This window comes from Leguminivora glycinivorella, chromosome 8 (assembly GCF_023078275.1).
Source record: "Leguminivora glycinivorella isolate SPB_JAAS2020 chromosome 8, LegGlyc_1.1, whole genome shotgun sequence".
NCBI lineage: Eukaryota > Metazoa > Arthropoda > Insecta > Lepidoptera > Tortricidae > Leguminivora > Leguminivora glycinivorella.
Window position 1 is genome coordinate 3743542 of NC_062978.1, and position 144179 is coordinate 3887720.

A 144179-nucleotide genomic window follows, 5' to 3' on the forward strand; every position below is an offset into this window, starting at 1 on the left:
TGCCACATACTAAGCGGTCGCGCAATGTGCGATCCAGATCGGTAGTTTAAAGCACTTTTAGCACCACTTTGGCTTGGCAGAGACTGGTGGGACACGTGGAAGAATAAGAGGAATGCCCTTGTACCGCAGATAACAATAAATGGACCCATAACAGGCTGGCAAACATGGTCGCGCTATAAATGATAAAACATCAGGCCGTCACTATCGCACTATTCGTAAGTGCGATAAGGACGGCGAGATCTTTTATCATTTATTGCGCGACGATACTTGCCTGTCGGGCTTAATTTGAGTGACAGCGAAAGATTCCCGCAATTTACGAATTTCAGTGCTTGCGTTAGGCCTCTGGAATGTAATTTGTAAACGATGGAATAAAAATTAATAACGAAATGCATGAGTACTTGTTTTCAGTATACAAAGGGAAATTTCATGTTTTTTTTTATTGAGAACTATTGAAATAAACAACTTTTACTGTTATAAGTAAATCTTCTACCGGAATCGGCAGCAATAACCGTTATTTTTTTTTATTTAATCACATACATTTTTCAATTCTCATTTACTATGAAAATTCTCCAATATGTATTTTCATTTTATTTTATTTCCATATATATTTTTTAATTTCAATGAATTTATTTCATTTTAATCATGTATGTACGTCACACATTTTATTTCGTTTCTTTATAATGTGAATTCAGCAATCATGTGTTTTAAAGTCTCAAAGCTATGAAATTTATCTATACGAAATTTTCATTTTAAATATCAGTAAATGAATTAATGATCATGACATATATTGTGACTAAATTTAAGTGTTATACTTATTAAATAAAATGTTAATGAATCCCATTTTAAAATATTTTAAGTGAAGAATTTATTTGTTGTTAGTCTTGTTGGTGATGTAAATATGTTTCGTTAAGTTGGTTTCGAACGCGTTCTACTCCAAAGGGCTTTGGGTCGCAAAATAACCGTATTTAAGAAAATAATGCTTTACTAAATCAGTCAAAAATGCACCCTAGGATGATGTTCCGAAATTCACGTCAAACATGCTCGCATGGACCTGAATTTGATTCTAACGATTTGCTGTATAATATAAGTTTTGATTAATCAGTATTAATAAATATTTTGTTACGAAATAACAATGAATTTGTAAGACTTTTGCATTGATTTGATACTTTTTGGATAGGATGTATGTAAGTTTGTGTAGCATCACATTGTAGAGTGGAACGGGTGGGTTTGTAAGAGTTGTGCTTCGCCGCTTAAGGCACTGGTCATACCAAAAGCGTCTAAGCGATGAGCTATCGGCTATAGAAACGATCAAAAGATGGTCGCTCCCGTGTAAATACATAAATTGTGACGTATTCTAGCAAATAAACATTTCTATTGTATTCTAAACGCGACGAACTTATAACTCGCTCGCGCTATCGCGTCTCTTTTATTCCCTTTTACACGGGAGTAGGGTTGCAAAAAAACGGGTTTTTTTCTGGCTTGAAAAAAAAAAAACATGAAAAAAAACCGTGAAAAAAAACCAGTTTTTTTTCTGGAGTATGTTTTTTTTCCAAAGGACGAAATCTCAAAATTTGCAAAACAGTTCATACTTTTATACGGTTTTTTAGACTTTTATGTTAACTTTAATTTATGGTTTTATAAAACTAACATTTACACAATCTGTAGTTAGTAGTTGTCGGTATTTACTGTTGGCAACACCACCGCCTCTCCACGCTCCAAGCCGCATCGGGGATTCCCCAATAAACGTTTGCATACTAAATGTTTATCGAATTAAAATGTACGTTATTGTTATTGAAACGTTACAAATCACGAAAAACTGTTATTGTCGTATTATTTGTTCATCTGAAAAAAAAAAAAACATATTTAGAAAAAAAACTATGGTGCTTGTTTTTTTTTTTAATCGTCGGTGGCAAACAAGCATACGGCTCGCCTGATGTAAAGCGGTCACCGTAACATAGGTTCCATAGGGACGCCTGCAACTCAAACAGTGTCACAAGCGCGTTGCCACCCCATTAGAAACTTGTACATTCCCTTTTGCTGTGTTAAGTACACAGCAAAAAGGAGTGTACAAGTTCTCAAGGAGGGTTCGGGTTGCCGACGACTCAAAAGACAATAGACGGAACAAGTTAGTTCCGTAAGTCCTCCCGTCATCAGCACACCGCACCCTCGTTGAGCTCATGTTTGTTTCATAATTCTGAAGAAAAACGTTTGGTTTTTTTTTCTATTTACAACCCTACACGGGAGCGAATATCTTTTGTTTGTTTCTATTGCCGATACCTCATCGGTTACTCGCTTCTGGTGACAAGTCCCTAAGGAATATTCTCTCAGCTACTTAGTAGTAACTACGCTTATGAATACGAAAAAGCAATTGATAAATTCCTATTTATCTTACGGATTTTATTGATATAGAAAAGCAATTCATAAATTCCTATCGAGGGATCAATGAACTTTCCTCGAAAATGTGTTGGTTTGCAATTCTAGTAATATTGTATAAGTCAAGTACCAGTGTCATAGGCCAAGTTTCACAGTGACTTCCTAACGCATAATATTTTACGAACATGTCTTGCACGAGTCGTTTACTATATAAAATAAATTGTAGAAACTAGCTATCATGTGATACTGAGTTTCTATGGTTTGGATGTATTTAAAAAAAAAAGATACGATGTAATTGTAATTTTATTTGAATGATGTGGGTAAAACTACCTTAGTTTATTTTTAATGCTGCTTTGTGAAGGAAATATGTGCGTAATGACATAAACTACTGAAGACTCAAGTTGATTTTGTAGTTGACGTTCGTCCGTCTGTCTGTCCTTCGGTATGTCAGCCTTTTACTTAATTATTAATTGTTTTCATAATGTAAAATAGTAATATTCTAGTCGAAAATACTGACACTGATTTTGTTTCTATCCAGGATTAGACGCACAAAAAGGTAATCAAAAATTAATTCTTAGTGTAAGGTCTCAGTGGGCGGGCGAGAGTCTACCATATGCAGCGTCGAGTCAGGACACGTGTATGAGTTTCAATTGTTTGATATGCACGCCGCGCGCCCCGCCCTCTGCACGCCCAATATGAACACTCAGACCTTACACTTAAAGCTCAGCCACACATGCGCGTTTTGAGAGCGTAGGCGAAGCGTTAGCGGAGCGTCAGTGGAGCGCATTGATAGCGGTGCGCCGGACGAACGCTGGCGTTGCGCCCAGCGGACGCCGGCGGGAACTAACGAGCGCGGTTTGCGAGCGGAATGCGCGCGGATTGCGAGCGGAACGCCAGCGTTCCTCCGGCGCACCGCTATCATTGCGCTCCGCTAACGCTACGCTATCAACGATTTATGTGTGGCGGAAGCTTTAGCGATGAGATGTGTGAACGAATCATTATATCTAAATAGTATATTATATTTACTAAGGATGCCTTAATGTGTTCATAAAGGCATTCTATGACATGCCTTTTATTTGTTCTTAGTTGCCGGGCTTATGTTAGATCGTGTGAAAGCTACTTTGCAGCGTTTGCAAATTATGACCTTAATACGTAGGTACAGAGCTGGCATTGCTACCGAAATATACTGGTGGTTAAAACCCGAAAAAGTATGGTTATGGATTTTTTTGTCTGTAGTTTTTAACAAGTTCACTGTCTCGCTATGAATTGTAAACTGTGGCTTTTTAATCTTTTTCCGACGTTTGACGACGTGGTCACGGAAGACAGGGTAAGTAGCCAAATGGCACAATCGCTCACGAAACGCTCACAAAACGAAAGGCTCGTAGATATCTATCTCTATCGCTCTTTCGTATTGGCGCTACAGAGCCAGACTACCTTTCGCGGCGTTTCGTTTTCGTTTCGCGTCTCAGAAATGCCATTCGGCTACGGCATCTGATGTCCCAGTAAAATGTCATCGACGATGTAAACAACACAAAACCACCCGATATTAGTTTATATAAATGTTAAGGGTAGACAAATAAACTTGATCTAACCGTTTGTGTTAATGTTTATTTCCCACTGCACGACACACCACAGGTACAATACAGATAAAATAATGTTATTTAATCGCGTTCGACCTGTTAGTGACTTTAAATGTGTACAAAACGCGAGACCTTAAAGTGTTATAAGTTTTGTCGTAACGAATATTAGACAGTGAACGTGTTAAATCGAAAAAAAAAAAAATTGTGTAATTTTTTATCACTGAACAGCACTTAAATTCATAGGATTTTAAACTTTAGATGAAGCGATTCGATATTTTTCGTCAATTATCGATTCTAAAGTTTATGAAATACCATTTCATAGTGTTAATGAAGCAATAATTAAGCCTTGAAGTGATAAGTCCAACGATACATTGGTTGTGATACTCGTTATTCATTTTATATACTGCACTTGACCTTTAATATACGAGAGAACCAGCCGATTTCTGAATTGTGTGTATCTACACTTTACTCATACAGATTAATGTAAATAATAGCTTAGTACTTTTGTGTATGTAAATGATACACGCCTTTCTCGGTTCCTACTATTTCTGGCATTTTCGTTTTGATTTCTATCGAACGAATTAATTATTTACTTGAAAGTACATATAACTTTTTCTTTGCATAATAATTTTGAACTTTATGTCGCCGCCCAAATTGATCCTACTAATACTACTGTTTGGTAGTCATAAAATAGATTATTCTTTCTGTATTCATAATAGGCTACTTGCCTCCTAGTCAAATCAGCTTCTTTTTAAGAACTGTCAAAACGAATTTGAACCACTTGCTAATATGGAATTTATATGAAATCGAATTGAGTGACGTCACGGTCAACTCAGTTACTTTATATATTTCTACCGGACTTATTAAATATAAATTGGATTAATAAATAACTTCGGTCCATGTTTTTCTTATAATTATCTGATGCTTTATTTCGTGCATGGTATAAAATATTTTATTTTAACTACAGTCAAGTTCCCTATTGCAAATTATTAAGTTATCTCTATAGAAATCGTACCTATAATTCCATTAATCGCACTGGATATACATCTAAAAATATATCTGTAGAAATATTAGTAGTTGACGGAACTAATATTAAAGATAATCTTATTCTGAGGTGTATGTTTCGGTAGCAATGTCGGCCCGTGATATAAGTAGGTACTATGTAGGAGTATGAATTGTTGATCTCATTTGTTCTCGGACATATAGCTCAATTTGTACATACGATGTTATTTAGTAACATAAAGTGAGAACTTTATCCGAAACAATATGTAAATGTATATTTTAAGAGATAATAAAACTGTATATATTTTTTAATGAAGATTTTTATACATAATCCAATTTTATTTAGGCTGCGTGAGTAACCAGTGTCAACATGTAATTTACCATTAACGTACTCTTGTAAATATTATTTTTAATGTAATGTGATATGCATTCTGACCTTAATTGTATACTAGCGGTGTATCATAAAATGTATATGGTCGCGTTGACATGGATTTGTGTATCAAAATGATATTGTAAAAATTAACTTAAGTACGTTGTTCAGAGATTAACGTTCCGAACATAAATAACTTTTACATAATTGTCTGTTTTCTTATTATTTTAAATTTATGTACCTACCTTTAGCCTAAAGACCACCGCTAGTGGAAGCGGATGCATGGAGATGGGAGCTTGTTAACGAAAAACTGTAAGAGCAATATCAAGGACGATAGCCCACTAGCATACTAAAATGATCATAAGCATCATGCCTTTCTTTTTCTTCACGTTGAAGAAAAAGGGAGGCAGATACCTATGATCAAATTAATGATAGTGTACTTTCAGCCTAAAGACCGGTTGCACCAAACCGTCTTGTCACCGAATTTAGCGTTCGTTCAATATTTTATATGGGAATTTCCATACACTTGTGCTGTCCGACGTTGATGTGTCTGTTAACTATGGTGGATGCAATTGGCCCTAACTGACGCAGCCCTATTAACACATTCACAGCCAGGAACCCGCCTGATGGGCGCTCGTGAACTTTGCTGATATTCCAGACAACCCGCTAGGCAGGTGGTCGCTATACAAGGTAACGGTTATAGATAACGATCGGTTTTTGGAGTAGTGTGACATTTTGACCTATTCCCTGTAGTCTTACCAGTTGAACCACTGGGAATTTTCTTCCTAATATACTTACTGATTGTAAGACTTCGCTTTTTTGTACGACACCAGACGCCACAACTGTTTCCACGGAGCCCCGCTGTGCAGGGCTCCTATTACTACACTGTTTGCCCTTCGGGCATCTACCTAACAGACCTAACCTATTGCCTGGCCCTTACTATCAGTAAGTCTATTGGGAAAATTCCGAGTGATCCCACTGGTGCAACTAAGGGCGTCCTGAGGCACGAAACGGGCAAGCGGGTTAGCGAATAATAGTACGAGCACAGCTATCTGACGCTGGCGTAGGGACGCACTACGAATTGCCTAGCGTCAATTTTTGACACCAACATTTACTTGCACAATGTAGTGGCATATTACCTATATTTGAAGCTCTCAAGCTGTAGACAAAAAGCTATAATTTTCTTTTATTTTCGGAATGGTTTTTTTTTACCTAAACCATGTAACAAATATCATTTTATTGTATTTCCTTATGTACGCAATGTTCTTGTTAGTAAACCGGGCCTGAGTGTACCTGAGACCTGACCTAATTAATAATCCTAATATTTTGCCCAGTGAGGTGCGCGCTATTTTGTCCTATTAAAATATTATTTGCCAAATCTGGTACTCCAAGTTTTTTGTTACTAACTTATATGACATTTGATGCTGGTATTAGGTAGTACGTAATGAATTAAAACTTCAATTGATTTTGGTTAAAAAAGTATGCCTTTTATTCTTTCAAATAGTTTTCATCTAAATTTTATAAGAACATTGGACACAATCGAAGCTTTTTACCGATAAATAAGTATAAATAATTTCATATTCACATAAATCGTCTTATTTATACATACATTACATTTATAATATCAGTCCTCTCAAAAGGTCCATTCTCTCCCTGCAAATTAAAATTTACTATTTACACAGCGATAGGGATTCGCGTCTACCATACGTACATACATACATCAACAATTAACAATTAATAGAGACTATTTACAAAATATATTTATCGACATTCACTCGCGCAATCATCCGTCCTCTCTCTCCCGGGTCGCATTCACACGATTTGGCATATGGATGGCGGCACGTCACTAGCACAGGTCGTCCCGGAGCCACCAGGGCACGCTCGGGCACGCGCGCTTCCGGCGGCGGCGCTCGGCGCGGTCGGCGCGCTTCTTCACGAAGCGCACGTTGTACGGGTCCTCGGCCAGCTCCGGGTAGCGCGCCACGTCGTGCGCGTACTCGCCCTCGTAGCCCGCCGCCGAGCCCGCCTTCTGGATCTCGTCCAGCTCCGCCGCCGACCACTCCAGCGAGCCGCCGAGTCCTCCGCGCAGCGCCTCGCGCTCGCGGTGCCACGCCTTGCGCACCGCCGCCGCGCGCGCGTGGTGCAGCAGCCGCGTGCGCTCGCGCTCGGCGCTCGTCCGTACCGCAGGTTCACCACGCTCGTCTTCCCGTGGATCTTCACGTCCGCGTACGAGCGCCCGCCCTCCGTCACGTCGTGGAACGTCACGTTCAGCTTGCCCTGCATGCGCTTCAGCTGCTGCTTGTCGTCGGCGGCGCGCCACGTCTCCTCCTTCACGAAGTAGAACACGTCCTGCTGGTCGCCGTGCACGACCAGCGAGAACGGCAGCAGGTGAGACCGGTTGAACACGGACGTGTACACGTCGCGGTAGATCGCGTTCGCGGACGGCACGGCGGTGACGACGGCGCGGCCGCGCGAGTTGCGCGACACGAGGATGCCGCGGCCGAACGGCGGCTCCGAGTCGGAGCCGATCCTCTTCGGGGCCAGGTCGAGCGCGTCCGTCTTGAGCTCGGACATGGCGGGGATGGAGAGGCTGCGGAAGTCGGCTATCCTCTTGTTGGACATGTGCGAGAGGAAGCCGGACTCGATGGTGACGCTGGGCCGCAGCGTCATGGCGGGCGAGACGGCGGGCCCGGCGGCGGCGCCCCACACGGCGCGGCCGCTCGCGGCGGGCAGCACGGAGCCGCCCGGCAGCTCGTCGGGGTACAGCTGCGGCGCCAGGCTCTTGGTGTCGTAGCCGAGGAGGTTCAACCACGCCAGGTGATCTGAAGATAACAGAATCGTTAAATTAAAATTACGTTTCATACATGTAATCGTTGAGGAAAGGCGATCAAATTCGGGTATTCCCATTTGTGGGTAGGTCGTGACTAAATATGCATGTGGGTAAGAACAATAATAAAGAAATCTTGATCTGAGCACTTAGTTTCATTGACGCGTCCCTGGCGAGCGTCTCTGAGCACTTTTTTTTTTAATGGAATAGGAGGCAAACGAGCAGACAGGTCGCCTGATGGTAAGCGATCACCGCCGCCCATGGACACCCGAAACACCAGAGGTGTTGGAGGTGCGTTGCCGGCCTTTAAGATGGGTGTACGCTCTTTTCTTGAAGATTTGAAGGTCGTATCGGTACACGGTAGTTTAATTGGCGCAGTCGGTAGGATACGAACCTACGCTCCCACTGTGTTCCAATCAACGTTGGTATGTATTGATTTCAAATTCGTTTTACGCGATGTAAATTCAAATTACATGAATGACTATTAATAAGCTCTGTAACTTACCGGTTGGCTTCTTGTTTTGTGGCCTGACATTGATCGGGTCATTTCCGTTGAATCTATAAAGGTGCAGTTGTGTGGGATTATCAATTCTCTCTATGAGGTCCTCCCAAATCGGTGACATCCATTGTCCAATCAGCGGGTCATAGACTTTTCCATTAGCCATGTGAACTAACGATGTGACTTGGTCGAGAAGTCCACCGCAGAAGTCCACGGGTAGATACAAGTAGGGGTTGGAATCGTAGACTATGTGGCCGTATGGAGATCTCATGATTTCCCGAATGCCCTCTCCGTATTGGTTGAAAACCATGACCGGTGTACCGCATTGGTCAGTTGCGATGTAATACTTATGTCGCGCCACCTAAAAACAAAAAACGATATTATAATAACGATTCTTTTTTTTTTGCTTTTTCTAGTGGGTAAGTGACAATATACCAAAATATCCCGAAAAATCCGGGGGTAAGAATTTTTGCATTTAGGGTTATCTGGGTTAAAATTCATGATTCATTATAATTTTACCGACATAGTAATTAAGATTTCAAAACGGGTTCTTCGTGCTATTTATTATTATTTTACGAATCGTCACAGAAACAAAGTTCACTTCTTTACGCCGAAAAAAAACTAACTGACAGCTCGCCTTGGCGCCCTCGGGGTTGCCAACACACAACAATATATCAATATTTGGGTAGAATTATGAGATATTTAACATTGTCTTACAAATATTATATAAATAATTTGTGAAGTTATGAGATTCTTAACAATACCTAAATGGAATCGTGACGAAGACTGATATTTACCTGTGTATAAATAAGATGTCCTCTGTCATCGTAGACCAATGTCATAAACCTGTTTTCACGCGGAGAATAGATATGGCTGACTTCGTGAGGTTTATCCTTGTTCGTGTAGAAGAATTGAGTTACGTTTCCGAAGTTGTCTTTACGAGTTGAAAGTCTGGAAAAGAAAAATAAAAGGTTAGTAGATGAACCACTTTGGTATATATTGGCAATCTTTGAGTAACAAACACATGAGCAATTAAAACTTTACGTTCTATATGTTTTTATTGGAATCTAACATGGTATGCCAGGGGATACGAATAAAAAAATTTGAGTTAAGATATCTAAGGACTTCAACATACCTATCAAGATGGTCATAGTAGTATCGGACATCAAATCTTCCTCGCTTTGTTGCCCTAATGAGTAGTCCCTTCGAATTGTACTGGAATCGCTCCTCTCTCGCATTCTGAGACACCAGACCTCGACTGTCATATCTGTATTGACCTTCACCGAACTTGATGATTCTGTCCATGTCATTGTATTCCATAGGAATTGTGTTCCCTCTGTAAGTTAACGAGAGCATATTCCCATTGTCATCGTACCGGAAACCCCATGGCTCCTGAGCCTCAACCCCAGTGAGCTGGCCATCGCAGTCCCAAGTGTAATTCTTGACATTAGTATACGTATTGACTCCCACATTCCTTGTGTGTGTTCGCGTCTGTGAAATCCGTCCATGTCTATCATATGAGAACTCCATTCTAAACACTTCCATCCTATGGATGTTAACAGTAACTTCTTTCTCGAGGAATTGGTTGTTCAAGACTCTGGAGAACATCGCTATTCCATCATAAACCGAAGTCTCATTCCATTTCTGTTTAGAGACAGTGAACTGTCCTAAAACTTCCGGAGCTCCCGTCTTAGAGTTGTAGACTATATGGTGAGGAATGAGAGTCTGACCGCCGATACGGCCCTGAACAGCAGTTGTTCTGTAGTTATTGTCATATTCATAGATAATTTTCGCATTACTAAGACCAGTTTTGGCGCCGTAATCCAGCCTCTCCTCCATCAGCAAACCTCCAGCGTAAGTAGACTCCCAGCGGTAGTCCACATCGCGGTCCACGTGTAAGATTTCCGACGGCAGCCCGCTGCTTTCAGAATAATGTATCTGTGTCTGACCGTCGCCGTGAATAACTTCCGATACTTTATTGGTGGTGAAGTAACGGTAAACAACCCTAGCGCCGTCGCCGGGGAACACTGTCTGCAAAAGCTCTCCGGTGTGAGAATAATGTTGTAAATATTTCTTTGTAGAACCGGGGGGAGTGTATGTCATTCTTAAGAATCCTATAGAAGGCTGAACGCTGAATGAGTGGTTGGTTCCTGAAGGCAAGATGACGTGAGTTAAACCACCGTCATCATCGTAAAGGTATTTAAAGCTTCTTTGACTAGCTAATGTTATTTTGGATACGAGGTTTCCATCATTGTAATAAATGTTCTTCGTGCCGTCTTGAGGGCTGGTTATTTCGGAGAGCATGCCATGTGAATCATAGTTATAAGTTTCCTCGCTGACACCCCACTTCCAACCGTTGATTCTGAAGAATCTATCGTAAGAAATGTTAAGCGGTACTCCAGCACCATGAGGAATGAATGACAATGGTAATCCTCCTGCGTCGTAAGCAATCGTAAACAATGGATTCCTGTCAGCATTGAAGAAAGTCTCGCGACTCTTAAATTGATCGAATTCAATGATCAAGACTCTCGAGTCGTTCACCCATATCTCTCTATTAAGGGTTTGCTGGGGATTCCTAACATCACCTACAAGTGTATACAGTGAGTACATGTTGTTGACGAGATTGTCACCGAACGTGGTAGTTTGATGAGACCACATATGAAGCATCTCTGCTTCGATGGGTAAAGCTGCCTCTAGCAGAGGATGTTTGGCAGCCGCGATGCTCTCAAACTTGCCCGTCCACGGAGTCTCGAGCAGCAAAGTGTTGTTAGAGTAGATGCGTCCCTCAGTGACTTGCTTGCCGTTATTAATTGTGATCTGTTTAAATGACTGGCCATGAAGTACGTATTCGCATTTCTTAGCTACTCCAACGGGTATGCTGCTAGATGGATTGGATACGGTAACCGCTAAGCCATAATTCTTAGCAAGGCCCGAAGTTATATGAACTGGTTCTCCGGAAGGCATTATTATTTTCGTGACTCTGCCGAGTTCATCATAGTTGTAGATGACGGTATCTCCAGCCTGTAACAAACCAAATAGCATAAAATACATGTTATCTTTATAAAGCGCGGTTAATACGCACAACAATATAACTATTATTCAATACGCACCCTTGAACGGCTGTTCAATAATCCTGTGTTAGCATCGTAATCTAATTCAATTTCAGTTGTTCCCTTCTCTGTGATCTTCGTTAGGTAACCAATACCCGACACTTTCAATTCAAGTTTGTGATCTTGAGTGTTCTCAATCGAACTGACCACGTTACTGTAATCTCTGAGTAGCTGTATCTTGTTGCCCGACGCGTCAGTAACTGCAGATAGTTTCCCAAAGCTGGTATTCTTAGAATATAAGAATGAATATCTTGTCTTTCCAGATGTTAAATCTTTCGTCGTGATGTGTTGTCCGTAGCGATTGAACACATAAATCTCCGATGTTGGTGGATTAGGGATTCTGAATTCGCCGTTCTCGTCATGTGTTGGCAGGTAATGTTTTAATGCCAAAATATGCAGGGATCCTATAAAGAAGATAAATCATTAGTATGAGTATTGACTGGTGAAAATATAGATTATAGAAACTGTTTTGTGATTTAAATATTGTGTTACCTTGATCAACGACGTTGAGCACACCATCCGGAGTAACGGCAAGAGCAGAAATAGTTTGGAACTTAGCATTTGAGGATAATAAAGTCTCAGTGCTAGTAGGAGGTTCATCTCCCGCCGCGACGCTGAGGCGGCACGGGCAGCCCGCGCCCTCGTCGCGAGCGTTCGCCGGCACAGCCGTCACAGGCACCGACGAGTTGCACTCGCAACTCAACTCTTTTAAGTTCTCTTGTACCTTTCCAGCGAAATGCGTAATCTTTCCAGAAGGATCGATAGATTTTATCGAATTCATTTTCTTGGAATCGGACTCTGCGACATATAAAATTCCACTTGGAGCAAATGCTAATGCTTGAATCGTTCCCAGACTGGAGTCTTCCCTGAATTCTGTGTCGGTTTTATTTGTAGCTTTGTTGGTCGGTTTCCCATCACTGCTCAGTCGGCAGTGTGAAGGCTGCCCGGCGACAACCTTAATTTTCATATCGACAGTTAACTTGAGTATGATTCTGTCATCGATGAAGTAAAGGGAGCCGTCTAAAGGCGAGAGAGCTACTCCAGTAGGCCATTGAAGCTGGGCTTCATAAGGAGCAATGGCGCCCCGACAGGGAACCGGTGACCAGTGATTGTGATGTCCATGGTGGCCGACTAAGGTATGAATGATTCCATTTGGATCTACGGCTCTTATATTTGTTCCATCTGCGATATACATCGTTCTATCTGCCGCGATAGCAAGTCCTTTGGGATGAGACAGTTTAGCCTTGTCAGCCGGTCCCTCATCACCGCAGTTGGATTCGTCGCCAGGCACGCAACGGTCCCCGTTACCTACCACGGGTTCAGAATTTAAGGATGGATCACGCACTTTCTCTAAAGAGATTACTCTCCGCACTTGGTGTCTTTCGGAGTCTGATATGTAAAGATTTCCATCTGCTGGCGATATACACATGTAGTATTGATATGCAACTTGGGTGGTCCTAGAATGAAAAAAACAAGGTTAGATTATTTGCTTCACAATCATTTTATAAAATTCCAATTATTAGTGTTTAGTGTAGTAGCTTACTCTAGTCGAAGAACAGTAGTCACAACTCCTTCTGTAGTGATTCGTCGCACAAGATTGAAGTCTCCAACGTACAGAGATCCATCAGGGCCAGAAGTCAATGCGGTCGGTGTCAGGAGCCGAGCGTCGGCTGCCTTGCCATTGCAATGGTCAGGACAATTTAACGGACGCTGGAGGCCAGTTCCCATCACAACCTGAAAACAAAAATAATTATTATAAGTCCCTTACGATGAAAAAAAAAAAAGAATAGCAGATCTGTGATGAAACAAATTACATAAGTACATATTTAAATTACATACCTGCACGGTTCTAGGGTATTGTTTCAAATGAAGCAGCGCACCATCGCCTTTTTGCAAGATTCCTTCATGGAAATTATAATGATGATGAATGTCCAAGCCCCACCCTCCGATGTCAGATATGTCCACATCAAATCCAGCCAAGGTAGCGGTCTGTGTTTCCCATACGATCGCAGAACATGAGGAATATTCGTATCCAATTGAAATCTTAGCTTGAGCTTGGCCGTATACCTGGAAGTAAAACATTATGTAAGCCATTGGTTACTTTACCACTTTATTATGAGAGAATATAAGCAAGTCATTCAGTAGTTACCTTTTGTTTGTAAACGTTTCTTTTGTTCCATGCGAACACATGTGTCAAATCCGGATCGGCTTCATAGGTATGTGTGTGTAGGGACCCTTCGATCTCAACCCGCACATGGACTCGAGCCAGCGCAGCCGGCACGACCTTCCGAGTGAGTTGCACGTGCACGCAGGAAAGGTAGCCAGCGGCTTGAGACGAACGGTAGGTCAGCTTCACTGCAGAACCGGGGATGCCGATGGTTTCACTTACAATCTGTAAAAATACGTTGGGTTATTGAAAGTGTTTATACCGAATTTTTCAGCGGATATGTCTTTTATTTACGAAGTCGATCTTCTGCTTGTAACTGTAATTACAACGAAAATACTTGCATTCATTAGCTACGCAGGACATTTTTCACAAGTCGACGTCCTGCCTATTTTGCGAGAAAAATAAGATAAAGCGCTACTCTAGCCATTAGTGAGATCGGCGTCCCACACTCTCTAAATACCTTTTACGAGCGTACAGTAGGTACATATAGTTATAGCCATAGTGGGTTCATCATGTGTGAAGACGGAATCCAGACCACGTGGCCGTAATCTGAAGTTGGTAGTGAATGTTTTGTTACCTGTGCCTCAGGTTAGATGACAGTAGGCGTGGCGGACGAGGCAGCAGGAGCAGTCAGCGGCGGAACTGCTATCACTTCAGGCCGCAGTCTCGTGGTCATGAGCCGTGCACGGCAAAGGCTGAACCTCCCACCACTGCGGAGACGGAGTCCAGTGCAGTCGTGGCTATGCCCTGGAGTTGGTGATGAATAGTGGGTACCTGAGCCTCAGGGTAGATGACAGTAGGCGTGGCGGACGAGGCAGCAGGAGCAGCCAGCGGCGGCACGGCGACCACTTCAGGTCGCAGTCGCTCGTGATCGTGCGCCGTGCACGGCGGGGCTTGCACCTCCCACCACTGCGGAGACGGGGTCCAGTCTAGGCGAGGTGGTGATCTAGAGTTGGAAAGAAATCAAAAATTAAATGTTGACCAAATTGTTATTCAGATTACTTTTTAAAGACAGGTGAGCATCCTCTTTAAATTACTGCTTTATGATAATCGTGACCCCTTGTTAAACTTTATTAATACTGACGTTAACCTGTGTGTGCCATGTTTAGAACTTTAGATTAAGAAAAGAAATTCTGTTGAAATCGACGACATGTTTACTTAACCTTTATACAAAAAACCGGCCAAGAGCGTGTCGGGCCACGCTCAGTGTAGGGTTCCGTAGTTTTCCGTATTTTTCTCAAAAACTACTGAACCTATCAAGTTCAAAACAATTTTCCTAGAAAGTCCTTATAAAGTTCTACTTTTGTAATTTTTTTCATATTTTTTAAACACATGGTTCAAAAGTTAGAGGGGGGGGACGCACTTTTTTTTCCTTTAGGAGCGATTATTTCCGAAAATACTAATATTATCAAAAAACGATCTTAGTAAACCCTTATTCATTTTTAAATGCCTATCCAACAACATATCACACGTTGGGGTTGGAATGAAAAAAACTATCAGCCCCCACTTTACATATAGGGGAGGTACCCTAATAAAACATTTTTTTTTCATTTTTTATTTTTGCACTTTGTTGGCGTGATTGATATACGTATTGGTACCAAATTTCAGCCTTCTAGTGCTAACGGTTACTGAGATTATCCGCGGACGGACGGACGGACGGACGGACGGACGGACGGACGGACAGACAGACATGGCGAAACTATAAGGGTTCCTAGTTGACTACGGAACCCTAAAAACAGTAGTGAAGTGGCGACACTGTGGTGATAGTCCCTTTAAAATTGTACGTAGGAAAAACGGAACGACAATACAATGTCTCCATATTGCTATTTTCATTTGCCGGGCATATTTAAACAATTTAGTTAAACTTAAATCTGCCAACTAAAATAGAACTTCTATAGCATAAATCCGAAGGCAAGAATTAAGGTAATTACGCCTTTCAGTTCAGAGTTGTCGCTAGTGACAGGTGAAATGGCTTGAGTGAGTACCAATTTAGTTTCAGCATCAAAATTGAGCTGAAACTTGTTAAAATTTCAGTGTTATTTTAAGAATAATACATACATACATACAATCACGCCTGTTTCCCATATAGGGGTAGGCAGAGCACATGAAACTGCAAAAGTTACAGTGCCACTCTTGGCAAATAAGGGGTTGAAAGAAAACGAAACTGTGACATTGCAGTGACAGGTTGCCAGCCTCTCGCCTGCGCCACAATTTACCCCATATCCCACAGTCGCCTTCTACGACACCCACGGGAAGAAAGGGGGTGGTGAAATTCTTAACCCGTCACCACACGGAAAAGAATAATGTCAGAGCTAAATACAAAAATGTAGCATGACACACTCGTTTACGGTTCGTAAGCGTATCATAAGCTACTCGCTATCGAGCATTTCTTTTTTTTTTGCCACTTTTATGAAGTGTGATAACTACTTTTGAAAAAAAAATGCTATTTCTACTTAGAACTACTAGCTTTTTCAATCCTAGTTGTTAAAAAAATTGTTTTCTTATTTTGTTACCATTTTCCGTACATGTTGTATGGGGTAACAAAAGAGGAAAGTAACAAAAATGTATGGAAATTATGGGACACTTTTTGTCTCCCAGTGAGATTGTAAGTACTCGTGATTCTGAGTACAATTGACCTAAAATTCCCTAAAACAATCAAAATTTTTTTATTGGCAAAAAAAAAAAGAAATGCTCATCGCTCTTCTGTAGTGGCGCAACAGAGGCAGATTTACGTTTCGATCGCCACGTAGCGTCAACCATTGTCACTTCTGCTAAGCTGTGGGCTGTAGGGCTGTGTGCCTATTTCTGGGTTGATAAGTAACATTGTTACTCAGCGTCAATATTTCTTTGTTGAACAGGTAATAAACGGCGAAGTGTCACTCTCGGGCGATAATTGTCACTGTTGTGTGGCCACTGGAGTGATCCAGGGTCCATTTTGAAATTACCTCGGTGTGGGCACTTTGATGCTGTCATCACTGAGCTCCATCTCAACAGGTGGCAGCACTACGATCTGGTTCCATGGCACGAAGACAGTCTTCCGGAGCGGCTTGAACGGTGAACGCTGGAATTGCAGCGTCACTGCTCCTCCACCGTTTACTAGTACGTCGAACCTGAAGTAAAGCGAGATTTAAGTAACCAGTCTTCAGGAGATCGTGGAAGTATAGACGGGGCATTTAAGTTCTAACTCCTGGGTATCGGGTTGAAAGTAAAACTAAAACTTTTACAACCAAAGTAAGTAAAGTTCTTCTTCAGAGTAAAACTGTTACAACCTTACCCAGCTTGCCCTATGTTAGATTTTTATTTTGTGAACGTATTTTTTATTCAAAATAGCGGACCAGTGAGAGCTGATTGAATAATTTCAAAATCTAGTAGTTGGCAATAGCTGAATTAGCTAATCTTATTAAATAAATAAATAAATAAATATTTGGGGACACCTTACACAGATTAACTTAGCCCCAAACTAAGCAAAGCTTGTACTATGGGTGCTAAGCGACGATATAGATACTTAAATAGATAAATACATACTTATTATACATATAATATATGTTTGTTTTTTTTAAACCATAAACTCTAAATTTTATTGCTCGAAATGTTGCTCAATTAAATGTTGTCTATATATAAATATAGAAAAGCTCTGCCTCGCCGTGAAAAGGGCTTACAGGAGTTACAGGCTTCGTATCACTATCCGTAGTAGATACCTAATATACCTACTCAGCCTGTAAGTCCTTCTTTCCCGGCATCTGATGTAATACTAACTAATACCCCCACACCAACTCCCAGGTTATACACATAATTTATAGAGGTTTGTCCTAAAAGTTGCTCAACATGACCTGCAAATTAATACATTTAATTTTTTATACACCGATTTTTCTCGTATAATAAGCACCATAGAGCGGACCACCAGACCAGATGACTGAATGAACCTTTAGTTACATTGAACATTAATGAGTTTGAAGTTTAATAATGTTTGATTTTGTTATGTTATTATTTTTGATATTGGCAAATTTTAACTCTCTAACATTTGTAGTTTCAGCTTTGCGTTAATTAATCAGTCAGTCAGGGAGTCGATCTCGGACGGTCTAGAACGTAAAATGCCTAAAATATTTTTTCCGTTTCATCTTAGCGATATCGACGGAGCCCCGCTTGACATTAGAATATGACAGATCCTACGCATACTCGTAATATTGCGTTCCTGCCGATGAGTAACGTAGCTAGAATTCCACAAGGGCAAGTCACCAGCAACACGCTGAGATGAGGCCATTTCGTGGCCTTTCTGTCTTGTTGTTATTATGTGTATTTTGTCTTGCCTGTGTTCACGAATAAATGTTTATTCTATTCTATTCTATATCCTTATCCTAGGTAACATAATGGTCACCAACACGCTTGTAACATCTCTGCAGTAAAACACGTCCAAAGGTGATCCGGCCCGTCGTTACCCACCGACGTAGAAAAAATACCAATAGGGTAGTTTCCTATACTTAAAATAAAATATGTTATGCAGTGCACGAAATAAAGCACCACATAATTAGAAGAAAAATATGGACAGTAGTTATTTTTAAACACAATTTCTATTTAATATGTCAAAAAGAAAGATATAAAGTAAATGAATTGACCGTGACGTCACTCCTCAGTATTTCGTAGTAATTCCATATTAGCAAATCGTTTTGACATTTCTTAAAAAGAAGCTGATTTGACTAGTAGGAAACTAGCCTATTATTAGTGTGGTGTTTTAAAAGCATCACTTTTCAAGTGCCACATCCATCAAACAGTAATTAATTAATAATTTTACACATAATTAATTGTTTTCATTACTAAATTAAAAATACTACTAATTTAAATTCGTAGGAGAGAACGGTTTAAGGCCGACCAGGCCCCGTAGCCGAATGGCATTTCTGCAAAACGAAACGCCATCGAAACGCCGCAGAAATGTAGTCTGGCTCTGTCGTGCCAATACGCAAGAGCGAGAGATAGATAGCTACGAAAGAGATATTATCGTGAGTGTTTCGTCAGCGTTTGTGCATTCGGCTACGCACACAGGGGTGTAACCGATCGTAATACCTGTTTTTATTGAATTCCGTTAACTTTAAGGAAAGGTTCTTTAGATCAAACACAATTAATTTCTCTAAGAAACTAGCGTCTTAACTATTACGGTTATCGAGTTTTTAAAAAAATAAAGATAATTACGGAACACGTGTGTGACAACCTTTACGGATTCCTCATATTATTTGTTTTGACATGTGCCGTCAATCACTTGACACTATCTTGAATGTTATTCTTAAGGGTCTCTCACACTAATAAATTCATTTATTATGTATGAAAATGATGAAATTTTTTTTTTGCGAATTTAACTAAAAGTGATATACAGGTTGGTTTCTGATAATGAACCTAGCTACGTGATGAATTTAACAGAAAACAAAAAAAAAACACGGTGTAGTTTTTAAAAAGCTTACAACAATATTTTAAACTATTATAACACTAAGTAAGGAGTGTCAATGAACTTTAGACTAGTAAGGACAAGAGGGTTCAGATTTATAAACAATTTAATGAAACGAAATATTTCGGCTATTAAAATATTATTACTTTCAGTTCGCTGAACTCTAAACGGAGTTTATTTTCGAGTATCAACCACTCTCATAAAATAGTTGCCTTAAATAATTTTATTAAATTGAGTATATTAATTTATTAGCCCGACCAACGAGGTGAGTGTAGGGTTTTACTTAATTAAGTAGGTATTAAAAAGTTATTTTGATAGTATTTATGCGGTTACAGAAAATAATACAGATGTGTGTTAGTATACTATTTTTTTATCACACTCGCACACTACTCGTAAATGTGCTAAATATAGGCTACTTGCCTCCTAGTCAAATCAGCTTCTTTTAACACGTTCACTGCGTTACGGGGATTTTTGAACCCCGTACGCTGTCATCACTCAGTGCGGGTGAGAAACATTGTGTTCACTCCGCTGGTGCGGAAGCTGTATTTTGGTCATTTTTACAACTACGAAATTGACAAATATACATTTGGATTTCTGTTCAAAAGTATTATTTATTGATATATTAATTATATACGGGGTCTCAGGAACCCTGTACCGACCAGGGGACAAAAATTACCTTCTAGTGCGATACGGGCCTCCGTGAACCCCGTAAAAGAATTTGCTGGCCCGTACGGGGTTGTGGGCACAGTATTGCTAGTGCAGTGCTTACTGAAATACTTGTTATCGGCAAATTAAAAATGAAGCGCTCGAACCACACGTTAGAAATACTATACTCCAAAAACAAAGGTTATCCCACACAGTAAACGTCAAAATCACCACAAATTGACATCTAATTGCAGGCAGGTAATTAAATATATGTTTTTAAGACGTAAAAACGGTGGTGGTTTATCTTATTTTATTTATCTTTGTTACTTAATTACATTAACTACTTTCACAAAAATACAAGAGTGCGAAGTATCATATTTTTGATGTGTAATGTTTTTATTAATACATCGATTTTTTTATTTCCCATCACTACTAATTTATCGACCTTAATACATTACATGCGTTACGGGGTGTACTGAGCCCCGTATTTTTTCAATTTTAGTGCGATACGGGGATAAAATAACCCCGTATTTTCTTTTCTATATAATTTTGTGAGTTTTTATCGTATCCACGTGCGGGGATAATGAGACGTAGGAAATTTCATACTCTTACAGTTAGTCAAAAAAATATTGGAAAATTCAATATTTCAGGAACTTACAGCACTTTTAACAGACTTAGGCGTACGGGGCACTTTTATACCCGTAACGCACTACGATGTAAACTATTACGGGGCGGATTGGGCCTCGTAACGCACTAGATTTTGGGTTAAGGTTTTGGCTTGCCGCAGCGAACGTGTTAAAGAACTGTCAAAACTTGAACGAATTGTCAAAGAATTTGAACGACTTGCTAATATGGAATTTATTACTTCAGTCAATTCAGTTACTTTATGTATTTCTACCGGACTTATTAAATAGAAATTCGATTTAAAAATAACTTCTGCCCATGTGTTTCTTATAATTATCTGCTGCTTTATTTCGTGCATGGTATAAAATATTTTTCCTTTAATAGCGGGTAAAAACGCATTTTATCCACTAGTGGATAAAGTAATTTGTCCTTGAAACTGCCAAATTTTCTGCTTTAATATTGAAAAAAGTGGGTTAATATAGTGATGCAAATGTATTTTACTTCTCGTGTGTTAAAAAACTCGCAAGTTCAGGATTCTATTCTCGAACCACTCGCTTCGCTCGTGGTGCAACTATAGAATCCTTTCACTTGCTCGTTTTTCAATTCCACACTCGGCGTTAAAATACAACTTTGCCCCCTTGTATAACAAATAACTATAGTAAAGTGGATAAAGTAATACCCCAAGGTAGCGTCCTCGGATGTATTTTATTTTTAATCTATATCAATGACCTACCAAACGCAATAGAACATCATAGCGCTCTTTTTGCAGATGACGTTTCGGTGCTTTTTTCATGTTCTAATGAACTAGAAGCTGAAAATAAGTTAAAATCATCAATGAAAAATATCGAGAAATGGCTAGACCTTCATAATCTTCAACTAAATTTAGAAAAAACTAAAATAATTCAATTTAAGCCCTATCAAAAACAACCACTATCCATTACGTTTAATTATAATGATAAAACTTTAGAATCAGTAAACACAGCTACAGTATTGGGCATCGACCTCGACACTAGCATGAACTGGAAACCTCACATTGAGAGATTAGCAAAAAAGCTTTCCTCCTTTAAATTTGCCCTAGAACACCTCAAACGAACGACCGACTTCCAAACAGCTCTTTCTGTCTACTATGCTTATGCCTACTCTAGAATGTCATACGGTATCGTACTGTGGGGAAATAGCTGCGAGACATAAAAAATTTTCATTCTCCAAAAGAGGTGTATCCGAATACTCTCAAACATAGCTCAGATGGAGTCATGCAGGCACCACTTCTGGGAACTTCAAACGTTGACCCTCACTTCCATGTACATTTTGGAATCATGTAAATTTGTAAGAAATCAAATGAATTTATTTACTCCGACCACATCAAAAATGAAAAGAAATAATCGCGACTTAAACAAACTGAAATTGCCCCTCTCAACATTAAAAATAGTTACGTCAAGCCCCCCGTATATGGTTATAAAAATTTACAATCACCTACCAAATTCGATCAGAAGTATAGAAAAACTGCCACTCTTTAAAAAACGCTTAAAAGTATATTTAATTCAAAAATGTTACTATAATTTAAACGAGTATTTTGAAGACACAAACGAGGAGTGAAAATGTTGATGGCTCTCTCCCTTACATTAAAAATAATGTATGTGCATGTTAGTTTTAAGTAAAACTTGCTGTGCCCTTGCAGGGTGTCACATGTATACCGCACTATCTATTGTACCACCTAATTATGTAATGTGATTAATGCAATAAAATAATTTGAATTGAATTGAATTTAACCTTGAATATAGCCAAATTTTCTGTTTTAAAATTGAAAAAAGTGGGTTAATCTAGTGATGAAGATGTTTTACCACCTGTGGAACTACTGGAAGCAGTGATTAACGCGTTTTTTGCGTTGTACTTTCCTCGCTATAGTGAGGGGAAAAGTTTTGTGTTACACACGGGTGCAAATGTATTTTACTTCTCGTGTGTTGAAAAACTCGCCAAGTTCAGGATTCTATTTTCGAACCACTCGCTTCGCTCGTGGTTCAACTATAGGATCCTTTCACTTGCTCGTTTTTCAATTCCACACTCGGCGTTAAAATACAACTTTGCACCCTTGTACAACAAATAACTATTATTTTAAGAATAGTCAAGTTCCCTATAGCGGGTGTTATATAAAAATCATGCCCAAGGGTGTGGTGAAATGTTTAGTACCGTATTTGTTTTTTATATCTATTTACATAATTTTTACATTTCCAGTGTGATAAAAATATTGCGTGTCATCGGGGCGTAAGAATATTTCAAACTCGAGTCTTTAAATCGCTCCGGCAAGCAGTTGCGATTTATTACTGTCGTTTGCAATATGTAACTTCCGCCCCACGTTGCACAATGTACTATTGTTTCGTATATTGTATTTCTACTGAAAGGCAAATAGGTACTCGTATTTATTAAACTGCGCTACCAGAAGGTTGTCTAGAAGAAATCGCTTGTCGCTGGAAGGTTTTATTTAGGCACTCTTTTTTGCTGTGTACTTAACACAGCAAATTGGAGTGTACAGAAGCTTCAAATGGGTTGCAAACGCGCACGTGACATTCCTTGAGTTGCAGGCGTCCATAGGTGACGGTGACCGCTTTCTATCAGGTGGACAGTATGCTTGTTTGCCATCGACGAAGTATAAAAAAAGGCTTAGCAAAATCAGCTCTTATTGTTTACCTCCTCTTAAGCTTCTATTTATACTGTAGGTATTTGTTTTTCTGTATTAATTAAAATTCCATTGTTTCTTGTGTTGGTAAATAAATATCTTTTCATTTTTAGGGTTCCGTAGTCAACTAGGAACCCTTATAGTTTCGCCATGTCTGTCTGTCCGTCCGTCCGTCCGTCCGTCCGTCCGTCCGCGGATAATCTCAGTAACCGTTAGCACTAGAAAGCTGAAATTTGGTACCAATATGTATATCAATTACGCCAACAAAGTGAAAAAATAAAAAATGGAAAAAAATGTTTTATTAGGGTACCCCCCCCTACATGTAAAGTGGCGGCTGATTTTTTTTTCATTCCAACCCCAACGTGTGATATATTGTTGGATAGGTATTTAAAAATGAATAAGGTTTTGCTAAGATAGTTTTTTGATAATATTAATATTTTCGGAAATAATCGCTCCTAAAGGAAAAAAAGTGCGTCCCCCCCCCCTCTAACTTTTGAACCATATGTTTAAAAAATATGAAAAAAATCACAAAAGTAGAACTTTATAAAGACTTTCTAGGAAAATTGTTTTGAACTTGATAGGTTCAGTAGTTTTTGAGAAAAATACGGAAAACTACGGAACCCTACACTGAGCGTGGCCCGACACGCTCTTGGCCGGTTTTTATATATTATTTAAATTTTCATGGACATTAAAAGATCACCAAAATATTTTTTTTTAATTTTCGGGCGAGGAGTAAAAGTTATTTGAGAAAAAGTGATAAAATGATCTTTCCCCGATTTTGAAACACGTACACACACACATTTTCCCCGCGCATGGTTTTGTTGGCAGTGTCGCTTTTTTTTAAAACTAGTGCCTGTGCCAACCCTCGGGATTAGGTCCTAATAGATTAGAGACAATACTTTAGAGATATGTCGATGTTTTTTAAGTCCAATATAAATTGTTGCGGTGTTCATCAATAGATTCCGATTTAATACTCCGCTATTTATTTCCTCATTTTCCTCCCTGAATACTGACAAATATTTCAATGTAACAGCAGTTCTCAAAAAGTTTGTACATAGCCACGTCAGCAAATTTTAATTGGTCCTATTTTGTTACCAACATTTAATAATAATGTCGACTTTCGCAAGACATATACAGGATAATTGCTATAATTAAGAAAATATAGATACTAGAGAAAGTACTACTAGAAGTAGAGAACTACTTACTAAAATCTCAATACATCAAAAAAAATCTTGGTTACAAAATAGGAATAAAAAAAACAAATTTAACTTTTTCTTTAATTTTTGTAGAAACATTTCTAGAACTGCTGGTAATTATTAGGCTTGTGTCGTTCACGAACTATGAACTGTTAGGAATAAAATCCCATCAATGACCGAAATGAACTGAATCTTTCCGTGGTCTGAAAATCGGTCTTTGCTCATTTAGTTCAGTATAGGATCAGCGAGCGCGAGCGGTTTGGATCGAGAACGAATGTGTGACTGCGCCGACCGAGAGCGAGAGCTACTTAGCAGAGCAACAAAAAAAGTCAAGTTTTCATATTAAACTTCGGTTACTTATAACCTTTCGGCACGGAATGTTACTATCTGTGGACTATTCGTATAATTTTGACACTATTCGGTCCCATTCGTTCTGATTTTTTCGACCGCAGTGGTCGCTGGTCTGGCTGAACTAAATGAGCAAAAGACCTAAAAGAGCGAACTAGTTCATGGGAGCGATTGAACGAGATCGGAGCGCTCCGATCAACGAACGAAACGGCACAAGCCTAGTAATTATAATATTCTTTTATCGTCTTAACCCTTAAATGCATGGTGATGTATATACGCATCATATATTTGATAGCCCGTGGCTCGATATGTAGCTATCCAAAATCACATGTATTGCTTAATTATTATTTGTTATTTATTATTATTTAATAAACAATTAAATAAATTAAACAATATAATGATTTTTTTTTTGCCTGTGTGGTGACGGGTTAAGAATTTCACCACCCCCTTTCTTCCCGTGGGTGTCGGAGAAGGCGACTGTGGGATATGGGTTAAATTGTGGCGTAGGCGAGAGGCTGGCAACCTGTCACTGCAATGTCACAGTTTCATTTTCTTTCAACCCCTTACTTGCCAAGAGTGGCACTGAAGCTTTAGTAGTTTCATGTGCTCTGCCTACCCCTTTATGGGATACAGGCGTGATTGTATGTATGTTGTATGTATGTATGTAATGATTTATTATTTAAGGATTAACATGAAAGGGCGGAAAAGTGTGAAAAAACAGAACGAGGGCGGTTTTAAGTATGTGATTTAGGCTGATTTTTTCGGAGTTAGTAATTAGCTAATTAGTTTATGTTTAAACATTTTATCATAGAGGTTTTACAAATAGTGTACCTTTTTATAGTAGTCAGTTTTTTAAATAAAACTTACCAATTACGATATATTTATATAAATAAGATTAGGCCTCTTTAACTTCTAACACTGATTTAGTATAAAAAACGATTTTAAATATTTTTTTTATTATTTTTCCCAGAATTAGAAAACCATTGTCTATCACATATAATATCTCGTTAAAAGAAAAATTCATGCATTTAAGGGTTAAACAGTGAAATATCACATTCTTTTTTTTTTCAATAAGTACCTATTACTACTACTACTACTACTTCACTGGCTCAGCGACCCAAAAAGGATCTTGGCCTCCGACACAAGAGATCGCCACTCTGCCATATCCTGCGCCACTTCACGCCAGTTGGGTACACCGAGTGCGGACAGGTAAAGACCTGTCCTGAAAGCAGGGCTTCCTCGCACCAGCGATATCTGGGACGCCCACGCGGACGTTTTCCACTCGGGTGGCCCATATATGCTCTTCTCACACCACGATCCTCTCCCATCCTCAATAAGTACCACCAAGGATTATTTATATATAGGATTTACATACTTCATAGTAAGAATCGTACCTCGATTTTTTAGCGCCACCTATTAAATACTATCATAACTATGCTGATGATGCTTAAACATTTTTTTTTTCAAAATGTGTATTGACGTGATATCATAATTTAAAAATAAAGAAATATGTCATTTATTCTTATAATACTCGTGTTTTTATAAACACGCAAAAATATTTGGGTAAAATATGATTCTGGTCACTTCCAGGCTTCGAACAGCGCCATCTAGTTTTAAGCCTAAAAGGCCCATATATTTCAGGGGTACGCTTTTTTGTATGGGCTTTGTCAGTCCAATATTAAATCGTTCTTGGTAAATACCACTATAATAAACTAAATAGGCTACTAGACTCATATCGAATTTGGCATAAAAATGATTTTCTTCTGTAGTATTTAACATAAAAAATCAATATCTATAGATTTGGGGTATTAAAAGTGTATGATGACTACGTATTTTCGATTAAAAATGTGTGTAATTATTTATTTATTTTGACGTCATCGAATTCGAACCTTAATGCATGTCAAAACAATCACTGACATATTGAACTTTACGCCTCATACTTAAAAAGTCAGAAAATATTGTTTTCGAGTAGAATGACCTGATGCACAGACAATCTATAGATTAACATGACTGTGTTGTTTTCACTGATTACGTAAAAGTAAAAATACTTTAAATATATTTTTTACTGTTTTTAGGTCATAATAAAATATGGTAATATTTTATTTCGGTTAATTGGACAGTACTTAATCATATAAGACAGACTTTAATAAACGGATCAAGTAGCCTAATAAACATAACTATTATAGTTCCCATTAATGAGTCGTATACATGGGTAAAATTTATTTTATTACAAATTATTTCTGTCTACCTAACCGAACTCACCTAGTGTACAAAACCACCAAATTACATTACTTATACCCCTTTTCCGTCCATTTATAAGTAGGTAGATACTTACCTACACCTAGATATCTACATATCACTGATACTTTAGTTGGATATTTAATTTTAGTTTGGGATTGTGTTGAAGCGCTGGTAGCCTAGCGGTAAGTACGTGCGACTTTCGTTCCGGAGGTCGCGGGTTCGAACCCCGGCTCGCACAATGAGTTTTTCGGAATTTATGTGCGAAATGTCATTTGATATTTGCCAGTCGCTTTTCGGTGAAGGAAAACATCGTGAGGAAACCGGACTAATTCCAATAAGGTCTAGTGTAACCTTCGGGTTGGAAGGTCAGATGGCAGTCGCTTTGGTAAAAAACTAGTGCCTACGCCAAATCTTGGGATTAGTTGTCAAAGCGGACCTCCGGCTCCCATGAGCTGTGGCAAATCGGCGGGATAACGCATGGAGGATGATGATGATTGTGACAAAACTGGTCAGACAAATTCCATTAAAAAAAAAAAGTAGGGGAAAGGGCGGTTGTAGATATTAAAAACTCTCGTTAGATTTACTACTGTCCGCTAAGATAAATTCTCGTCTCCAATTCTCTCGCATTCGATTTTTCTGAAGTGGCATCATTAAGATTTGTGAAGACCACTTCCTCGTCCGTAATAAAAACTCCACAGATTGTGATCGCACAATTTACGACCCTCGTAGATTATCGCAGCACGTTAAAAGAGTAAACATTAATGAGTGTAAAAAGAACACAAAATGTCGGATTCGAGACATTTGAAAGCTTTGAAATAGTAGTGGATAGTCTCGCACGGAGCCAGGTCACGACCGCTCGTAAATTATAATCTCGAAACATCTCGATGACTGGCGTGTCTCTGTCGTATTTTAACTATGTGAGACAACTTAATGTTCAATCGTGCATGAGTTTTCATAAACTAATCCGTAATCATGTTTGCTGTTTGATTTGCCAGGTAATCGAGGCTTCGTGTTCGTAATTTCAAAATAAATATTAACAGGGTATGGTAATCTGGATTATCCGTGACATTACGTTTGTATTCTCGTTCGCATGAGTCTTGTTTCGTTCCGGCGTCGGTTCGATTGTACACTCGGTTATGGCGCGAGAGTAATTTATAACGACCGTGGCCGAAAAATTAATGATGGTCGCACGGACATTACGAACATTCTTATTGATTGTGTGTAATTCTTATATATTTTGCTATTTGTCACGCAATTCAATTGTTCCGCGTTTAAGAACCGAATAAAATAGGGATCTTAGATCACGTCACGTTCGGTTATTTGTTTCGATTCAGTTTGTGTTCAATTGGTTGAACATGATTGGAATAAATCGAGATTTGTCATTAATAAAATTATAAGTCTCAATACAACGCTTAAAATTATAGATATTTTAAAGAACTTTGCACAAACTTTATGTTGTCCTTTGATAAACATAAACATTGCTCATCATTTTGTTTTGGACAGCACGCCGTCTGCTACTGCCACTTATTGGTCTTTGTGCATTCATTTATACATTTGTATGGAACCTAGGTACAGTCAACCAATTGGAGCCCTAGGCCACTGTAAAACTATGTCATAGTGACTTTATAAATCAGATTGGAAGAAATCTCTTACTGTTTGTCATTTTGACATGGTTGTAGAGTGCCCTAGTGTTCTAATTGGTTGACTGTACTTACTTCCTTCACAAATTTTCTAAAGATTTTTTAAATAATAGCATGCATGTACTGCGGACGCCCATTAGATTTCTACATAGGGTTTTGCCAACTGTGCGTGTGAACCTAATTACTGTAATGAGACTTTAAATTCCTTTTCTCACGGCGTTGGTGGTTGTCAGTGGTGGGGTAATTATGGTTGTTCTTAGATTAATCCGCATTAATTGTTGTACTCCTTAGTAAGTTAGTTAGAGTTCCAGAATGTACATACATGCCATTCTCCCTACATGTATAACTATTCATTTAGATGAAGCTTTTGCCAACTACTTCAAAACCTAAATAACTCAATATGCCACTCATTTCCCGCTGCATAAATATTAATATTAATAAGTTCAAAACTATGATTAATCCGCGTTAATCATTGAACCCGAATTTCAAAGTTCCAGAATGTACCCATACGTTAAAGAGTTCCAAAATGTGCATTCTCCTAAGTTAATCCATCATCCCTGCTTGTATATAATAAACATTTGTCTACAGACGTTTTTGCCAACTACTTCAAACTTAATGTCAAATGAGACCACATATTCCTCATTCATCCGCAATAATCACTGTAGGTACATTTAATGTACTTGTAAAAGCCTGACCCGAAACATATGACTAATGTCAGGAAGGCGCTGTTATTTTGATGTAGATATGAGGTGACATTCAAATGAAGAAATGCTCGAAAACCATGGCGCGGGGTCATATATTTCTGGCCAGGCTTTGAGTTAAACAGTTCCATAATGTACTTATAAGTTACAGAGTTCCAGAATGTAACTATACGTGAGTTCTACAATGTACCCACAATAAATGTAATTTAGTGTTTCAGAATGTACTTACCGCAATACCAAGTGGGGACTGATGTTATAGTACTATCCTTCTTTATTTCACTGAGCCTCCATTAGCATGAAAGAGATAGCAATATGACTTAAGTCGCCAGTTAGTATAGTTCTAGAATGTACTCACCATCCTCCCTGCCTGGTGAGCGTGAATCCGAAGCGGGCCTCGCGGTCCACAGAGACCCGCACGCCGATGATGCCCAGCCCTTGCGGGGACACCACTTGCCCGCGCATCACGGACACGCGACTGCACAGACCACCGCATGTCAGACACAGCCACCGCGCAAGCGCTATGCACGTGACTCCATGTCCACACAGAACTAGGCAAACCGCGAGGCATTTTCCTCGCACAGCAAACGTGCTGTGTAGACCTCGGCCGCGACAGTGCGTGGGCATTTTCAGAATTTGGGAAAAAATTAGCGTTGTTAACAAAAATTAACTCGCTGTCAGTTTTGTGACGACAAATAAGCATAAAATCTGTCTAAAAATGTACTTTTTTCAAGTTCTGAATGTAGATTACCGCTTAAAGTTTATGTAATTAACACAAAACAATATTTTTATTGAAATTTCATGCTTAATTATCGTCACAAAAGTGACAGCGAGTTAATTTTTGTTAACGACTTACGCTCATTTTGGGTCCCAAATTCTGAAACTGCCCGCGTGTGTTTTGCTCGGCTAAGCATCCTGCCCCGGGCGAGGCACGTCTACAGTGGACGTTCGTCGCGTGAGCACATTGCCTCGGGATGTGCCTCGCTCTGTGTGGACCCGGCTAATAAGAATTGCGGACAGTGTAAACAAACTTTATGTAAAATGTCTTTAATTTCCAAAATTCTGCTAAACTCATGATTAATTCTTACCCTGTCATTAGTATACTCCGGACAGACGGGGGTAATTAAGAGTTTGATAAGTTAAAGGCAAAATGAGCAGATATGTCTCCAAAATAAATAATGATAAGTTTCATATGAATACAGACATATCTGCCTTTAATTTGAGTTTTACACCATTTTAATTGCTAGAATATGTATATTATATCCTTTTATGGTTTGTTTAAATTGTGCGCAATTCCTTATTGACGGCGATTTCAGGGCCCATCGAGATGTGTAGGTATCCATAATATATTTGTATAGGTACATACTCTGGAGATTTAGGTGCGGGACTGTTTTATACACTCGGGAAAAAAATCGTGGAATGTATGAGGCCCTAGATTTTACGATTCTTCTCTTTCCACACAGACTAGCAGAAAATAGGTCAAAATTGTAAAAAAAAAATTTTTTCAAGTTAATTAAAAACTTACCTACTACTTTGTAATAATGTAGAACACTTGAGGAGTGTCTTTTCAAAAGGAGTTATTTTTATAAGTCAACAAGGTTTATTTCTCTAGGAAGACATAGATAAAAATAACCTCTGTTTACTTATAGAAATAAGTCCTTTTGAAAAGACACTCCTCACTTATTTACTATTTAATTGTAATGAAATGTATGTGACAGTACCGACATTGAACACAATATACAACATAACATGGCACTTGTGTATTTTTAGTGCAAAGTCGTTAGACCTGTTTTCACCCCGTTTTTTTATAAGTTCGCGTTAGCGGACCGGCGCACAGTTGGTGCCGATGAGCGATTTTCGATTTAAAACCGTGAGTAACTCGTTATAATAAGTTTAATTTGCAATTAACAATATTAAAATGTCTAAAACCCCAGAGTATGATTGATATTGATATATCACTGACGCTTCTATGGAAATTAGCAAATTGCACATCTGGATAGCTCCGATATGCTCCCGGGCGATGCCAATCACGCGAATAATTTAAATGTACATTTTCGGCTAAAATTGTTGAAAGCTGATTCAAATAGTAATTTAACACCTAATCAAATAGGCTTCGTTTAATAGCACATTATCAAGTTTGGACTAAGCTTTAATGATGGTTTATATACTTTAAATGGGATCATGTTTACCGATTCCAGATAAAATAATTTACTATATTACACTAAACTTGCTTTGTTTAATGTCTAAAAAGCAGTTAATTAAAATTGATAGGTAATTATGGTAACTAAGACTAAACTTTAGTCTAAATTTAGTACTTGGATTTAATTAATTATTTAGTTAAGTTTTTTGTACCTACTTGCTAATTTGTTAATTCGTTTCTGTGGCAATAAAGAAATTTAAATTTAAATTTCAATTTATGATATTTATTTTAATTAGTTTAATGAAATTTGCATAATCACTTTGTGAATAGACTAAATATGTATATAATTTCTATTTTGGTAGGTGAAAGGCATCGCCCAGTAGGTATCCCTGGTCAATTCAGACCAAAGTTCACGTGCGTTGCGCTTTACTGTAAAAAAGATTCAAATATAATTGTTGTAGGTGAAGTAAAATTTATTAAAAAATAAAATTTAAAATAAAATAAGAAGTCTTCAGCATGGCACATTCTCTTGTCAGGATCAGCTAAAGATCTAGGTACAATTTCTGTTTACTAATCGCCAATTGCAAAGTAAATAAGTAAATGAAATTAAAAAAAATAACCTATTTAAAAATAGATGCAAAGATGTGCTGTAAACGGAAATCCACCTAGAAGGGTGTGTAATGCATGTAACAACTGCCACATATACCATAGTCATAAAATCTTGGCATGTATTGTTTGTTAATATAATCATCATCATAACGATTGAAACTGGTGCAAGGAAATTTTCATGGTCGCGAGGCTTCCCAATTTGAATTAATAAATAAACTGTACGTAACAAGCGTTTAACAAAATATTCTACACGGCTGCCTAACAAATTAAAACTACACAGTATTTTTATTTATGAGCTAAAAAAGTAACTCACTATCCAAGCTTAAGTTGAAGAATAATAGAAAAATACATAAGTATAAGAAGTTACCATATCCCGCTGTCTTCTAAATGCTGCCTTCAATAAAATGACACGCCTAAAATTTAAGGTAAGTTTTTATCTAAATCACCTGCAAATGTAAAATACTAGTACAGGAAAGTCAAGAAAAACACATTAAGGCTGCTTTCAAAAAAAACGTCAAAATAATGTAAAATTGATAGTTTTAGTCGGTGAAATACTACACTTTTCGTTATCCAATAGATTTATTTAATTAAAATTTCAGTTAGAGCATCTTATTATCTTGATTTTTATAAGACTGGATTTTTGAAAACCAAGTCACTAAATTAATTATGAATTTTTCTCTAATGCACGTTTAGAAAAACTCACGTATAGAGCTGAATTAGTCGATCTTATTTGTAAAATTTGGACAATTTTGATTACTAAACCAGGTAAATTTATAATTCGTATACCCTGTACTACAAACTTCTCAGACTACATTTTTATTATAAGGTTTTAAAAAAGAGTAAACGAGGCTAAGACGAAATCATTTTTTTTCAGAAATTACCTAAAATTAAGTGACAATTTCTTTGAAAATGTACATCACATCGAAATAATTTTTGTATATAATTAATCTGCAACGTTTACTTAAATTGCTGTTATGCCTTAGTGATTATAAATTGCTATTATTTATTTTTGGATTTTTTTGAAAACGAGCCTTCACCGGTACAATTATTACCACTTTTGACATTTTCTCATATTTTGTTAGACCAAGTAGAAAAAGTCCTATAATATGATATATATTTGTAAACTACTCGCAAAGCCCTGTAATTTGATACCACAACCGGTATGATCAAGCGCTCGGTTGCGATTTCAATGTTTTTCACACGAAAGCCCTCTTAAAGATAATATAAATCTAATGAAAATATAAGACCTAAGTGTTTTGTAGTTGTACCTGCATTTTGATTTTAAAGTGTTGATAACGTTATTATGAACATCAAAATAAAGCATATACCGGGTGTAATTTGTAACACGAACAAAAATTTTAACTGCGGTACCTACTTCCGACACCCACCGACATTTATTCAGCGATTTTTTAAATGATAAAGACTTTTTATTCTTCATACACATTAAATAATGAAATATTATCTTCAATGTAAGATGTCATCAGTGTAATTAACAATAATTGCTAGTCACACTTTTAAAGTGTCGAAAATCAAATTAAAATTACATTTACTTTGCACTTTGGTAAGTTTCAAGAGTAAAACCTAAAGATTATTGAAACAGAATACATAAGTGTATTATGTACTTCCTATAGACTTAAATGTCCAATATCTGATGTTTCCTGAAAACCAGCAAATAACTGAAACATAGATTGCATTCCACAACGATAATCTTTTGTTCAGTGACTTTTAACGATTATAAAGTCTTAGTTATTTCCGATTTTTCACAACAATATTACTATTATTTACTAACGTTGCTGGTCAAGTTTTAATTACAATAAAATTCGCAATACATTGCATCCCAGAATAAACCTGAATCCCGAGGCAGACCTGAATATGTAAGTGTAATAAAAATCAAAATTGAAGTGACGTTGGTCAGCATGATTAATATCGCCTACAGTTTAATTCATTGCTCCCATTCCAGGAAATACCTACAGCATGACTGATAATCAATTCCGGTAAATTCTATGAAGTATTTATACCGGGGGGAAACAAGCACGAGCAAATAATTATATTGCCCTTATTTCAAACAAATTAAATATCAATGTACTCTCTCATCAGTTTAGTTGAAGTTGCGTGTCGCGCTATTAACATAACATAGTTTCCAGTACATTGCTTGTTCAAATAATCATTATAGAATGCTAGTACATAATTGAAATGAAATGAAATATTTATTTAACATAACGATTTACAGACAATTAGTTCTATGGCCCCATCTCAAAAAAAAAGTATTAAAACTAAAATACAAGTTACCTATTTATTTATAAAAGTCGTTGAACAATGTTGCTCAGCATGAAGAGTACAGTAGCTACAGTTTATTTTTTTGCTCGTCTTACAGACCCCACTCTGTATATTCACGCTCGTGAGTCTTCCGGTTTATTCAAGATCAGAAGTCATACATTTAGCGTGCAAGTAAATTATTCGTGATATCTTTAAAAACTCATAATAGTTTTGCTACATAGAGCAGTGTTATCATACTTATTATTATTTTCTATTTTTACAAATTATTAATAGGCAATGAATTCTAATGAGCGATTATTTTCAAGTGCTGTAAAAAAGTAAAAATAAATTCTCTTGTTGGTATACCTACTTGATTTTGTACTTTCAAGTGGATTGCCTTCAATATTGTTATATTTTGTTACGCAACTAAATCATTTCATTGCTAATTAATAAAATAAATTTAGTGAATTAAAATTTCTGTCCATGTATTTTACATGTATATAACTGTAGGTATTTATTGCAAAGAAATTGGTCAAGTGTGATTTATATCGTAAAATAGTTACTTTATATATTTATATCGTGTACAAGTTTTTAATGGGTTTTTAACACATCTAGAGTTGCAGGCGTCCATAGTTTACGGTGACCGCTTTCCATCAGGCGGACCGTATGCTTGTTTGCCACCGATGGCAAACAGCAGTAGGTGTAAAAAAAGACGGTTTAAAAAAATTCGAAAATAGCAAAAAAACGAATAACGATTAATCTTTTGTCGTTCAATCGTTACTAGTAGGTGTAAATTTACATTCTAAATAATTATGAATAAATGTGCCATTGATTTTGGTCGTGTTTATCACTTTTATTATATTTTTAGACAAACTGCCCAAATCATCAATTGATTGACTTTATCATCTCTCACACAGTCCGTATACCTTTTCTTCGATTTTCCTCTTCCGGGTATTCCTTCCACATACATTTACAATACCTTTCTTGTCATATGACTATCATTTATCTGCAAACTGTGTAAAAATAGAAGCAGGAAATAAGGTCAAATACGGACTGTACACGTGCGACCGCGTATATTCCTTTTTCAAAGTGAATGAAAAATACACCATCCCTTTTTTGAAAATTAAATATTATAAGTAATCCGATTTTAATTAGGTAGCTAAGAAATTTTTAGGTAATATTTTGGGATTTGAAGTCCTAATTAATATGATAAAAGTACAATTACCTACTTCAAAATTATAATTTCTTGATTTTAGTTTGTTATTATTATGTGAAATGCTATGTTTGATTTTATTACTAAAAATTATATTTCAGGGAGCGTGGCCGAATGGCACAAATGCTCACGAAACGAAACGCTCGTAGATCTATCTCTATCGCCCTTGCGTATATTGGCGCGACAGGGGCAACCTTTCGAGGCGTTTCGTTTTTGTTTCGCGTCGTAGAAATGCCATTCGGCTACGGGGCCAGATTTTCGTGGCCGTCGGGCTCTGTCGAGAGGTTCAGTTTTGTGTTTTATGGGCTGACAGTATGTGTGGAAAGAGAAGTTTCACAGAACGTACAGGCACACCTCGGACACTCGCGATCAAATATATGAAAGAGGCGCGTTCCTAGCACACGGTCTAAGCCCGTGTAGGTGAACGGCGTGAACGCGCACTATGCTTGTATGAGTGAAATATGACAGATAGACTGTTCGCGTTTTTGAGAGGGAGTGGGCGGCACTTTCAGCGGGGAGCGAGAGTGGACATACTGTGCGATAGTACTCTTTATTATACTGTGGTACAGGGTCCCATACATTCCACGATTCTTCTCTTTCTGAACACATCATTATAAATTTAAATTTAATTCTAAGTCAGCCCGTAACGCAGGCTTCCGCATACACAATATGTATTATATGTGCAAGCTGTGCCACAAAACAACGAATAAGTCCGCAACGTTGTTGCTAATGTAATCTTTATTATCCTGTCACATACTTCTGTTGTATCTCCAAGAAATAAAAATAAAATAAAAACAGGTTTTGATGTTTTTTTGGCAATTTACTGACTAAAAACCCGGATGAACGTAGCTGGCCCAGACGGCCTCTTGGCAGGTCACGCTTATTTGGACTGTATCGTAAATTACAAGAATCCATACTAATATTATAAAGGAAAACTGTGTGTGTCTGTTTGTCCGTCTTTCACGGCAAAACGGAGCGACGTATTGACGTGACTTTTTAAGTGGAGATAGTTAAAGGGATGGAGCGTGACATAAGCTACTTTTTGTCTCTTTCTGACCCCCCACTTCTCTGAAATGGAGGGTGAAATTTTCTATGGAGCATTCTGCAATTTTCGATGTCAACATTGTCAACGCGTACGAAGGCAAAAGCTAGTTGTCTATAAATCATTGTGGTCACTGAAACCGGTTATATGTTTTTTTTAAATATAATGAATATTATTTTGGTTATGATTAAATAAAACTTTACAAAAATAGAACACACTTTATGAAATATTTTCAGTGGTAGGTAAAAAATATGTAGATTTTATGACCTCGTTGCAAACGCGATGGCAGTCATTTATTTATATCCCAAAGATTAAAAATACAATCAAAGTTACAGGAAGAATATGAATCTACTTAATTATTTGACCCAGAGCTTTTTTTTTTCAATAAATGAGACAGTTCAGGAAGATGTTTTTGTTTTGAAAACCTTTATAAAACAAAAAACTGATAATGAAATTATAAAAGGTAAATTCAAAAGGTGAAAGACTTGACTGGTTACTTAATTAATTCAATATATTTTGAATCTTTTTTGGGACATTTGTAACAGTACTACAAATAAAACACTACTAATAGGTTTAAAACATGTACAATTTAAACACTGCAAAAACATAACCTAATTTCTGACAGTGCTTATTTATGATAAGTATCTTGCTTTCCTTAAACTTCTAATAAAAATACAATTTTTTCATAGGTACCTAACGTACAGTTTTATTGACACCTTATTAAAAATGAAACAATTTGTTCGAACAAATTCTGAATGGTAAGCTTCGTAGTAAGTACCTATATAAAGTCATGTAAAATACACATAAATTATTAAATTAAAGAATTTAAGAAGTTCATCGCTTTTACGATCCAAATGCACAAGATTCACATGTTAGTAACAATGCACTTCTTAAATTCTGATGGGTATAAATGCCGTCGACAGTTCGCTGATTTCGTTGCACCAATTTCATCAAGTGTTAATAACATCGACGACCGGTTGATGGAAGCAATGGTTGTAATTTACAATGTCAACGAGTGCGGACTCGCCGTGAAGTAGTTCGGAGTACATTCAAATAAGTTGTGTTTCGGTTAGTCACAGGGGTGAGGATCTAAACACATAAAGAGCTTGGGCGAAGGGTAGGGGGTTGGTTAACAGATGAAAGACGCAGACAAAGGGTAAGGAACACATAAAAGGGTAAGTTTATTTGAAGCTCAATTTGCGTGTTCGCCTGGAATTTTGCTCAGTTGACAATATACAATTCGCGTCTCGATCGTATATTTTACAATACCTACGCCTGACGAATAGTGTTTTGAACGTTTTGCGTGAAAGCGTAAATGATTTTCCTAAGTTTCATACAGTATAACAAAAGTATACCACAGTATATAAATATGTGAACTAATATATAAGCACAGAAGACGAGACAAATAAATATTACAAAGAAATACGATTGTGGCTGCGGCAAATCATATCGGGAAAACGAGATACCGCGGGCGCGGACGGCCGCTGATTTACAAGGAGTTGTCGCAGCCACACGGAACATACAAGACAAACATACAGATGTTACATACACATAGAGAATGAAACGAATACAGACAAAGGATTGAACGAAAAGTGAAAAAGCGTCGGCGGCGCCGTTAGCATGCCAGCGGCAGGCGGCGGGCGCCGGCATCACACACATATGCAGGAGTCGCAACAAAAGGGAAGAGGTCAACAGATACTGAACACTGAGGGGCGAGGGCGGGCTGACTGACACTTACCATGGTGTAAAGGAATTCCAGAACTCGCTAGGAGTGGCGGACACACGGCGGCACAGGGACACAGAAAGACAGGACAGATTACTACACAGATACCTACATCCCTCAGTGCAACCCCACCCCGGCTCGCAATCGCACCGGCCATAGGCCTGTCTACATTGGTTACCTTGCGTTTAACACTTGCTTTAGTAATCGAATCATGTAGGTGCGCCCTGTCTCACAGAGACGAAGCCCGTTTGCATTAGAACAACACCACCACTATCAATATTCAAATGGAGGTATAATTTGGAATAACAAGTAGTGTAACACAGCTGCAGGTTGCACCAAGATCATGTTGCGGAGTAAACAGACATGCTGGATGGTGAACGCACGAAGATACTTCGTGGAGTTTACTCGGGGCTAAGAAACAAATGCCAGAACGCAATATAACCACTCTAGACTCTTGATTCAACTCAAACAAAATAGTCAAGCGGCTTGTGTTTTAATGCAAACAAACTTACAGGCGCTTTGCATATAAAGCGAGGTGGGTTGACTACGATTTTATTCAGTTTGCGATGTCTCGGTTTACTATCCAGATCAGATTAGATCTTTGTTCGATAGTTTCTATTCGTACTTTGTTTTGTCAAGGCAACTAAAACTTTTTGAAAACTTCTCATAACTCAGATCATGAAAGACGTTCACATAAATAAAATGTTAAAATAATAAAAATGAAGCGCTTCATATACTTAATTTACAAGTACTACGTATCATAACGTCGAGCAGATTATTATTATAATTCCAGTAAGGTTCGGCACTAATGTCTGTCATGATTCGAGTGTTGTGATAGAGCTTGTTAAACTGGAATATACATCAAAACTGTTAATAATCCTTTGAACACTAAATAATTTAAATTAAATATTTCCTTCTTGTTATTAATAATCAGACGCTTCTTTGTTCAGACAAACAGGTTGGGTAAGACACACACAAGGGATAAACATTAGACAATACACAACACATCGGATCTGGTGTGAAAATAATAAATACAAAAACTGATAATACGATGAAATCATGGTCAGTGATGAAACTTAACCATGCTAGGATCGCAAATGATAAATCAATATTTTACACCGAGAAAACAGGAAAATCAAAAACACTTCCACCAGATGATAAAATAAATCGTAAATTACAAAAGTATCTGATACCGGTTAAATTAAAATAACCACACCAAATCCTCGGAGGGGTAAGGGAAGATGACTGGGATCACAAATGGTTCGGGTGCTAGATCCTAATTACGCTATGTCAATATGAATTTTGTTCTTCTTCTCGTAATTTTACCTATCCGTCGATGATCACGGATCTAAAATCATTGTAAAAGTGCAAATTTATTAATCATGAACGGTGCAAGATATCGATAGGCCGATGGTAAGTCGACTTGCAAAAGATACCGTTCGATCCAAGCGACATACGTCATCGCTTTGTATTCTACTGGTACGATATCTTTTACGTGCATGAAGTGATTTGGTGTTTGACACTTTCTTAAGCTAAATTAGCGCACTCACCTTTCTGAGTACTCGTCCATGTGTGCGTAGCTCTGGACGGAGTTTTCTCAATGAGGAATTTGACTCGTTGGTAGAAGGAGGCGGTGACGGAGGGCGGTTGTTTCCTCAGGAGGACCTCGACGGGGTCGTTGGAGGCGAGACACATGATGTGGTCGGCGCACTCGGGCCGCGTGCAGCACTCAGAGTCGGAGCAGTCGGTCATGCCATCTTCAAAACCATTTAACATTTATATATTGTAAATACAGTGTAGAAACAAAAAACAAATTGTGTAAAGTCGGTGTCTGAATACGGTTCATACCTTCGTCGTTATCGTCATTATCGGTGCAAGAAAGTTCTAGAGCGATGGAGCAGTCAGTCCCGGCCCATCCGTCGGCGCAGGAGCAGCGGTACACACCGTCCTCCAGCAGGCACTGGCCGTGCCGAGAACAGGCGTTGGGGCAGCCGGCTGGTCAAGAAAGTCGTGTTAATGAATATTATAAAAATTATTACTGACTTTCTATTACAGAATGGTCAGTATACTTCAAGTGGAATAAAGACGTTTTCATCTGAAATTCTAACACGAATTTTTGCAGGTGAATCCTAAATGTATGCATGTAATGTATGTATGTGTTAGGTACTTTTCATCGTCTTTGACTACTCTCGTTCGCTTAAAAAGAGTCTCATCATCAAAGTTAAGCTCACGTAACGTGCAATGTCGTCCGTTCCATCCTTGCGTACATACGCAAGTCCGGTTCTTGCACTGGCCATAGTCGTGGCATCGTTGGTCGCATGGCCGCTGGTCCTAAATACGTATTGTTTGATCTCACTAAACATCAAAAATATTACTCTTTTAATGGATTTAGTTACAGATCTTTGTCTAGGACACGCGAAATGTCTCTTCGTTCCAGCCCAGCGTACGTAGGTACACAGGTCCCGGTCTTGCAATTCTGGCCGTTGTTGTTGACAGCGTTGGTCGCACGGCCGCTGGGTCTACAGACTTATTGTTACCAAACATCAACTCACGTATTGTGCAGTGTCGTCCGTTCCATCCCTGCGTACAGACGCAAGTCCCGTTCTTGCACTGTCCATGGTCGTGGCAGCGTTGGTCGCACGGCCGCTGGTCTTAAAGACTGATCACCAAACATCCACTCACGTATAGTGCAGTGTCGTCCGTTCCATCCCTGCGTACAGACGCAAGTCCCGTTCTTGCACTGTCCGTGGTCGTGGCAGCGTTGGTCGCACGGCCCCTGGTCTTAAAGATTGATCACCAAACATCAACTCACGTATAGTGCAGTGTCGTCCGTTCCATCCCTGCGTACAGACGCAAGTCCCGTTCTTGCACTGTCCGTGGTCGTGGCAGCGTTGGTCGCACGGCCGCTGGTCGCAGCGGGCACCGGTCCAGCCATCATCGCAGCGACACACGCCTTCGGCGCACACGCCGTGCGGTCCGCAGTCCAGTGAGCAAACCACTACAAATATATTGTGTTATTTAGTAATACATTGACATAACAACAGTTAAAATTACAATACAGGTACTACGAAATTGAAAATACCTAAGTCGTTTATGGAATAATGAATATAATCAAGGGAAAACACCTTCTGGGGGCGAGCTCCATTGTAGGCCACGTCTTCGCCTCGGCTAGTGTGGCCATTTATATTTTTTTTTAAACCATACTTCTCACCTAAAAACTCGACTATTGGTGTGGGAAGCATTGCAGCGAAGTGGTGACCGTTGACAGCGGTGACTACTTAAGTAACGTAGCTACTATATCGATACCTCTGGGTTCAATTGGCGTAAAGGACATTTAGGCGAAAATGAGTTATATATACAGTTTTGTTCAGAATTTCAAGCGCTATCGATCTGTGTAGTTAAAATTTCGATATCTCTTAAAAAGTTGCCTTTACGACCAACATTTTCTACTATGGACTTGCAAAAATAGCTTTTCTGAAGGGGCGTAAATATCAAGTCATTAATTATAAATTATTATTTCTGTCGTAAAGGAAATCTACAAATAAAAATATAGTCGTAAGTCACCTTGATATATATTGTTGCCCTTTAAGCCCTTACTTTTTAAGGATCACTTTCTATAGTAGTGTGGTAAAGTTGGGCGTAAAGGACAAGTTTTTTGTTCTTAGTTCTTTACGACCAGCACTAAAAATATTTTATCCGCAACTGTAATCGATATCATTGGGTTCAATTGTCGTAAAGGACATATAATGCAGGTTTCCAAGAGAAAGATAAACCCACTTTTTTGTTTTTTTTGACCTATATTTGTGACGTGTATTAGAAAAATATGCAGATTACGAGTATCTTTAACCTAGTGTAACAACCGTAGTGATAAACTAAACGATTTAGAAGATAGATGGTTGTAAAGGACACGTTAAAAGCTATTAACGTCCTTTACACCCATGATTTGATAGGGTCGTAAATGACGGTCTTAGATGATTTTTATACAAAACCGGGGCGTAATTGTAACCGAAATGGTACAAATGTTGTGCTAAGTTTACAATTAAAAACTGGAAAAATGTGTCAAAACGTACTTAATATGGCATAGAATAGACATTAGTTTAATGCAGTGTATTATTTACACAGACCAATTGTTCTGTGATTATTTATCTAAGCTATCTTAGAAACAAAAAAGAACAAGACTATTTTATTTCCAGTTTTGTAATAAAGAAACAATATTTGCTTAAAAACGATCTACTAATACTTTGGCAACAAGCTCAAAGTTATTTTTTTAGTATTTGCCGCTGTTGAATAGTCAGTAGGTTACGCATTCAGCCTTTAATTCTAGCGGGGAAACGCTTTCGTAGTATTATTATACTGCGACGAGATGTAGGTAATTTAAAAAAAAAACACTATGGTAATCAGGGTACGTACCCACAACGTATGCACAAACGCTCACGATAATATCTATTTCGTAGCTATATATCTTTATCGCTCTTGCGTATTGCACCAGACTGCATTTTTGTCGGCGTCTGGCGTCGACGATTGCCATTCAGCTACGCCGCCAGTAAACTTTAACAGTAGACTATACTAACATTTAGTGCGACAATAACAGGTGCGTTTCGCTAGCGAATGAGCGTTAGCGTTTGGTGACTTGGCTATGTACCCACAAGTACTTAAAGCATTGACTATAATATTTCTAGGATTGGACTCATAATTAAGATTATTCTTATTTAACAGGTTAAAGACTAAATAACAATCTTCTGTTTTAAAATTATCAAAAATATGAATCAACATAGTAGGTAGTCTTGACTACAGTTACTATTATTTATTAGCTGGTCACAGTTTATATACGCGTCCTAACTTGCGTTTATAAATTGGTACTTAACTCTTAGTTATTCTTAGAACTTCTTTCTACTTTAGACTTAAAATTACTGTCGTATTAATATAGTCTACTGTTCATAGTTGCTGATTAAAGTTTACGTGATTACCATTAGTGTTTTTATATTTACTTAAACTACGAAAGCGTTTCCCTGCTAGAATTAAATACTGAATGCGTAACTTATTGAGAGTTGAGACAGCGGCGAGTACTAAAATAATAACTTTCCAAAATACTAGATAGTTTTTAAGCAAATGTTGTTTCTTTATTGCAAAACTGGGTATAAAATAGTCTTGTTCTTTGTCTTTGCTAAATATTTAGATAAATATACACTGTAACACTATTGTGGCTATTCTATGGCATATTAACTACGTTTTGATACATTTTTCAAGTTTTTCAATTGTAAACTAAGCTAAAAACAGTTGTCATTTGTACCATTCATATGTCTCTAGCTACTTCCTTGCTTCCCATACACAACACACAACCTACATAGGTGTATTTTTCATTTTGATAGAATAAAGTTTACCGACGCACACTTAATACCATTCCAATAAGGAATTTATGCCATTAAAGTGAAATGTGAAAAGTGATTGTGATTAGATTACTCTACACGCGCAGTTTTAACAATCGGTATTCAGGAATGGGGTCAAGAATGAGGAAACCACAAGGCTAGGAAAAAATACTGGCAAAATACTTACACGTGATCCAATATTTTTACAAGATTATATTATAAGATATAAACCAAATTAGATATTGTTTCTTTGAGTAATGAAAAAAAGCTATTTAGATACCGTCTTTTATGCTTAAGATACTAGTAATCATAGTTTTATGGCATGTGGACTAAAATGTTAACGGAAAGGTGGCCGTTAACAAATGTAAGAAGTGTCTGGCATCCGTTGACTCGTCAACATCCGAAAAATTGCGGGTCACAACTGGATGAGACTAGCCCAGGACCGGGAGAAGTAGCGTACTGGAAGAGAGGCCTAATGCTCAGCAGTGGGCGATAAAGGACTGATATGATGATGATGATAGTTTTATAAATTTTTTAAGCGTTTTGGAAACGGAATATTCTCATTATTTTTATGATAAAATAAGAAACTAATAAGATAATCTCTGTGGAATATTTGTATATAAATAGTAACTAATCTAAGCCCTTACTCGATCTGTTCTGACTTATTAGACGCCCACGTGCAAGAAAGCCATTAGGTACCGAAACTTGTCCCAACTTTTGGAGTTATTTTTGTCCTTATGTAATATTCAGATCGGTTTATTTATAAAATAAGGCAAAGTAAAGGACACGTGTAGGTATCGACACATCGTTGTGCATAGGCGTTAATTTTTAAGAAAGATACTGCTATCTGATTTTCAAATCTAGAGGGGAATCTAGGCGTTGTTGGGTTAAATTCTGTTTCCTCACCTCACGATGATTTCCTTAAAATAAAAGCGATTGACCTCGTGATCTTCGGGTTAAAAGTCACACGTTTTTATCACTAGGCCGACAGCGCTTGTAGAAAATATAGCGCGGCAGTTCAGCGGGCGTAGCACACTATAGTCCCAGATTTGTAAGAACCTCTTTTTGACACATGACAGCGTCCACAATACGTAAACTCGCGCAACCTAATGAAATTTTAAATAAAATCCTGTAATAATATTTAAAAAATAAAGTACTTAAAAACAATATTTCGCTTACTTTAAACATAATCTAGCACATGTTACATTTTTGCGGATCTTCGTTAGTGAGTATTTTACGATATTAATTTATCACGCAGGATTTACTTATTATGACATTTATCATTCATTTTTATTTTTAAACTAGTGCTGTGGCAGTCTGTCATTTCGATTCAAATGACATTTCAGTAAGTTGATAGAAATCGTATATTTGTTTAAGCGCCTCCTTGTACATAGGGCCTAATCGATTCAACCAATTCGAAATTAATCATTAGATTTGGCAAACGTATGTCTTAGCCACATCGCAACATACTTCAAAACAAATGTGTCAAAAATGTGAACTTACAAATCCGGGACAATAGTTGGATAAACTTTATCGCATCGGTGCGTCCCTATCGCACTTACAAATAAGTGTGAAAAGGACGGCCGAAGGCCTGCCTGTGCTTGTCGGCACCAATTTTTCAGTTACTTATGTAAAAAAATGTAAATACCTTTAGCGCAGTCATCTCCAGTGTACAACGGATCGCAGACGCACTTGCCAGCGTCGAGATCGTAAACGCCGCGCTGCGAGCACGCGGGCAGGCAGCGTTGGACGCGCGCGTCACGCTCTCCGCACGCAGCACCGCGCCAGCCCGCGCGGCACACGCAGCGGCCACGCACGCACGACCCGTGCCCGCCGCATGTCGGGTCTAGGCAGTCCTCTGTGCAAAAAAAAAAACATATTATACTCTAGTAAAGTGGACACAGTCCTAGCTCGACCGCGTGGAGCGATCCGCACCGGACTAGGTATTAAGTTCAGGGAGCATTTTAGAGTAAAGCGAACGGGTCTGCGCGGACGACAACTTCAACTTCATACAATTTGGTCGTCGCGCGGTTGGTCCCCGTGACACTAAAACCAGTCCCATACGTATTAACAGCAATTCTTTGAACTTAAAAACTCGCCAGGTAAAATTTGTATAAATGCTCAGTATTTTACCAGTTACGGAGTGGAATAAAGTGAAATGTAAAATGAAAACGATGCAGGATCAACAGGCGTCCCGGCTACGCGTATGCAACCGCTTAATTATGCTTAGTGGTTGATTATTTCAACAGGCACGTTTGATGCTTGTGCTAATTTCTAATTCAGGTTTCAAGTATTTCCCATGGAAATTTGCACAAAACTGATACTCATTTTGTTAGTTCACCATTTTACATTGTAACTATTTAGATTTTTGGTTCCACGTAAAATGTTAATTTTCTTTTGCGTCATCTGGATGTATTTAAAATTATGTATAAACTTTACAAACAAATCATGACTCTACAACATAAATATGTATGTGTTTTTTCCCCACAAATGGTCTTGCTGGGATTTGAACCCGGAACCATCAGCTTCGCAGGCAGCGTCACTAATTATTAGGCCAGATCGATCGCCATATGTTCGTCAATATCATCGTTGTCTTTTTAACCTTCATCCTTCTTCACACGTAAGCCCCTTTCAGCCATCGTTGCACTGGCTAAGGCATACTCCGAGGTACATTCTCATAAAGTAACGTATTTGTACCTTAAAATAGTTTCATTAATACCAACCTTCATCACACTTAGGTCCCTTCCAACCAGCCTTGCACCGGCAGTGTCCGGCCACACATTGCCCCTTGCCCGAGCAGTCAGCGGGCTCGCAGTCGTGTGCCGGCACGTCACACTCGGCGCCCTTCCAACCTTCGGCGCAGTGGCATACTCCTCCTGCGTACGCGCCGTGTCCGGCGCACAGCACGGGGCAGACACCTGATAGCAAAAAAAAAACAAATTACAGGCAATTGCGAACGCCCATCTGTCATGGTGCTATGCCGGCTATACACATTTGACTGAGACATGCCGATAAGGACATGCAGCACTGCTGCCTTCTCTTCCTCTACTCCTATTGGATCGGAGTTTTTAGCCAAGTGTGTACAGTCAACCTGAGGATTCCATATCTGGAAAATGTCAATTACTCGTAGTTGGCGTTTGCTGGTAGATTTAGCTCTGATTTTTTACATGTCACAGCGCGAGCAATATCTAAATCGAGTGATTAGTTGTTTGTTTGTTTTATGCAAAACTTTTCATTCAAAATATGAAACTTAATTTACATCGTGACTATAAGTTGAAAGGTGTTTAGATAAAATATAACTTACTCTTAGAACAGTCGTGTCCCTCGTATCCGTCCATACATTCACATTTTCCTAAATAGCAAGAGCCGTGTCCAGAACAGTCATCGGGGCAAGAATTAGTAACTCCTTCAGCTTCGGAAACGATCATCTCAACTCTATGCGGCTGCAATTCGTCATTGTACATCGAAATAAACCATCTTCCCGTGTCGAGATACTGTAGTATACTGACATTTACTCGCATATCAGTCGATCTCTTGCTTATCGTGTGGTTCCATCTCTGAAATGGGCTAATCGTGCTCAGCAACGTTTCGAAGCCGTCGTGTTCGCGCATGTCGTGTCTGTGCGGACTCCGTCTCCGCCTCAGCCTGTGGTCGACCCTGCCGCCTCGAATGAATTCTACGAAGTCGTATTGTGTAACGCTGGGAGCGACATTCCTTCTTCCGTATACGGCGAAATTGGCTCCCCAAGGTACGGTGAAATTAAGGCTAACGTAGGCGGGCTGTTTGTTGCGGAATTCAGAACTCCAGAACTGGTATGCGGGTATCGTTGCACTGTGTAGTTCGTCGAATTCTCGAACTTCTAGGGCCGGCGACCAGGGCGGCAGGGCAGCCTGCTGTGCTTGCTGCGGTATCACCGCCGACTCTAGCGCCGCTTCCGCCGTCGTCGACCAGCCGCCTAGCGACGATGTTGATATCGATTCTACAAAAACAGATTCCATTTATTTACGCTGTACAGTAAACTACCGCAATCAATAATGTTGTATCTATCCAAAATTCATTAAGTATTCCTACAATTAATTGTAATTACAATTATACAGAGTATTATAATCAATTTCAACGTGTTTACATACCATCCGACGGCGAAGATGTTGATAAAGCGTCCCTAATTCCTTGTGCGTGTGTAACTGCTTTTACGTCTTGAACCATAACCATGCAATTGGAATTGTCTATATTATAATTATTTTTAATTGACGATAACGCTGAAACAAACAAAAAAAATATGTTAGTAATGAATTTCGAAATGTCAAACAATGAAAGCCGGTCGGGTAAGTTTTTCAGTTAAGCTACGACCGTGTTAAGCCAGTAGAATCTCTCGTTTAATCTGGTCTTCCAATTAAATTTCCAATAAGTTTGAGTCTTATCAGTGGCGAGCCATCGATAATGCCCAGTAGCCGAAGTGTAATTCCACTTTGTACTTTGTTCACACGGTTGTCGCAATAGATTACAAAATGCGACACAATGAGAGGTGTCGCTCGGAGCGGTAGGTGTGCGAGGGGTGGGGGTAAATGACGTGAGTTGCGTCAAGTTTTAATTAAGCGAAGCACGGCGAGGCGCATTTTGTGGCAGTGTGACGAAGCGATTGGTTCCGCTGCCGCGGGCCGGCCCAGAGCCCGCCGAGCACGTAGGTGGTTCGGCGACACCCAACCATTTCTTGCTCGAGGGAATGTCGTTATCTATTCATTGTATTTCAGTCGCTAGCTATCGAATCGATCATAGAAAGTCACGCAACGCGGCCTAATTGGATAATTCTTCACGGCACTAAGTACAGCACGGGCTCGACTCGACTAACAGTAGCGAGTTCCTTTGATGACACGATTTACTTTTTGTTAGAAACAAGCGAAGCATAAAATAGCTTCAAATGCTCAAACACAGCTACCGCTCCATACGTTTCTTTTAGAAAGATTCCTCAAAGAGCGTGAGCGAGTAAAATTGGCAGTAGAAATATTTGTTTTAAGTCCTTCAAGCACTGCAATATAAAGTTCGCAAAGAGCGATGTTGGGGTGCAAAATAAACGACGACGCCGGTATTGTAATGCAAAGAGAATTTATTGTGTACATTTATTAGTTTTGTAAGACGCGCAAGCGGCCGGGATTTGTGCCTCGGCGGGGATGCTATGTTTATTTGTTTCGGAGCGTGCGCAGGATGTGCGCCTAATAGACGAGCATGCGCGCCCATGTGTCACTCCGTACGTCACTAATTACATTTACGGAATCACTTTCTAATTTGTTGAAAGAATTATTGTAGACATGTTGAGAAATATCTGCTATATACCTACTCAAGCATAACTTGGTCATTAGTTTTATATAGAGAGCAAACAAGAATTAAGAAAATGCTTACGGAACGTGAAGCTATCAGTTAAAGATCCTTTGGCTCCACAAGTCCACAATTGAGCGATTTTTAAGCATCTAAGAGACACCCTATCACTGTCAGAATGGAGTTAACGGTGTAAAGTAACTTAGCGTTTTTGTTTTAGGGGCGCCCTCAGTGTTTTTCATAATTCCTGCGGATAACCCCAGGCGGTGTCGGAGCAATTAAGTTATCGTCTCCCCCGACACCGACAGGCGGCGATCTGTCCCCGAGATCCTCTCGCAGATAAGGGACACTACCACTACGCGTCGATGCCATTTGGTCTTCGAAGCGCTCCGATTGAACAATTTACATTAACCACGTGGCCGATAGTTTAATGACAATAACGTTTATCTGATCAGCAATTTAAGGATAAGTAGGAGATTTATATTCAGTGTCTATTAAATGACTGTGGATTTTAAAGTTATTTGAGTGAACGGTGGCAAATGGCATAAACAGTTTTAAGTTTTTAACACTACATTTATTTTCTTAACAGCTTTAGAAGTTATACCTACCTTCTAAAATGTGTTTGAACTAAAAGTTATTTAGGTATTATATGACGAGCAATTGAAACGTTTAGTTAAATATGTGAAAGCGTAGTATTTAGATGAATGTAAGTACCTAATGAAAAAATATTGCGATCTCTTATTATTAAGTACAGCGATATAGCATTCAAAATGTGAACGTTAGTAGATAAAAATGCGCTCAAACGACGCAATTTCCGCCCACGAAAATAAAATATGGCAATGTGGTAAGTCGCGACTTTTCCCGATGATCCCTCGTAAAATCTATAAATTATCGCCATTGAATGGCGAGTAGGAAATGGAGGGTACTGTTGTTGACGACTGCTCGTCCCGATCCCGTTGCGTGGACGATTGTGTGCAGATGGACGATGTTTGCTATCTCTACTATTTTTCGAGTTAATACAATTTATTGTAATACGATTCAGCATAGATTGCATCGTGCAGTGGGGGAGCGAAACTCGTTTGATGGAGTCCCGGGGGACAACGCGCCGTCGCACTGACTCGGTATTAGTCACGTGATAAATCTCATGTGCCTCGGCCTATCTCCTCTATTATTTACGATATCTGATATCACCATCCTTGTCCCAAGCACTAGTTTTACAATCATAGGAGGGTCGAGGCCTCTTTGCCCTATTTCATAAGAAGCGCGGACAAGTACAAATGTCTTTATGAATGGAGTGAAATTTAATTCAATTGGAAAGCCTATAGTAGCTGATTTGTTTTACGTCCACTTGACGACGAAGCCTGCGCTGCTGATAACGAACTATTTTAGGATTGTACGGGTTTTAGGTTCAGTTATGATTCAATTGATAATTTAAAAACGAATCACCTGCTAACTTTAGCTGTTATTTGCCAGAGATAAAATAAAATGGAAGAATAGAAAGTTTCGTGCCTAGGGATTCCCGTGTCTGCGCAATCACATCAATAAATAGGTTGGTAACTCGCCCACGGCACCTAAAATTCGATTTGCAAAGCTTTGGAGCTTCCTCTGGGAGATTAGTCCCTCTAAATAGAAATGTACAGATAGGTATAAAATCATGTGGAGAAAAAGACATTTCAATTGAAATCTTTTAAGACAGTGAATCTGCACTAAAACTTCAAGCGCCGGTGATATTTGATGCCTGCCTAGAGCGTATTTTGTGGATAGGAAAATTTATGGGCTTATATAGTGCTTCTAAACATTGTCAAAATTTTAAAAACATAACTAATTCTCACAGCTTGCAAATGCATTAGTGATTTCCAAATAAGGATCGACACAATTTGTTCCACTTCAAAAACAGTTTCGTTAATGTTCACTGCTAAGCGCTGGGCTTTAATAAAACATTGGGGTCCTCACAATTTCAATTACATTAAAAAGTTGACGTTGCTATTTGGGCCATTCATCTACTGCACCATGCACGTAATGAAGGGTGCAACAGATGGTCCACATTTTTTCATTACAATAGTACTACCGGCAACAGAACAGGAGATTTATGTCGGATTAAACTACAGAACGGCTTTTTATTCGGTACATATCCGGAACGCCAGGAGGCGTGTTCGACAAATATTTTATTGTGTTTCTGAAACCCCATGATTAAAGGACTGGAGAGATTTAATGAGATGGGAATTTATAATCGACATGAATGATTTATTGCTCTGAAATTAATGCAAAACATATTTGTTTAATATTAAAACTCAAATGTTGGTCCAAGAATGTAAGTGGCATGTAGCTATTCTAATTCAAAGGTGATGCAAATGAGAGTAGGTATTTATCAGTTATAAGAGAGAAAAATCTCCCCGTGGCTGAGCGGCATCGGCATCAGTATTCGACAAACGCTCTTATCTACCGTCAGCATTAATTTAATGGCTATCTAAATAAAGTGAGATCCGATACGATAAGCTTCATTGACTTAAACTCCCTACATTGAATCGGTTGATTACATTACTTTAAAAAGCGTTGAAATTTAAGTGATTTATTTTATTAAACGATAAGTACAAATCTAATCTCGGACTCTCTAATACCGAACGTCATTATCGTCTACTCGAAATCGAAATTGATGGGCATTCGTTAAAATTTGATGAAGTAATTGCCAAAGTAGTGGCTTGAAGATAGTTTAAATTGCCGAATTTTAAATTGGAAAACTTGATAGAGGTGCACGTAGCGTGTTGGAAGCACATTATTCAGTGTTTGTAGAAACTGTTTAGTGTGGCCGGGGGTTAACTTAAATTAAAGCGGTTGAAGCAAGGCAAAGGAGGTTCACAAACGGCTTTATAATCGTTTTACCTACCGGAACATGTAAGAAACTACGAGGTGGAACTAAGACGACGAGCTCTGCAAATTTTACCGCGAGTTAAATAGCAAACGGCTTCGGGGAGAGGACGGTTTCGACGAAACACCTTTCTAAGTAATATATGATGATAGCGCACTGTTATGCACAAGTTTTCAGGTAAATTGGCAGTAAAAGGTAGCGTATGTGCGCAGTGAAGGAAAATGATAGTCCTTGCCGAGTCTGATGTGTCTGCAAGATCTTATCGTGGAGAACATTACACCTTACAAAGGTATCCGTTAATTTTCTAGTTACTGCACGGCGGTCGATGGCACGAATGCAAGTAGATGCTTAAGCTGGCAGCTAGGCTTTTCACATGAAACAAATTTATGCGTTTATTGTTTAAGTACATGCAATTGTGTGTGGTAAAGAGCGGTCGTGAATGAAAAGTGTCCGAAGGCAGAGCCTGAAGGAACGCTTATTTCCTGCAACGTACTATGGCCAACATGTTAGTTATAGGGAGATATGGCTCTCGCGTGACGGCAGAGAATCATTAACAAATCGCCCAACTATTACTAGTTTTACTGCACAAGTGCTCAATACCTTTTCGTTACTTATTTTAATATAATTTAAGTTAAGTAGTGAACTGGTTTATTTATGGCAAAATTCAAATTTTATTAAAATTCGTGTTAAGACGTTTTAACCGAATTTAAATTACCTTTAAATTGACTACTGAATGCCATTGCTAAATTACTAATGTTTTGATGTTGGCATCTTTATACGAACTGCAAATGACTAGGTAAAAAGTGGATCTCTCTTGTTATCTCTTTATACCTACAATCAATATAGTAGTACGCGCACACCATAATACCACGTTTCTGTCTTATTTTCTTATGGTACTTGGAGTGTTTGTTTTACGACGGAGGCTAGGCAGGGTACGGCTCGAATGTAGGGCACCCCAGCACAGGCCGAGCCCCGTGTCGCCACTGATACTATTTTTGTGATCCCTTGCACGTTTGCGGTTTGCAGCGTCTATACGTTACGAGCTCTTAGATTGAAAGACTACCGTTGTGTTGTGTAAAACTTATCGCTTTATTTTTTCTGTTTTATTTTTAGGTGCTAAGCTGTAAAACTTAAAAGTAGGAAATTCTATATAAACAAAATTATTAATTTAAAATTAAATTAAAATAGCCCTTGTTACTGAGTTATAAGTTTTATTTCTCATTTTGGCATTAAAGTTAAGTTTCATATTTGGGTTTTTAGTTTTTATAGCTGTTCTTTAGTTTTTAAATTAAGTCTCGTAACTCAGTTTGCCTCCTGGCAAAGGCCTCCTCCAAATCTCTCTAGTGTGTCCTGTCCATGGTTGCTCTTCTCCATAAACAAAATTAACTTCTAAGTCTTAAACTTGTAATCACGGCTCAGTTAGCCAAGAGCCGGAGTATTGATCCAGAGACCGTGAGTTAGTGTCACCCACGGCAGTATTTTTACCACATTTGAATTTATTCTGAGCTTAATAGCATCGGTTTCAGACGTTACAGCTTGTTGAAGAATAAATTGCTGGATCTGTGACATAGTTTCTTTAATTGGCCTTATTTATTTGTTGGCTTTATACTGTCTAAGCTTCTGTGTCTGTTTCGCTGCCGTGCGCAATAGCTGTTCGTTATCTGTCGCCACAGTGAAAATGCAAGCCCGTGAATCAGGTGCAGTGTTTCTACTAGTTTATAGAGATCCGTGACATACCGCAGTTAGTTACGAATGCTTCTGCGGAACATAGCTCAGGCATTATCTACACAATGTTTATATTGCTACCTATTGTTACAACAAAATGTAATTTGCCATTTTAATGAAAGTTGTTGTTCACAAAATGGACTTGCTTGGTAGTAGCCGGCTTGCTTTACTGTCAGTATTACCTATTGTCTTATGGACAAGAAAATATGTTTACAGATCTTAGAATATTAGGTAGGCGAATATAAATTATGATTGGTCGTTCTTAGGATAGGCTGGAAAGGCGATTGCCTGATATGCTCGTCGTGAAATAACATAGGACGTAGAAGAGTAAGATAATTTATAACAGCGCTAACACGGGCGCGCGGGCCGAAGCACGCAGCCCGCGTTGCCTTAGGTTAGGCGCATCATTTATATTGTTCTGATGTTTGTTTAATTTTTTACTATCCCCTCTGTAGATGCCGGGCGCGTTGCGAGATTAAACAAAGAATGATGAAAGACTAATGGCCGTTGTCGGTTTTCGTTGCAACATCGATGTTTAATCAACTCATTTGAATGCTCGAAGTGGATATTTAAATTTATCACCTTTTGTAAGTGAATTTTGATGTGATGACGGAAAATATTTTTAAACACTGCCATAAAACATCAAGCATATAAAGTGCTTTATGCTTGCATTTATTGTTGTGGTGGGCGTTTACATGGTAGAAAGGGGGGAAAATAATTATCGGTTGGAAACAAAAGCTGCAGCAGCCAGCGGGGGGATTATTACAATTCAGTGATTGTTGCTACTGTTTCGTATTAAAGTGTAGCCGGAGGCCGCCACGGCGTGTCGATAGTTCCGAAGCTCCGAGGAAATAAGAAGAGCGCCTTAATTGGAGCGAACCATCGCCGGTAGCGAATCGAGGGGCTTTGCGATTTTTAACAAACCCCCGGCTTAGCGCGGAACGTCAGATGGATTGTCTGCAAGCATTTTATAATAACGCAATTACCGTGAAGATTATTTTAAGTGTAGATGTTTACCTGGATGAGTATACTTACACGCAATAAAGTATTTAGCCAATTACCTAGAATAAGTGTTTTTGCCTATTTTGTTTATGCTTACTTTTTCTTCGAGACCTGATAGGAAATATGGCGCTCTTTTATAATTGGTAATGGTGATGGAATATAATAACAACTAAGTTACATTCTCAACATATGTATGAATGAAATATGTTTATTTATACTTATAGTATACGTAACAAACAAATAAATTATGTACGTTATGGCGCACTTTCATTTTCAGCGAATATTTTATAACATTTACATTGAAATACGTTCATAATTTTTTCACCATATCGAATGCAATTCACTTACCGATTGCTTTTATTTTATTAATACACGAGTTCACCTTTGTCATACGGCAAGTGGAATCAAATCCTAATGGATTGAGTGAGAATAAAGTTATGAATATTTTAAAACGGAATTCCGATTTAATAAAAATACTGCCTTAACGATGCATCGAACCCCCGCTGGCATTTTATAAATAAAGACCTGTTGGCGCAGTTGATTGTTTGTAACTGTCAGCCGGAGGTCACCGGTCACCATTAAAAAATCTCTGTCTCATGTTTCTGGTTCTTACTGTTCATGTTCTAACATTATCATCCCCCGGGGTTTTTACATATTCAAAACTTCATTTATTGTACAACCAAAGGATAAAAGTTAGGAAGAATACAATAGGTAAGTCTGATTTTCTAATTTTTTAATAACAAAATTTAGCTATACTAAACCCCGGGTTTAAAAAAAGTAGTAGGTACGACATACTCGCTATCGAAGACAGAATTTCAAAGCAAAATGAAACTGTATTATAATTGCACCTTGCTAAATCACCACCGAACTCAAATAAAAATTATAGATAAACACAAAACGTACGTAAAAAATTATATGAAAGCTATCCTATCGACAATCAGAAGTCCATTCGCGATTCATGCATGTGCATTGAACGCTGCGGGCGATACACGGCCTGATTGTAATAAGCTACCTACGCAGCTCCTAGCAACGCTGCCATTACTCCAATTGATGTACACGGTATTGATCAAAACGATAATAGGGATACGGGCTGAAATTGCACGATGCATTGATAAATTACAAGTATATATACACGGTGTTACATGCGGAATCTGAAAGATTTTAATCGTGTATTTTAAAATTTTTGCCATTTTTTTTTATTTGCAGGATGCATCAAAAACTACTCTCGCTTTTGTGGTTTCCCGATCCTCGCGAACCACAGCATGATGTGAAAGGTAGACAGTTATTCAATAAGTGAATTTTTTGACATAACTGTATAATTTATTATACTCACTATCCTCTTGTTATTCTGACATTGTCGTGTTTATTTTTATTGATATTACTTGACGATCCTTTTTTGGTGATCATTTCATATTATGTAAATTTAACTTATTTTAATTATATTGATACTATATTCTATTATTTTTTTGACGATCACAATATAGATTCTTATAAATTGTCATAAATGTAATTTGTACTGTAATCACGTTGTGAAATAAATATCTATATCTAATCTAATCTAATTTTATCTTTCTCGGGCTTGTCTACTGGTTCCATGTGTTTTAAGTAAGATCACTAAATGTATCACTGACTCTTCTTTTTGGTTACTGTGACGAGGTATAATAGATGTAGGTACATACATAATTTACACACATAAAAAGTAAACGTTATTTATAAAACTGATACTTAAAATGAGCTTTTTTTTCCATACCTAATTTTTATAGTTTGACTTGTCACTTTTTGAATATCAATAAGTATAGCGAGACTATGTACCATAATGGCATCATCGCCATCAAAAAAGCAACATGTAATAAAAAACAATAATGAAATATTCGTTTATGGTAACAACTAATAACTCTGAAACTAGGCAAAAAAAAGTTTATATGACATAAAATGTTTTAAAATGTGATCAGGAATACGCTGTTAAAATAATCCGCTTTCCTCTTATTACACCGTGTATAGTTAGATTGCTAAACTACACTTTGTTATAGTCGGATCTGTCCGTAAACTCCGATCTGCAATATTACGAAGATAAGACCTGCACAGAACTTCACAAATGGAACTTAATTCCAGCTGTAAGTTGCTCAGCTTGGAACGAAATAAACTTCTTACTTAATGGACGAAGCATGCATAATAAAATGATTTCACGAAACTTATGAAAATGTATATAAATTACAGTAATGTTACTCAGACTCAATACAAATCTATCTGTTTTAATTTTTTCTCTTTAAACTATTGCTTCTGAAATGGTGCTTAGGAGCTACCCAAGTACTTTTGATAAGGTACTAACTTATTTTCAGTAGTATTGGTATATATTCGTAGAAAATTTATGATGCAGACTAAACTAAGAATAGCATATGACCTGGTTCAATGACGCCTCTGATAAGACTCACTCACGGATGTATTCACTACGAGGTCAGACCAATAAGAATCGAGAGATGTCCTTTTGGCAATCTTACCAGTCGAATAAAAAGGTATTAATCGTAATGTATTAGTTGGGATTGTTGGGAAAGCACAAAACTAGTGACCACATGGTAAAAAAAGAAAAGAATGAATTGTATAAACATAAATTATTATGTCAATCAACATGAAAAATGAACTGTGACCAACTTTGGCTAATGTGGGACTCAAACACACATCTTTAGATTAACGGTCCAACGTAATAAGCTTATATGACAGTGATTATGATAAGTTGATAACCCCACATGCGCAAAGCTTATACAAACATTGTAATTTTATAGAATTTTGATGTTTAAATAACACTTGAACTGTCGGGCCTGTCAAAAACATTGAATACCAATTGTGCTAGCTAGTCAACTGTCATTCACCACGACCTTTTAACAATGTAACCTTGACCGACCTTCACTGCTAATTTTTCCATTGATTTATTTATGGTTATTAAGTGAAACTTACTTGAATACATAAATGTTGATGGATGGAGAGGGAGGGTAAATCCAAACAACGATGGATGGATTGTGTGAAAGAGGATATGAGAAATAAATAAGTGTCGAGATGAAGAAAGATACAGGAGAATGGAGAGGACAAGTTCTACCGACCCATGCGCGGATCCAGGGCCTAGGTTGGCCATACAAATAGACCCACCCGCTGGGACCTGGGCCTTTACCATGTGACCCCTGCCCCTGGGCATGAAGCTGAATCGACCGCTTGTACCGACCCCACATAACGTGTGATAAAAAGAAGAGGAAGAATAAATGAAACTTACCTATAAAATAGGCGAGCATAGCCGCCAGGATGACACAGAGGCATATCATGGCGATCGCGAGGCACTTCCACGTGCAGCGGTGCTGGCACCGCTTGTCTATGTGGAAGCGGGAGGGGGAGTAGACGGGCACGGGGCTCGGCTGGCTGGCGCGCAGCGGGAACACCGGCATCACCAGCGGCTGGTTGGCCAGCTGGCAGTGCCCGCCGCCGAGTGTGCCACCCCCGAGGTTGCCCGACATGGCTGAACCGCCCAGTCTGTGGACAAAGCATTTAATAGGTTAAATTTATTGTTGAGAAAAGACATAAATCAATTTGACTTATATTAACCGCGATATAGACCGTAATATTACATAGGAGAAGAAGGTGTAAAAAGAGCATTAAAGAGAAGAGAAACAGCGTGGAGATCCCTACGGCGGCGGTTATATTACATATAACAACATTACAATAATTATTATATAGACCGTGATAACTTTTTTAATTTTTATCTAGCTCCCAATAGTCCTGAGTTTTCGACGCAGTTACATGCATCATGATCCGAGCGTGAAACGTTTTCCGTGATCATGATGCATGTAACTGCGTTGAAATATCGGGACTATCGGGAGCTAGATAAAAATCAAAAAGTAATCACGGTCTATATAATATTGTCTCCGGTCAATATTCCAGTCAATATATATGTCAAATGAATATAACCGTGAATCATTCAAAACTCTTATAAGTAGTCCGTACAAATGTAATACTTAAGTTTAGTTTTATACCTACTTATCTGAAATAAATATTTTTCATTTTCAATTGGTTAAACGTAGGGCTTGTAAGGTAAAAATGGTACTAGCTTAACAAAGAACATCGACTGGTTGTCCTGTAACATTCTCTAGCTTTCATCTTTTTCATCCAACAAATCTTCTTTCATCATTATATCCAGTATTATCTTCATAGGAAGAAAATCTTAACTTATGTAAAATATAAAGTGTGTTTCTTAGTACTAATCATCAAACAAAAGGAACTTCAATAATTACAAAACAATTTCACGTATCCGCCGCCAACTGTTGCGGCGAATCTCTGCCGCACCATATGGTAGTTTTTTATTTTAATGTGGTCCCTTCTAGACAATCAAAACGTATCATTATCAGGAATCCCGACAAAAAAGATCATCGAGGCGTTTAAATTTCCGCCCGAGGTCATTAATCAATTATCCGAACTTCTCTGTCATGGGTAAATTTAACAGCCAAAGGACCATATGGTGTGGCCTGTCCGCTCGCCAACTGACGCTGTCTATAACACTCGCACAAAAAATGTTGCTTAAGCAAAAAAGGAACGAAAATAATTGGACAAAGTTTAGCGAGAATGAAGCGTGACTTCGAAAGGGTTTGTGCCGAGGAGGCTCTTGACTGTAATTTTCTTTGAATAGCGGTCGAGAAACGGCCGGGGAAGGACGAATTCATTAAAACGTGTACAGAAATCACGATGCCGGGCGCTGTCTCCGCCTCTCAATGGTATTTAAAACATCCAGAACAATTTCGAGGACAATAAAAGAATATGGAAAAACGCAATATTGCATATCAAATATTGGTGTCACAAAGCTTTCACCGAGCTTTGAACTCGTAGTCAGTAGCAATATGTAGTGATTGTCGATCATTATGTCCGCACTATTTCATAACTGTACATGAAATTGATTTTTTAAGCCCATCATCATTACGATTTCATTGTTTCAGTTATTACCGACTGACCCATCGTTTCCGCGCGTTACCGATCAGAAAAGTAATCTTTTGTTTTTTTGTAAAGGAAATTTTGTGGCGGAGAAATGAACGTTGCACAATAACCACAGCGCGTTATAATATTTATACCTATGCTAGTTTCGGAACGGAAACGAGCGGTCTATTTTACTAACATAAAAGACGTGCTCTCGAATAAAGCGGACCTTGTGACGGAGAGAGATGGCTAAGACAATTAACGAAGCCGACGACAGTGTTATTGTAGGACAATGCTGCGATATTTCAAGCAGCGCGGCCGGTGGACGGGTGTTCGGCGGGATTTTGACAGCCGCTCGTCGTGAGCTCTTAATGAAGCGGTAAATAATGAGGAGAGGTGTTGCGCTACGCGAGAGCCGTGTCTAATTAACGCGAGAGAGCCCGCGACCAGTTTACACACACGAACCGACACACTCCGGCTCAAAGTTATTATTACAAACGGCATGTCAACACGCGGAGTGAACAACGGTAATGTAATTGGGCATTGTAATCAGCCGTGGGGACGAATCCAAATGTCGGGATCGGAATGGCGCAGGTAGCTGGGACTCGTTAGGCGTCGTCGCGCGGTTTTTATTGCGAGCGCGCGTGCAGCGGTCAGTTCTAGTCTCGGAACGAGCCGCGCCGACCTCTAACTCGGAAACCAGATGAAACAAAAAGAAAGAAACGCAGGCACGGGCCGTGAGAACGCGTCTCCTTCGCCGCGGCCGCTCCGTGCCGACCATTTATCTTGCACAGTCGTGCGGGAATGGACCGTACAGCGATGTGCTTTTATTGCATCGCGCCCCTAAATATAGGCCTGCGGAGTCAAGCCGAGCTCTTAGCCCTAAAATAATGGACCTGATGAACTGGTTTACTAGTCGAGGCATAACCCGTAATGATTAGCATTCGTTTTTCAATCGTCCCAGGATACAACCACAAACTAGTTATAATGACGCAAATACTGAAGTTAATGTTTATTTCATCCCGTTATGTTTAGATGGTCTTACCTATAATAAGTATTATAAGTTCAGCGAATTGTCATTGCCATACGTATTATGTGTGTACACAAAACATAGAGGTACCTTCATTGCAAAAACGAATGAAAAAATAAGGTAGTCAAACAACCTATTCTGCATATTAAAAAAGATTTACCTATATTTTTAGCATAGCGTACGGGAGGCACACGGGGGAAGTGGATAGGGTGGGGACGATGAAAAATATTCCCCCCATCCTATTGAATACACTATCATTGAAAAAGTCTTTCAAAATACCGCGTAACACTACTTTTTCTCTTTTATAGTGGCAATACTAAGAGCATTTAAAGTTATTATCAGCTTTACCCTCGCACGATCTTCGTAACTGTTTGAACAAAAAATTGGTGAAAGAAAAAAGTGTGAAATAAATATAATATTATGACAAAATGAAGCTTTGTTTGGGGTGAGTTTTTGTGACCGTTTTTGATCAGTCTCTAGAGAGTCTAGAGGTTGAACTGTTCAAGCCAACGCTTTCAAATTACGTCATCGAGTACGGTTAATAATTAAAAAGAAGACGCAAGGTGTACGCGCTATTCGCAGTCCAAACAAACTTTACGGTTGGCTCGTTTGAATAACTTTTTTTATTCAGGTAGGTACAGGTGTAATGTGACCGGTCGTCGGGGACAGCTTGCGAGTTATTTGCGTGAACACATTTTAATGAATTATACCCGAATAACTGCTATACTGATAAAAAGGTGCTCCTTTGACTTTTAACGTATTTGGCAAGACCGCATTCTCATCTTACTCAGATGAACAGAACGTTGCAAGTATTAGAAATACATTAATACACCTTGTGAACACCATCCGTCTACATCCACTTAATACATACTCCTTTAGGACAGTCGATGTCCTTCAAATCTTGATCCTCGCTTATGTTTAATGTTGTTAAACCATAAAATTATTTAATAATACGCTATGATATTACAGACTTTTAATAGGTGCATATAAATCTAGCCGATCAATGAAAGGTTCAGTATATTGAATCGGTACCGAATGAAAAAAGCCTCGTGTACGGCACCGCCTCGATCCATTCGAAATTCTTTTTATTGAAGGCTCTAAAACGCCCCTTAGCCACGTTGCGAGGGTCGGAGACGGTTCAGAGATATTATCGGCTTTAATAATATTTTGTTATAATGCTATAGAAGTTTATATTCGGATAACTTGTAGCTAATTGCTCCGTGGGTTGAGAGAACAAAGAGATAACATGAAATTACAGAACATCGAGGCTTCCAAACATACAATGATGATTGTCTCGCATGTTATTGAACACAAATTAAGAAGGATAATGGTACTCTGCGAATTAATAATGGGTATAATGGCGGCATTCAATGGGATTGTATTTAAATGAGAAAAATATCTAAAAGAAGCATTGTGTCTAGATTGGCGGGGAAGCGTTTGCGCTTCTACAGATGTAGTTCGAAAGGTTTCGTATTTTTACGGAAATTTACGAACGTGTCATGCCATTTCTTTCAGTCTCAGTACAAGATGTACTGAAACTGTATAAACTAGCATGATAAATCGAACGTTTCTGATAAAATGCAATGGAAAGATATTATGCACTACATCCGTGTACCCTGACTTTTTGACATTTTTGGTATGTTCAACTTCACGGAATATGAAACAAATTTTAGGTTGTAACTAGTACCTATGTAACCTTTTGAGAGCGCAGTTCACTTTTTCCATACAATGAAATTTACGCTATAAAATAACGTATTCTAATAAAATGTCAAGGTGTTAGACGCTCAGGTAAATAGGTAGTATTTATAGATTTACAAGTTGTAGTGCAGACCAGAAGGGCCCTCCCCGATCGCAAGTCATGGGTGTAAATGCAAGAAAGCCCCCAATTTAAATGTGTAACAATGGCGTCGCCCCGCTATGCCAATTTCCTCCCCCGAACGGTTCAGTATAAAGCAACGGAATAAAATTATCATCTAAATGACAATGCCATCCATTCCTAAAGAAGTTTTAAAGAATGCGAGCATAAAGTATGCAATTTGACGTGAACCAGGAATTTAAGAGAGCGTCAGAAGTAGGGGTATTCGCTATGTGCACAATTCAAATGGTGCTCCCCTCATTTTGTGGGCTTTTCTATGTCAAATATTAATGTTAAATATTACATACATACAGTCAACTAATATGAATCCTATGCCACTGTAGAACCCTGTCTTTTTGACACCGTGCTGTATTTGTCAAAGATCCACTTCGACGTTTACTGTAAAAAGGTTCTACCTAGGATTAAAATTGGTTGACTGTACGTACTGTTAGCTTTTCATAAATTTAATTAATTGAATCAAATTATCAGTAGACATAAACGTGCCTTAATAAGATTGGGCCTTTTTAAAAATAAAACTTTAGGCGGGAACCGCACAAATCTTGACAGATGTCGTGAGTGGAAAAAAGGCATTAAGAAAAACTAGAAAAACAACCCTATAACCAAGCTGTGATAATTTTAGGATTTTTGTAATGTACTGTGAATATCGGTTATCATTGTAACCCAAATTGTTCAGCGTGAGATTTGTCTTGTAACAAAACAAAGAGCAAGAAGAAGTTCTTTCATTTAAGACAGGAGCACAGCCTTCAATGCTACATACAATCACGCCTGTATCTCATAAAGGGGTAGGCAGGTCATATGAAACTATTCAGGTTTCAGTGCCACTCTTGGTAAACAAGGGGTTGAAAGAAAACGAAACGAAATCTTATGGAGGTAAATTAGTTCCAAATGCCGCCGATAGCATCAATATTGATCACGCCCATAAGATTACGTGTATTCCTAACAATCAGCGCCACTCCTTGCTCGTTGTCAAGATATTACATATAGATGCGGAAAAGTGCCAAAAATATGTATCTATTACGACCTGCAATAAAGTCGTGTATACATATTTTTTTGCCACTTTGTTCGCACATATATACTGCCTGCTAAGCCGCGGTCCCGGGTTCGAATCCCGGTAAGGGCATTTGTTTGTGTGATGAGCACAGATATTTGTTCCTGAGTCATGGATGTTTTCTATGTATTTGTATAATATATAAATATATCGTTGTCGGAGTACCCACAACACAAGCCTCCTTGAGCTTACCGTGGGACTTGGTCAACCTGTGTAAGAACGTCCTATATTTTTTTTTAAATATTTAATTTGACAGTACATATGCATATGGGGCGTAGTTCATGTGTCTCCATTAAACGAAGTCGGTTAGACATAGACACGCCCGAATCCCTCCCTGCTAATAAGCGTTGTTCGAGAACAATCTCGACGGATTTAATTAAAAACATTTTTCTAAATGGGCTTTTAAAAGGTATTTCGTTCTTTGAGACCGAAGTTGTTGAACGAGTGCTATGATTGTTATATTTTACTCGTCATAATATGTAATTTATGATTATGACATGATGACACCCAATTATTGAGTGGCTTTTAACGATGGCAGAGTTCCATTTTTGTCAAAAATAAAAAAGAAATCAATAGTATACAATCAATTTAATTTACTCAGACCAGATTTGTCATTTTTTTTATTAATTTTTAAATAATTTACTATTTAATTTAATTTAATTTATATTTAATTTAATTTTTTTATGTACTTAGTAATAATATTTATTACTTCACTATTACACACTACACACATCACTATTTATGTACTTAGTAATAATATTTATTACTAAGTACATAAATAGTGATGTGCCGTTCTGGGTTTCAATACGGTAATTTACCAGATTTCTAATACGGTAATTTACCAGATTTCTATATGGAATATTTCCATTCAGAATGAAGTAACTTTTTCCCCCTGATACAAATCGGGTAAATTATATAGAAGCAGCGAGAACGGCACATCGCTCTGTACGTTTGGATGCTCTCCACTGTACGTCTTACATTCTTCCTAGATATGTAGGTTACATTAGATAGGCAATGTAAATTTAGTTTCAATCTTTTAATTATACATTATATTGTAGAACTTACGGAATAATTGTGATTAGTGAACTAAAATGTACATTATTTCAAAGGAAAAACGACTTGTGACAGAAAATGTCATTTGCCTATCCCTAATGTTAAAAAGGATAATTATTTGTAAATAACCACATAGAACTAATTATTTTGGCGCAATATATAACATGTAGAATACTATACATATTATTTATGCAATGTTTATATTAGAATAAAAACTATTTGATAGGCTTATTTATTCCATAATGTTTTCCTATAGCTACCAATAAGGTTAAGTTATATGAAAATATGTAAACTGTGGAATAAAACACACCCCAAACTGTAAATATTTAATAAATAGATACAATCGTTTAAAGTTATAGAGTAATGTCACAACACCCTTATAATTTCCTGACTACAAAGAACAACGTTCATACACATTTCTTTTACATGTATCAAGACAAGGCCGACTAGATGACCAGTTGATCCAGCTGTTCACGGTGTGGCGAGATGGCTGGCGGTCATATGCAACCCCCACTTCGTCGTCATCACCATCGTGCAGCGCACTGCAGCTGCAGCAATCTTCATGAGCCGTTCGGGCTCCACTTCACTTCGCAACCGGCGCGGCGGGAAGATTGGCGGCCATGAGAAGCCCCCACTTCAACGCCACCGCCAACAAGAATCGGCAGCTTCAAAATTTATTATGTTTTTTCATGTGAAATAAACGTTTTGCCTTGTTTTTTTACTTGAAGTTAGGTGAATTTGCTAACAGCTGTCATGTCAATGTCATCTAGTCATGGCCACAGACAATTAGCTGTCAGAAAGTTCAAAATAAAAGGGTTTAGTCGATGGGCAGGGGTTAGGTTTTTGCCATTGGTTTTCCTAACCATAGTCCATATCTGACTAATTTGCGAGGACCTTGGCTATAGTCCAACTATCCAAATTATGGCGAAATGTTTGGACACACATACATAAATACTCGTACCTACTATAAATTCACCCCTTTAATCCTACAGGGGTAGTCCGAGCACAGGAAAAACTGATCAATAGACCCCGGATTCTTGTGGACATGACGTCACAATCTTATCTTATTATTTCTGTATCATTATGTTCCACCGTTCCATTTACTCCCTAAAGTACCCTTTTGTGACGTCATTGCCACAAGAATCCGGGGTCTGCTGATCAAGTTTCAGTGCCACTTACCAATACTGAAGTAAGAAGTATTAAAGATAAATATAAACATCCAAGTCCCAATTTGAAAAGTGGAATAACAAAGGAATTTAATTTAAGCGCCGGCTGGCGGCCCGTTAAGGTCGGAGGTTAGCGTCGGCATCCGCCGTGTTCCGAACACCTCGACTCGAGAGACGTTACTTTATAGTGTGCGAAATCACTATGATGGAGAAGATAATATTTGATAAATAGCAGAATAAGTTATTGGATTAAGATGAAGTGTGTGTTTAACTGATCAAATAAAGAATCATAGCTTTCATATCCAAATAGGTGAAACTCATGTCATAGAATTTATATTTTTAGCTTAGATTTGGGTGCTGCAACTGCACACTTTTACTCGTACCTGCTTAAAAGTGTGTGTGTGGATTGAGTGAGCTTTAAAAATACTCGTACCTGCTTAAAATTTTACAAATAGTTTCTTATGCTCACTCAATCCACACACTTTTGAAAAGCCGAATTTTGATGAAAAACATAAGATTTAGACCGCTATTATATGTGTATAGTTTAGTAAAAGTGAAATGGGAATTTGTAAAATACAAAACGAACCACTAACGTGTCAGGTTTTTTTATAATAAATTTTTGTAAGTGCTCACTCAGTCCACACGTTTTGAGAAAGTTAAAAATGTAAATATCTTACGATTTGTAGCACCTAAGACACTCGAAAGTACTTCAACATTTAGTAAAAATTTTTACTAAATATCCACCATCTAATATTTTATATTCGTTGTCTGGTTTTAAAGATATTCAGACATAACTTTTCTCATACAAATGTATCAAGTAGGGTGACTACACTATGTCGGCTCCTGATTTTCCCCACCTTCCCATTGTCATATTGAGATTGGGGAGTTTCGTTCGTTCAATTTTGATAATATTAAACTAATACCATATTAATTATCCATCTGCAAACTGTTTTTAGGTTATGTTCTTGGCCTAGTGATGATGTGTATTGTGTAATTTTTATCGACGTCAGGATAATAACCATATCGACATGCATGCATTAAAAAGGACATGAATGATAATTGGTAAGAAACAAAGAATATAATACTTCACTAGTAAGAAACCAGAACCTGGTAATCTAATCGCGCTAACAGATGAGCGTACCGGATTTGTAAGTGGGAGCGAGAAATAGTTATTCTTTTCTCGCTCCCACTTACAAATCCGGTGAACTATTATCAAAATTGAACGAAACTCCCCAATCTCAATATGACAATGGGAAGGTGGGGAAAATCAGGAGCCGACATAGTGTGGTCACCCTACTTGATACATTTGTATGAGAAAAGTTATGTCTGAATATCTTTAAAACCAGACAACGAATATAAAATATTAGATGGTGGATATTTAGTAAAAATTTTTACTAAATGTTGAAGTACTTTCGAGTGTCTTAGGTGCTACAAATCGTAAGATGCTTAAAAAAATTCTTTACAAAAACTTTTACAAATTACAGTTTCATTAAATATACCTTCCTCCTTGTTTCGCTCTCCTTAAAGATTACGATTGTTTTTGACCTTACGTTAACGGGAATCAGTATAAACCAGATTCTTATAGTATTACAAATAGAGAAACTCCATCATAATTACTTGTAGTTGATCCGGTGTTACGAATAAAACAGCATAATGAATTAAAAACCGCTTAAAGCGCATCTACAAATCCAGACGCGAGCGCGAATGATACAGCGATTCAAATACTCCTGGATTCATTGAACTCTCATATTAATAACCCAACACAGTTGTTTTACTCCGCGGTTAGGTAATGCTGATTCATGAATGAACGAGCTACACAAGCCACCTTTGCACGCCAACTATATTTAGCAAACCTATTTTCTTAGAAATATATCAAACGACGGAAGCTCCGCCATTTTCACAAGCACTGCATCTAATTAAGCGGAGTGTTATTGAGGATTTTATGATTAATTTTTGCGAATTCGTGTTGTTTGAAAGGATGCCAAAAGCTTGTAGGAGCAACTCTTAATTAAGCGTCGTAGCTTAAGCTAAGAATGCACGGGAATAATGGTTAGTTAGTGTTAGTGGATGTGCCGTGAACTAAGCAAGTAATCTAGGGTTGCCTAAGTATTACGTCCGTATAATGCGGGCATCGATTGGGACAAGTTTTGTGGAAAACATAATTATGTACTCTATGTATGATGTGCTCTGACATACACATAATCACGCTTGTTTCTCATATGAGAAGGTAGGGTCTTTCACTTTCATTATATATTTCTCATTCACGATCGCCGGCTTAAGGTGCTCCAGGTCAGGCCTTTCTTCAAGATTTCCCCAATTTGGTCAGGGAAAGTCCGCCGAGACCAATTCTAACTTCGGATTCTACTTCTCTCTTATTATCTTCTTCTTCTTTTTCTTCCTCTCTGAAGTGATGTGAAGAGTGTATAATGAACCTCCTACAGAATCCTGAGCGTGGGACGGGCCCCTGATGAGTCACTGGATTCGTCTACATGCCCCAGTTTCTTATGTGGCGGGCCATAGGCTATATTAAGTTTTATTTGGTTAGTTAGTTTAGTGTTTTTAGTTTCAAATAATATTAACTCTAGCTTAAGGGTTTTTAGTATTAAGGACTAACTCCGATGAACTTTTTTCTGCAATAAATGTTTTTTTTTTTATTGTGAGTTGACATCCAGAGTCAAGACCGGGACAATTCTCCTCTTACAAGGTACAAGTCCCGGTGTACCGGGACGCATGGCAACCTTAAACTAATGCATGCATTGCCATGAATGCAGAAGCACTAGGGCCGCAAATGTGTCGGGAGCAGGTTTATCGCGAAATGAATGGAAGTGATAGCGGCAAGCGGCCAATTATTGCCGGCAGACTGCGAGGATCCGAGCGTAAATAATCTGATCGTGCGCATAAACATAACTCCGATAATGCAGTGCCGCAGCTTTCATGTGAAGTCTTCTAAATAAAGCTGTCGAGTAATTAAAATAGTTTTATCATTTCTGTAAACATTGTTCTACCCACCTAAGGAAGAGCGGCGACTTCCCATTTTTACGCTTAACCTAATAGTTTTGTATGTATTTATGAAATAAAGATTTTTTTATTTGCCTAATAATTTTGTATGTATTCATGAAATAAAGAATTTTTTATTTTGTATTTTAGTAAGTATTTGAAAACGGCTAAAACATCTGTGTATACTACATGTCAACTACATGTGAACATTGTAAATTTTATTTAAACTGTAACTTTACAGCATGGTTGGGACAGGAATTAGGATACGTGGCACGCTGCATTTCTGAGGCCAAAATTCATTTTAGATCATTGAGCTAAAATAGTGAGATTCTTTGTTATTTGAATGGTAAATACCTTCATTAAAGTAAAGACTTTTCATTATAATATCTATTCAATTAATTAAAATACTGTCACAGCCAAAGTGAGATAACTAAAACGGCTAAAACCTTTAAACGAAAAGTTATTCGACCGTAAGAAAACCAATTTATTATTTTAAAATATAATTTAATTAATGTCACTTAAAGTTACTTTTGCTCGAATAGGCACTATTTCAATTAGGTTCTGTAAAATAGTTAGAATAATACGTTTGAATTGGAGCAGATAACTTTTATTTCAAAGGCATCTATGTAAAAACACTTCGCTATTTATTCCGAAAAAATTAAAAAGCAATTCTTGTTCTTTTTTAGTAGTCGTTTCCAAAATATAATTAATTAACTTTTTGTATAGGTACTTTCCCATTGTTCTTTGCTAAATCGACTGCAACTCATATACACTCCATCAAAGTTTATGTTTGATATTTGTATTGTCTTAAATTGTCGTTAGTGGACATGGCCAGTTTACTGCTGCTAGGCTGATTAGTAATAAACCACCATCATAATTCGGGTTGTTCACTGCTAAGTCTAGGTATAGACTTCTCTTCATGTACGCCACATATCCCGGTCTTGAACAATTTTAACTAATCCAAGTGCCCCGCAGTTTTTCCCATCAGCAGGCCCAGTAGACGAAAGGCATTTCGCTACGCCAAACGCCGCACAAATGCAGTCTGGCTCTGTCGCGCCAATACGCAAGAGCGATAGAGATAGATTGCATTTCTGCGGCGTTTGGCGTCGCAGAACAGTCCAATCGCCAGGCCGCTTCTTTCGTTCGAAAGTGGCCACCAGGCTGTCAAGATTTTCATCCACATGTCCCCTCCTATTACCTACTATGCATGTATGTATATGTAGTATTATGTTACTGCAGTTACTGGTAAATAAGGTTTCCAAAGTTCTACCCACTAATGATAATGCACAGTTAAAACTAATATCATCATCATCCTTGCGTTATCCCGGAATTAACCACGGCTCATGGGAGCCTGGGTCCGCTTTGACAAGTAATCCCAAGATTTGGCGTAGGCATTACTTTTACGAAAGCGACTGCCATCTGACCTTCCAACCCGAAGGGCAACTAGATATTGGAATTAGTCCGGTTTCCTCACAATGTTTTCCTTCACCGAAAAGCGACTGGCAAATATCAAATGACATTTCGCACATAAGTTCCGAAAGTTCGTTCGCCGGGGTTCGACCCCGCGACCTCCGGAACTAAAGTCGTACGCACTTACCGCTAGGCTACCAGCGCACAGTTAAAAATACTATCCTAGGAGAATCCTTCTTCCGATTCCATTTAAGCTCACACAATAACCATTACCGCAGATAAGAAAATTCCTACAACTACTGCCAATAGCCAGTTTACTGTGATAGTAATAAACAATTTTCCATTAGCAAGCCGGCAACGGTCCCGCTCATTTCCAATTTCCATACCCGACGCCTAACGGAGAGTGTGCGATAGCCTTTTATTACCGGAGTTTGTCGCTGAGGATATAATTATGTAAATACTGGATGTAAATGAACTGCAATAGATTGAGCTGAGGAATAGATGGGCCAGCGTTTAAAGTATTAAGAGGAGATAAGGAAGGGTTTCGTGTTTCATTAATAAAGTGGGCAATCAATATATCGTCACTACTTTTAAATAATCTCGTATCTCACGCTGTTCCTCAAAGTTAAAACGCAGTAAGTCTATATGCATTCCATAGATACTTGCTACAATTTTCTTTTCATTGACAGACGAAGATACAAGTTTTTTTAAAAGTAGTGACGATATTGAAAGCGATGCAGGAACACTAATTTTTCTGGAACATAAATTTCATAACGAAGAACGTAGAACCATTTGCGGTGATTACATTTTATGCAAATATACTACATACATCAGAGTACATTACTGTATCAGTGCGGAAAAGAAAAGGCCCAAAATGAGTGGTGATAAATTAAAGCTGTTTTAAATAGACACGAGTTACGAATATTCTCTTCGCACGTCTATTGTACGACGATTTTCAGTAGATATCAAGTATTCAAAATCAAAGAGGATCAAGTATTATAGAGACATCTCTCGACGCAAGCTTTAAACTTTTGAACCTCAGTTTTGTCAATTTGGCCCATATTCTTAGCTTAATATGTGTTAAAATCTCAAATATTAATATTAGCGCCATCTAGCCGAGCGTCCCCCAAAGGTGTAACGCCATCTAGGCCACCATACCTTCTTCTATATGGTTCTGAGGTACGTTTTTTTCTTAGACTGTAGCTGTCTATACGGAGTTACATATGTCTTTTAGTTAGTTATGGACATATACAGTACCACTTCTCGCACTGCGAAAGTACCTACATAGCATCTCATGTTCTGAAAAATTAATATTGCTGTAATCTAGTGCAGATTTTAGTAACATTATGCATTACACTCAACGACTATGAAACCGGTTACTTCATCAGATAATGTTCTAAGCTTCCAGAACCAATAAGGCTCTAAGCTTCCAGAACCAATAAGCCGGCAATGCCTTGCGCAAGCTTAGATAACCAACAGTTAAGGAAATATTCATTATGTATTTATTCATTGATTTGCAAAATAGCGTTCACGTCAAATCGGATAACTGAAATGTTATTATTCTGTTCACAGCTTTTACGACATCGCTGCATGGGGTATTGGAAATCGCATTAATTTACAATCGCTTGCTAATAAAGACTGTCACAGTACCTACTTACCTACAAGTTAATGGCTTTTATCGCAGGGTTTCTAGTTTTCTACCAAATATCAGTACCTAATTAACTCTAGTCACACTTGATGGAAAATGAAGACAGGGCCAAAGATGGAGCTAACAGATTGAGTAATAGCCAATTCACTCTTACTATAAAGAGTAGGTAGAGGACCAAGGTCATATATTGCTCAGCGAGTACAGATGGGAGATAGAAGCGCATTTCATTCCTTAGCCGTTCGTACCAAAAAAGGCGGAGGTAAATAATATTGAATAGAATTTTGCGCCAGCGGCGCCAGGTCTAAAATAATCTCGTCTAAATATTTAATATAAAAACGAAGCCGGGGAACAGCGGACACTTGTTTTTATCCGCAAACATGACCTGATTCCCGCTCTAAACTAAACGCTTGCCATTGTTCGGTGGATCGGAAAAACAGTTTTGCAGCGCGCGTCCCTCCGCGGCCGCTCGTATTTCACCCGAGTTCAATATTATTTCGACAGTCGGGCACAAAGAGGAAGGCCCGCCGCGGGCGTATCGCCCGCAATATTGTCCTCTCTCGAAGCCTCGGGTTACACTGTAAATATTTTTCGGCGGTTGCCTGATTGAAAAATTTTATCGCATTCCACCCCCACTTCTTTCGATAATGGATTGTGCTCGCCTTTAGGCGCACATCTGATATGGGTGACAGAAGGTATGTCGGCTCTCCGTGCCGGGGTTATAACAGAAACTCGAGCGAGACTGTGTTGTGTTGTGGTCTCGGACATACTAATCGATTAACGTCATCAATATGTTCTTGTATATGTATAAAAGTTGTTAGACGATTGAGCACAGCTTTAACTTCTTGGAAAAATAAAGCTGATTAACAGAATGTAACTTTGCATCGTGCATGAAGCACTTGTTTATTTAAGTACGTTAATAGATTTTCTGAGCTCATTGCAAAAGTGAGCGTTGAATGCGTCACGAGTGCTCTCATACGCCTTTTCACGAGCAAGTTAGAAACATGGCCGCTTGGACCGGCTCCCGCCGTCCCGGCCGGAAAACTTTTGATGTATTATGGTATTATTTTATAGTCGGATGGCATGGAAGAGCATTGGAAATATTTCATCATGAATATTAAACGAGAATTTCAAAACACTTCCTTGACTAACGAGTTGTTCTTTGAAGTCATAATTAAACAAAAGTTATAAGCACAAACCGAGATTAAGATGATTTAAGAAAATATTTCCTTTCTTCCTGGAAAGATAAAGTCCAGTATCTTATAGTGTAATTAAAAAATGCCTTCTTCTTTTCAAAAGCGTCAAACGAAATATTAATTTAGCATGACATGAACACGTTAATAAACAGACAAGAAACATTGTCATACATTATCATGTACCTAAATAGCTATCACTTACAATCCATTAGCGTGAGAAAGTATCAGAATAGGTACTTCATGTAATTATTGACTAATTTTGTGCGTCGTGATTTTTGACGGTGATGCATGGGTCGACGTTGCGAGCCCGTCCCGGGGAATAATCGCCACCACAACGTAGGTCTAATTATGTTTGTCCCGGGCGGACCCGTCTCTCACTTACGCCAATATTTAGACAGTCGGAGATACAAATGAGGATCCATTACTGGATTTCGTCGATCTGGGACTAATGAAAGACAAATAACTCGGAGCTCTAAGCATCAATAAGGGCGGCTGTATTAATCTGATCAACGCGAAACTGACCGATTAATCACGTAGTAACGAGCCGAGGAATAGCTATCGTGTTTGTTTATAAATCCTCCCACAGTTCGGCCCAAGAGGGAAAAGAAGATCAATATTCAATTAAATTGAAAAGTCTTAGGAAGCGACTAATAATAATAAATAAAACAATGATACGGTACAAAGTCATAAAACTTTATAGTCCATATATAATTATAGTGACATTCAAAAGAAAAGCTTAGAGGAATTATAATAAAAACGCAGTAAAAGTAAAAGCTACTGCGGTAAGAACGCTATAAATATTAAGCGGTTGACAAAATGGCGCGCCACCGAAAAGGGAGAGCTGATTGAAGTTTTCACATTATAAAATGTATGAACTGGTTCAATTTTCAACCTAAAGTGTAATGTGATACATGGTAACTATACTGTGACAACCACATGTCCGCAGGGGGCGCGAATGCCACGAGTCACCCGTTGCACTACATTAAACCCCCAAATTTGTGAGGCCCCTATTCGAACCAAAGCGAACCCGTTCAAATATTTCTTTAATCCGCATTATTAAACTTTATATGGAAGGACATGTACGGTGATCATGGGTAATATTTTACCGATTAGACACGCTCGTTTCGGATTCAGGAATTGTACCCTTTTAAACAATCCTCAATTTATTTGCAACCATTTTTACTATACAAAGCTTCTGTAAAAATAAGCAAAAAATTTCTGTAGATTTCCATTTTATAAACGATAAAAATTCTAGTGACTGTGAGAGAGAGTAAGGAAGCGGTTCTACCCTCTCGCTGATTGCACGCCTGGCCATCCCCTCGAAATAATGAGGGAGGGTAATGGGTCATACTCTTTCTAGCACCGATTGAATTGCAAAGCAGGTCATACATGGCCATTGAATATTTACACAAGCAATGAGTGGAACGTTGGCCGCAACGTATCATCTGGCATTTAGCTACTGTGAGAAGTCAAACAGGTTGATGTGGGGAAGTTTTTGCTGGTGCTACAATGTTTGTGTGAAATTCTATGAGCTTGAAACGCTGTAGTTTTTGTTTAGGTTAATATAACGGCGAAAATACATATATATATTGATGATAGATGCTTTAGCTTGGGAAAGTAGCTAGCCAAAACGATCTTTAATGAAGGGAGTATTTTGCGGAATATAAATTAATAAATAGGTATAGATATGGGTACTGTGCCGATAGATTGTCATTAAACTTTTGATGTTTTCTAAGACAATAAATAAAATGGTAACCAAGCTTGAGAGCTTTATAGTTTAAAGGTAAATTCTTGATGGTCTCAATTATAACGCCGACGCAATTTACATAATAAATGAACATTTCATGAACACAATTATGTAGGTTTGTTTCAATTAAGTTTAACAGCTTTTATAATTAAACGGGTATTCTCATAAAGAAAATAAGTACAATGATAACATCAAAATAACAAGCTTAGTAACGCGTTGATAATTGGAGAGGTTTCTTATCAATGCAACAAGATGATAATGTTTGACCTTTGTTTAATTAGTTGTTTATGTGAGGAATGGCAAGTAACTTGTAATATCTAAAAGTAGGTAGTTATAGTCAGCTTTATATAGATAAAGTGTACCATACTGACTGTAAGCATTTTATTCGACTAGGTATAATTATTTAACACAAAAGTGTAAAGTTGATTTGACTAGGCAAGTATGCCAAGAAATTATTTAGTTTACCAGTTCATATACCAGCTATTAACACACCTACCTAATCGTAATTTAAGAACATCACCGAAACGACATTAACGGTATACAGTCAATTTTAAATTGAGAAATTAACTTGTTTTTCCAACGATCTTCATTCCGAATCGCCCACGCTGACTCGTATTAAATTTTATAGGAGCGAGCAAACCAACGGCGAGTTGGTAAATCAACCACCAATACTTCACACACGGTCACGTGGAAGTGTTTTAGGGATGTACCGACTAGTGATTTGGCCGACTAGGCCGACTACCGACTAGTCGGCGCTTGGGTGGCCGATTAGTCTGCCGACTAGTCGGCCAGAACGTAATTTTTGACTAAATTCACCAGAAATTTTTAATGAATTTTTTGGTTCTTTCGCGCTTTTCATATGTTTTCAGGTTCAAAGGCCTATGAGAATATTAATACCTATACATTTTCCATTTTTAGCTCAAAACAGAAAGTGATCGTGCCTATGAAACCGATAGTCTTAGATAGGGCATTTATTTCTGTGATGATTACAGATCATTTATTTTGACTAACAAAGGAATAATTAACGAATACGTACATAATACAACCATAAATGATCCGTTAATTTACTTTTGTACTCTATGTCCTATGACTTATCATGTGCCGATCGGCCTTTTTTGCCGAATAATTGCCGACTACAAAAATGGCCGGATAGTCGGCGACTAGTCGGTACCTCAGTCTAGTTTCGGGATCTCACGGGTCGCAGTAATGTTTGAAGTGCGCGGGCGACGACCTCACTGAATCAGAAGGGATTAATGGGTGTCGGGTGTTATTGGTTCCTCTAATTACGTCCACGATTCGGTTAGAGTTATGGTAATGTTCGGCAGCCTTCGTAGATAGCGGCCGTCACTGATACTTACGACTCAGAATTTAGGGTCTGTAGGGCGAGCCATTCGTTAGTCACGCCCGATGACGTGTACCTTGGACAACACCAAAACTGTTATTAGAAACATTTCGTCGAGACCTTTTTTTCTGTACTTGTCTTGTCTTAAAAGGTTTTTTATGCTCAAGTTATGAAAGCCGTTAATGTGTTGCTCGGTTTTTGATGTTTATTCAAGAAAAGCGGGGTTAGGTTAAATAGGGCAAGCTTATGAAACGGCTCCTTTCATTCGAAGCAGTAAATTTTACCGAAAGACATTCCTTTTGTAACATGTGTGTCTTCTTTAAACTGCACATTGCGGCAAAATGCATGAATTTCCGGGCATAAAACAAAGGCACTCGTCACGCGAAGCATGCAGCACCGTGGACTTCTAAAGGGTAGGAAAGGGCCTTTCGTGGTAAAAAGTAAGTTAGGGCGTTCTTTGTTTGTGTATGGCGCGAGTTAAGTGTTTAGATAAGTACAGCGGAGAGCGGTGTGCGCGTTTGTTATCTCGGAATATGAGAGTCGGGACAAATGGAGCCACCCTGTGTGGTCCGCTGTTTGGCCAGCTCTCGCCTCGCCCGTCTGGACACCCTAGTCGAGGCAAGCGATCTCGGGAAACCTCACTTTAGTGTTCAAGTACTTATTTAACTGATGTACGACCACTTTCCGACCGCGAGTATAACATTTCTATTTAAAATGTTATAATAAATTACTGCGTGTAAGTTTAGTATAGGCACATGTAGTTCCAGTCATCCAAAAATGTTTTTATGAGTAAGTTAGTCATGCTCATGCTGGTATGTGAAATGAGGTCAGTATAGTCATGATTTAACCTACCAACGTTCTCCTGAATGGAAACTTGTATTTGTAGTTGGCAACAACTGTTATAAATCAAGCCGGCTTTCTTGTGCCGTACGGAAGGTGTGCATGTAACCAAAACGATACTTTTCTAGTTCAACAACGAGAATGTAGTTAAGTTCACGTCCACTTTGTCCACGAAATAGCCCGCGTTTCTGAGCACCGTTAAATTTTGTCGTGTACTACGCCGTCGCCTATTTAACAAGGCTTTTTATTGCCGGGGAATGAGGCAGGCTGTCCTTCTGAATTATAAAATATTCAAATAAGGAGGGAATAAATCCACGCGAGGAAACGTCGACATTACATATTACTGCGGGAATGCCAGCCGCCCATTCATTACAGTTATTTATAGGAGACAGTGTCAAAGCGAGGTTTGTATTTATTTTGATGGCAGTTTGTTTATTTTCAAATGGGTTAGGCTAAAATACCCTGATCCGATAAGCGTCCGGTGAACCGTCGAACGCTGCCCCGGATACACAAAAGAGCGTACAAACATTACAAGTTTGGGCGCAGACGATTCTTTTCAATTGTCGTGGCAGAGCGCCCCGCTCCAAAATAGTCCATAGCGACGCTGATTTGCTCAATACACACGATGTCACTGTCACTGGACCAGTTTCGAACCTGTCACGAGCATGATGAGAGACTATTTTCTGAAATAAGATTTTCATCAAGATTTGACATTTGAATAATACTCTCAGTGAATGAACTTTCAAACACGAAAAATCAATATAGGATCGCTTCGAACTAAAATGGGAGTAGGTACCATTATTATTCAGAACAAATAACCCTTTTCATCGCAATAACATAAAATGACTCGGCTCCGAACTTCCGTACACAATTTCGTCACTACATGCTTGGTAATCATAATAGACAAACTCAATCAATATTGTGCGGAGACAATGGACATCTCTTATTCAAAACGGAAACTATTACCGCCTCGCCATTGTATTCAGAGGCCTCACCTCAAAGAGAATATTATTCAAACGAAAAGTAGTTTGTTTACAAACGTTAGAAGATTATATTAGGGATAGTCGGTGACAGGAGATTAGGTCCGTGAATGTGTGCGTGCGAGAGCTCGGGAACGATTTGGACAGGGCTACGGCGAATGGTCGTTTGCGATGAGAGTTAGAACTCCACATACGACTTTGTCGACTCGGCAATATCGCCTGTCGATACAAGTCAGCGTGAAAGGTTTATGCCCAACTTTGTGACAGTGGAATCACTGTGGACGTTCCTGGGATTATCCTTTGTCCCAAATAAAATATCATACATTGTTAATAAGCTTTGTTGTGGGTCGATTGATGGATATCCCAAATATAACTCAGATCTTTTAATCATTGTATTTGTTTATACTTTAAATCCTAAAATGTGATTTAGCTGTTACTTGATCAGTCGAATTACACTGGTTAACTTATTATGTGTCTACTGTCTATTGTGTCTAAATATCTAGAGAAGAAAATGAATCTCACTACCATGGATAACTGGACGTCCGTTTTCCACTTAATTGAACCGTGGAATTAACCGTTTGAGATTCAAATATTGATGCGCATGTATAAGTAGTTGCAACAGAGTAAACGATATCCAGGATCACGGCTAAGCTCTTGTGCAATATGTATAGAGCATCTATCAAAGAGACTTTGACGTCAAGTTAATTGGTGCGTTTGATCTCACTTATCGAACTCGAGTGCAGTAGTTGTTCTTAATGAAACAATTGTATTGAGATTATACATTGAAGTTAAAGGAAGATAATTGAACTTCCTGCAGCGGGCGAAGATCTGATTGGTTCAAACTGTTCAAAGAGCGTCGCTCCGCGCCCCACGTCACTTGCGTTGCGCACGCGGCCATACGATATCTACTCGATGGGGTGTTTCCTCTAATTATACGACCTATTAATAAAATTCTCCGGGCCGCACAACAATCGATCACTATCCTCAATAATAATGACTTTGTTAAACTTCAAAGACGGCCCAAAGTTTTACGACGAAGGGTTGAGTTTGGATTAGAAAATAATTAAACTTTAAGATTAAAATTTTCCAGACTTTGAGCTCTTTAAAAAAGTAATCGGATAGGTAGACAGCTATCTAAACAAATGGTTTAGTCATTTAGTATCAAATTAGCTATAGGTAAACATTTGCTAGAAGCCTGTATATCTAAGCAAGAAAAGTGATGAAACATGAGTAAATACAATTTTGTGTAATTGTAGATGAGATATCTACACAAATAGTTGTATCATGTTTCTCCAAATAATTCTCATCAAGATTTCTGACACCTTAAGGGTGAATCCACGTAAAAGTAACGTGAGTCACGGCTTCATTGAGGGTTTATTTGAACTACGGGCACTACGGCTGCAAATGAAAGGATCTATGCATATATCTGGAAAGTAACACTTATTTAGAATAGATTGTCGCTTGAACTTGCATTGTGAATAAATGGAGCATGCCATAAAATCGTGACTCATGTTACTCTTTCCGCGGATGGAAGTTTTTATCTACTTAGGTATTTATTGATGGTCCTGTTTCATTTTCCTTTATCGCTATTGGCCGCTTTGTTTTTGATCTATTATGTACTCGTAGCTGTGTTGTTGTAGTATTTATACATGTATGGTATATTTAGGTTTATTTTATTTCCTATTTATGTATGTTTATTAGTATTAATATTATTTGACGTTTTCTATCACTCACTGCATCACCTACTCAAATCAGTTGTTTTTTGTGTCTTGTGTGGAGACTAGGTTGTCTGGAAGAGATCGTTATCGTTAATTAAAGTTATATGCTTATTTTTAGGGTTCCGTACCTCAAAGAGGAGAAACGGAACCCTTATAGGATCACTCGTGTGTCTGTCTGTCCCTCTGTTACAGCCGATTTCTCCGAAACTACTGGACCGATTTACTTGAAATTTGGTACACATATGTAAACCTGTGGCCCAAAGACGGACATGTAATTTAATTAAATGAAATTTAATCATAGGGGTCACTTTTGGGGGGTAAACTTGAAAATTAAAAATCAAAGTTATTAAAACTATATTATGTTATATATCAAATGAAAGAGCATTTTATGAGCATTTGAAATATATTTTTTTTTAATTTTTAATTTTGGTACTTTAGAAGTAATTTAAGAAAATAGACAAAAAATGACCATTCCCCCCCCTTATCTCCGAAACTACTTAGCGTAAAATTTTCAAAAAAATACACGAGATAGCCCTCTACCTGTAGATTACAGGAAAACCTATTAGAAATCTACAGTCAAGCGTAAGTCGGACTTACGAGAAAAAACTCAAATTAAGATTTTCACTCACTGACGCTGCAAGCAGTTACTAAACGTCTTAAAATTTTGTAAGCGTGATGGACAGGTAGAAAAAAATTCATTTATGTCTTTTTCTTTTTAGAAATTGTTCAATTTTTTTTTCATTTGCCAAAATGACTTAAGTTCCTACTAAAAAGGAGGCGCTTAAGACCGTTTGTAAGTGGACTGAGCAAAATTTTGTTCAAATCGGTCCAAAAAAAGGTCTCTGTTGACGAAAACATAGAATTTGTGGCAACGACAGCCCAAATCTGAAGTCCATTTTGCTCTATCTCTTATCGTTTCCGAGATATATACGTAAAGTCTTGAAAGTGCGAAAAGTTAACTTTGCCATCACAGTCGTTCAGGCGCTCATGAGTTCTTTGTATGGAAAAGTCGAAAACCGACTCGCACTTGACCAATGTTCATAGAACGTGTTGTGGTTTTTTACGCGGGTCCGCGACTGACGACGTTCGAATGTTTTGTTCGGAAATGTTTGAGGGTGGTTTCTTTGAAACGTCCCCGGTGGCGGGTGGTTCGACGGGCGAAGGTCACACGCCGCACGCGACGGTCTGTATTCGTTTTGCACAATAGCAACGGACGGCGGGTGGCGTCTTGATATGGAAAATGACTGACTTCACTAAAGATAATGATGAACTCATTGAGGTAATACTAGAGAGGACACTGCGAGCAAAACGTTTGCGCTACAAACATAAGTCCATTGGACTTATGATTCTGCCTGCACACAAATAAAATGTAAAAATGCCTTCCTGCGCAACAAGATGCTGTTTAAGCCATACGAGAAAATCGAATAAAACTGACGTGTCACATTTCATCGGTTAGTATACACGCTATGTTAATCGATCTTTATTTAAGTAATTATTTCAATGAAGGGACGCGCTCCTCAAACGCGAAGCTATCGCTGCCATTTTGTTGAACGAAATCATAGATTAATCGCATCATAATCGCACAGACTTGACATGTAGGTAATGAAGTATAGTAATTGTGATTATATTCTGTTTGTAATATATAAAAGAGAAATGTTAAATTTATTTCACGTTATACTTATGAATACTACACAGTTCTAACACGAGTTGTAATCGATATTTTCATACAATAATAACCTATGATTTTCTTCAAGCGCAATTAAAGTAGGTATATGAAAAAAATCAATAATGTATTTTTGTTTCACTTAGTAGAACTTAAACATAGCACAATGTATGATAGTGCTAAAATTAAACTGCTTACCCCCTTATTCATAAACGTTCACTAAAGTTATCAAGCCAATAAAGTTCGTTTGTCCCTTTCTATCACACCAATACGCCGAAAAGGGACAAACGAACTTTATCGGCTTGATAACTTTAGTGTGCGTTTATGAATAAGGGGGTTAGTATTTTACAAAAAGTATAAAAAAAGGTCTACACTAAGAGTGTCGCGTCTAGGTGGTCATTGGTCAAGTCTTAGGCCGTTTTCACATTATCCGATCCGATATCGGATGTCGGAAGGATTTCAATTGAAAAAATCCAAGATGGTTCCTGTAATGTATGGGATATCAGTCCGACATCCGATATCGGATCGGATAATGTGAAAACGCACTTACTCTATGACACGGTACCTCCCCACGCATGCGCCGCGCGCTGCCGGCCGGAGCACAGACTTTGTTTGGGGTGTAATTTCTAGTATGTTAGTAACTTAGTACATAGTAATTCAATGGATGAATTGTACTTCTGTGAACTGTTTTCGATATACAGTGAAACCTGGATAAGTGAGACTTCAAGGGACGACAAAATTTATCTCACTTAAAGAGGTATTCCACTTATTCAGGGTCTCAGTTAGATAGGTATAATACAGTCTCACTTACAGAGGGTATCACTAATAGAGGCCAGAATAGGGGGATGTGTCAGTTATAGAGGTGATAAGGTGTTTTTCATATAGTTATTATTAGTTGCATACTAAAAGAAAAGGTAAATAAGCCTTGTCTTTAAATAAAATATAAGACTTTTAATGTCATTGTGTCATAGAAATTTTATATTATGAAAGTTATATTTTTTTATAATTTTTATGTTACAAAGCGAAATTTTAGTTTTAATTACTTAAAATAACCTAGAAAACCCTTAACTCACCGAAACACAAAGAATCAATCGCGTAATTTACAAATGGGCTGAGAATTATTAAAAATATGGAAATAGATTTTTAAATTGATGAGATGATTAAAGTCCAAGTTACAGAGGTCATAGATTGACTGTATCTCAGATACAGAGGTAAATTTCTATAAAATTCTTAACAAACAATTAAGTGAATAAACATTTCAAATATAGTCTCAGTAATAGAGGTAAAATACACACTCTGTCTCACTAATAGAGGGAAATGTGACAAAAAAATCGAAAAGGCTAATCTCAGTAGTTATAGAGGTCTGTTTTGTCTCACTAACAGAGGTAAATCGGTGCGAAAGTGTCGGGACCGCACCTTGGGTCCCAGCTAAAGAGGTTTCTCACTTATCCAGGTCCCACTTAACCAGGTTTCACTGTACTTAATCGAATATATGATGTAAATTTTTCTTTACTACAATGAAAGTGTTTGAGTACCAAGTTAAAAATTTCACTTTCTTTTTGCCGGTTTCATACAAAAATATCGTTTGGCTGTCTCTTTTTTTGGGTAATATCAATATTTATATGGAAACGGATTAAGTCGCGTATAATCTTCTTCCTCTAAGAATTACAATGTAAGTATTTTTGCATTCATTTTGATCAGAGCACAACACAACAGTTCAAAAATCAGTCTACCAGAGCTTCTGAGTTCCGTCGCCGACGACGGGTGACCAAGGGTCAGAAAACCCACGCACCCGCGACCGACAGCGTGTGGCACAGCGGCACATGCGGCTCACATCACATCCAAACATTCCAAACGTCGCCGGGCGCGTGTGACGGGCCAGAGAAACCAGGGCCTTAGGGCTAGGTGATTTAGGTGATTATCGCCGCGCCGCAGAGGACGCGCTGAGGGGGGGGGCGGTGCCTACAGCAGTTGTAGTTGTATGCATACCTAGCTCACGCACACAGACGCGCCCGCTGGCGCCGCCAGGGGCGGCTCACTCCGCTATCCTATCGCCGCGCTACAAGTATATCCTGGCGGCCGCGAGCTGTGGCCGCGAGTTCGCGGCCTACTCAGGGGTGGCGTACATTCTCACGGAATGCACGTTCGCACTTTCTATTGTTACTTTACGTCGCGAGGTTTTTTAAGCGATGTCCGCGGGTGGAATGGCTAATAATACTTAATTAAATAGACATATTGAATAAAATAAATACCAAAAGATATTCTTATACAGATCTACTACTGATTAAGTCCCACGGAAAAGTTCAATAAGGCTTGTGATGTTGGAACCTTGAACAAAAATATATATATACAGCGTATATACCTAGAAAGTACTCAAGACTTAAATATAATAATATAACATTTAATGTGAGTATTAATTCGTTTGGATCCATTGGTAACCCTATCACCGGACGCCGCGCACGTGCGGCTCGTTTCTTTGTAAGAATGTTGTAGGTATTTAAAAAGGCGACATTTCGGAAACATCAAAGCAGTGGGCCTTCTTTACTTGTGCTATTATATATTCTGTGGCGCCGCGCCGGTGTCCGCGTGCGCTCTCTGCAGTGTGCGCTGCCGCTGCCACGAAACGTTTACCTACTCCGTGTAATACTGATAAAAGAAAGTATTGACATGAATTCAGACGTTTCGGAAATGACTGTAGGTATTTTAAATATTTTAGCACAATATGTTTTTTGCCTCTTATTGCCTATTATACAATATAGGTATACATACCTACTATAGCAACTCTATCACAGCGCAGAATATGCAGAAGCCACATGGTGGTCTGCGACAGAAACTCAATAGACATTTTCAGAGTTTTTAAAATAAGTACCTAAGTAGGTACGTGAAGTAACATGGTAAATTAAAAAAATATCATTAGATACTTGCGAAGGTGTAAACAATTTCCTTCGTTTTGCCACATATCAATAATTACCTATCTATATTAAATTCATTAATCCGTATACAACTATACATTACATTTTTACAGTACGGTAATACTCACCCCGTTATTCATAAACGTACACTAAGTTATCAAGCCGATAAAGTTCGGTTGTCCCTTTCCGACGTATTGGTGTGATAGAAAGGGATAAACGAACTTTATCGGCTGGATAACTTTAGTCTACGTTTATGAATAAAGGTGTTAAAATTTATAGCTACGAAATTTTACATAAAACACCTACTTTAAAATAAAATAAAAAATGTTGAATTTGGTTAATATTATAAAAGACCTCACGCAAGCTGTGCTAATTAGTTCGCGAATTCGTCGAGAGATGGCGCTAAACACAATTATGCTCATTAGAGAACCTATACTTCTAGCCTAGCCCAGTCTTTAGACTTATGTGAGTAACTTAAAAGTACCTAATAGTTTTGTAGGTACGGAACCCTCGGTGGGCGAGTCCGACTCGCACTTGGCCGGTTTTTTAATGTCATTTTGTTATATTGGTGAGCCATAAAGAGTATTATATTGTATTGTATTATAAAATACCCATATACATTCGAAACCTATAGTTTACTTCGATTTTACATACTTGTATTACATCTTTAAGCTAAGCTACAAACAGTTTTAGTCCTAATCCATATCTACTTATCAAAGATCCCTCCCGCCGCTCCCGCACCGCTCAGCAATCTCTGTAATAACATGCCAAAATGGCATTTCTGCGACGCGAAACGAAATCGAAACGCCGCAGAAAGGTAGGCTGGCTCTGTCACGCCAATACGCAAGAGCGATAGAGATAGATAGCCACGAAAAAGATATTATCGTGAGCGTTTGTGCATTGGGCTACGCACACAGGAGAGGGTTCTGCCAATATTCTCCCAGCTGGCAACTTATAGCAAATATCACTGTTTGTGCCAGCTAACTAAATACTGGCGTGTGCGAGCCTCCGGCGTTCATCGCTCCCACCAACTCGGAATTAAGTACTGACGTGATACGAGTTTTAAATTCAAATTCCTGGAAAACGGTAAGAAATTAGGAACTCCAATTTAAAATGATGATAAATAAATACAACGACGACTGGTCTGACCAGCTCCTCCAGCACAACTTGCCTTGTCGCGCGCGATTCCATACTTGAAGTAGCGCTTGAAGGCAAGTTGTGCTAAAGGGTCCGCGTCCGGTGACTCTGCCTGTGAAGTTTATGCTCCTATGTTTGAATCCCGGTAAAGACATGTATGTATCTATGTGAATTGTGTGATGCACATAAGCACAGCTATTTATTCCTGTGTTACAGTTGCTACCTATGTCTTTTGTACCTACATTAAATTTATCGTTGTCTAAGCACCCACAATTCTTGAGCTTGCTGGAACTTAGTAAATTTTTGTAAGAATGGCTCTATAAAATCGCCATTTCTACGTTAAGAGATGTTACTTTTGGACGTCAGCTTGCAATACTATATACTTACACCAAAATTCGGAAAGTATGTAAAATTTCGCCTTTATTTCAAACAAACTAGTCTATTTCATACCGCTTCAATTCAACCCGTTATCAGACTGTGGAACTTTCAAAGGATGTTGATACAAACTAGACCCGTATGAAGGGAACGGAGGTTTGCGTTCGGAGCGATCGCCTAAACGCTATTAACTAAGTTGCAGGTTTGTCTTGGAGTTTGTGTGTTCTGCCGGGCCTAGCCGAGCTGACAATCGTCAACCCTAGTCGCCGACAGAAATGCAGTATGTCTCTGTCGCGCCAATAGGGAAGAGCGATAGAGATAGATAGCTACGAAATGAAATGGAATGAAAAAAAAAATTATTTTGCTTGAAATATGGTACAGAAATTGTTCAGACAATTATAAATAAGACATTTTCACCATCATCGGGCATGCAAAAAATATCTTAACCCACAAAACCTAACCAAAATATTAAAATTTTGAAAAATCCCCCGACATAGTGGACTGATTTTCATGAAACATGGCTAATAAGAACACTCCCGACTAACTCAGCTTTCAAACAAAAAAAACTAAATCAAAATCGGTTCATCCGTTCCGGAGCTACGATGACACACACACAGACAGTCACGTCAAACATATAACACTCCGTCAAGTCTATACAATTATGGTCAGGGCCAACTTCAGTCGAAAGATAACATGTATATTGTATTCCATCGATTCCATCAGAAGCGATATTATCATGAGCGTTATTGCTTTTGGCTACGTACCCAATAGAGTGATAGAGAGAGCTATGAAGCGTAAGCGACTGTGTGGTTGGCTAGGTACTGTATGGAAATGATTTTACTTCCGAACTTGCTGGCTCCACACGCTCAAATATTTACCGAACGAACTCCTGCGCCGAACGTGTCTCTGTAGACGTATCACGCATTTACTCCTCATTTTAATATTTACGGCAATTAAGGATTAAAAGTCTATTTCATTTAGTTTACATTCATTAACGGATCTTTACTATGCCATGTTAATTTAGCAATATGTAAAATGTTATTTATAAGAAAAGGGGACGGCCGATTCTCCATGCAAACGTTATCCTCATTATCCTCTATCGAAATTTCGAGTGATTAACTGTACTGCATAAATAAATAAATATTATAGGACATTTTTACACAGATTGACTGAGGTCCGCGATAAGCTCAAGAAGGCTTGTGTTGCGGGTACTCAGACAACGATATATATAATATATAAATACTTATATACATAGAAAACATCCATGACTCAGGAACAAATATCTGTGCTCATCACACAAATAAATGCCCTTACCGGGATTCGAACCCGGGACCGCGGCGTAACAGGCAGGGTCACTACCGACTGCGCCATACCGGTCGTCAATACTGGTCGTGCATACTGTAACTGCACAGATTTTAATTCGAATTGGACTATTCTAAGAATGAGAAGTGAAAAGCGTGTAAACGGTTATGTAAATATATTTCATTATTATAGTATACTATAATAATGAAATATATTAAAATGAATCAGGCGCAAGGGCTTAGTTGTAGTCGAAATACATAATAGTGTCAAAACTTTTGTAATAATGTAAATATTTTTCAAAGTTGTATCAATAGTTTGTCCACAAGAATTAACCGAAAAATGTACGTCACCTTTCCCGTTCACCAGTAACTTCTTGCCGTTAGCAACACACACCTCCTTAGTCGGCGGCTCATCAAGAGCTTTGAACCACTCTTGGCGTCCTGACATGTTATCCGTCGCTCCAGAGTCAATAATCCACGAACTGTCAGTGTTAAGTGCAGACAACACCATAGAAGTCGACGTCGCGCCGTTACGGTCCGATTGAGGACAGTCCTTCTTGACGTGACCTTTCGAACGACACTTCCAACACCATGACTTGTTCGTACTTGACGAGGCATTAACGTGTTTTGATGTACTTGAGGCATTCTTCTTTTCGCCTCGGGAACTGGCCTTATCATTACCACGGTAACGTGTAAATAAGCAGCCATCGCTGCCATTAGCATTCCCTTCACTGGCCTGGTTACCATAACCTAATGTTTGTTATCAGAGTAGAAGGACAAACGCAGCTGGGAAGAGAGTGAAATATTTAATAAATAATATTATAAAATAATGTATGACATGTTTACAAATACAGATTTTGTTGTCGAGTGAGAGGCAAAGAGAACACTAGCCTATGACATCTAAAATTCAAATTATACTTAAATAGCACATATTTCACCATCATCGGGCATGCAAAAAATATCTTAACCCGCAACTATAACCTAACCAAAAAATTAAAATTTTGAAAAATTTTCATGAAACATGGCTAAGAACACTCCCGACTAACTCAGCTTTCAAACAAAAAAACTAAATCAAAATCGGTTCATCCGTTCCGGAGCTACGATGACACACACAGACAGACACGTCAAACATATAACACTCCGTCATAAAGTTCGTTTGTCCCTTTCCGACGTATTAGTGTGATAGAAAAGGACAAACGAGCTTTATCGGCTTGATAACTTTAGAGTACGTTTATGAATAAGGGGGTAAGTCTCTAAGTCTATACAATTATGGTCAGGGCCAACTTCAGTCGAAAGATAACATGTATATTGTATTCCATCGATTCCATCAGAAGCGATATTATCATGAGCGTTATTGCTTTAGGCTACGTACCCAAGAGAGTGATAGAGAGAGCTATGAAGCGTAAGCGACTGTGTGGTTGGCTAGGTACTGTATGGAAATGATTTTACTTCCGAACTTGCTGGCTCCACACGCTCAAATATTTACCGAACGAACTCCTGCGCCGAACGTGTCTCTGTAGACGTATCACGCATTTACTCCTCATTTTAATATTTACGGCAATTAAGGATTAAAAGTCTATTTCATTTAGTTTACATTCATTAACGGATCTTTACTATGCCATGTTAATTTAGCAATATGTAAAATGTTATTTATAAGAAAAGGGGACGGCCGATTCTCCATGCAAACGTTATCCTCATTATCCTCTATCGAAATTTCGAGTGATTAACTGTACTGCATAAATAAATAAATATTATAGGACATTTTTACACAGATTGACTGAGGCCCGCGATAAGCTCAAGAAGGCTTGTGTTGCGGGTACTCAGACAACGATATATATAATATATAAATTGTACTTATATACATAGAAAACATCCATGACTCAGGAAAAAATATCTGTGCTCATCACACAAATAAATGCCCTTACCGGGATTCGAACCCGGGACCGCGGCGTAACAGGCAGGGTCACTACCGACTGCGCCATACTGGTCGTGCATACTGTAACTGCACAGATTTTAATTCGAATTGGACTATTCTAAGAATGAGAAGTGAAAAGCGTGTAAACGGTTATGTAAATATATTTCATTATTATAGTATACTATAATAATGAAATAATGAAATATATTAAAATGAATCAGGCGCAAGGGCTTAGTTGTAGTCGAAATACATAATAGTGTCAAAACTTTTGTAATAATGTAAAATATCCAGGGAGAAGAACGAGGACTGTTTGTATGAAAAGGCGATTTTACACGACCCGTTCTCTTTAACCTTAACATGTCCATCCACTTATTAGTTTTACATTATTTATTCTACGGTTCCACAAAACCCATGAATATTAAATTCATGTTATTTAAGACCTTTAATTAATTACGTTCGCTGCTTAATTTACATAAAGTTAATTATAATTACGTGCTTTGTTCTGAATATTTTAGCGCAGAAGTATAATAAGCCGTTGTTTTGCGAGAGTGTAATCTATATAGAACACAGACCACTTTAACTACTAGACGAAGCATTAAAGCAAACTCAAAGTCACCACACATAATTATATTCACCTACAGTAATTTAATATGGGAACGCAATCGCTTGATCCAGTTGGGTCAATGTTCACACCCAGAACTCGTGTAATTTTGGAATATTTATACATATTATTTAAGTTTTAGGACTATTATCCGTACTAATCCATACTTAATACATATTATAAATGGGAAAGTGTTGTGCCTGTTTGTCCATCTTTCAGGGCAAAACGGAGCGACGAATATACGTGATTTTTTAAGGAAAATTTAAGGGGATGGAGAGTGAAATAGGCTACTTGTTTTTTTTTCTAACCCCCACTTCCCTAAAATGGGGGGTGGAAGTTTGTATGGAGCATTCCGCAATTTTCAAATTTAACGCGAGCGAAGCCGCGGGAAACAGCTAGTACAATGTAATACTGTAAGTTGCTACTCGATTACGCTGCTCAAATCGTGGTATTTTTTCAGTAAAATTCTACACATGTCTGGTTACCTTTACCGCCCGCTATTTGTAAACACTTCATTTTCTGTATATGTGGCAGTGGCGGCTGGTGAAAATTTCTGCTAGGCAACACCAAAGCAAAAATAAACCTACCCTGAGAGAAATTTGCATTGTGAATTTAACAAGTTCGACTTGTTGCGGTTTATCCGTTTGAATCAGCCAAACGTATGTTTAAAACAATATGTGTCAGGTTGTTTTTTGTTGTTTGAACCAAAAGGCGCTATTTTAACCAAAAAGCTTGTTGAACGAACATGAAAACTGGTTGTATTTTCTCTTAGTGTACCTTAATATTAGGTACTTTACTAGTAATAAATTTTGCAAAATGACAAGTAGCTTGTATGTTTGAACCAAAGCCGCTATTTTATAATCAAAAAACTTGGAACGAACATAAAACTGGTATTTTCTCTCAGTCTTAATATTAGTTTACTAGTATAAATTTTGTATTAATGTAGTCTGTGGTATAGTATTAAAGGAGAGGTCTTTTCAGCGGAGAGTGCCGACTGGCGAGCATGACCGCGGGATTAAACAACAAACAAAACAATAGAATAATAGGTACCTGTCTGAGAGGCTCACGATTGAGATTGAAAAGTTGTCGGGACCCCGGACAAAGGGACTGCAAGATTACAACTTGTACAAGTTCATAATTATTCTCTATCCTTTGATGTTGGCTACCGTTTTTGTTCTGCGAATTAATACCGGTTTTTGCAACTATTGAGAGCTTATGGTCGGCATCAGTTAATACTAGGTCTTCCAATTACCGGACCTTATCCAATACCGGTATTAATATCGGGATTGGCGATTTCAATACCGGGATCCAGGTATTTTTTGGGAAAATATAGAGACCAAGTAATTTGCCTAAAAAAACAAATTTTATTAAAAATCTCGTTTGTTACATTTGCATTTGCATTTGCAGCAAAATTTACGCGTGTAGCGACCGCTGCGACCGTCATGGTGCAGAATTTTGACGTTTTTGATGAGTAGTTACTAAAAATACCGGGATCCCGGTATTTCGAAATTAAATACCGGTATTGAATTTTGCCCTAAAAAGGCGGGATCCCGGTATTGGCAGCCCTAGTTGATACGGTTGGTAATTATGAAGAACTTCGATAGAGATGCCGTAGTAAAGAAAGGGTATAAGCCGCAGTATGATAGACTCTGCTGTGGCGTTTTAAATGTATTACTATTCTTAGTAAACGTCATATACTAACGCCTCCTGGGGCCCGTTTCTCGAAAGGTACAAGCCTTGTATTACAAGTGCGCGAACTGTCAAATCGTATGGGTTGTCATGGAAACACACTTGTAATACAAGGCTTGTACCTTTCGAGAAACGGGCCCCAGTGCCTATCCAAGTTGGAATCAAACCAGCGTCTTCCGTTTACTGGACATATGCATAGACCACTCGGGTCGAAATTCCTAAGTATATATATACGACAATTTTCAGAAGGCTTGCAGCGCCATCTGACATCTCACCTCTGTTTTCCTTGTACATATATGACATTTTTTCGGTTTCCAATTTAAATAGTTATTGTCTACTTAAAACGCACAAATTAATTTATTTTCTTAGAAGATACTTAATCCATGTCTTTTAGGGAGGGCTAAACTTTTGGACATTACCTGGCGAAGTGTGGGTGAAGTGAACGCAGCGAGGGGGGCGCGATGCTATCTGGGCGCCATTGTTGCGTGCACTTAACCCTCACATCGCTGCCTTCGTATTCTAGCCTTGTTAACACATTGTAAAGAAAATTACATTCCGTATCTACTTCAACCGTGTTAAAATGAATTTCCGTTTATATCGATTATCATTCTACCATGTCCATGCTCGCTTTAATGTTTGTTGTAGGTTTCATTTCGATCATCAGGTAATTATAGTGTTTTTATGCGTTAACGGCCGGTCTTCTATGTATTACTGTGTTTATCCTCAATATAATCAGATGAGGTATGGTAACACCACGAATTATTTTTTTATACCATAGGAGTAGACAGGTCGCCTGACGGTAAACGATCACTGCCGCCCATGGACATCCGAAACGCCAGGGTTGGAGGTGCGTCAGATTTATATTTTAAAAGTAAAATTTCCGTCCTTTAATTCTTGTGAAAATTAATGTAAGAATAATAAAACTGTTGGACTTTTGGTTCTATTACCTATTCAGGTAGGTACGAGTATACAACTAAGGAATATGTCGTTGTCTTAAAAAACATTCTTATTAGTACCTATTATGAGCAGCACCATCTGACCGTCGTAAAAAACCACAATGAGCAAGTATTCTTATTTTCTGGCTTCACGTAACGATATGAACATTATGTAAACATGTTGCATTAATAGTTGGGATCCACCCTACGAGCAGATCTGTCGAAATTAAGCTGGATAGCGATTGGGGTGTCACAGATGGCGGTAACTGCGCCCGGAGCTACGGAACGTATGGCGGATACGTGGAAAAATAATGATTTATTATTAACATACTAGCTTTTGAGACATAAAGTTGCCTATGTCACTCTCCATCCCTTATATTATCTCCATCTAAAAATCACGTCAATTCGTCGCTCCGTTTTGCCGTGAAAGACGGAAAAACAAACAGACACACACACTTTTCCATTTATAATATTAGTATGGATACAGGATAATTCATAAATTCTACACAACCACTAAATGTCAACCGATTTTTGCGTGTTCCATTTTCGAAAACATTACGCTGTGGTGGCGCATAACACTTGTCGATTTTAAAATGACGCGTGTCATACACGACTCGTAAAAAACCTTGATGACACGCCTCTCGTGTCATCCGCACAGAAACGGTTAATGGATCGTCCACCATCACAATTATGAAAACATTAACACTTTTTATTGTTTTTTTAATTTTTCAAAAAGAACTAATTTCATTATCAGACCCTTCAGCACAACATGTCGCGCGACTTCGAGTATGGACTCGCGCGCGACAAGGCAAGTTATGCTTGAGAGTCTAGACACGACAAAAATAAAAAAAAAAACAGTCACAGGTACTTTGATTTTGAGGAAAATAAAATTTCACACTTGAGTGGGCGATTTTTCAAAAGTAGCAATAACAATGGCATTCAATTTGACGCCTATCGTGGATAATCAAAAGAGTGCGGTTGACGGAACTATCCTAATTGTAGGGTGACCATGAAAATCGCGAATTGTTAATTAAAATTTACCAATTATGGTACGAGTGTAGAGGGTTGTAAAAAAACGCGAATTGTCAATTAAAATTTACCAATTATGGTACGAGTGTTAAGTTGCAACTTACTTACAACTCACGAATGTCGTATTATTTGTTCAGAAAAAAAAAAAACCATATTTAGAAAAAAAACTAATAAAAAAAAACATTTGGTTTTTTTTTCTGTGTTATAACTTACTGAATGCGCAGGCTAATACGATACTTCTTTCAATCCGAATTAGAAAATGGAGGGTTAACCAAAATTTTACAGGGACACAACCCACTAAACCTGAGTTAAGTGGTTGGTGCAATCAACATCCAGGGTTCTTCAAAAAAGGAGTGTACAAGTTTCTAATGGGTCGGCAACGCGCACGTGACACCCCTCGAGTTGCAGTCCATAGCAGGTGACGTTCCATCAGGCTGACCGTATATCTGTTTGCCACCGACGTGGTATTAAAAAAGCATCCCTGGGCCTACCCACTAGCAGTGGCGGCTGGTGAAAATTTCTGCTAGGCAACACTGAGAAAAAATAAACCTAATACCTTAACATTAGCTACTTAGTACTCAATTTTAGGCAAGCCGGTGGGAATCGACTTGTATGGAGTTATGGACCAGCCGCTGCTAGTAGGTAGTCAAATGCACAAACGATTACGATAATATCGTTATCATAGTTAGCTATTTCTATAGAGCTAGACTGCGTTTCGATCGGTGTCTAATAGCCACAGAATATATAGTACAAGTACAGAAGGCTCACTCCTTTGATGTTCATAAAATGCCGCCATTCTAAATTCTTGCCTACATTAACAAACGGACCGGACGTGAGCAGCCGACATTGAATTCTATTGCGCCGCGCGAAGGTCGTCACCACTGAATGGGCCGCGGACTCGCGGCCACCGGCAGCGGCATGTACTTGTAGCGTGGCGATAGAATCGCGGAGTGAGCCGCCACTGGTTTAGCTCTAACGATTATCATTGCGGCTAGGCTACCTGGTCACCATAATTTCTAGGTTTTTCATAACCATTCCATTAGCACGCGAAGTACAATTAAATACATATGGTATCCTTCGGAATACTTTTAGAACGAGATTGCTTACTACGAACGTCGATAGAAACCCCCAAAGGATCGCCCGAATGAGAGCCGCTGAATTAGTTTTGTGTATAATCCAATTGCTAATTCGAGTCCAAAAAAACTACGACAGATACGTCAATGTCACAGCTGTCAATGTCACTTATGTCACTGTCAAAATACTTTTCATGTTATTGATACCTGAAGTGATACAAGCGCAATACCAACTTTACAACTAAAAATCACGGAAAAAAAGAAAAAAAAAATCGAGCGACCTAGTATTTATGTAAATAATAAAAGACTATTAAATATATAAATCAAAGGATTGAAATAAATAATAAATAATTTATCTTGGCGTGTGTTTTTATAAAAAAGGATTATACTATTTTACAAACATTTTATTGCAGTGGCAACATCGTAGTAGTTTTTTTGGACTCGAATTAGCAATTGGAGTATAGTGCCGTACTTTAATTATCTTCTGGTCTTCAGAGGTTTCAGAGGTTCTGCCCATGTTTATGTTGTAGTGCGGTATAATACGAAATGGATGTTTTCTGGCTTCAGGCTCTTTATTATTACTTTGAAGAGGGTAGGGGGTGGCTCGCTGGGGTGTAGGTAAACAAGTGCAGTCCATCGGTTCAACTGTAGTTGGTCTATTATATTGAATATTTTCCTCATCAAATTTAATGACTTCCTTTTTATTGCTTATTTTTGCTTCCTGTAATGTATTGTTTCTTGTTTGTGTGGTAGAAATCTAAGATTTCTTTTCGTAAAATACTACGAGTAACAAAATTCTAATAAGATAATTCGAAATTAAAGGTGAAAAATTTTAACTTCTTATTTATTCCGGTGGTTTCAGTGTTATTTAGTCTAAGACATGTTGATTTTCCTACATAAAACTTAACTTACATACATACATACATACAATCACACCTGTATCCCATAAAGGGGTAGGCAGAACACATGAAACTACTAAAGCTTCAGTGCCACTCTTGGCAAATAAGGGGTTGAAAAAAAACGAAACTGTGACATTGCAGTGACAGGTTGCCAGCCTCTCGCCTACGCCACAAATTAACCCATATCCCAAAGTCGCCTTCTGCGACACCCACGGGAAGAAAGGGGGTGGTGAAATTCTTAACCCGTCACCACACAGGCACTTAACTTACCTATATAAAAAAATTTCAAAATCTTGTTTGTATTTGTACCCTCACAATTGCGCTATACAGTTGAAGTTGAAAATTGTACTGAGGTGAGCAGCTTATTCAAATAGTGTTACAATTGGATGTACGGTCGAAGAAATTAATTCTTTAGCAGTTAGCGGTTCACTTTACGTTTGACAGCTCTTAGCATTAGTATGTGTCAACCAAATCTACTTGAACCGCAAATTGCTAAAGAATCAATTTCCTCGACCGTACACTTGTATAGATAATGATGAGAAGGCAACATGCGTAGGAAGCTAGGATGAGCAGTTGGTTAGTCGGAGCTTACCTGTTAGATGTTAGTCGACGGTTCATGACAGGCTACTAAGCGGCACCACAGGATTCCAATAAGTAAATGGCTATACGAAATGAGTCATAAGTATCCAATAAGAAAAATATATTGGCTGTTAAAAACCAGAACTCTGTGAATGATCAGTCATTAGTTCAAGAAAAATCGCAACAAGTGTTGAAAAAAATTGTAAAATTGGCTATCAATTTTATGGTAATTATAATTAGTGAGTTTTGGTTCTTAACAATGTTCTTGTTAAGTGTAGACTTTGTAAATGATGTCAAAAATTTAGTCTGATAGTAAAGGTTGCCGCACTGTATACTCCTATATTTACAGAGGCTTTGCGTAACTGAGGAACAATCAAATTGTAATAGCTGAAGAAATTACCTTCTTACAAATGTTTTTAGTGCCATCCTTTGAACTTAAAGCAGAAGATTCAATATCAATCTAATCCATTTTTATAACGCTGCTGACTTCGAAAAAATCATGCAAGCATCAAACATTGTAAGTAATCGATGTTAGAATTTTAAGGTATTAGTCATCATCTTCAAAAAATTGTAGTAGAATACGATATGGAACGGGAGTCAGTGTCAAAAATGAAGATAAATATTAGAATAGTCACTTTTGACACAATCCGATCCATTTATTCTATCTAGAGTTAATATTTGACTTATCTCAACTTTAAAATCCGAATCAGGCCATAAATTACTGGTGTACCTATGCTAGCATGAAGAAGGATCTGCAGAAAACACTAGACTTGTTGAGACATCTAGAATCCATGAACTCGATGATCACTAGTCAGTAGCACAAGATCTGTATTCTGTAGCAAAGCATCCATAGTACAATCTTTGCTTAGTTTGGGGTTATGTTAATCTGTGTGAACACTGAAGTTGCTTTTTCACTTAGCGTTCTGAACAGTTCTGAGCGAGCATTCGTTCCACCACACCACTCCTGACTTCCTTACCTTTATCGGACGAATGCTCGATCGGAACTGTTCAGAACACTAAGTGAAAACGCAACTTAGATGCCCCCAATATTTGTTTTAAGAGTATAGCTTTTCGGGCGATGTTCACTTGTTTAGTGTCGGTGACTTACCTCGGGTCTACGAAGGGCTCCGCGTAGATGTTCCGCACGGGCTGGCGGCGCGGCAGCGGCGGCGGCACCGGGCTGAAGCCCTCCATCATGTCCTCCCGCTCGCTGTACTTCAGCGACTTCATCGTCATCGTGACGTCGTGTCCTTCCACTTCACAATCCCATCTCACTTGTAAAACGTCCACTTACATCGCTCAACACTGATGTCAAGTCGTTCGGCGACATTATTATATCACTTATCGAAACATTTTCATTTGCACTTTATTAACTTGTTGATTCCTGGCAGATCCTAAGAACACCGGGTTTGTTATTATCGGAGTAAAGGGCGAGAAACGGTCGGGCCGACCTCGCTCGGCGGACGCACACGGCTGACTGCCGCCCGCGACCCTTGTCTCGGCTCACACTCGAGCTTTTGTAGTTTTTTGCGCCCGAGTCGAGGTGCCATACAAAAAGCTCGCTTAATAGACTATAGAAAAAAAGCGCCATACGAAAGAGGGATCACGGTGCAACGGACCTGACGTAACTGAATAAAACTAGATCCGATCCGCCCATGTTCAAAATGATGCGGTTAAATTTTTCATTTTAATTTCGGAGCTTTATCCATTGTGTCGAGTGTGAATAAAAGCAGCTTTTTATATCGCAGACAAGGGTGCTCTTTGAGTGTGGCCGCGTTGCAAAAAATAGTTATTACTTATTATAAAATTTATACTTAAGGTATTATAAATTATAAAAAGGTACAATAGACATCTGATACACGCTGTTCCGCGCTATTCGCATAATGCCTATACAAAACTGTTTTATGTTGCTAACTAGTTACAAGATGCCAAAGAGCAACATAAAAGTCACTAGTCGAATTGAAGTGGAGTTGTGTGAAACAGTGAAATTGTAAGTTTATATCGATATTTTAAACAATTGCACAACACGAACCGATTGAGTGGTCGGATTAAGAAAAGGAAATGTAGGTAGGAGTCGAATCGATAGTCCCCATTATCGGTCCGGGCCAGGGTTCGCTCGACTGAATTACAGTCAATAATAAAATGGCAGCGACCTCGAGGGCGAACTCGACTGAATAATTAATACTCAATGAATTTATCTATTTACGAGAAGATCCCCGTGATATATCCCGCGCTGCGCGAGACTAATAACTTCCGGTCTGTACTACTGACTAAGTGACAAATAGGGCGATGGATTATTTTCAGCGCGCTTTTATTTTCACGTTTTGCGTAGGTTACGTCCACAAGAATGATGGATGATATTATCGCTTCCCTTCCACAAGATTTTAAAGTAAAAATAAGTTAACAGTGCACTCTGAATTTCCAGCTATACTTTAGCCGTAATAGTGCTTTGTACCTTTTCTGCGTCGTAACAAAGGCCAGAGCATCTCAAATGACGTCACACAATATGTGCTCGTGGTTCTAAATGCCGCGCCTGCAGCGCCCCCCGGCGGGCGGCTGGTTGATCTCAGCGCTTTGCATGTCAAACAATTGCCCTCGCACCGCACTCCACACTCAGTTTTTGTTCTCTAAAATTGTTTGTTTTACAAACTCTTTAACCCCGGCTCAAACTTTATTTATAACATAACCCTCTTAAATGCATTACGCGTGATTTATAGAATGTTTACTAAATTAGTGGCGCCGGTTCCGTGTGAGTTACTCGTAGTCGCGTGACCATCAAATTCGCACAAAAACTGATTCTCGAAAAGTACCGCGGTTGGAAAGGCCCTCGGTGAAATTATGTAAAAACCTGTCCTATGGGCCTGAATTATCCCGGGAGGATAGAAATAAGAATATAAAAGAGGCTTAGAGTTTTCCTTGAGGCTTTTTGAGGAAGCAACGAACGCGAGATTTACATACATACATACGAGTAGATACATGTAGGTAAACATGCCCGCTGCCGAAGAGTCTCCTACTGTATAATAAATTGATTTAAGCGCTCCTGACAGCTTTAAGAGTGTTTTGACAAACATTGGGGATTATAAAGCCCCGGTGACAAAACTTTGTTTCGAGCCTCGTCGCGTCGCTCGATGCCTATTGACGGGCAAGGAGTGAATGTTGCCGAACTTACTGCCAAATTAACTTCAGCAGCTTTATCCAAGGACATTGATAAAAAGATAAACTGACTAAGTATTTCAGAAATCACATAATAGCCACGGTATGGGCGCCGCAAGACGGTTGGGGATCTGGCAGACCCAGGCGGAGATGGCGGGACGACCTGGACATGTATCTCAGCGACTGGCCGGAGATCGCTCATAACCGGGACGAGTGGAAATCGAAGGGGGAGGAGGCCTTAGCCCAGCAATTGGACACAGTATAAGCTTTAAATATAAATATAATATATACATAATAAGTTACACAGACTGTAATTCCGAATACATTCCCTCGGTAACAATAACGAATGCGAGCATTATCGAAATACGACTAGCAGTTGTAATATTTTACAAGCTTGTATCGTTTAGTACATATAATATAACGATCACTGGCTAGGTCTTTAAGAATCGTAAATTTTGCTATAAATTGCTAAGTGGGCGATTTACATCGGAAACTATAAAAGGAAAGGACATTAATCATTCTAATAAAATTGAATGGAACTGTAAAATATACGTATTGCATATTCCCGGGAGTGTAGAACTATTGCAAACGGGGAGGGATCAGCGGGGCTTTAGTTCGGAGAATGCGATTCAGATCTTGAATTCACTTTAAAGACATTATGTATGTCGTATAGGCTATAAAACGATTTCATAATTTTGTACATTCAATAGGCATCTCCGAGAAGCCTTTGGATAAGTTCTCAGATTTCAATTGAACAGTTTGATTTATTGTGGAGTAAATTGTAAACAGTAACGAACCTTTGCAGGTTCAGGGTCTGTAGCCAAGAGAAACTATAATAGACACTCCGTAGCGAGCCTTACGTAGTAATGTAGAAATTGCAGAATATTCCCAAAAAGCGAAACATTCTTGAGAATGTTCTCAGAACATTCCTGCAACATGCAATTTATTATTTAAACGAGAGAATATACTTGAAATAATGTTTGAATGGACATAATATAAAACTATATGTTATTATACATATCATATTGTCTATTACAGTTAGCTATTTTGTTGATAAGTGATAAGTTACCAAAAAGTTTCTTAAATTCTCACTATACTTCAGGGAACATTTCGACTTTCAGACTTCACAGTTTTAGTCCTGACTTTTTTAAATTAGGTACCGAACTATTATTTCTTGATTGTGTTTTTGGTCATGCCAATACATGTATATACAAAAAAAAAAACAAACAAAATAAAAACAAAAAGATCGCTGTCAGGATCGAACCTGAGAACATCGGCATACGAAGCCAGCGCACTACCACGGGACTACGTCTTGACTTGCTGAGTTCGACGAAATTATTCTGATAAATTCTCGTTCTCGAGAACATTCTCAGATGTTACCGAAAATTCTCATGAGGAATGTTCTGCAACTTTGGAAACTTCTCGTCCGTGCATTGCTAGCCTTACGCAACGGGCTCTGACACACCAATACTGAAAAGCGATAGAGAGTAACTACGCTCCTAAAGAGGGTCAATTGCCGGATTTTGGACCGTCTACATCTGAAGATGCCTCCGTAGAGAGGCGAAACACGTGTCGAGTTTTGTATTTTTGGTGGTGGGTTACATTTATGTATTTCCGTATTTGGGTTGTCTGGTAGAGATCGCTCTTTAAGATAAGACCGCCTGTTGTCTGCCTCTATTTATAATCATTTGTCACTCCACTGTATCTTTTTTCTGTATCTTTTGCTGAGGTGTGCCAATAAAGAGTATTCTATCTATTCTATCTATCTATCTATTTATTTAAGCGGTGGGAGGGTGGGGAAAATAATTGCATATATAAAATACGCAAGTAAGTAAGTATAACGGATTAGCGCCGATTGTCTTGCACGTTATCTATTCGTGGATTAACAAAGGAATACATTTAAAAGTGGAAAATGTCTGGTGAGACTTGAACTCACGGCCTCTGGATCGATACTCCAGCGCTCTGCCAACTGAGCCACCAAGACTTCAACCAAGCCAGCGAAGATTTCCACCACTAAGGTCAATGGGACCCGTGGGAAGTCTCCAAGGCAGACATTTTCCACTTTTAAATTTATTCTAAGCCTAGTGGCATCATTGCAGACATTTCTGCTAATCAGAAGTAAAAAAATTAGCAAAGGAATGTTCTAGATTTTGATCCTAAAGTCCGTCAAAGATAGTACTATTGGTAAGAGGCCCAGCCTCTTGAATAGCTATCAGTGCATATAAGGCAAGTAGGAAGCATCGCAGCCGAACGTTTTCCCATGGCGCACGGCTGAGTGATGTATTCCCGAGAGGATTGATCTATGGCGATGCTAGTTCTTGTACTTGAACTTGTATTAGTTACGCCCGACTTGGAGTAAATAACGTACTGCATTGCTGTTCGATAGCGCATAGTTCTGTGTACCGTGCTTTTGCAATGTTTTGAGTGTAGTAATAGCCTTACAATGAATTGGTTATTTTCAGATTAGCTCGGTTGAAGCTGCATCTTAGTTCGAACTTCGAATATAAAGAGAACGTTGTTATCGAATAATACGAGCAATTAACACGGCGTTTCATTTATATGAGCGTTTTCAGAATTTCGGACAGTTTTGTGACGATGATTAAGTATGAAATTTCTATAAAAAGATGGCTATTGTGTTAATTACATAAACTTTAAGCGATAATCTACATACAGAATGTAAAAAACGTAAATTTTTAGACAGATTTTATGCGTAATTGTCGTAACAACTTTCGCTAATTGGGGTGTCCCAAATTCTGAAAATGCCCATAATGTGAAGGCCCATATATATGTTTCTAATAAACGTCCGAAAAAAAAAACATCCGAAAAAAAAAGCCTTGGATAAGACTCGAAATTGCTGAGCTACCGATGTTTACAAAGTGTGCAAAATTTTCAATTTCCTCCCTTTACACGCGTTGGGGAGGCGCATAGCGATATCTACCGTAAGAATGTTCTAACGACCACGACCGGTCTGGCTCAGTCGGTTGTGACCCTGCCTGGTAAGCCGCGGTCCTCGGTTCGAATCCCGGTAAGGACATTTATTTGTGTGATGAGCATAGATATTTGTTCCTGAGTCATGGATGTTTTCTATGTATATATGTATGTATTTATCTATTTAAGTATGTATATCGTCGCTTAGCACCCATAGTACCAGCTTTGCTTAGTTTGGGGCTAAGTTTATCTGTGTAAGGTGTCCCCAATATTTATTTATTTATTTACTTAGAATTCACTATTAACAATGTCGTAACTTCTAGGTATCAAAACTTTTTTTTAGTGCAAATTGCAAGAAATCTTACAGTATTTTAAATCGACAAAATTATTCAGAATAAAACTACCGTGCGCTTACTACTTTCGATTTTTTGGAACACACTGGTTCAATTTAAAAAAATGTAGTAGGTTAAAAAATCTGTTATTTAAAAAATACGTAGTTGAAAAACAATATTCGTTAGTAGGCATATTTATTTACACCGAGGCGCCAGTTCGTTGGAACCATATTCAACGTTCGTCCCTACCCAGATATATTTCGACATCCGTCAACCGGCTGCGCCACAAAAACGAAACTATTTTAATTGGCGCAAGTTGGAGCTTCTACGAACAAAAAATGTGTGAATGAATCAGTTCACATCAAAGTTTGACATCTGTGAGTGCTACATGCTTAATTTATATTTAAACTTTCTGCGACGTGAACTGCTAATGGAAGCGGGTACAGCGACAGTCGGCGGGTTTATTCCAAATGACTAATATCACGCTCAGAGAGCAAGCTTTAATTAAAGCTTCCCAGTTTTAAGGCCGAGAACAAACACGCGCGATATGAAGAAATTTGGTTTAATTATCGCTATCTTGGCTCGTGTGTTTGTTCGTTCATCTCGTGTTAGCAGACCTAGGCGGTGCGCCGTGCGTCGCACGTGAGCGTGTGTGCATGTGGAGCACGTCTCGTAAGATAAAAGACGATATTGATTCCGTGACGAGCCGAGCCGGGCTGTGGGAAACGATTCCTGTCCGTTTAATAGATGCCCCGAGGAAAAGAGCGCTTCAACACTCTTTGTTCGACATCAGCATTCTAAGAAAAGCCAGCGGTAAAACGATTAATGTTCGCAACTAATAAAGGTTCTTTTGACTGAAACTTTGATATTTAGTAACTAAATTAGTAGTGGACATGTTATTGAGTTTCCAAGTGTAATTAACGAGTTGCGGGCACCGAGCACTTTATTCCCAGTTTAGTGTCGCGGCCGGCAGCTCCTGCGGCCAGGACTTGCCACATTCTCGGCGGGTAATTACGCACGCCGCGTCTCGTTCCCAAGCTCAACTATTATATTTTATTCCTCATTTTGTTGTGTATGATTTGCTGTACAGCCAATTAATTATCGTGGGAGGAATGCGGGGATTCAATCCATTCAGTGAACTGTCGATGCCTCCGTTTAACTGTCTGCTTATTGATCGAACATTTACGGTGTTTTATGTAGAGCTTTTGTAAAAGTGATAACAAAGTTGGTGATTTGTGTATTTGAAAATAAAATTGGAGTGAGAAAGAGATCAAAGCAAGGATAAGCGGTGATTAGATCTGACAGACGAGGAGTTGTTTTGAAGCCGCGAGTCGACTCGTAGTCGTTCAAAACAAATGCTGTCTTCGCGAAACACCCGGAGATAAAAGCGCCGGCTAGTGGCTTTTTTATTTTCAACTTTTTCCCGGCGCGCGCCTTTCTGAGAGTTTTTAACGGTTAATTTGTCATTAGCCCTGCATCTGTCAGCGACGAGCGTTTCGTCGTCCGTACGTTAAATTAATTGCAATGTCGTTTTCTAGGGAAAAGTTCCAATTTTGCGAATTTTAGAAGACCTCCTTTTATTTTTCTGTTCTTGTAACATTCGTGAATAAAAAAATCGTACACTTGACTTGTATAACGCGGTATATAGGTATAAAGATCGATATTAGCAAAGGAAATAATATTAAAAAATAAATTCAATGATTCATGACAAATATATAAATCATGATAAGAACGACTTGTTAAATCATTGACTCCTCGGAGGTAAATAAAAGCGACAAAAGAAAATCAATGTTTAAGCGGCCGGTAATGGCACCGCGGCGTCATTAATGATTATAATGGGCAGGGAATTGTTTCTAGTGCGTAATGGCGGGAAGGTAGGGCGGGCCCGGAAATTGTCCTCTTGTCGGCCCGCAGCCGCATTAGCCCAGGACATTAGGCCACGGGGCCGAAAATGTGTGCGTGGCGTATCATTTGTGACACGCGTGACACGGAGGTGAAGCCTCTAGGATCTAACGTAAAGCGGACAATGAGTCAACAAAATTATGATGGATTCCGTGTGAACTGGCGGGCTGTGTCGCTTGGCCATTAGCGCGATCGACGAATCTTGAAGCAATTTAGTTTGAGCACATAATTGCGAGAACAAGTCGAACCTAATTGATGTCTGGGGTCCGAGTTCAAGTTGCCGTTAGCGTCGGACAGGTTCTGGCGTATGGTCGTCGTGGGACTCTAGTCGATATGGCAGGTTGCTTTTATTGCATTGCTAATCTTGTTTTTTTTTTTTTTATCCCGGCGAAGATAATGTTGTTTCTATGTATATTCATGAAGAGTAATGAGATTTTATTGTATGATTGGTTTTGAGATTGAGATCAAACAAAAAAAATACAAACGGAGTTTATGTCCTTCGGCTAAAGGACCCTTGTAAACGTATCAAAATTCTACTATTTAACATTCTTACTACTATTTAAGCATGCATGTTATTTTTGTTGATTATTTGTGTAGATAACATAGTATTTAAATAGGTATTTACGTAGATAAAGTAAATGCTCATAAATCACGGGTTGTAATCATTTGTAATGTAACTAACTAAAGTATATCAAGAAGAATGCAATAAAGCTCCACACTCACTATTTGTCAGTATCTATTGCTATAGTTAAAAATACCTCATTATGGCACTAAGTATTTAGTTTAATATTTAATAGATTTTGGTACCTAGCAGGTTTGTAATAGGTACCTAGTGCACACGCATTGTCATGGAGCCTAAGATATATCGATGTATAATTTGTGATACATCTAAATAATAGACATCGGCTACGAATCGCCAATTAAAAAGCAACATCTATTAAACTCACTCAAGGATGTATACATTCCATATCAAATTAATAAAATAATCCGGTCGAAATGCTATAAATTAAAATAATACTTCATTCTAAAATACATTAACAACATCGCCTCCAATCAACACTCGATTGCCTTGTAATTGGTCCCATAAAGATAACTCACCGTTCACAAGATACATAATAATGAATCAGTGCTGACATGAATATGGAATCGAATGCATCCACTCCCGGTCGCTGCCATTAAATAATGATAGCAAAAGTTTGTTCCGTCAACAACTCACGTGATATACGACGGGCCCGTAACTCACAGTTTACACAACTCCCCATGTAATTTGACTACAGTGAAAGCACATTTTAAGGAAACAATAAACACCAAAAACAATAAAGAACAAATTAAAGTCAGACACAGAAGCGGTGGGTCGGTATATTGCGTCGTTTAGAAAAATATTGCTGGGTATCACGCCACGGAGGGCCGGGCTACCTGCCAGTGCATGTGGTACCGTGTGGCGTTCAAGTCTTCGGATCGCGTTAGATTTACGAGGGCGGAGGTCAGATTTGCGGGTCTGTGGTATCGGTCAGTGACCGCACAGCGCACCTCGCGGCCGGAGGCGTCGTGAGGAATGACCGCGCGAGCGACGGACGGGACACGCGCGGACCGGGCGCCCTCCGCAGGCGGTTTGATGCCCTCCGCGCGACGCCGCTGCGCGCGCACTCTACGCGACAGGATAATGCCGCCCTATCCCGTGTCGACCTATCGAGTTATCCACAATTCCACGTCCATCTTCAACTTTCATACTGTCAGTTAGCTCGACAAACCTATGGAAGCTTCTGTGCTATAAATTTACTTGAAATCTAACCGCCGTATTATCCTTGAAACTATCTTACAAACATTATGTTTCTACAACAATTTTATATCTATACATTCCTGATTAATTTCAGCAACATGTGTAACTAATTTACCTGTCTATTGAATGATAACAAATAACTTAAATATTAAGATTGTAGATAACGGTTAATCGACAAATGACATCCCTAAACGGATTATGATTGGAGCATGCGTGGTGGGTTAGGGGTGCGCGGGGCGCGGGCGTGTCACCCGCGGCGGCGCGACGCTGCCGACGTGATCTTGACACGACGTATGCATCGCCAGCGTGCTGACGGCTCAAGGGTGCAAGTACAGCTGATCTCATTAAAACTACATTACTACGACAACGTTGCATACTAAGCATCAAGCATGCAACGAGCGAATGATCAGAATGGAGCATACTATTTATTGGCTTTTTAAATTTAGTTTTTCTTTTTATGTTCACAAAAGTATTAGTCCGAATCTGTTTACCAATTCGGCGGTGATCAGAATCACGACGCGTTGTTTTGCTTCTGCGAAGCATTTTCGCTAAATTAATGGAAACTGCCACATCTACAACGTATGTAGATAGTGCTACGACTGGTAGCACAACCTGCACAACAGTGAATATGTTAAGGTTATATCCATTCTAATTACCACGAAACTAATCGTTTGATCGTATTTACCAATTTTATAAAGATGAAAACCTACTGTCTTTTTCACCTACAATAACTATTGTTATGATAAACATGAGTTTATTACTAATTAGTGGTATAAGAGTGGTTTTCTCTCAACCCCTTATTTGCCAAGAGTGACACTGAAGCTTTAGTAGTTTCATGTGTTCTGGCTACCCCTTTATGGGATACAGGCGTGATTGTATGTATGTATGTATGTATGTATGTAGTGGTATAAATAATGTTAAATAACTTTTTCACCCGCTTTTCTCTTAAAGAAAACAGTTTTCCAATAATGCTCACGACATTTTCCTATTAAAGTAAACTTTGTAAGGCATTGAAACACGGTAAAGGGTATAGGTAATCCTACCGTTCTCTTCAAACGTGATAGGGTTTAGGCCGTTTAGGGTCAACTGTGAAAAATCTGTACAAATTGGTTGGAAAATGTTAATATATCTATCCATTTTTGTTGTTCCAAAACATTTTAACTATAAAACTCCGTGAGACTCAGACATATTTAAAAATATTTTAATACGTGAGTAACCCGCTTAAAATATTTTTTAATAAGTTCCAAAACATGTCGCATATGCAATACTATAAGCCCCATTTGCACCAACCACTTCACTCAGGGTTAGTGGACTGTCAACCGTCAAATTCCATATAAAATGGTGGGTTAACCCTCCATTTTCGTTGGTGCAAGTGGCCCTTAGTATTAGTACAAATCGTTAGGGTTCTAATTTTTGGCATTTTATATTTGTATTTTAATTTCATCCTTTTTGAAGTGTAACCTTTGGTAACCTTAAAGAGTTTTTAAAATATCCAAGTCCGAAAATCTGTCTACGTCTACAAAAGAGCACGAAATCGATGAATTCTTTGAAGTCATTAATATTCGCTGAACAAGTGCATCGAGGCTCGCGTCAAATCGTTTTCACTTTAAATCTTTTATTATTGGCATTTGTTCGAGCAATGTACAGCCAACCAATTTGAACCCTAGGCCACTGTAGAACACTTTCACAGTAAAAGTCCAACTGACTACTATAGCCAATAAAGCAAGGTGTCAATAAGATAGGGTTCTAGAGCGGTCTAGGATTCTGATTGGTTGACTGTACCTACTGTATTTCAATATCAAGCAGTCAGCATCAAAAGTAGCGGATCAAATAACGCTTCAGATGTAACTACATTCTGTAACTAACCTAACCACAAAATTAAAATCTTGAAAAAACCCCCGACCGCGACATATAAGATCGATTTTTATGAAACATGGCTAAGAACACTCCCGACTAACTCAGCTTTCAGACAAAAAAACTAAATCTAAATCGGTTCATCCGTTCGGGAACTACGATGCCACAGACACACACACACACACACAGACAGACAGACAGACAACCGCATAGACAGACACGTCGAACTTATAACACCCCTTCGTTTTTGCGTCGGGGGTTGAAAAGAAATGAGTGTGATACTTTTGGTGCGTCGTTTCATTTCCTCTACTATTGATTGTACTTACGTAATTAGTGCGTTTTCACATTATCCGATCCGATATCGGATGTCGGAAGGATTTCAAAGGCAAAAATCAAAGATGGCGGTTTCAATGTAAGTATGGGATATCGGTCCTACATCCAATATCGGATCGGATAATGTGAAAACGCATTACTTAATTCTAATCGACTTTCAGAGTTCAGGACACAGTGTAATCTCAAGAGTTAAGCATTGTAGAAAGTGTAATTAGAACCGCCGGCAGTTAGAGCTCGAATACCTACGTAGTTTTTAATCTCTAAAAGTTCATGAAGAGTTCAGGATATCGTGTAGCATCTCTAAAAATACGCTAAGCGAGTCCTTTTTAACCCCCGACGCAAAAACTAAGGGGTGTTATAAGTTTGACGTGTCTCTCTGTCTGTCTGTCTGTGTGTGTGTGTGTGTCTGTCTGTGGCATCGTAGCTTCCGAACGGATGGACCGATTTTGATTTAGTTTTTTTGTTTGAAATAAAAGATAAAAGTCGGTCCACTATGTCGGGGGTTTTTTCAAAATTTTAATTTTTTGGTTAGGTTATTACGTATCATTGTGTATTATTTCTTTCCACTTTTAGTCAAATTTTCAAAGGTTGGGTCAGTCATCGATAATATCAAAGAAGTATCTAAATAATCTAAAGAATCTCGTAAACCGTCCATATCGTTCCCTACTCCGAATACTTACGCGCCTCAGCAAAACGAAGAAACGGACGCCAGACGTGTGAATACCATACCAAACTGTTGGCGCGTGACTCTCGTTCACGCCCGATCGGGCCCTCGCTATGCTGTCCTATCTCTCGGACAATCTATGAGCATTGTGATCTTCCAACATTCAAATTCCTCGTTACATCAGGTGATGACATGCTATAAAAAGTCTGTTAAACTAGATTAATTTGTGTCAAAAAAAAGCTTCGTGATTAAAAGCGTAATTTGAACCGCTCAACTAATATTAAACTGATCAAATTGTGGTATAGGTACGGCTTCGCCGCGCCCCCGCGGTAAAGGGTTTTGTTTTCATAATAAACAAGCGCGAAGGTGCTGCTAACGACCCCACGAACAAATACGAAATTCGATCGTCTATTACGCATACAAATAGCTCCCTGCCGCCGTCGGAGCGTGAACGCATTGTCTTCGTTTCAATCCGATTGCAGCGGGCCCTCGAACTACTAGAACTATGTCAACGTCTATTAATTTATTCTAACCACATCTCCTGTTTTTGACAGGAGCCCCGTCATAATGCTGTTAAGTCCCGTAATCTTCTTGTCTTATAATTGGTGTGACGAAGTTCTAAAAGGAAATAATACAATTGATGCGCTGTAAATATTTCACCCTGTATAGACAGGTAACAAAGCCTTTAGCCTGAGACAAGTAAAATTAAAAAATATATATTGCTTAACAAAACCTCTATCTAAAGCAATACCTGCATACGATGCTTGAATGTCCACATACCGTAACTGAAATATCACCAACACGTGTGTGTTTTTTACTTTTATTCTAAGCTTCCATATTAGCGATCAATGTCTGTGACAAAAATGTAACATTAACCAAGATGTAACCATATCAAAAATGTTTCAATGCACACATCCAATAAACAAATGGAATCCAATTAAATTTGATCGTCCGCTTCCATCAGGTAACCAATTTTGTGCAACGGCACTAACCAAACATGGAATAAAAAAGACGTCCGAGCAAAGAGCGGGGGAGGGTGAGTCGAAGCGTTTCTATTGAGGGGCATGACGTCGCATAAATAGAAATGTGCTATGCAGCTCTGGTGCGAAAATGACAAAGCTACGCTACGAAACTGTGACCGTTTCCACCAATACTAATCTACGGAACCGTTTTTTTTATTATTATAAATGGGCTTACTCTTGGCCACAGACTAGCCAAAGGCCAAGACGTGGCCTACGATGGAGTGAGGAGATGGCAGCTGTCTGAGGAAGATGAGCGGTCATTGCTACATGACTCGCGAGTCTCGCGACCATCCATAGCACGCAACCATAGCACGTATACAGGGCACACATATTCCCATTATAACAGTCATAGCTTAGTTGAACCTGTTTCCACCAGTGTTATAAATAAATAAATCAATATTATAGGACATTCTTACACAGATTGACTGAGGCCCACGGTAAGCTCAGCAAGAAGGTTTGTGTTGTGGGTACTCAGACAACGATATATATAATATATAAATGCTTATATACATATAGAACATCCATGACTCAGGAACAAATATTTGTGCTCATCACACAAATAAATGCCCTTACCAGGATTCGAACCAAGGACCGCGGCGTAGCAGGCAGGGTCACTATCGACTGCGCCAGACCGATCGTCATGTGGACATTATGGCCCAATGATCATGATTCGTGGATGTCAGACGCATCCATAGCAACATAGCACATCTCTTGTGGAAAGGCAGCCTAAATCGAGGCATTTCTATTGAGGGGCATGACGTCGCATAAATGTCGCACGAATGTTGTTTGTCACCGCGGCCGCGGTCTCCGAGACCGCGCCTCCGATCGCTGGATAATGTCACAATGGACGTGTGTAAAACTGACATTTGTAATTAGTACTAATTTTTATGGTATTTTTATGAATATCAAAAGTAACGTGACTTCAGGATCAAAAATTATTTATTTATTATAATTTTATGTTATGGTTAGGTTTCTTAGAGTTTTATATTAATCATGTTCATTTAAAATAAGCTCAAAATAAATTTTGGTAATATTATGATATCCCTTCTAATAACTTTGATCCCTAGTAAAATATAAAGAAAAGAAAGTAAAATTATAAGTACCATATCGTCACTACTTTAAAAAAAACTTGTATCTTCGTCTGTCAATGAAAAGAAAATTGTAGTAAGTATGTACCTACTTATGGAATGCATATAGACTTACTGCGTTTTAACTTTGAGGAACAGCGTGAGATACGAGGTTTTTTCAAAGTAGTGACGATATATAGAAGTTCTTTGGTATCGCTTTTACTTTAATTATCAGAGAATAAATAATAGTATATACTTACACCGTACAGAAAGGACACTTCCTACAAAACCGAAGTTTAGACAGCAGTTCAGGGTTCAATCGTGTTGTCCCTTTCTAATCACTTTCACTTATTTAGGGTTGTCAAAAATCCCGTAATTATCTAATCTATGATGGTAACAAACGCAAAACGTCATGTTGTACTAACCCTAATAATTGCTACGTAATAATGCGAGATGAATATTGTCGAATCGTCCGACAGTGTCAGACCACTGGTATTATGTACATACCGCCCATATTCATGAGACTGATTGTTACCCACTGAAATGCATCATATGTCTTTCCGTATGATCCTGTAGCCCACACAAAAACTAACAATGTAAAGCCGGTAGATAACTGATCTGAACCATTCAGTAGCTTTATCGGGAATTGTTCGAATGTAAAAATAATCCGATCTCAAATAGATAACATCAAAATAGAGCTTTGTTAATACAAACTACAAAGAATTGGACAAATTGATTTGCTTTTGTAATCGATATTTCGCTGTAAACATGATCTATAAATATAATTTCTAAAATAGTCTTACGTGTAATCTTACGAGCGAATTACATGTAAGAAAAAATATAATTATTCTGATCATATATTTTTTATATCTTACGAGCGAATATAAAAAATATATGATAAGCAGAATTCAGCACATTCATAATCCATACTAATATGGGAAAGTGTGTGTGTCTGTTTGTCCGCAAATCACGGCAAAACGGAGCGACAAATTGACGTGATTTTTTAGTGGAGATGGCTGAAGGGCTGGAGAGTGACATGGTACACTACACAGACTAATACTTTTGCTGGTGACGGGCTACTTTTTGTCCTTTTTAACCCCCCCCCCCCCCCCCACTTCCCTAAATGAGGGGGGGGTGGAAGTTTGTATGGAGCATTCCTCAATTTTCGAATTTAACATGAGCGAAGTCGCGGGCAAAAGCTAGTATTAAAATAAAAGTGAAAATATGCGATCCTGTCAAAATTTGCTAAGTTTGCTTCATAAAGTTTAGGAATATGAGTTGGAAAATGAGGCTATTAATCACCTAATCTGAGGTCATGCATGGTCACGACTCAAGGTCGTTACGTAGTTGTCACATTTTCTGACACACACCTAATGTCATTCTGATAATGGTGTAGCCTATGAGAAAAAGTCGTATCAGTCGGTGAATTGTATAATGTATATGCTTCCTTAAAAATTGTGGTGCTGTTTAAAAAATGATGATGCAGTTTTACAATATTCCAAGAACATATCGTTAAATAAAATACCTACAATTGTTTCAAACGTCGTTTGTATTTTTGTTCTGTAAGAAATAAGTAAGAACGGATTGAAAACGCCTGGAGGAGCTCCATGAAACATCTTATGAAAGGTAATCTTCCGATGACACTCAAACGGAAGCTCATGGACATATGCATTTGACTAAAGCTCAGAAGTTAATTCGGTTTGCAACGAGATGAACTGGCAAGTACAAGTCAACACTTCTTACTGCATCATCTAAGTATATAAAAGAAGAAGCTGACTGACGGACATATCAACGCACAGCCGAAACCGCTGGTCCTAGAGATTCCAAATTTGGCACGTAGGTTCCTTATATAGGTGTAGACGAGCACTAAGAAACGATTTTTCAAAATACACATCCTAAGGGGGTTGACGACCGGTCTGGTTCAGTCGGTAGTGACCCTAAATACCGGTAAGGGCATTTATTTGTGTGATGAGCACAGATATTTGTTCCTGAGTCATGGATGTTTTCTATGTATATAAGTATGTATTTATCTATTTAAGTATGTATATCGTCGCTTAGCAGCCATAGTACAAGCTTTGCTTAGTTTGGGGCTAAGTTGATCTGTGTAAGGTGTCCCCAATATTTATTTATTTTTATATTTAAATGGCGGTCCAAAGTTCAACGTTTGAATAAGTACTTTATGTACGCGGGCGAAGCCGCGGAAAATCTAGTACTGTATGAATAACAGACTCATGATTGACGTACACCTGTATATTGTTCATTCAGGACACGTCTTCTTCTAATAAGGACAGGTAGTCTATCTCAATCATGTTTTGAATATTGTTCTTTCAGGACTAAAGGGAAATAAAGTTGTTTGGAGGGAAAATTAATATTTAGTAATGAAAGTTTAACAAGGCTCGCATTACGCCGAGATTCCGGCAAATGAGCGCTGCCACGATTTATGACCTACCTGACTATTCCGGCTACTCTGATTACTCTTCACAGAGACTTGGAACCCAATTCAAACCTAAGTTGACATACGAGAGATGTCATTCAGGCATCGTGCGTTTCACCCGCGCTAATACAACCACCGCTAAGTAAGATGCGAGAGAATGATATCCTTCAGTGTTCTGATGATTAAAATGTGTTAGAATTGACCCGTTCGGTCCTATGCGCCCTACATGCTCAGTTTGCGTACACAAACGGGTTGTATGGACGTAAAACTTTTATGCCCCCGCCGCGTTTTACAGCGGCCTTTTATTATTTAGTGAAAGGAGCAACGGTGATGTCATAAATCTCTGCTCCTGCTGAACTTTCGCCTCTTATCTCGGCAAAGAAATTATGGAACTTTCTGGCTTCCACTAGACAAAGTGTTTGGCTTTACGGGATCGCGGGTCACTAAAAGCTTTTAAGTTTACACAAATTAATGAGGGATTCGGCGCCGGGAATTATTGAAATTACGAACGTGATCATTAGAAATTTTCATTGGACGGGATTTCTTGTCAGCTCATTAAACTGTGTACTGGCGTGTCTACGAGGATGACAAGTTAATTTCAGTCAGATGTTTACTTGGGTGCCACAAGGCATTTGTGGTGCTGGTGCTACATATTAATAGCGCTTATTTATACTTTGTACCTTTTTCCATTTCCTAAAGTGAAGGATTAGGTGCAAATTAGGTGCAGGCATGGTTGAATTTGGGTTACGCTTTTAAACACTAAGTTAATTAGTACTTAACATAGAATAACTTTGGTGTAGATACTTAACACTTTAAATAGAATATTGTTTATACCTAATTATCTCATGATACCATATTTATTTTTGTGTACCAATTATCATGTTTTCGGCAATAAATAATTTAAATTTAATTTAGGGCCGGTTTTTCAATCGCCAGATAAATATATCTATCATATAAAGTTATCACTATCCTTTTCATCACACGTATAAATGACAATGACAAATATCTATTATCTTGGATATCATTTGTTTCGACAGAATTATTTTAAGTACTTAGCTAAATATTAGTATTGTTACGTCAATGTAAATACCGTTTTAACCGGATGAATTCACGATTTTAAACTACATTTTACGCAAACATTGAAAACCGATTGACTATAACTGCATAAAAATTACTAAGTAATAATCGATGTAATGCATTAATCTTGTGTTAACCAGGTTCTGTGTGGGCCCGCGACAGGCCCCACGTAATTAAATTACGTTTAACGTCCGGGACCGGCTCTAAATCATTACCAGACATGAAATTGAACTCTCCGACGGCGCGACATGATTCCGAAGGACTTGAGTTGGTTTATGTTGTTTATTGACCGCTAGATTGATAGATATGCATCTTTATAAATATGATACTGCAATAATGTTGTACAATTTTACATTAATGTAATTATGAATTATATGATACTAGCTTTGGCCACGGCTTCGCTTGCGTTATTTTTGAAAATTGTGGAATGTTCCATACAAACTGGCACTCCCCTTTTAGAAAAGTGTGGCGTTAGAAAGAGACTAAAAGTAGTCTATACAGTATACATATGACACTCTCCACCCCTTCAACCAACTCCACTTTAAAAAATCACAACAATTCGTCGCTCCGTTTTGCCGCGAAAGAGACAAACAAACAGACACACACTTTCCCATTTATAATATTAACACTTTCGCTACCAAGAACCCGACTATTAATAAGTCGTAGCGCCGCGTAGAGCCCGGTTTCGAAAGTGTTAATAAGTTTAGTAAGTATGGATTTAGTATTTTCAAACTCACCCCAGTATAGGCTACTTGACCCTTTTTAAAGTATGTCTGATATGATTAAGTACTGTCCAATTAACCGAAACAAAATATTACCATATTTTATTATGACTTAAAACCAGCAAAAATGTTTTTAAAGTATACTTTTACGTAATTAGACAAAAACAACACAGTCATGTCAATCTATAGATTATCTGCGCATCAGGTCATTCCAACACAACATTTTATGACTTTTTAAGTTTGAATTAATAAATTTCAATACCTCACAGTCGACTTCTCCGACACCGATGGGAGGAAAAGGGGTGGTGAAAATGTTAATCCGACAACACATGAGATTTAAGTATGTCAGATTTTTAAAAATGCGAGTTTATTTATTTAATCGTATGGCTATAAACTGGTCACTTACTAACAAAATATTACTAACAAAAATGTGAGTCATTTATTGCCTATTGAAATGTGAATAGGCGTCAAAATTGCGATGTTGATATGAATATGATCTTTTTGGCTGATGATGCGTCACTCTTGAAATATCTGCAATATCTGCATTTAAAGTCACATATAGGTAGAACACATTAAAATCATTATTTTACCTTTTTTCCAACGTTTCGGCAGGTCAGTCTCCCGTGACCACGGCCAGTGCAACTTGGCCGAAACGTCAGAAAAAAGGTTCGAACGGTATAAGAGACTATAAACATGTTATACTGACACATATCTGATACATACCGGATTAAGATCACAGTTTTTTAGAATAGGCCTGTTATTTAAAGGTAGAATTTAAAGAAAATGTAACAACAATTTATTTTGATGATTTTAACATGCAAACTTTTAAAAGGAAGAATTCATAGTGTACAAGGTACAACTGTACAGTAACCACTACATGAACGTTATTTGTACTCTCTGGATCACGCGGACGCTGAATCCACATTAAAACGAGGATCGTAAAATAATTGGTGGCCCATGAAGCCGGGCGATACCCAAGAGCTGTCCATAATTAACCAGATAACATAAAATTAACGAAGTCAACTCGTAAATATGTTCGCTTTATTATCTATAAATGTCACTAATTAATTAATTGTGTAATGATTAAGTGTCTTGTGGGATGTAGGCCGTCTGGCGTATCATGGGCAGAGCCTCTACCGTGAGATTTCGATGTTTTAGATTACAGTGAGCTTTCAAAAGATCCTTCGGATTTTAGAGCGCGTCAGACTACAGGTAATTTTTTTTTAATTTTTCATGTTTGTCGAGCTCCCGATATTTCGAATTTCGACACAGTTACTTGCATTTTTTTGCAAAAAAACTTATTCCATTATTTCACTATTAAATTGAATTCCACGTGTATCCACTGAACACGCGTGCCATATGTAACCAGTGGACACTAATGAATAATGCAAACATTGTAAAACATGGAAAAAATGGATTAGTTGCATTTGTCCCCCAGTCGAAATTGCCCCGCTGTACCTTAAGTTCATTCATTCATTCAAAACTCGTATTCATAAACGTCAAAAACTCATTGTAGCGGCTCACAACATTATACGGCGTAACTCGGTTGTCGGCGCGTCTGGCGTACCCGCTTGTAGGCCTACGACGAGCGTAACTGCTGAATTTTATGCTTCCAACTTTAATTAAAAGCCATCTATTATTTTATTATCGATAACGTTAATTTTTAATTTATTACACTAATTTAAGAACTTGTCTGTGTTTATTACACAAAAGAAATTTAGCATTGACATAAAAGCACGGACCCACTGAAAATCAGCGCCTCGGCTTGCCGTAGCAATATCCTAAGTCCCATTTAGCCTCTAATTTGTGTTGTATGTATCTATCTTGTATTTTCTTAAATATACTACGTCGGTGGGAAACAAGCATAATAAGCTCCCTTTTGCTGTGTTAAGTACCTACACAAGATAATGGAGTGTACAAGTTCCAAGGAGGGAATTTGTCGAATTTGACGTTAAATAAAGCACTATTGTATTAAACGTGGGTTTAAAAAGTAAACACGTATTTTGGGCGAGACCGTAACTTTCGATACCTATGAAACGAAAGGTAAAATGTGTTGCGTTGTCCAGTAAAGTTAAAAACAGATGGCAGAATGCCAGCTCAAAAAACAAGCAAATTGTCCAAGAGCAACTGGTCTAGCCAAGAGTACTATAGTTGTCGCTTAGTTATCGACTTCTCGCTCTCAATCACTCTTAAGTATTAGTGCGACGAAAAAGGATTTGCGTGTGATCGCGATTATAGAGAGTTACTTTGCCATCTCTCTAAACAGGCTTAAAAGCTCGGCCACACGTGCGTGCTTTGAGAGCGTAGGCGTAGCGTTAGCGGAGCGCAATGATAGCGGTGCGCCGGACGAACGCTGGCGTTGCGCCAAGCGGACGGCGGGAAGTAACGAGCGCGGATTGCGAGCAGAATGCGCGCGCATTCCGCTCTCAAAACGCTTTCAAAACGCTTTATGTGCGGCGGAGGCTTAAAACTTTTGAACCTCCGTTTTGTCAATTTTGCCCATATTGTTAACTAATATAAACCTAGCCGAGAACCAACAACAAGCGTAGAGCAATCTAGTCCACCGTGCAGTTTTCTTGATGGTTGTTGAGGTACGTTTTTTTCTTAGGCTTTATCTGTGGGGGTTACATAATATATGTCTTTGGTGCAACACAGTCAGTAAAAAGGCAGACAGTGGACCGTAAAATATTCTAGTCTTGGCTAGACTTCAACAGATAACATTGTTCACTGTAGCTAGTCTGTCTTTAAGCAGTGGTTCTATAATTATTTAGCCAGGCTTTGCGCCGTTAGTAAATCTCTGCTGGCTGTGACGGCACTTAATGCAGACTACCTAGGACCGAGATAAGCCAACAAGCCTCTTTAGCTAAACAGGCGGCCGAACAATAAAGGCGAGCGTCGTGAAATATGGCGGAGACGAGGTGCGATAAGTCAGCTGCGCTTCTTTTCCCTTAATTAGCCATTCAATTCCCGTAATCTTGTTTACTCCTCAGTAGGGAGTGCAAACCGGTTTTCGATCCGGCCGGATCCGGCCAAACCCGATTCGATTCTCTAAAGGAATATCAAAGATGTAAAATAAGTTTTTTGTGTTATAAGAGATTTTTTTTCAATAAAATAAAAAGGAGCTGTTACGAGTGTAACATTATTAATTACAACAACGAGGACACTGTAAAAACGAAATTAGATATTTAAATAACGCTTTTAAACAACCTACGAGTATATAAAATAATAATAGGTAACATTTCTTAAATTTGTTACTTTACCGTTCGTTTTTTGGTCTGTTCAAGTCATACCTTCAAATCCTTCCATTCGCTTTTACGTCATCTGACACGCATAACGTAGTGTATTTTTATTTTGTCGGATCCGGACGAAACGTCCCGGATCCGGCCGGAATCGCCATCCCTACTCGTCAGGGTCCTGCCCAGGTGCGATAATGGCCGATCTATTTGCATGCCGCCATGCTGTACCCATGTTCGTGCTCTGTCGACCCCCCGCTGTTTTGACCGGGCTTATTGGATCCGCGATTACTTTGTATTGATCCCGACGTCCATTATCTACATTCGTTTATTTTGGTATCGGAGTAATGATACTGGCTGATCCGCAAAGCCAATGGAGTACTGTTTGAGTTACTGATAGTTTCGTTGCCAGTGTTTTATGGACGCCAGCCATGTTTATTGTGATTTAAAGTTTTGCAGGACATAATAGATAAGTAATGAATGCGTGTGGCTATGTTATAGTTATTGATAATTTTATAATTTGTGAAGCTTTAAAAAAGGTTACATATTTAATATGACTTCGAAGACCTTTCATATCTTTTAAATAACCGTGAATCATTCAAAACTCTTTCATATCTGCAAATACAATGTATTAATTTGCTCTAAAAACGTATGTATTCCATGAATTTCTACTTCTTCGAATGTTTGAAGAATTACTTACAAATTTAATTTAAATAATTTCATTTAACTACCTAATTTATTCATGCTTTCACATACATCATTATTTGAATGTGTATTACGTAGAACTCCAAATATTACACGAATTTCGAAGATTGTTGTACATAGGAGTAGGTAGGCAGGCCTCGCTGCCGGCAGATAGTAAGCTGAGCTTTTTAAAAAATTAACAGAGACTCAGGAATGAGAGGGTTAAAAAAGATTAATCCGCAACAATAAAGTACCTAATCCAGACCGGAAATACAGCTGTGTAGCAAAAGGTACATGTACAATGAGCTTCAAAAGTGCATAGCGAATTTATCAATGAATTAATTTATAATTTCTCCATGCAAATTTTGTAGCTCACTGTACTTTCATACTTAAATTTCGACGCAGTTGCATGCATCATGAACACGGAAAACTGACGAAGGCGGGTGGATGTTAAAGTTGTATAGACAGCGCGCGATCTACCCTCCTTCGCGCGCGTCGGCTGCGTTCACTTTCAGCGTTACCACTGGTCGCGTTCACACTCGATGGTCTGTCCAAACACACTACACTCACAGTGTCACTACGTTTGTTCAAATATTGCGTCGAAATATCGGGAGCTCGACAAAAATAAAAAAGGTAATCACGGTCTATATCCCGGTCAATATAAGTCTTTCATACTTAATTATCTAAGATGGTGTATTGCATGACAATCAGCTTAGCTGTGATCCTGCATACGAGCGAAGCGAAGCATTTTTTTTTTAACACGCTTTTATTAGGTCGTCGTGTATGTAACTATGTATGTAATGGAATCTAAGGAAGCTAATTTAACCATCTTCCAGGAGTCGTAGCGTAATGAAAATTGGCAGCTATATGTAGTTCCGATGACAATACAATAATATGGTACTGTTGAGCTGATCTGATGATGGAGTCGGAAGATATGAACTGGAACTACATGATGGAACATCGCATCATAGCCGTTTTTGGGTTTCTTAGAAAAGTCTTGTAATGAACTTTGACTACAATTAGGTTTCAAGGTCTGATGATGAAGCCGAAAGATATGAACTGGAACTACATGATGGAACATCGTATCATAGCTGTTTTTGGGTTTCTTAGAAAAGTCTTGTAATGAACTTTGACTACGATTAGGTTTCAAAGGTCTGATGATGGAGCCGGAAGATATGAACTGGAACTACATGATGGAACATCGTATCATAGCTGTTTTTGGGCTTCTTAGGAAAGTCTTGTAATGAACTTTGACTACAATTAGGTTTCAAGGTCTGATGATGGAGCCGGAAGATATGAGCTGGAACTACATGATGGAACATCGTATCAAAGCTATTTTTGGGCTTCTTAGAAAAGTCTTGTAATGAACTTTGACTACGATTAGATTTCAAGGTCTGATGATGGAGCCGGAAGATATGAACTGGAACTACATGATGGAACATTGTATCATAGCTGTTTTTGGGCTTCTTAGAAAAGTCTTGTAATGAACTTTGACTACGATTAGGTTTCAAGGTCTGATGATGGAGCCGGAAGATATGAACTGGAACTACATGATGGAACATCGTATCATAGCTGTTTTTGGGCTTCTTAGAAAAGTCTTGTAATGAACTATGACTACGATTAGGTTTCAAGGCCTGATGATGGTGCCGGAAGATAAGAACAGAAAAAGGGGGGGGGGCTCGAGGGGGAAGCATGAAAGAAAGATCAACGTAGTATTTAAAATAAGTTGGGTTAGCGTTTTCTTGTGACCTTTCAGAGCAAACAAAGGGGGGCTCGGGGGGCGAAGCCCCCCGCATAAAAGAAAGATCAACGTTGTATTTAAAATAAATTAATAGTTTAAAAAACACTATAAAACACGCTTTTATAAATGCACGTAAAAGCCAAAAATAAATTATGGATCGTTCAAGTTGTCTCTATTTGTGAGCTGAAGTTTAAAAACTATGTGCTCTTAATTATAATATTTGATTGTAAAAGCGTGGGGCGCTGGAACAGGAAAGACTTTTTGTAATATAACTTTATAAGTAAATAAGACTAACTTAACTTTATAAGTACTTACTTTACTTTATAAGTACTTTACTTATAACTTTATAAGTTTATAAGTAGTAGTAAGTTTAAATTGTTATAAGTAGTAGTAGTTTTGTTAGTTTTAGTTAAGCCTTGAGTAGCATATTTCGAGATTTGTGCCATAGTTTTTTTTTTCCTTTCTTTAATGTCATACTTCACAATAGCTATGTGCGAATTTGCGCGTACATTTTATATATTGTCCATTCAAATTCTATCTGTGAATACCTGTAATTGGCTTTGTGTTATTATTTAAATTAGCATAATGTTATTTATAGCTGTTGGTGTTCCGAAAATAAATAAATAAATAAATAAATAAAATAACTTGCTGATAAATCAAATTATGCTATGTTACGGGAAGGAGGTTACATAGATTGACGCGCTAACTGGAGTTGCAGCATGACTAGTAGGTTCTACATTAAACAGTCAAATCAATTAAAAGTCAGTGTTCAAAGTAGGTACCAGTTTGTCGAACTCAGACAAAATATGCGCTAGTAGCGAGGAGAGTCGACAGTCACCGACACTTAGAACGCCGCTTTTTTCCGGTAATCAAAGTACAAAAGGGGAAAGTGTCTACAGTGACAGGATGCAGAGTTCTTGTTCGTGGACGAGATATCTTTGGTTCTCTTTGGTAACCCTTAGGCGGCATATGTAAACGTTATGTTCTTATGCAACTTCATTCGCCAGGAAGTTCGGATTAGTATTTGTTTACAAGAAAGTCTTTCCTGTTCCAGCGCCCCACGCTTTTACAATCAAATATTATAATTAAAAGCACATAGTTTTTAAACTTCAGCTCACAAATAGAGACAACTTGAACGATCCATAATTTATTTTTGGCTTTTACGTGCATTTATAAAAGCGTGTTTTATAGTGTTTTTTAAACTATTAATTTATTTATATAAATGGGCTTACTCTTGACCACAGACTAGCCAAAGGCAAAGACGTGGCCTACGATGGAGTGAGCTCGTCCTGAAGATGCATGATGCATTTCTAGAAGCTACAAGTTACAATTTACAAGCGGTTTTCAATGTTTAATACAAGTTGGAATAAGACTTCAGCTTATAACTTGTAACTTTCAGTTTTGAGAAATGGACTCCTGGGGCCCGTTTCTCGAAAGGTACAAGCCTTGTATTACAAGTGTGTTTCCATGACAACCCATACAATTTGACAGTTCGCGCACTTGCAATACAAGGCTTGTACCTTTCGAGAAACGGGCCACTGATCTAAATGTTTATTGTTAAGTATTAGGTATTTTTAAGTATATTTCAAACATAGTTAAACAATCCTTCTCGAGTAACGTGTTATCTTATTAGTCGTTTTACTATTTAAAGCTAGAGCGGTTTTTCTTGCCTAGTAATTAATACGCTAGGTTGAATAAATTAAAGTGAGATTTAATTATATTCCTGGTTATGGAGATTAGAAAATTAGCGGGCGTGGATTCGCTCGCTACCACCTACACATAAGGACATGCCGGCAACTTTAATACAGACAGAGCAGGTGCCGTAGCGTAGCCGAAATGGCATTTCTGCGACGCGAAACGAAATCGAAACGCCGCGAAAGGAAGTCTGGTTCTGTCGCGCCAATATGCAAGAGCGATAGAGATAGATATCTACGAGCGTTTTGTTTCGTGAGCGTTTCGTGAGCGTTTGTGCCATTCGGCTAGGTACAGGCCAGAGTAGCAAAATAAAGGATTAGTCACACTGAATGCCATCTCTTGACACAGGATTAAAAACATTGGATATTCCACGAATCCGCACGAAGCGCTTTGCTTCTTCTTTTCTTATGCGCACTGCCAAGGAGTGGAATTCCTTGCCGGCGGCTATATTTCCGAGCTCATATAACCCGGCAACCTTCAAATCAAGAGTGAACAGGCATCTTCTGGACGAGCTCACTCCATCGTAGGCCACGTCTTTGCCTTTGGCTAGTCGGTGGCCAAGAGTAAGCCCATTTATAATAATAATAATAAAAAAATTAGAACCCCCTTTGTCAAACTACGATCTAAACTTTTTTTTTCGCTAGCTTTGTTAAAGTCTTGGTGGCTCAATTGGCAGGGCGCTGGAGTATCGATCTAGAGGCCGTGAGTTCAAGTTTCCGAATTCCCCTTTTAGTTTTATTCTAAGTCTAGTCAGGGGCGGCTCACTCCGCGATTCTATCGCCGCGCTACAAGTAAATGCAGGCGGCCGCGATTTCGCGGCCCATTCAGTGGTGACGACCTTCGCGCTGCGCAATAAAATTCAATTTCGACTGCTTGCGGGCGGTCCGTTTGTTAATGTAGGTAAGAATTTAGAATGGTGTTATTTTGTGAACATCAAAGGAGTGAGCCTTCTGTACTTGTACTATTATATATTCTGTGGCCTAGTGTCATCGATTGTAGACATGTCTGCTTGTCAAAAAGCTTTATTGTTGTTGCTGCTTGTTAAATTTATTGATTTTATACGAAGTTACAATACATCTTTGCAACAAAGTAATCCCTATCTACGGGCTAATCGTAATCTCGAAGAGTAAATTGAAGGCGATCCATGCAGCGAGCGCTGGCGGTCCTATAAACACATTACCGAACACGCTTTATTACTTCGCCATCTCATCCGATCCTATTAGGCGACTGTTCGCGAACAGCTTTCTTGTAGAAAGATGCCCATTTTTAGAGATCCGTAGCCAAAGGGTAAAACTGTAGTATTATTAATAAAGGAGAGTTTGAAGGAACACGACTTATTTATTTTTAACCCCCGACACAAAAACGCCCGTCTAACAGCTATCTGTCTGTCTGTCTATGTGTGTGTCTGTCTATGGCATCGTAGCTTTATTGCTAAACTACTCCAAAAATGGGACTTTATTACTAACACTTCGCCGTCTGTCCGTCTGTCGCGACTGTATGTCATAAACATAATAAATACATTTTAAATTTTCACAGATGATGCATTTCTGTTGCCGCTGTATTTACTGATACTAATAACAACAGGATAAACACGTGCATTGATTTTTTTATAGATAGTGGTACGGAACTCTTCGTGCGTCAATCAGACTCGCACATGTCCGATTTTTTAAAAATGGTATTACGGTTCGGCTATAATGGCTTTAACACGGCGCTGGCTAGCGTCTACATTATCCACGCCGAGTATTTGGCGGGCCCGGCGATATGCTAAACTCTGGCCCGCTGACGCTGCGTCTGCCCCGGCTTTCGATGAGCTCCGATAATTTAACGACAACGCTTTCTAGCGATTTTCCTTCCTTTTGAGTAGTTCTCAAGGATATTGCGTCTCGATGCTGCGCCGCAAATACTTTCCCAGACAGCTGTCGCCGACGCCGAGTGACAATTTAGATTTATGATATGCCCCGTGCTAGTCTACTTTTGCTATTTACTTCCTTTTAATAACAGTCGCTCCGTTTCTACTCGCACATTATCACGAGTTTAAATTTAGATTAATGTGACACTTCGTCCCGTTTCTCCGCCATTGGAAGAAAAGTTACAGCAATTCATTAGTTGTAAACTGACGCCCTTTGTTATGGTATTTTAAATAGCAGTGACGAATGTCGGGACACCAGACAATTTAGTAACAGGGTGTGATTTATAGAAAGGAATAAGTTGCGAAATCGGGGCAATTTAAATCCGCGTCGCACATTACGCTAATTACCTGCCTCCCTCTAATCTGTGCATATCAGCGGACCTATAATTAGGGGCGACAACATAATGTGTGCCGCACAATGCCTGCACAAACCATATGTCTGTTTAATGTGACCCCCCGATCCAAGATGGCCGACAACCCTCGCGCGTCGATTAGATGAATGCCTGCGGTTTACACACGTCAACTAATTAACTTTGGTTTTAAAGAATCACTGAGTAATGTGTTGCATTCCATTGGTTTAGTTTAGTATCTACATACAATTAGTGGCTCAATGGCGTAATTAATTAGTGTATTTACTACTACATACTTAGTACCTAATACCTATATTATGTATTGTATGTACCTATAATATTATGTATCGTTTGACGCGTGTTTTGTTCATAGTATGTGCCATTCTCAATCAAAGCGATACTTATTATCGGTTGTCTGTAAGACCGATTCTTTCCATATGTATCTACAATTTGAAATTGAATCATCTTATCAACCGACATCGATGTATATTTAAGTTTAAAATGTCACTCATGTTAAATATAAATAATATTAAGTTTTTTTTTGTCAGTAAGTATGTGTATTGTGTAATACTCCTAATCTCCTTGATTTGCCTTGAGGTTGATTGGTAGGGAATGCCTTTTAGAATCAAGTCTGCCTCTTGCACGATAGGATTTCTTTTGTGTTCAATTTAAATAAATAGTGCCTCAATTTCACGAGTAATAAATCTTGCACCTTACTCAGGTTTAACACTTTAGGGCCTAGAAGTTAAGTACTTTACAAATGCCGCAAGGGCACATTTAGGTATATTATGTGGGGGTTAAAGATCAAATAACCTTTTTCTGTTGCTGACCTTTTAGGGATTGGCCGATGTGAATAATGAAGGTGTCATGGCGTCCAGGATTAAGATGTTCCATTTAGTCTCCATATAAATCTGGTTATAGTGACGCATAGTGGGTGTGAGGTGTTGCCATTATTTATGGTTATGGTTTGTCAAAAGATTAATATTAATGACATACGTTATTTCACATGACTGTGTACCTCTATTACCTATTTGGTGGCAGGTGGAGGTCAAATGTGCTGAGCATCTCAAAATATTTAAAATTACACGAGTCTCGTCTACGGACCACCGATGATAAGCGATCACCATAGTCTACGGCAGCAATTCCCGAAAACTTTGTACATTTGGATCACGTCTTTGTTTTGATAAAAATTGGTGGGCTGATAGAGTCCATGATGCTGAGCAAGATCCACTAGGTTTACCAAAATGTCCTAAGGTAGTTACCAGATTTCTTTACATTTTCGGTGACAAAAAAGGAAGGTTTCATACAAACTACCTAGGACATTTTGGGAAACCTAGTGGATCTTGCTCAGCATCATGGACTCTATCAGCCCACCAATTTTCATCAAAATCAAAGACATGATCCAAATGTACAAGCTTTTCGGAAATTGCTCACGGATGCCTTGAACCCTATGTAACATGTACGCTGTAGACCTTTTAGAAATATGTGCGTTCAAGCTGTATCATCTTTCAGAAAACTTTGTTCAAATCAAAATGAACATGAAAAAGTGGACCTCAATTTTTTATTTATGGGATAGCAAGCAGACAGGTCGCCTGATGGTAAGCGATCACTGCCGCCCATAGACACTCGAAACAACAGAAGTGTTGGACGTGCCTGGACGGCCTTTAAGGTGTACGCTCTTTTCTTGAATTCTATAACTTTCACATATACATGAAACATGCGTAGGTACTTAACTTACCCATAATTACAACATGTGTTATTGTTTAGATAAAGAGTTAAACAGACTGAAACCAAAGCTTTTGATGTATGTAACCTCACGAGAAGCACTTGTGTCTATAAATACTCCTTACATACACGTTTTAAGTGGTTTCTTACATTTGTTATCAGAATCTTATTATCCAGAAACAGGAAGCAAATGGTTTCAAGTTTTATACATACCAATTTAAGGAATAGCCGAAAATTTGTAAGACGTTTTCTGAAACTCACCTTTGTTTTCAAGAATAAAAGTCCAATGTCCTATTAAGGTACAGCGGGGCAAATCTCGACCGGTTAAATATGGTAGGCGTATTCAGTGGACACATGTAAAACTCAACATCATAGTGTAAATAATGGAAGAATGAATCAGTTACAATCCCCCCCCCCTCCAGTCGAGATTATGTCCCGCTGTAGCTTATATTACAAAGTTGCAATCAACATAAACTCAATAAAACATTTCAATAAACGCGATTTCCAGTGCACCGATGCAATTAGAAGAAAGATTAGAAAGAACACCCAATTGGTTTCTAACCCGAATATTATATCCGATATAAATTGTATCAATTTGATGTAAACGTGTAGGAACAACCAAGTACGCCGTAATACAATTTATTGTGCCTAAACACACCAACGAACTAAACGGTCGCGGACAGGTAACTCGGTAAATAAACTTGAGACTGAGACCGTGCCCCGGCTTCTTACGACGAAAGAATATTTAACGACCTTTTCATGAACATAAAGATACTACTTTAAATAACCGTAGGTATTCCGAGTTCGTCAATAAAAGTCTTCTTTAGGCCATAGAGACAGTTTATTGCATTATTAGTATGTCGCCGACTCGGTTATGACTGTTTAAGGGCTATTTAAATCATTTTCTAAAAAAAGCACGAAGTAATAAGCGGCGAGTTTAAAGGTTCTGATGTTTTCGCTAGGGTTTCAGTAAAGTAATATTTTTATATTAAGAACGGTAGGCCGTCAATGGATGAGAATGACATTAAATTGGTTAAATTGCTTCGCCGAGCTTTGTTCGGCGTGTCCTTTGGGACGGGCACTCGTCCGTCGCGACGGCCTGCTGTGTGCGATCGATTCCTGGCTCGCGTACCTAGCTCTTCCCCCTCGGACATCACGACCTGTGTTTCCGACTTGTGGTATTTTACGCACATACAAGGGTACACACATTCACAAACTTCACAGGAAGACATTAATCCGTAGGTAAACCCAACAATTGCTATAGAACCTTTGTAGCGCCTCTGTAATTTAGCTACGATACGTGTGTTGTGTCTATCAAATTGACGGATACAAGCAGGGCCGCAACCAATCAATCAGTTCGACGGAGCGTCGCGCGATAATTGAACTCTTCCCCCGAAGCGATTCAATAGATAATTACAATCGCAAACCAAAAATTACACGCAGCATTTAACCGTAGGACCCTATTACGTTTCACAAAGCTGGGCCGGTCGCATTCGATCGGCGATCTTTGCCGGCCGGCGGATTAACTCGCAACGGCACACAATGAGGGCCTCGAGAGGAGGGGGAGGGATGTATTAATAATGGTCTCCGTAGTGAATGGAGCACTTACACGGTCCACCGGGAGCTGAATGTGTGACTATCGCGTTAGAGCAAATCGAATCGCCGCGGCCGACCGCTCGCAGGCGCCGAATTTCCCGTTTCACTGCAACTGGAAGAAATCCCGAAATTCCCGAACCTCCCGTTAAAATGAAAATATTGTTCTCCCGAATCATCCCGCTCACCGGCGCGTTAACAATACGACTATAATGCGAGCCTCCGCCAACTGTGATAAGGACTTTCCTGAATTCCCACTTTTATTTTCGTATACAAACGAAACTTAACTAAGTACATAAGCAAAAATAATCATACGAATATTTGAGTTAGAAAGGTAAAATAGGAAGTATAAAGAGGTAAAGGACCTTTAGAAATATTAAATAGGGTTTACCTGGAATGGTACAGTCACCGGCATACATAAATATGTGATGAATTATATACCTTGTCACATTAACGTCTTGTTTGAAACGTCATACGAAATTGTCAAACGATTTAAAGCGACAAGGTACATAAATCGTCACTTATTTATGCCGGTGACTGTATTTATCAAACACTACGCGACTCTTTCTAAAACTGTAAAGAGTAAAAACTTTCGTATTATGATTCAAAGAATAAAGGTAGTGGCACTATAAGAAGAAAATATTCAAGTTATGGAGTTTGGAATCAAAACAAGTCTGGTATAGTTTAGACGGCGAATAAAAATAGAAATAACGAGACATTCAAACGTTATAAGTAATCGATATTTTGTGTAGTGTGCTCTTAAGATAAATTACAAAGAACAGAATAGAAATACCTATGCAGGGAGGCCGATTCATCTAGGTACTTATTTTAGATAACTTAAACCTACGTATACAAAATGTAAAAAAAAACTCCGGTGCAAAAGTGCCCATAACGCTCGTGGCATTACCCCACCGGTCGCTATAAGTTTATTATTCCATACTCAGAAATCATAACGTAAGTACTTTAAGTATTGATATCTTCTTCAGGATCATTACTCAAACAAAAAAGTTTACCTAATGTAATTTTTTCAAGTTTACGGAAGCTGTCACTTCCAATCACATTTCTCTTCTATTTATCCACCTTATTCCTCGTAAAGTAATTTATAAATGTTAATGATAAACATGTACAGTCAAGGTAGGTATTAACGGCGCTCCCTGCGCCAATGATCTTCGATTTGAATCCATTGATATTATGATAGTTTGTAAAGCTTTTCATGTTCTTTGTTTGAACAACATCGTCTTTAAACAAAATAGTATCTCATAATTACATCATAGCGAATTGTTTCTGTGATATTTGGCATGAAAGTTGGAACAATTTTAGGGTAAAAAAATGGATTTTTGTTAACTTTTGTTTTAACTAAATTAACAAAATGAAATAAGTGAATGAATGGTATGAGTATAATAATGTGAAAAATCGTTGTAATTTTTTTAGATCCCTACAGTTGATTAAAAATAATTGAAGTTAGTAAAAGAAACAGCTCACTCAAGAGTTTTTTTTTCTGAAAACTTCAGAGGTATCATCCATATTCTCATATTTAGTAATTTGAGACGTATTTCTCACATAAAATCACGAATAATTATAGGCTACGAATCAAACATTGCGACTAAGAACATTGAGAGAAAAACACAAACCTACTGAGCCTTAAGGGATTGAGCCACGGGACTCACATGAACTCGAATAACAAAATGCGTAATTACTTAGGTCTGGAATGTAATATACCTGTCTAGAAACAAATATTGTTGCTCTGTAACTCTGTAAATGGTCTGAAATACATGGACTTCTTTAGAAATTGTAAGTACCTTGAATAAAATCCTACTTATCGGTTGCTATTGTGTTCTATGTGGTATGTATTTGGTTTTATCCATAAAATAAAATAAAATATTAGTAAAAACATCACCTGAGGGAAAATTTGTAGCTCGCTCGGGTAAATTATTTATAGATATCAAGTATCAACCAATGTCGGGAAGTAAATAGGCATTCAGAATGAAGACAAATTGCAAATAGAGCACTCAGTCTTCGACAGCAGCCGGCCTAGCCAAAGTGACAATCGTTGACGCTACGTGCCGATTGTAATGCAGTCTGCCTCTGTCGCGCCACTACACCACAGTATAATAAAGAGTTCTATCGTACAGTATGGACACTCCCGCTCCCCGCTGAAAGCGCCGCCCATCCCCTCTCGGTTACCTCACAGTTACCGCCTGTCAAAAACGCGAACAGTCAACATGTCATATCTCACTCATACAAGCATGGTACGCGTTCACCTACACGAGCTTAGAATGTGTGCTAGGAACGCGCCTCTTTCATATATTTGATCGCCAGTGTCCGAGGTGTGGCTACAGTGTACGTAGCCGAATGCACAAACGCTCATAATATCGTCACTACTTTGAAAAAATATCGTATCTCACGCTACTCCTCAAAGTTAAAACGCAGTAAGTCTATATGCATTCCATACATACTTACTACAATTTTCTTTTCATTGACAGACGAAGATACAAGTTTTTTTAAAAGTAGTGACGATATCGATATGTGACGTTGTCTGGGTAACGGGACTTTATTGTCAATGGCGCTTACGTCCTTCGGCGTTGTATTTGTATACAAACATCGCCCTTAACGCCGTATTTACCAGATAACGTCACGTATCTGTTTCGTGGCTATCTATCTCTATCGCTCTTGCGTATTGGCGCGACAGAGCTAGACTACACTGAGAGAAATTTGCATTGTGAATTTAACAAGTTCGACTTGTTGCGGTTTATCCGTTTGAATCAGCCAAACGTATGTTTAAAACAATATGTGTCAGGTTGTTTTTATAAAATCGACTTGTTGATTCAAATATATTGCCGATTCAAATGACAAGTAGCTTGTTGTTTGAACCAAAGAGCACGTAGGCGCTATTTTAACCAAAAAACTTGTTGAGCGAACATGAAAACTGGTTGTATTTTCTCTCAGTGTATACATTTCCGTCGGCGTCTGGCGTCGACGATTGCCATTCGGCGACGCCGGCAGGGCACGTAGACGTTGTAATTATTTTCTTCGCATCTAATTAGCTATCTTTATTGCTCTCCCGTATGGACAAGAGCCCAGAGCCGCCAGACCTTCCTCATTTTCTCAATGATGAAACTTTGGGATAATGTAAAGTTTGTATCGACGTTTAATGTCTGCATACTACCTAGTTTGGCACGTCGGCCATTTTTTTGCTATAATGTTTTCTTCAAAAAACACAAATTTTCCTTAAATTCTCAAGGCTGATTTTTGCATATGTGTTAGAAGACTTAGAAGAGACTGTATAGATTTGAAAATCATCTTTCCTGATAATTTCTGCCAGACTGCGTTCCGATCGGCGTCTAGCTTCAAAAATTGTCATGGAGTGCAAGCTACAAAACGCTTACGAGCTACTACTACTTAGCCACACCTCGGACACCTCGGAATATCAAAGTATTCGAGGAAAGACGCCTCAATACTTTAGATGCCAAACGCCAGCAACGCAAAGACAGACCGAAGCCCTCCTACGTATATACATACAATACCTCTGGCCAACTCTATTGTAGCACTTGCAAAAGAGTCTTTAAGACGAAGTTCGGCCTGGCCAGCCATATTAGAGCCCATAACAGGCGTAATCCATAGTTGCTGAGGTCGCCATCGCCGAAATCGGTGAGGAGGACTATACTTAGCCACACCTCGGACACTGGCGATCAAATATATGAAAGAGGCGCGTTCCTAGCACACAGTCTAAGCTCGTGTAGGTAAACGCGTACTATGCTTGTATGAGTGAAATATGACAGGTCGACTGTTCGCGTTTTTGACAGACGGTAACTGTGAGGCAACCGAGAGGGGGTGGGCGGCACTTTCAGCGGGGAGCGGGAGTGGCCAAACTGTACGATAGTACTCTTTATTATACTGTGACTTAGCGTAAGCGATGGTGATGTTGGCTAAGTATCCAGGCATCATGAAGACGTATCATGCTTACAGAAAATATCTAAACTACAACGCCATTTCCTCCGCAGCACGAGCTCCGCCGGAGTGAAGCTAGACAAAGTTTTTCTATTAAAACAAGGAGAGAACACGTAGGTCCTCCATGAATAGAATATGTAGTTTTCCATTTTATACGTACTAGAGAAATGTTTGCGATTACTTAGACAGTTATTTTAATTTATTTATTAAGTGAAACCTTGAGTTTGCGTTTATCATACGGCTTCAAATTTAGTTCATCCATACCAAAGACATATGTAACTCCGTATAGACGGATAAGAAAAAAACGTACCTCAAAGCCCTAGAGAAAAAGGTACGGTGGCCTAGATGGCGTTCTTCTTCTTCTACGTCGAAACCTCGAAAAGTCGAAAGGGTCGTGACCACCATAAGTCGCTGTAGGTACGTTGCAGTGCTCTCCACTCAGGCCGATCTTTTGCCTTCCTAAAGGATCCCTGGAGCCCAACGCGTGTGACCTTCATGATTACACCTTTGGGGAACGCTCGGCTAGGTAGCGCTAATATTAATATTTGACATTTTAATTTTAACACATATCAAGCTAACAATATGGGCCAATTTGTCAAAACTGAGGTTCAAAAGTTTTAAGCTTGTGTCGAGAGATGGCAATCTATACACTGTGATTGATTACACATTTTACTTTGACAGTAACTCTATAATACTCGATCCTCTTTGTTCCATACTATGTAATATTATAAATGGGAAAGTGAGTCTGTTTCTTTGTTCGTCTTTCACGGCAAAACGGAGCGACGAATTGACGTGATCTTTTAAGTGGAGAATTGGAGTGGGATGGAGAGAGATAGGCTAAGTTTTGTCTCTTTATAATCCCCCTCTTTCGAAAAATGGGAGGTGGAAGTTTGTATGGAGAATTCCACAATTTTCGAATTTAGGTCGAGCGAAGCCGCGGGAAAAAGCTAGTATGTTAATAAATCGAAACACTGAGATAAAATATGAGTGTGGAAAATTATATAGGCGATACTCATAACCTAATAATATTACTCTCTTGATCGAAATTCATTGGATATTGAGTTTTATTATTAATTCAGGATATTGTGGAAATCGTACAGTTAAATTTGTGCCAACTTACCAATCCTCGGCGTATTTGAATGTAAATAAACGAAATTTGATTTTATAAATTCATGACATTTCTTCGGACCGATGCTGGTTTCATATTCGTGAAGTGGCGCGAGTTTCCCGATGAAGTACAGTATGAGGTTCTTCAAAAAAGGAGTGTACAAATTTCTAATGGGTCGGAAACGCGCATGTGACACCCCTCGAGTTGCAGGCGTCCATAGGTTACGGTGACCGCTTTCCGTCAGGCGGACCGTATACCTGTTTGCCACCGACGTGGTATAAAAAAAAAGTTTCTTCAATTTCAAAAATAATACAGGGTGACATGAACAATTTTCACTAGGAGACCACACTGAGAGAAATTTGCATTGTGAATTTAACAAGTTCGACTTGTTGCGGTTTATCCGTTTGAATCAGCCAAACGTATGTTTAAAACAATATGTGTCAGGTTGTTTTTATAAAATCGACTTGTTGATTCAAATATATTGCCGATTCAAATGACAAGTAGCTTGTTGTTTGAACCAAAGAGCACGTAGGCGCTATTTTAAGCAAAAAACTTGTTGAACGAACATGAAAACTGGTTGTATTTTCTCTCAGTGCAACCCCGAAATAGAGAAATAAGATTGTCTGTTTCATTGATTTTATGGACCCTATTTATACCATGGACTATTTTAGGATGTTACTGGGATAACCTAACCACAAAAATTAAAATTTTGAAAAAAAACCCCGACCGCGACATAGTGGACCGATTTTCATGAAACATGGCTAAGAACACTCCCGACTAACTCAGCTTTCAAACAAAAAAAAAACTAAATCGAAATCGGTTCATCTGTTCAGGAGCTACGATGCCTCAGACAGACACACACACAGAGAGACAGACAAACAGACAGACAGACAGACAGACAGACAGACAGACACGTCAAACTTATAACACCCCTTCGTTTTTGCGTCGGGGGTTAAAAATACTCTAAAATGTGGATCACTTTCACACTAATAACTATAAACATGACGGATATCGGTGCGAAAATGTTTTAACACTACCTTAACTTCCATAAATTAGTAAATTGCATAGGAAACATAGATCACATATACAATTATACAGAGTGTAAATTCAACACGCATAAGACCTAAGAAAAAATTTGAGATAAATTTTGTTTAGAGTCCCCCTTGGCTCGCAAGTCGCAAACGTAATGGCATGTTACTAAAGGTTTGCGGATGGAAATTCAGTTACGAGATTTTAATACTAAACTTTTATTATATTACTATAATATGGACTAATTCCAATAAGGTCTAGTTTACCCTTCGGGTTGGAAGGTCAGATGGCAGTTGCTTTCGTAAAAACTAGTGCCTACGCCAAATCTTGGGATTAGTTGTCAAAGCGGACCCCAGGCTCCCATGAGCCGTGACAAATGCCGGGATAACGCAAGGAGGATAATGATGATGAATATGGTATGTCATTTAGTGTACAACCTACAATGCTGATTCAAAATTTAATTCAAATTCAATATACAATTAAGATCACAATTTTAGACATAAAAAATAAGTAATTCTGAATTCCACAGATGACCCGTACACGGGTAAATTAAACGTCTTGTTTAATTTTTCGCCCATATTGAAATCACACGCTGTATCTAGCTGTATACCAAAATATAATAATTAGTATAGTTACGTCTAAGAAGTCAAAGAAAAAGTGTCAAAGCTTCGAAGCCGGCCAACTGCCGACCACAATACTAAGGCACTGGTCCCACCGCGAGCTAGTAAGCTATGGGCTATCGGCTATAAAAACGAACAAAAGATAAGCACTCCCGTGCAAATAAAAGAGACACGGCGATTTTGATAGCTCACCGCTGGGCGAGTAACTATAAACATCGCCGTGTCTCTTTTATTTACATGGGGGTGCTCATCTTTTGTTCGTTTTTATAGCCGGTAGCTCATAGCTTACTAGCTCGCGGTGGGACCAGTGCCTAAATCAGACTTACACTTATAAGGTTACAGGACGTGTAGGTCACGGGGACCAGGTGTGCTGGTTTCCGCTTCCGAAGCTGCCGGTAACCAGCTGCCCATACGCTAAAGTAAATGTTGAATTACGATACTTTAATTATGACCCCTTGTTTAATGGAAGCAAGGTTTGGGGTGGTAATAATGTAAAAAATAGAACAGTCATCAACTGATCTATTTTCAAAGGGAACTGAGAAAAATTGTATAATTAATTTTAGCGATATTAAGCTACAAGCCATACCTATAATTGACACATTCAACTAGGAGCCTTATAAATATACCCGCCAAAAAAAACTCATCCATAGAAAATGTCTAGGGTTTACCCATTGAAAATAAAACAATCCTATTTTGCGACACTTACGCCTTTGTAAATGTTGCTCTTTATGACCTATTCACTTTTCACCCCGTCAATAATTGCAGGTGAATATATGAACACCCTGCATGTAAATCTACCTTTCTACATCGAAATACAATTTGGCACAGCTGAAAACAAACTGCTATTCTGCTGACTACAGCGTTTGATACACAGCCAATAACAACGATTCACAGGTGTATTCTGATTTTAAATTTGTAAAAGCTTATGACCTGACTTAGACTTGCGAGGCTCTTACAGACATTGGCAAATCAGAGGTTTTGACGACTGGTCTGGCCTAGTGGTGACCCTACCTGCTAAGCTGATGGTCTTAGGGTTCGAATACCGGTAAGGGCATTTATTTGTGTGACGAGCACAGATATTTGTTCCCGAGTCTTGGATACTTTCTATGTAGGTACGTATATAAGCATTTATATATTACTAGCTTTTGCCCGCGGCTTCGCTCGCGTTAGAAAGAGACAAAAGTAGCCTATGTCACTCTCCATCCCTTCGAATATCTCCACTTAAAAAATCACGTCAATTCGTCGCTCCGTTTTTCCGTGAAAGATGGACAAACAAACAGACACACACACTTTCCCATTTATAATATTAGTATGGACGTATATCGTTGTCTGAGTACCCACAATACACGCCTTCATGTGCCCACTGCAGGTACCCACTGTACCCAGAACTATGTATTTCTTAACCTGTTTTAAGTTCAGAATAGGGTTATATCAATCTGTGGAGATTTTAGGGCCTTTGGTGTCACAATTAACTAACCAAAACGTACCAGTATCCTTACAGCATCAAAATCTGATCATTCTATGTATTAAAAACTTAAAATGTTATAAATGTACCTACTTTTTTACTTCTAGCTAATATGTGATGTGAAACGTGAAGACAGATATTACATTTATCATATAAATTATCTAGCTTTCATTTTAAACTGATACCTCTAAGCAAAAGCAGCTTTGATACCATCCATTTCACATGTAAGCAACATCTAACAAGCTTTAATATCAAATTTACTATTTTCAATATCCACTCGGTATTTGTATGGACAAAAAGACTAAAATAAACTTCATACGCCTCGGAAATAGACTGTCCCTACTTACAGAGAGTAGAATAAGGGTGCTTTTCCACCAGGGAAGTGCTATGCATCTAAGCTGCGAAGATGTGAAAACTGTGTGACCGTTTCTACCAATATAATGTACGTAGCTGTGCGAGGAAGATGCGCAACTCGAGCTATGCGACGTCACACGCTAGACAAGTGGCGTGGAAAGTAGCGAGGGTACGCAGCGGCATAGTGTGGCCGCGCTACTCGTCATGCCACTCGCCATGCCGCTCGTCATGCCCTCGGCTCCCTATTTTGTCGGTTTCTTGGCGCGAGTCAAGGGGCCGGCAACAACCTGGTGCGATGATCTCGCGAGTAGGGCAGTGTGTGGCCGGAGAGGGCAACATCGCGGCAGCACGAGGAGCAGCGCGAGGGACAGCTCGTGGGGCATAGTGTGGCAGAGGTGATACTTCTGCCACATACTCGACGAGCGGAATGTGAAGTAGCGAGGGATGTAGGCAGAGGCATAGTGAAGAGAGTGTGTGGCGTGAGAGGTATATAAACAGGGGCGCGCGGCGCCTACAGACATTGCTACATGACTCGCGACCATCCATTGCATACATCCATAGCACGCATCCGCAGCACTTATCCAGCGCATGCATCTTTCCATATAAAAGCTATGCTATATCGACCAATGAACATGATTGGTGGATATCAGACACATAGCCACGTAGCGTAGCATATCTCTGATGGAAAGGCACCCTAAGAGCGAAATTTCCGCCAGCTATTGCAGTGCCGTATGTGTATTGTTGCAATTTGAGAAATTCCCATTATCGTTGAGCGTGAAAAGGAGAGAAATAAGAAGCGGCGGACAATAGCAGTTATGGGCAGCGTAGCGAGTGCAGGGCCGGCTGTGGCGAGGCCTGGAGCACAGGCGGCGGCGGGCGCGATACAGCGAATTGTGTCAATATGAAACCTACAGATAAAGATAGCTACGGTTGTATGTATGTATGTATAAGCTTTATTGTACATAAAGGAAACAAAAGAGACACAGTTACAGAGTCAGTAATATACAATGTAGGCGGACTTATCCCTTAATGGGATCTCTTCCAGTCAACCTTTGAGGAAATGAGTAAAAGCGAATTAACGATGAGTGACCAATTTAAAAATGTACAACCACTAAAAGAATTAAATGCAAATTTTGTATACACATGGTAACAAATATATACATATACAATTACATTAATACACCAATATATACATATATAATAATATAATAATAAATAAACAAATACTCATAAAATATATATTTATCGTAAGCGTTTGTGTATTTTGCTACGTATTCAGGGCTGATTTATATGGTACGAGATCTCGTATGCCAGTATCATTAAAATGCGGCATTTGGTGGCTCGGATGAATTAGATGTAAACCTTAATTAATTAGAAGTGGCCGCGTTTAAATGAATGAATAAATTAATGTTAGGGATCGATACGAGTACTCGTATACTATACACTACTTTGTATCATTTCAATTATTCTAGGAAAAAAATTAAAAAAGCCCGTCAAAAAGCTATATCATGGTTTGATAACATTTTAGAAGAAATAATATGCGACCGGTCTGGCGTACTTGGTAGTGACCCTGCCTGCTAAGCCGCGGTCCCGGGTTCGAATCCCGGTAAGGGCATTTATTTGTGTGATGAACACAGATATTTGTTCCTGAGTCATGGATGTTTTCTATGTATATAAGTATGTATATCGTCGCCTAGCACCCATAGTACAAGCTTTGCTTAGTTTGGGGCTAGGTTGATCTGTGTAAGGTGTCCCCCAATATAAAAAAAAAATATTATTCGCCTTTGTGGAGAAATTGTTTTAAGCTTTATAGAAAGCTCATTTAATTCAGATATATTTTCCGTTGTCATCTCAAAAATGCTACGATTTTCAAACACTGCCTGAATCTACTGAGTACATAGTGAATTTTAATGAACTAAAACTGGTCAATTGTGTAATTTTATTCGGTACATGTGAATCTACTATACTATCCCAAACATTAATGAACTACATAAATCTGGCAGGCAAGCATGGTCGCGTGATAAACGTTATTCAAAACGCCAGGCCGTCTTTTTCGCACTATTTGTAATTTTGTATGTGGGACGGTCTAACTTTATATGTATCGTTTATCGCGCGACCATGCTATCGGTTCTGGTGCTGTAGATGAATGGCATTTCTACGACGCGAAACGAAAGCGATACGCCGCTGGCTCTGTCGCGCCAATACGCAAGCGCGATAGAGATAGATATCTACTAGCGCTTCGTTTCGTGAGCGTTTCGTGAGCGATTGTGCCATTCGGCTAGCCACCCTGGTGCTGTAGACGAATGGCATTTCTACGACGCGAAACGAAAACGAAACGCCGCGAAAGGTAGTCTGGCTCCGTCGCGCCAATACGGAAGAGCGATAGAGATAGATATCTACGAGCGTTTCGTTTCGTGAGCGTCTCGTAAGCGTTTGTGCATTCGGCTACGCACACTGGTCACTTATGTGTGTAATTATACTAGATCCATGTCCACACACGTCCGCTCCCTCTCCTCCCAGGGGCGTCTCCAAGCAACGTCCTCGCATGGTCGCGTCGCTTTCACGTTACAATCAGTCGTGTATCACACGCTGAATGAGAGCTTTCCAACAATAATTAATGCTTCGTACTTATTTCTTCTTTGTAAAGGATGCTAGTGGAGTATTTTATTAATTCATGTGTAATGTGTGTCCACGTAATAATTACCCTTTTTGGTAATAATTACCCTTCTTGGAAAGAGGTAATGTATTTATTTGACCACAATTTCGCTCAGATGAGTTACGCAGAGGCACACCTCGGACAATGGAGAACAAATATATGAAAGAAGCGCGTTCCTACACTGAGAGAAATTTGCATTGTGAATTTAACAAGTTCGACTTGTTGCGGTTTATCCGTTTGAATCAGCCAAACGTATGTTTAAAACAATATGTGTCAGGTTGTTTTTATAAAATCGACTTGTTGATTCAAATATATTGCCGATTCAAATGACAAGTAGCTTGTTGTTTGAACCAAAGAGCACGTAGGCGCTATTTTAACCAAAAAACTTGTTGAACGAACATGAAAACTGGTTGTATTTTCTCTCAGTGTACGTACACAGTCTAAGCTCGTGTAGGCGAACGCGTACCGTGCTTGTATGACTGATATATGACAGGTCGACTGGTCGCGTTCTTGACAGGTGGTATCTGTGAGGTAACTGAGAGCGGATGGGCGGCAATTTCAGCGGGAAGCAGGGAGTGGCCATACTGTAGGATAGTACTCTTTATTATAGAGGGGTAAGTGCCCATGTAGTCTAGACTGGACTGAGCTGTACTCCAGCTTAGGGGGCGTCCATTAATCGCGTCATACTGCATAGGGGGGGGAGGGGGTCATGAAAAAATCACCAAATATCACCATGGGGGGTGGGGGGGTTAGGAACATATCACGTGTATTTTTTTTGTTACACTAACGTAAAGAAAAAACATATTTCTGATCTATTTTTATATCAACTTTTACAGTCAGAACTTGCGTTGTGCAGTGCAAAGAGAACAGAATATAATAGAATATAATTTATTCGTGAACACAGTCAAGATTAATTACACATTACAACACAAACAGAAAGGAATGAAGTGCCACGAAATGGCCTCATCTCAGCGTGTTCAGCTGGTGGTGACTTCCAGCGCTGATCTTCGATGAGACCATCAAGTGAGAAAAAAAGAGCTGTGTGCAGTCGGTTATTTTTAATTCTCAAAGATTTTTTTAGTTTGCCCTCATCACGTGTACACGGACAGTCGGTTATAGACGGTCAACCTAATCATGGCACTGAAAAAAGGCGGCAAATTTGACAAATGTGAGCTCACCGGCCAACTGTCTTCAAAAAACGCGTGCCTTTCTAAACCTTGGCGGAATCATAGACGAGCCATAACACTTAAAAACCGGCCAAGTGGTGTGAGTTGGACTCGTGTTGCAAGGGTTCCTTACATCACAAGAAGAGCTTAAGCGCCTTCTGGAGGCGCTAAGTCATTTTTTAAAATAAAATAATCGATATTTTGAACAATTCATAAAAAACCGGCCAAGAGCGTGTCGGGCCACGCTCAGTGTAGGGTTCCGTAGTTTTCCGTATTTTTCTCAAAAACTACTTAACCTATCAAGTTCAAAACAATTTTCTTAGAAAGTCTTTATAAAGTTCTACTTTTGTGATTTTTTGGGAGCGATTATTTCCGAAAATATTAATATTATCAAAAAACGATTTTAGTAAACCTTTATTCATTTTTAAATACCTATCCAACAATATATCACACGTTGGGGTTGGAATGAAAAAAAAATCAGTCCCCACTTTACATGTCCCTAACCCTAGGGGGTACCCTAACAAAACATTTTTCCCCTCACTAGCTCGGAAACACGTGTTTTGTCCTTTAATACCAGCGGGTAAAAACGCATTTTATCCACTAGTGGGTAAAGTAATTTGACCTTGAATAAAGTCAAATTAACTGATGTAAAATTGATAAAAGTAGGTGAATCTAGTATTAAAGATGATTTACCACCTGTGGAACTACTGGAAGCAGTGATAAACGCATTTTTTGCGTTGTAGTTTCCTCGCTATAGTGAGGGGAAAAGTTTTGTGTTACACTCGGGTGCAAATGTATTTTACTTCTCGTGTGTTAAAAAACTCGCAAGTTCAGGATTCTATTCTCGAACCACTCGCTTCGCTCGTGGTTCAACTATAGAATCCTTTCATTTGCTCGTTTTTCAATTCCACACTCGGCGTTAAAATACAACTTTGCCCCCTTGTATAACAAATAACTATTGTTCCACTTTTTATTTTACCACTTTGTTGGCGTGATTGATATACATATTGGTACCAAATTTCAGCTTTCTAGTGCTAACGGTCACTGAGATTACCCGCGGACGGACGGACGGACGGACAGACAGACATGGCGAAACTATAAGGGTTCCTAGTTGACTACGGAACCCTAAAAAGAAGAAACAAAAATGAATGTACATGTAATATTCAAACGCACTCAACACTTTTAAAAGATTTGGTAACTCCTTGCAGCCCCAGTGAGTGAAATTCGTAATTTGAGTTTTTTCTTTTAAGTCCAATTTAGGCTTGACTATATATTTCTTATAGGTTTTCTTGTAATCTATACATTAAAGGCTATCTCGGGTATTTTTTTGAAAATTTTATGCTAATTAGTTTCGGAGATAAGGGAATGGTCATTTTTGCCTGTTTTCTTAAATTACTTGAAAATTACTTGACAGAAAATTATTAAAAATATATATTTTTGAAATACGTATAAGGGCCATTTTTTTCAAAGTTGTCCACCCCACTTTATTTTGTAACATGGTATTCTTTACGCGATTCATATTCAGAATCGCGAGGTCTTTTGATCGTGATAGGAGAAAAAAATGTCCCAAGATTTCCATATTTTTTTTAGACCTTCCATTCCGTTACCGCCATACAAAATGTATGCAAAAATGGTAACGGAATAGAGAAAAACCATGGGACACTTTTTTACTCCTATTAGGATTGAAAGAGCTCGCGATTCTGAGTGGAAAGCACATAAAAAAATCCAAATAAAAAAAAGTGGGGCCCAATTAACGCTCTTTCATTTGATATGTAACACGCTAAAAAACTATTTCAAAAAACTTTGATTTCTAATTTTCACTTTTACCCCCAAAAGTGGCCCCTATAGTTGTTTTTTTATTTTATTTAAATTACATGCCCGTCTTTGGGTCACAAGTTTACATATGTGTGCCAAACAAGTTAATCGGTTCAGTTGTTTCGGTTCAATGGTTTCCTTTTTGAGGTACGGAACCTTAAAAATGAGGGGGCAAAGGTTTAATTCTCATAGAAAATTTGAATTTCGCGCCAAGATTTGGTTGATTCGTGGGTTGGAAAAAAGTCTACTTAAGTTGCCAAAAAATTACACGTCATATTGGCCAGGGGGGGGAGGGGGTCCTGAAAATATCACCAAAGATCACCATGGGGGAGGGGGGGGTCTAAAATAAGCCAAAAACGTATGACGCGATTAATGGACGCCCCCTTACCTATAATTACTAAAATTAGTTGCTCTTGTAGGAATTCATTCTTGATTTTGAATATTAGGTATAGGTTTAACGTTGTCTGAGCACTCACAACACAAGCCTTCTTGACTTTACCGTGGACCTTTGTCAATATGTGTTAGAATGTCCTATATTTATATTTATTTATTTCTTATTTTAAGGCTCAGCCACGACATTGGTCTAAGCGCGACAGCGGTGAGCGGCGGCCATACATTGGAGCGAGATACAGCGATGGGACTTTTCATTCGCACGTATGGCTGCCCGCTCACCACTGTCGCGCTTAGCCAGCGTTCCCACTTAAGCGTTGCGTGTCTCGCGCGCAACGGACGTCCGCGCCACGCCACCTGAGTGTAATGCGGACGTCCGTTGCGCGCCCCGAGACACGCGACGCTCTGATGTGGCCGGTCCCTTAGACCAATGTCGTGAATTTCGTGGCTGGGCCGTTAAATGGATACGAGTATAGAGGACTAGGAATAGATGTACAGGATTTCGCTACATCTACTTTACAAAGAATATCAGTAACGGTTGAACTGTTCAATTGTTTAAAAGAATAAATGTTACTGGTATTTAGTTACCTGTTTTTAGAGTGCCGTGGAAGACTGCAATGTCACAGTTTCGTTTACTTTCAACTCCTTATTTGCAACATTTTTAGCTTTCATGTGCTCTAATCACATTTTGAATATTCCATTTCTTATCAATTTCCATTATCAATTAGTTCTGGTATAAGTAATTGAGCGACCGTCAAAGTCAATCACATTCATTGAATGTGTTTCGAAATGTAAATTCAAACCAGTCCATGTTAGAAACAATGTCCCAATCAAGCTTCACGCGACATGCAGTCCAGTAGAATATGTACAATTGTACATGTATGTACATGTACAATTGTACATATTGTACAACCAGTCTGGGACAACCAGGAAATGAATGAAATAGCCAAAAGACCGGCGGTGCGATACACCTCATATTCTATTCCTGTTCATATCGACTGCCCACATATCCCGCCGAAGCGATGCAATATTAAACGGTGCCGCTTTTGATCAAAATTAGTCTGTGATATAACAGATGTTTTGAGAGATATACTGGGAGATTTGATATGGCCGCAGCTTTTAGGTATAAGCGGGTCTCTGTTTCCCATAAAGTCTTAGGTATGACAAAATGTATCGTTTGTCCACATTTTCTTTAGTTATAATTCGGTTTTTCTCAGAAACGCAACTAACCTAACCTATCTTTGAATGACCTTAATGAAACCCCTGAAAAGTTAACCGTTAGAATTGACTAAAGATAATCTGGCAATTTATGATTTTCAATCATTCTGACAAAGGGATGTGGTACAAAACTTGTAATTATTAGCCATCTGTCTGTAATTATTTAAATTGTTTCTTTTGACATTAGTCTTTATAAAGCAATGGAATAAAATCAAGTGAGTCCAGACCCTTTAATTAATGTTTAGCCGTGCGGGGCTTGATGAAAAACACATCGTAATAAATTGGCAAAGTTTTCGATTTTTACAGGAGATTTTACATTGTGAAATTAATTGTCATTTTGTTGTAGCTTGCAATAAAAAAATATGTATGTATGAATTTTGCAAATTCCTAACTAAACCTAAATAGCTTACAGAATTAAGTTTAATA

At 38.7% G+C, this 144179-nt stretch overlaps 1 protein-coding gene across 1 annotated transcript; it reads right to left on the reverse strand.

Moving 5' to 3' along the window:
• Positions 1–6790: 6790 nt before the first annotated feature.
• Positions 6791–105690, reverse strand: LOC125228619 (teneurin-a). The gene is given in 25 exon segments (XM_048133268.1): positions 6791–7500; positions 7503–8147; positions 8658–9012; positions 9449–9602; positions 9787–11672; positions 11762–12165; positions 12254–13218; positions 13305–13495; positions 13601–13828; positions 13911–14153; positions 14703–14874; positions 16874–17038; positions 29787–29906; positions 39962–40010; positions 40013–40168; positions 40260–40406; positions 41224–41409; positions 45426–45635; positions 46501–46695; positions 47082–47756; positions 47908–48036; positions 57946–58199; positions 76157–76216; positions 96895–97180; positions 105537–105690. Coding segments are annotated over 24 exon segments (8046 nt in total). The 5' UTR covers positions 97023–97180; positions 105537–105690; the 3' UTR covers positions 6791–7171.
• Between the last annotated feature and the right edge of the window lie 38489 nt (positions 105691–144179).